Below are 123,948 nucleotides of genomic sequence, written 5' to 3' on the forward strand. Positions count from 1 at the left end.
ATGGGTGGCAGGGGCTCAAACACTTGGGTCATCTGCTGCTGCTTCCCCCAGGCCATCAGCAGGGAGCTGGATCAGAAATAGAGCAGCTGAGACTGGAACCAGCGCCCATATGGGATGCTGGCATCGCAGGCATTTACTTGCTGTGCCACAATGCCAGGCGCAAATGGGACCTAATTCTAACGAATATAATTTCCTCTTACCGTTATTGTTAGAAAAAAAAAATCAGACTACCAAAGTCGGAAAGGTTCCACATGACCTGACTTGACCCCACCCACTAGAACCCCCCGATAACACGCACTCCCCCTTACCATGCTTGTAGTCATTCCAGCTATCGGTGCTGATTCTGCGAACCAAGCTGCTTGTCAGGCGGGCGGGAGCAGGCATCTTCAGACCTCCTCACTGCTGACCGCTTTTGGTTGGTCAAGTCTCACTTAAAAGTCACGGTTCCGGGTACTCTAAAGTCCCCAGCAAGCCATTCCTTTCTCCAAGACCTTAAGTTAATTCTACGCATAGAATGGTTCACTAAGCCGGCGCCGCGGCTCACTAGGCTAATCCTCCACCTAGCGGCGCCGGCACACCGGGTTCTAGTCCCAGTTGGGGCGCCGGATTCTGTCCCGGTTGCCCCTCTTCCAGGCCAGCCCTCTGCTGTGGCCAGGGAGTGCAGTGGAGGATGGCCCAAGTGGAGGATGGCACCTGCATGGGAGACCAGAAGTACCTGGCTCCTGCCATCGGATGAGCGCAGTGCGCCGGCTGCAGCGCACCGGCCGCGGCGGCCATTGGAGGGTGAACCAACGGCAAAGGAAGACTTTTCTCTCTGTGTCTCTCTCACTGTCCACTCTGCCTGTCCAAAAAAAAAAAAAAAAAGAATGGTTCACTAAATGATGACGCATTTCCACAGTGTCTGCCCCAGACACTAGGCTGTACGCTCCGCAGGTTTGGGATTTTGGTTGGTTTGTTCACTGCTGTATTTCGTTATCTAGAACGTGCCTGGAACCTAGCAGACACTCAATCAACCGTTTGTCATCTGAAGAATCAAAAAACCGTCCCAACTAACCTAAACATGGTGGTTCAAAGCGGGATTTCAGGGCCGGCGCTGTGGCATAGAGGGCTAAGCCTCTGCCTGAGGCAACGGTATCTCATATGGGCGCCAGTTCCAGTCCCGGCTGCTCCACTTCCGATCCAGCTCTCTGCTGTGGCCTGGGAAAGCGGCAGAAGATGGCCCCAAGTGCTTGGGCCCCTGCACCCACGTGGGAGACCAGGAAGAAGCTCCTGGCTCTTGGCTTTGGATCTGCAGTCATTTGGGGAGTGAACCAGCGGATGGAAGACCTCTCTCCGTCTCTCCCTCTCTGTAACTACTTCTCAAAATTTTTTTAATCTTTAAAAAGAAAAGATTTGGGGGGAAGAGCAAGGTTTCTGAAGTTAGAGGACACAGATTCAAATCCTGACTGGGCCACACACCTGCCGTGTGATCCATCACCCAAGAGTATAAAAATGAGAAGTCCACCTATGGCATAAAGTAGGAGTAAATAAATTTTTATAAAGCATAGTCTCTCCCTTCTTTAGCGTGCGAGTTCTTTTCTCTCCACCTCTTCCCCTCAGCCCCTCTAGGGCCACTGCACTTCTGCTTTGCCTGTTGCTCCTCAGGCTTTGAAATTTGGCGGGAATGACCGTCATCCGTCCGGAAGGTGAGAGATGCGCATGCGCGTGACACCCCTTCTGTCTCGCGCGCTAACTTTGCAGCCAAGACAGCCAATCAGAATTAGCACAGAAGCCCGAGTGCCGGGGACTCACCAATCAAAACTGGGAGGCGGGCCGCAGTGCAGGCAGTGGCGCGAGGGGGCGGGGACAAGGACCGAGCACGCACAATTCTCGAAGCCGGAGTCTCTGCCCGCCAATGGGAGAGGCCTGAGGCCAGACGGCGGTGGGCGTGGCCTTGGCGGCTCCGGCAACCGGAGGCCGTTCCAGAGCAAGCCAATGAGAGCGCGGAGGTGGGAGAAGACTAGCCAATCAGCGTGCAGGACAGGCGAGGCCGGGGGTGGCTGAGTCTCGCGCGGACGCCGCCGGCTCGCAGCTTCTGTCAGGAGAGCCGGGCGTGCGAAGGCGGCGGAGGAGGCGGGAAGGCGGCAGTAGTTGAAGGGGCGATTGCTGACTTGCGGAGAGGAGGGCCGAGAAGTGGGCAGCGATGGTGATGGCGGCGAAGAAGGGCCCGGGTCCGGGTGGCGGGGTCGGCGCGGGGAAAGCGGAGGCGGAGGCTGCCTCGGAGGTGTGGTGCCGCCGAGTGCGGGAGCTGGGCGGCTGCAGCCAGGCCGGGAACCGCCACTGCTTCGAGTGCGCCCAGCGCGGGGTCACCTACGTGGACATCACCGTGGGCAGTTTCGTCTGCACCACCTGCTCCGGCCTCCTGTGAGTGGACCAGCGCTGGGGAGGGAGGGAGAGGGGGTCGGAGAGCGGCATGGGGGGCGCGGGCTCGAGCCCGTGCGGGAGGTGGTGGGGAGGCCCCGGACGCGCGGGAGTCCGCTGCAGCGGTGTCGCGGGGGGGAACAGGCAGGCAGAGCAGAGGCGGCTGGAAGTCGCGTTGCGGAGGAAGAGTGGGGGTGAGGAAGGACACCGGAGGGGAAGGGAGAAACTCCCTGAGGGAGATGGGGAGAACTGCAAGTAGGGAGCGAGAAAGTGTGGAGAATCGAAAAGAACGCGGCGTGGGGGGTGGGGGTGGAGTTAAAGGGCCAGCAAATGACGCGGATCTTTAAAGGGAGCTTCATGTAGGTGGAAGGCGAAAGGGAAAGAGGTCGAGAAAGCTGGGCCCAAGGTGAAGAAGTCCCTTTCTTCCTTCTTGTTTGTGGCCCTCCTGGCGTGTGAAACGTAGAAACCGATTGGAAATGAGTGAGTTGAGCCAGGATGCCAGCCTACAGATAGTGGCAGGGAAGGAGGAGGCATGGCCCAGCGCGAAGATCCTAATCTTGCAGGGCTTTGGAATGCTACCCAGAGGATAGATTTCTTAGATCCTTGAGGTGAGAGCTGATGGGTTCCCCTGGCAGAGCACGTAACTTTTCCAAAGGTGTGCAGATCTGAGCGAGCCATGCTAATGTGTGGTCATGTACACACCTTTAAGCTCACTGTTGCCCTGGCTGGATCCTGGTGGTAAACTCTTTCTAGATTCTGGCTGGGGGGCGGGGAGGGGTGATTTGTTGTATAATCTGCAGTGCTACACTTGGCACCAACACTGTATTTGTCATGACAGAGCTAATTTACAACCACAATTCTAACCCACATTTCTTGTTACATAGTAAGGTTCTTCCCCCTCCCCCCACCCTTAGGTAATTATTTGATTAGATGCATGATTAACATCTGATACTAGGACTAGATCTTTGCTTTTTATCAATGGATTTATTCAGGCTTTTTTATGACTATTAATTTCTTTTTTTAACAAAGAAAGCTTTCCTTGTTCTTATACCTTTAGGAGCCAAGGAAGGAGCAGTGTTGTTTTTGCATGGCAGATGGAAGAACAGAAGCAAAGAGTGGTTTAGTAACTTGCCCAATGCCATATGGGGGTTGCTGTTCTCAGCATTTGTTGTTTGATATTAGCTGTGATCAAGGCAGACCAGAAATGAGGACCCAGGGCTCCTCAGTTACAGTTTGAAATTCTCTTCCCTGCTCAGTTTTTACCTCCTTTGCCAAACTTCTCTATATATTCTGATCAGCCTCGCTTATGTATTGTGAGCGTGAACTGGATTTGGGCCTCAGTAAAAGTCACTGTGGCTCTTGGAACTATGATTTAGAACATAGACAGGAATGCTGTCACAAGTTGCGATAGAAATGCAAATCAAGCAAGAGCGTGGAGAGGTGAGATTGGGACCAGCACTTTGTGGAGAGGTATGGGAACATTGAGGAGTATTTATAATGTAAAGTACAATGACACGGAGCAGATTCCTCAAGATCCTGTTATGAAAAGAGAAATCTGACTACAGAGTCTGGAGAAGGAGGCAGCGGAGAAAATGCATGGTCTGTCTGAGCTAGGTTCTAGGAGAAAAATGTTAGGAAACTGTGTTACTTCATTCCCGTTGCTGGTGGCATGGAAGATAAAACTGAATAAATGGGAAGTGCTGGCCTCGTTATTATTTTCTAGATCTTGGTTTACAGTACCCCATAAATAACATTTCCCTTCTATAATGAATATTCCTAAATCAGGACAGAAGGAAGGCCAAGGGATCTGGGACACATTAAAAACCTGGTTTCTTTCTTTCTTTCTTTCTTTCTTTTTTTTTTTTGGACAGGCAGAGTGGGCAGTGAGAGAGGTCTTCCTTTTTCCATTGGTTCACCCCTCAATGGCCGCTGATCCGAAGCCAGGAGCCAGATTCTCCTGGTCTCCCATGCGGGTGCAGGGCCCAAGCACTTGGGCCATCCTCCACTGCACTCCCGGGCCACAGCAGAGAGCTGGACAGGAAGAGGAGCAACCAGAACAGAATCCAGCGCCCTGACCGGGACTAGAACCCGGTGTGCCGGCGCTACAAGGTGGAGGATTAGCCTAGTGAGCCACGCTCCACCAAAAACCTGGTTTCTTTTGCCAGGAAAGTTAACTCGCTTAGTATCAGTGCACACTGCAATACCTTACCACTTTTTCCTGTGACCACTATTACTGGTCTCAGTTGTGATAAGTCAGACACCTGGGATCTGGGTAGACCCTGAACAGAGGTAGCAATGGCCTAAGGACTGATTAGCTGCTAAGTAGAGAAGTACCCCCCAGATGCCTGTCTTTGTCTGGGATGTGTTTACATCAAACTAGGTGGGGGCTTAATTCCCTGGGAACTTAAATTTTCATGGGACCAAGTAGGAGGAATCAATCAGCCCTTTCCTTGTTGAAAGAAATTCTAGAAAGGACATTTTTGCTTAGAATGTTGGTAGTGCATTGTGAAAATTACTCAGGGAGTGATTTTTGAGGTGACAGACTTGAGGGGATGTATTTTGATGGTTTAGAAGTGAGACGCTCAGCCAACCCTTTGCTAGCCAGAAGTGAGAGGAGAGTAAGAGGCCGGGCCAGTAAATGAAGCAGAGCTGAAGGCACATTGAGATCATAAGGAGAAAAACATCAGGAGAAACTCTGCAAGACAGCTAAGGTTTCCCTGGCCCTGATCATCTGCCTAGGTTCTGCTGGTACTTTGTTAATTGGAGTTCCAACTAGCATGGACTAGACCAAGGCATGTGTCCTTTTTAAAGAGGCCTTAGCAAAGTATGGCCTGTATCCCTTTGATGTGCTGTGGGAAGGACTCAGAGCTGGTCTGTGAGGCAGGGGATCTTGCTGCTTGCTGCAGAGTGAGGAGAGAACACACTCCTTCCAGCAAACAGTGGAGAGGTGTGCTCCCTGGAAGCACATGGACCATTTAGCGTCTTAAAGCCAGAAGCTTGATTGCACAAAGATTAGGATTTGATGGAGGTAGGAAGTAAAAGTTATGGTAAGCAGCCTACGCGTTCAGTGAATCAGTGAACTGCTTCATACTAAGTTCCCAGCAAGCCCCAACCACTATTCTGAACACTGGAGATAGGGTATGGACAAAATCCCCATCTTCGTATAGCTCCTTCCTAGTAGACGCCATGGGCCACAGATAAATTCTTCTGTCTGTGATTGTAGGTAATATTAGAAATGCTGTGAAGTAAATAAAGCTTCATGTGGGCTGGAGAGTCATTGAGGTTTGATGCAAGGAAAGAAATATTCCTTGTTAAAATGAAGAGGGTATTGAAGGGGATTTGAAATGCCACGCTTGGCACCGTAGCCAGGGAAAGGAGACTTCAAGACTGGCTTTATTTTAAAGGCCAGATTTCTGTTGACTGTTACAAATATGTGTACTTCTTAGGGGGTGGAGTCCTCTGGGGGCAGTGAGCAGAACGACAAGAGCTCCCAGCTGGCTGGATTGGCTGGGGGAGCAAAGTCGACTGTTGCAGCCAAAGCTAAATTTCCTAAGGTCTGCAGACAAATTCACATTTTCATCTTGGGGGAGTGGGCATGACTATGCCTTCGTTGCTGTGTGTATGAGCTCATTCCTGCTCTCTTTTTAAATGAGAAATATTTTCTCAGCTGTAGCAAAAAACCTCAGTGTTATGTGAGGGCCCGAGAGAAAGGCTGCTGGTTTCTGCTGTTGCTAAATTTGCATCCATACTGCCACAATTTTAGGGCCCAAATTTGCCCTAGTTTTATTCATTTGGTTTTCTTCCAATACCTAATTGACTTAACCTGGATATATAGCTCCTTTTCATTTCTCCTTCTTGTACACATGCCTGCTTGTTTATGTTTCTGGCTCCACTACCAGAGGGTGAACCTGCCATTTGAAGCTTAAGATGAAGTTTAAAAAAAAAATGCCACCAAGAAAACATCTATTCTAAGCATTGCCACAAATGTTCTTTCTTGCTCTGGTTTGCCTGAGTCCCTCTATAGATAAACCACTTCTCTTTAGAAATAAGTGGACATTGAGGCCTGAGACCTCATTGACATCAGAGATGGGCATTTACATTGACACCTAGTTTTTTGGCTTTTTTTGGTGTTTTGTTTTGTTTTTTTTTTTTTTTTTTTTTTTTTTTTTTTTTTTTGACAGGCAGAGTTAGACAGTGAGAGAGAGAGACAGAGAGAAAGGTCTTCCTTCCATTGGTTCACCCTCTAAATGGCCGCTACGACCGGCGTGCTGCGCCGATCCGAAGCCAGAAGCCAGGTGCTTCCTCCTGGTCTCCCACGCAGGTGGAGGGCCCAAGGACTTGGGCCATCCTCCACTGCACTCCCTGGCCACAGCAGAGAGCAGGACTGGAAGAGGAGCAACCAGGACAGAATCCGGCACCCCAACCGGGACTAGCACCCGGGGTGCTGGCGCTGCAGGCAGAGGATTAGCCTAGTGAGCCATCGCACCAGCCGACACCTAGTTTTTTCAACAAAGTGCAACATGCCTCCTTGCCATGGCTGGGGCCATCCTTTAAGTCTTTGTAACAGATCCTTGTCTCTTCTACTTCTGCCCAAATTTACTCTGATAGCAGGTAGGCGGAGCCCAGGGATTGGTGTCAAGAGATGTATTTGACAGTTCTTCGTTTGTGACAAGTTCCTACCCCAACAAGCACCTGTTTCCCTTCCTAGCTTGCTAATTGTAGTTCCTAATTGAAGCATTTTTATCCCCATGGAAGGAAAAGTATAGTGTGGTGTTCAGTAATTCAGTCTATTTCCACCCATTCTGGGGGAGGTGCATGTGTCCCTTGCCCCTACTCAATCACTTTTGATATTCACCTCTGCCCAGAGTCTCACTAAATTACATATTCAGGCACTTTATCCTAAGAGGATAAGGCAGCTTTAAAAGCTAGGAAGTAATCAGTTTCCAAAGGGATGAGAAGAGAAGAAAATGAGAAAAAAAAAAAAAAAGGGAAAAGGTAGAGATTGCACTGAAGAGGGCAGCGGTAATGTCATCAGACTCCACCTGGCTCTGGACAAGAGGACGCTGTTGACCTTTGCTACTGACACAGAGCAAAGGAAATGAAGAGGTTTCCTACAACTCAGCGACATTGACCCTGCAGCAGGGTAGCCGGAGAGGCTTCCTGTTTGGGACTCCTTGGTGATGTTTGAGCCTAAACTAAAGGCAAAGCCAGTTTAGCTGTCCCCTGCTCAGCAGAGGAATGGAATCCCAGGAGCAAAGGAACACAATACAGGGTGTATGAATTCAAACACAAATATTCAGAGGCAAGGAATTCCCAAGTTCAAATTTGGCACAAATAAAAGAACCTGGGTACTGGGTGGAACTGGTTTTTTCCATTGTTGACCTGGCAGAACCTTCTTATCTAAGCAGCTGAGCAGGTTTGATGTTTTTATGAAGCAAGATAGCAGCAAAATGTAGGCCAGTTTGAAGGTGATGGTCACAGGAAAACAAAGTGTGGTATTTGTAGAAATCGTTGTGTGCTTACTAGAATCAAAGGGGAGAGCGGAGAAGGAGAGAACTGAGCAGCCAAACGTGTACACGTAGAAGGGCTTTATCAGCCAAGTAACTGAAAGTATTTCTAATGCCATTTAGGTGCTCTGCGAGAAAAGAAACTGGAGTTGATAGAGACGGTGTGCCTGGCTGGAGGGCTGAGTCCCAGCGACATACTTCCTCTTCAACTAGAAAACCATGCCCTGTTCTGGGCAAATACATTTATCTTTCTGTTTCCCTAGCACCTCCTGGTCAGAAATAGCAGACTGGATTTGGCATGATAACTGAAGGGCAGTGCCTCCTTCTAACTCCTACTTCTTCTTGTGGGGGAGAAGCTGGGAGTTACACTGGGTACACTCTGGGGAACTGGGGCTGCTGAATTCCAGGCCAGTGAGTCGCTTTGGGCCCATTGCAGGGCCCTGGTGCGTGCCCAGAGGGGTGCACCACATGGAGACTGCGATGTCAGCTGCCAGCAGGAAAGGGGCTCTTGTTTCCACAGTGCCTCTCTCAGCCAGCAGTGGTCCCTCTATGATTCAGAAGTCTTCTGACTCATAGGCCATGGAGGTAGGCCCTCTTCTGGGCTGCAGAGCGAGGCTTCTCTTTAGAACGTTCTCCCTGCCCCCAAACTGTGGCTCTGGTTATACATAATCCAGCCTACAGACATCAAGGTCAGAGCTGTGCTTTTTGTACTGTGCTATGGAAACATCCTGTTCTATCAGATTCATTTGGCCCACAGCATGTAAATCACTTCTAACTTTCTCTGCCTGCCTCGGTCCTATCACCCAGCTTCTCTGCCTGCCCCCACCCCCTCCAAGTTCAGCCATAAGAAGTTCTGTTGTTGTAAGCATCCCTTCTTGATTGGTGCCAAAGCTGAATCCCCCCTCCACCCCCCACAAGGAAGTGCACCTCCCTGTTTACACTTTGCTAACCGTTCCTGGTTGTCCTTTCAGGAAATGTCAGTGACCTTTCTGAGATAGGCTTCGAATCTGTTTCTCTAGTGTAAACATAGCGCATTTTACCTTTCCCGTGACCGTGTCTCTTCCTTCCCCACTGCTGCATCCTGGAGTCACCTCTCCCTGATCTGCCAGGGCCTGGCTGACTGGCACCCCGCTGCCTCAAGAAGTACTTTGCCCGGACTTCCTGGGTCTTTTCTCTAAGCACTTGGTGAGCAAAGACTAGATCCTGTGATTTTCCTATCCCCCACAGTGCCCACTAGAGTGCTGTGTATTTTATCAAAGTAAAATACTTGTTAGTGGGGCCGGCGCTGTGGCGCAGTGGGTTAACGCCCTGGCCTGAAGCGCCAGCATCCCATATGGGCACTGGTTCTAGTCCCGGCTGCTCCTCTTCTGATCCAGCTCTCTGCTATGGCCTGGGAAAGCAGTGGAGGATGGCCCAGGTGCTTGGGACCCTGCACCTGTGGGAGACCCAGAGGAGGCTCCTGGCTCCTGGCTTCTTATTGGCACAGCTCCGGCTGTTGCAGCCCCTTGGGGAGTGAACCATTGGATGGAAGACCTCTCTCTCTCTCTCTCTCTCTCTCTCTCTGCACCTCTCCTCTCTCTGTGTAACTCTTTCAAATAAATAAATAAAAATAAATCTTTAAAAAAAATAGTTGTTAGTGACAGGAAAAGGAGAAGACCTAGGTCCTAGAAGCAGTGAGATCTACCCCAGACAGATTTCAGAAAGGTCTGGCATTCTGAAGGGGACAGCCTGTGGAAAGAGTATCAAAATGGGCTGGCTAGTATTCAAACCAAACGGAACCAGGAGCAAGAGAAACTTAAGGGGAAAAACTGGGCTGCTTCTGAAATGTGATCAGAAGAGTAAGAGCTATTGTGTGATATGGAGGAACAAAGCCTCCTCCTCCTTCCCCCTCTCCTTTTTCTTGCTCTTGTGTTTCCTGGGGGCATCGGTCCTCTTTGATAGTGCTTGTCTTTTTTAAGGGCATTTTGAGACCCTTCACTTAAAAGCAGAGTTGCTAAAAATGACCTTAACTCTAGCTTCCAGTGTCCTGTCCTTTGTAGAATCCATAATGGGTCATTTATCATCCAGAAGAGCGGCTCCCTTCAAGTTTGCTCGGCACTGTGTCATCAGTCCCCCTGCTCCCCACCTCACTGCCATCACTCACACCAACACCTACAGTGCCGTTCTCCCAGATTCTGCAGAAGCACTGTTATTCTGTGGGTGTACCTGTGAGCATGAATGTGTCTTTCACTCACCTTCTCTATGAATTTAAGTTAATTTGGTAAAGTATTTTCCTAAGGACTCAACCAGGACCCTATCACTACCTACAGGGGACTGGTTCCAGGATTCCCTGTGGACGCCAAAACCCTTAGAGGTTCAAGTCCGTTATATAAAATGGCATGGTGTTTGCACAGAACCTACACGCACCCACCCATATACTTTATCTACTTCAAAAATGTTTTATTTTACTTACTTGAGAAGCAGAATGAGAGAGAAAGAAATCACTCATCAGCTGGTTCAAATGCCCACAACAGCTGGGACTGGACAAGGCCAAAGCCAAGAGCTGGGAACTCAGTCCAGGTCTCCCATATGGGTTGCAGGGACCCAAGTACTTCAGCCATCACCTGCCACCTCCCAGGTGTGCATTTGCGGGATGCTAAAATTGGGAGCAGAGCCAGGACTGGAAGCAGGCACTCTATGATGGGATGAGCAACATCTTAACTGCCAGGCCAAATGCCCTCCTTCCCAAATATTTTAAATCATCTCTGCATTACTTGTAACAATGCGATGTAAATGCTATATAAATAGTTGACATATAATACCGTTTAAAGGGTAATGATGAGGGGAAAAAAGCCAAGACATGTTCAATATGAACCCAGTTTTTTTCTCAACTATTTTTGATCCATACTGGTTAAATCTGGGGTTACAAAACCCCCGGATGTGGAGGGCCATCAATACTTTTTTAAAAAAATATTTATTTATGTGAAAAGCCAAGCAACAGAGAGAGAAAGAGGTGCTCTCTCTGCTAGTTCACTCTCCAATTGGCTTCAATGGCCAGGACCAGTCCACTCTGAAGCCAGGAAACCAGAACTCCTTGGTGTCCCATGTTGGTGGCAGGGGCCCAAGCACTGGGGCCATTTTCCACTGCTTTCCCAGGTGTGTTAGCAGGGAGCTGGATTGGAAGCTGAGCAGCCATGACTCCACTCTGGGAAGCCTGCATTGCAAGTGGCAGCTTAACCGGTGCGGTAACCCAACACCTGCCCCTGTACTTTTATTTTAAGATCTTGATTTGCCCAGTTTTTCTCTGAGAAGAAAAGTCTGGAAGGGCATCCTCAGCTGAGACTGGCTTTCCTCTCACTCCAGTCCCAGGGTGTGTTTTGGTTTGGTTTGGCCAGTTTTGTTTCACTCTGCTGAGGGCAGTATGTCTAGACCATAGTAAAAACTTCAGGTGTGAAGAAAGGGGAGCCCATGCAGCCCTGCCTGGCTTAGTCCCAAGTTTCTCCTGTTTGAACACCCCAGAGACCAGCTGAGTGAGGGCAAGCAAGGCTGCTTTTCTGCTGTAATCTCTACAGGGTTTCTGTGTGCAGAACAGGACTCCCAGGGAGTTAACAGAACACACAGAGCAGGCACAAAAGCATCGCTACAGGGTATGTATTCTAGCAGTGCCAGCCTCGTATCTTGTGGTTAAACTTGACTTCCTCCTGCCTTATTGCAAGATCTAGAAATAAGAAGGTCTGGAATATTTCTTTGCCCAGAGATGGCGTCCTAAAAGAGAAAGGGACCCCCCTTCCTCCCCTCCACCAGTCCCCCATTCTTTGTAGACAAGGGGAGGGGCAGCCGGCCTGGGAAATCTGGGTTTTGTCACAAAATCCTCGTTGTTAGTGTTACCAGGAATAGTCCTGGGCTTTAGTTTTGCCTTCCCTCAAGCCTGTGAGATTTATCTGGGACCATGGAGATGTGCTGCAGGTCTAAAACAATGACAGAACAGGAAATGGGAACTGGTTACATGTCTGAGTTCCCAGAAGTACCCCCACCGGGTTCTACAGGCTGGACATTGGAACTGTTGGGATTGGAGCCAGACCAGAGGGAGCTTCTAGATGGACAGACTGCCTTCCCTCTCCAAAATGACTGGGATCACAGTGTGCTCCTGACTCTCTCTTCCCTGTCTCTCATTAGAAGTCTCTAAGATATTCTTGTTTCCTACTTTCCTGGAACCAGGAAGTAGCTGCAGATGAGGCTCTGTCTGAGCCGTTTGTGTGCCGTCGTTTTAGTCATTCTCCCCCCTCGCCTCCCATAACCAGACCTGCAGTGCCAACCGAGCTATACTTCTCCTTTCTATTTCTCTCCCCCAGGAGAGGCCTGAACCCCCCTCATCGTGTCAAGTCCATCTCCATGACCACTTTCACTGAGCCTGAAGTCCTATTCCTGCAATCTCGTGGAAACGAGGTAAGCTGCCACCCACCGAACAGCTGGACCAGCCGGAGGGCTGCAGTTTCCCTGTCTGCTGGCCTTACCTCAAGATGGTTTAAAAAAAAAAAAAAAAAAAGCCTACAGTCTTTGGGGAGTTGAGTTTCCCTTAATTTGTTAGTATGTAAGATGTTTTCTCCTGTATGTATTTGCATATTCACAGACTCTTAGTAACTCAAATTATAGTTTGTCTCAGCCCCTCTTTGGGGAAATCAAGGGAAGAAGTTGTATCTACTGGGTATAGTCCCTGGGCCCTCTGGGAAAATAGTGAACGCCCCTGTTGAGAATTAACTGTGCCAGCCCCTCTGAGTAAGGCCTGGAGCCAGCTCAGCTTACGTGGACCTTGACACCCTTGGTTTAAGTCCACATTCTTTTTTTTTTTTTTTTTTTTTTTTTTGACAGGCAGAGTTAGACAGTGAGAGAGAGAGACAGAGAAAAAGGTCTTCCTTCCGTTGGTCCACCTCCCAAATGGCCACTATGACCGGCGTGCTGCGCTGATCTGAAGCCAGGAACCAGGTGCTTCCTCCTGGTCTCCCATGCGGGTACAGGGCCCAAGGACTTGGGCCATCCTCCATTGCCCTCCCAGGCCACAGCAGAGAGCTGGACTAGAAAAGGGGCAACCGGGACTAGAACCTGGAGTACCGGCACTGCAGGCGGAGGATTAGCCTAGTGAGCTGCGGCACCAGCCCACATTATTTTCTTGAAAGGGAGTTAAACCCCTTCTCCAGCTAAATCTGTCAGTTGGAAGTTGCCTTCGTAGTGTTAGCAGTACCCTGGCTTAGGGTGAGGATTTGGGTAGAGGTGCCCGCCAGGGCCTCCAGAGGTTGTCCAGGAAGCCAGAACTCTGAAAATTGTTCCTGACCCCACGCCCGTCCAATTTTAGTTCTTCATAATTCTCATGGCTCTCTATTTTCCTTTTTCAATATGAGTCACAAAATATAATTTTAAATTTATTTATCAAAGGCATGACTTCCCCGTTATATTGTAGACTGTGAGGAGAGGCATAGTTCATGGCTTGTCGGTTTGCCTAACAGTGTGTCCGTGCTCAGTAAATATTTATTGGTGAAGAAATCAGAAGTGAGATCTGAATTCCATGCTTTCTGCTGCAACCCCCTGTCACCTGACTCCACTCCCTCAGGTTTGCAGGAAGATCTGGCTGGGCCTTTTTGATGCTCGGACATCTTTAATACCAGATTCCAGGGACCCTCAGAAGGTGAAGGAGTTTCTCCAGGAAAAGTATGAGAAGAAGAGATGGTAAGAGCAAGGCCACAGAGACCTGTGTCGGGGACGACCTTCCTCCGACAGCCGTTTCTAGAGTTGAACTTGGGCTTCTCTCAAAGGCTAGAACTGAGTTGAGTCTGTTCTACTCAGACTGAATTAGGGCTAACTTCTGACTTCAGAGTAATAGATCTACGGGAAAGGACACAACCCTGGCGACTTGATGTCCCTCCCCTCTTCTGAGGAGACTGATTAGAGCGGGGAGGTACCCCAAGTGGGAGCAGGAAGCAATTCTTTGTTTTTAAATATCTATTTATTTATTTGAAACGCAAAGTTACAGAGAGGCAGAGGCAGAGAGAGAGAGAGGTCTTCCATCCGCTGGTTCACTCCCCAAATGGCTGCAACGGCCAGGGCTGGGCCGATCTGAAGCCAGGAATCAGGAGCTTCTACTGGGTTTCCCATATGTGTGCTGGGGCCCAATAAGAGCTGGATCGGAAGTGGAGCAGCCAGGAATTGAACCGGCACCCATGTGGGATGCCGGCACTACCCCAGGAGGTAGTTTCTATAGCTCAGCTGATCTCATAATGGGTAGAGACGTCGGGAAGCACACATCCAATGGCTTTATGCCTTTACCCTGGCATTTCACTCATGACTGCTGTGCATCCTGTCTTCCTGATAAAGAAAACCGTGTTCCCCTTCTCCCTTGCCTTTCCACTCCCCAGGTGAGCGAAGACGCTGCTGTTTGGTATCTGGAACGTGCAGAACATGCATGTGGTGGGGAGGTGGGGGAGGTAAACCTAAGGTGGAGAAGAACTCGCAAAGAGTACAGGGGCTGATGTGCAGAGTCCCTCCTGGGGGTGTCCTCGGTCCTAAGAAGTTGCTTCCAGAGTGGGGACTGCATGTGCTGTAGTGGAAGGGATTTTATCAGAAGTAGCAGGAGGCGGCCAGCTCGTGAGCACTTAGGGGGTGAGGCCACTGACACCGTTTCTGTGGGACTGAGAGGGAGGAATCTGACGAAACACCCAGGAAGTAAAAGGGGGCCCTTGAGTGGGAAGTTGGAAGACAGGATTGCCTGTCCACCAGCATTAGTGTGTGTGGGTGTGGGTGTGGTAAAACTTGAGCAGCAGTGTTCGAGGTGGGCAGGAGGGAGAAGGGGAAAAGGGCACGAACCAGAGAAAACCCAACTGCAGAAGACAAAGCACTGCGATACTCAGAGGATGCTCTAGAAACACCGGCTCTGCTGAGCTGTCAGCTCCTGTGCTCCGAAGGGAAATGGTAGAAAATGAGGGAGGGCTTCCACTCCTGTCACCTGCACTTTGCCAGGCACCTGAACTGAGCACGGTCCAAGGTTTTACCCGTCTCCTTACGGCCTGACTGTTCTCTCTCAAAGGTACGTCCCTCCAGACCAAGTCAAGGGGCCCACTTATACCAAAGGCAGTGCCTCCACCCCTGTCCAGGGCTCCGGCCCAGAAGGGAAACCCCCGCGGTCACTTCTGGGTGATCCTGTGCCATCTCTCTCAGCTGCTGCTTCCACCTCGAGCCAGGTACCTCTCAGCTCTGCACTCTGGGCTTATGTTGGGGTTTGAGAGACAGGCGTGTCCGTTTCCTGTATCAAACCCAGCAGATCTAGCAGGACAACAGTACAGGACCCGTGAGTTGGTCCTCATTCCTATCGTTAGTACTCTTGCATCTGCCACCTTTGTACTTAGTGTCTTTTGGAAGACATAGCCAGCAGGAAGTGGTGTTTAGGTAAGTCAGAATACCAGCTCCATACCTGGCCATTTCCTCCAAGGAGATAGAAGGGGCCAAGACGCTGCTTCCCACTACCTGGGAGTGAAGAGCTGGTCATGGCTCCAGAGCACTGTTGGGTGACATGACTGCATCTCAGGGTCACCTCAACTAATACAAGGGCAGTTCAGAAAGTCTGTGGAAATGGAATTAAAAGACAGTGGACCTTTTCCATGAACTGGGCTCCAAAATGTACAGCTGTGGGAGCTGGAGTCCTGAGAAGACAGGGCCGCTTCAGCCCAGGAAGCCTCTCGGTCAAGGGCAGTTACTCGCTCTCTTCTCTCTCACTTGTGGGGCTGGCTCTGCCCGGCCCAGGTCATGTCTGCAGTTCTAAGTGCTCTATGCAATTTCTTCTCTCCAAGTCTGTCAGCCAGTCTCAGGCCCGCACAGCTCAGGCCCGGAGCTCCCAGCTGCCGGCCCACTCTGCTGTGAAGAAAGCCACTACCGACCTGCTGGCTGACATCGGGGGAGACCCCTTTGCTGCTCCCCAGGCTGCACCAGCCTTTGCTCCATTCCCAGCCTTTGGAGGTAAGTGGGACTGGCCATGCCAACCTCCCTGTGACACAAGGAAGTCAGTCCGTCATTGGGTGGCCAAGGCCAGATCTCTTTGTGGGAACCACCCTGGTGGCCATTGTGGAGCAAGGCTGGGAGGACGGGAGCTGAGTAATACCGCGCAGATGACGTTTAGGAGTTTAACTATGAGACCCCCCCCCCGGGGGGGTTCCTCCCACTCCCTTTTAGAACTTTGGAAGGAGCCCTTTTTATTATGTGCACTCTCTCTGAAAATCGGAGGAGTGGCATTATCACGTATTCCTTTCTCTGCCCTCCTCCTAGAGACCAGCCGTAGTCAGTAGAGGCAAGTCCCTTCTCCCACCGAAAAAAAAAAAAAGTTTTTCCCGTGTGATTCTGTTGCAAACCAGACCCCAGCAAAAATGCTGATGCCTCATGGAGTAAGGCTAAAAAAGTGCAGGGAGTGAATGGGTGCCCCTCTGCCCTGTGTGGCTCTGGCTCTGCCCAGACCCCTGCCTGAAGAGACCCTGTGGGAAGGCAGATGTCATGGTGGGTCCCCTCCATGGACATGCACGAGCCTTCCTGTGTAACCTTCACATCCCTTCCACCTGCAGGCCACACGCCTTCTCCTGGGGGCTTTGCCAACTTTGATGCCTTTGGCAGTAGCCCCGGTGCCGCTGTGTTTGGAAGTGTCCCTCCCGCTGGCCAGGCCCCATTCCCGGCCCAGCCCACACCGGCAGGTAAACTTTGCCCCCGGTCCCCAGCGTCCCCATTTTCCTCTGTCTCCGAGAGACATGCAGCCGTCCACGTGCAGACATCAGCCCTCACTGACATCCCCACTAGCCACAAAGCCGTGCAGAGGGGACAGGGCTCCCGGAAAGGAGAGTGGCCCAGCGTTCTGCTTGTTCCCTCAGAAAGTGCCACACCCTGCAGCAAGAGCCACGCAGGGTACACACTGGGACCGCTCTGGCTGGAACCATGGAGACCTGAGGCCTAGAAAAGCCACAGTGAACCTGGCTTTGTCTCTAAAGTGCCCTCATTGTCTGTGTGATAGACTGGCCCAGAGGGTCAAAGGGGCTGGGGCAAAGTTCGGGGTAGTCTGCGGGAACTCCTCACCTATCCCTTTAAGAGCAAAGGCCTACAGCCTCATGCTATGTTGTTTCCTGACTGCTACAAGAGAATCTGAAGGCCTTTTTAAGGCATTAGGCTCCGCCCTGAGTGCCCAGACCCTGAGTCCTGCTAGGCCAGGGCTGCCCCTCTTCCTTTAAGCACCCCGGGCTCCTGGGAGGGCAGCTGCAGAGACTGGACACCTGGAGGAAAGCCTGGGACTTACACTCTCTTCCTCTCTCTCTCCCTTCCTCTGCCTGCCCCTGCCCTTCTCTACCCTCGCTGCCAGCCAGTCGGATGCTAACTGGAAGTTTCAGCTTTGGTAAGTTATTCCTCCCCTGCCACAGCCTACTCAGGGCCCTCTGGTCATACTGCTTTGAGGTCTGGAAGGAACCCTTAAAATGTAGTCAATTCATGGAAGACAGTTAAGCAAGCGGCCCCCAGAGTGGCACTTCTCAAGTCTCCTTCTACTGACAGCCATCCCACTGCACCACTGGAACTGATTGGCTGCTTTTGTTTTTAGTGGGGAGAAGAAGAGACATTTTATAATGATAAAAGTTAACATTTGCAAAGTTCTCGACAATCATGTACTTAAAGTGACAGCATAACCGCGAGATTCATCAAATGGAAACTGAGACACAATGAGAATTCAGTAAACCAACAGAACAGGAGACTGTACCACACTCTCACAAGATGAATGGATAAAATAAGGAGAAAAGGAGACGGCTTGAGGAACTGCTTAACAAGTCTAATAGAAGTAACGCTATGTAACCAGCAGTGAGAGTATACATCATTTTCAAACATATAACCCTTTTATAATTTGACCGTATTCTAGTAAACAAAATCTCTATAAATCCTCACAGTAGAAATTGCACAGGTCATACAATCCATAAGATAAAAGATATTCTAGGGCCGGCACTATGGCATAGTAGGCTAAGCTTCCGCCTGCAGCACTAGCATCCTGTGTGGGCACTGGTTCCTGTCCCAGCTGCTCCTCTTACGATCCAGCTCTCTGCTAATGATCTGGGAAGGCAGTGGAAGTTGGCCCAGGTGCTTGGGCCCCTGCACCCACGTGGGAGACCCAGAAGAAGCTCCTGGCTTCGGATAAGCCCAGCTCCAGCCACTGGGGTCACTTGGGGAGTGAACCAGTGGATGGAAGACCTCTCTCTCTGTCTCTCCCTCTCTCTGTAACTCTACCTCTCAAATTAGTAAATGAAATCTTTTAAAAAATAAGACATTCCAAACAAAGCTTAAGTCAGGAAACAGAGAGGAGGTAGAACATGGGAAACAGAACCAAAGTTAGTATCCATTAAGTACTTTTTTAATTCCTCTAAATAAAAAATAGAATAACAGGCAAGGATACAAGCAGGAAATCCCCAGCAAAAAAATATGAAAATATCCTCAACTCACCTAAAATGTAAACTCAGGTATGATAATTTTATACATTATGTGGACAAACATTTTAAAGACTGATAACAGCCAGTGTTGTGACCCCTTTTGTGCGCGGTCGGCAGGAGTGTAAAATGAGGCAGGAATATCCAATTAAACAAGAAAGATGTGTTTCTGAGTGTGGAGCACTAGAGGAAAGAGCCTGCAAACTGGTCCCTACTACAATGCCTTCTGTGCCCAGCTGAGGCTCTAAAGACAAGAGTTGACGGGGCAGAGGTAGAGAGGAGGAGAGCTTTAGCCCCACAGCCAGCCCCGGGCAGGAACCCTTCGTCCAGGTGATCTAGTCACCTCAACAAACTTACCAGGGCCCATGTTGCCAGGAGCCTTCTCATAGCGTGTCCCAAAAGAAAGGAAGAAAGCGGTAAGTGAGGAGCCTTGAAGAGGCGCGCGACTCTTGACCAGCCTGGTTTAATTTTTGTATTTGTGTGAGGGAGTATGGAGAAAGGAGGTTTATAAAACCAGTTTCCTCTGCAACTGCTCTAGGTCAGGCATAACATCCAGCAGCACGTGGAAAGCAAACAAGAGCCCAGGCATTCCTGTGCGCAGCCTTTGTGAGAACCAGCCTGGCCCACCTAGGTTAGGGCGCGCTCTGCCCTCTAGTGGCCACAGGGAGGCACAACATGGCCTGCAGCCCAGGGCCTGTAGCTGCTCCATCATGTTTGGGAGGGAGAGTAGAAGGCTTGATCCTTGCTGGAGAAAGCTTCTGAAACACAAAGACCCAGAGCAAAACTGAAGAGTCTGATCTGAGGAGGGCGGGCTGTGTGCACGTTCCACATGTTTTGAGCCAGTTGGGAAGGCCTGGGAAAGGCCTGGGTCCTAGAGAATCGGCTGAAGACCCAACACCACCCTGCTGGCTTTCCAGCCTGCCTGGTGTCCTGTGGCTGGAGATGATTAACAACTGACTATGCACAGCTGGAGCCTTGCACAGAGGAAGGACACTCAGCAAGCCAGCTTGTTGATCTAGAAACCCAGGCGTTTGGGCGGGAGGTGGCAACAGCAGGCGCTGATACTCAGAGCTGGTGGCAGCTAGTAGGCGCTGGGCACCTCGACTTCCCTGCTGGGCCCTGAGCTGCTCATGCGAGAACCCAGGTCCTGTCATCATGCTGAGTGTCTTGCCCTTGGAAGATCCCCTCAGAAAGGAAAACCACATGCAGCTTTGGGGACAGGAAGAGCTTGCAATTCAAACTGCAGTTCTGGGGCACTCAGAAAAACCCCAGACTTCACTGACATGAAACCAGGATGTGGTTGTAGGGCCAGGAAGCAACGAAGACTTGGGACCCAGCCCAGTGTTAGTTTTCCTTGTCTTGTGTCTATCATCCCCCACCCCTCGTTCTTCCTCTTGTCTCTTATAAAGGCACCTTTGCTTGCAGACCCTCCCTCCAGCCCCAGATCCTTTCCCAAACTCTCTCATCGGAATTACACCTCCACTCTCTCTGGCATCCTCCCTTCTGCCTACAAATGCACTTAAAGTTTTCCATCCTACAAGATGCTTCTGCAGGCTTGCCCATGCCATCTGTCTCACTTTCTCTCCACAGCCAGGCCTCGAAAGAGGAGCCTGTGGCCTTTACTTACTCATTTTATGTTTTCTTATTTTTTTAAACTCATTTTACAGCATAATATACATGCTGTTCTGTACCTTTTTTCCCCACTTAACAGGTTTTTTTAAAAATCTATTAGATCGTTTTCAAAAACCAATATATAAAGAGCTACTTAATTCTTTTTTTTTTAATTTATTTCATAGGCACAGTGACAGAAAGCAATAGAGATTTTCCATCTGCTGGTTCATTCTCCAAATGGCTGCAACAGCCAGGGGCTGGTCCAGGCTAAAGCCAGGAGCCCAGAACTCCATTGGGGTCTGCTGCTTGAGTGGCAGGAGCCCAAGTACTTGGGCCATCCTCCATTGCTTTTCCAGGCACATTAGCAGGAAGCTGGATCAGAAGTGGAGCAGCCAGGGCTTGAACCAGTGCTCTCCTATGGAATGCCAGTGCCTAAAGCAGCAGTTCAACCCGCTGCACCATAACACCAGCCTCCTGCATATAACGGCATGGACCATATGTAGCTCATCAGTCCCCTACTAATGGATATTCAGGCTGTTGCCAGCGTTTTCTCAGAAACAGTGCTGCAGCCCCTCACCCTGTACCTGCCATGTTTGTGCACGTTTGCACAGAAAGTCCCAAGAGAGTTGATACAGAAACAAAGGATGCAGACGTGGCCAGGCCATGAAGGAGGAGGGCGGTGCAAAGAGAAGACAACCGCAGTCAAAATCACACCACTGGGTCAGGGAAGGCTGACCCAGGACAGGCTGCTGCTGAACCAGAGGCTGAGCAGGAGGTGGGCCCACGCCTCTTGTTGAAGCCAAAGACCAGCAGCTGGGAGTCCAGGGGAGGCCCTTGTTCCCTTGCGTCTTGTCCTGAGACAGCCCTCCACGTTTCCCGAGACCTTGCCTCGCCTCTCTGGCCCTGGAAGTGTTTTCTTCCATGGGTGTGATTTGCATGATGCTTTCTTTACAGGTTCACTTAGCTCAGAGGGTCCTTCACAGCTGCTCTGCAGGAAGGCAAGGAAACAGGTGGGCTCAGAGAGAGCTGGTTTGCCGGGCAGAGCCGGCGGTGGTAGCAAGTGGAGAGCCACAACTAGACTTCAGTGCTTACTCCACCGACTCGAGTTTCCATTCAGCACGCGATTATTGAGCACGACATGCAGCAGGCACTAGGCAGAGTTCGTTTCACTTCAGTAATAATGGGTCTTCCAGCGTTCAGAACAACGCAATCGTTTCCGTTTGTGGGCTCATTTCACCTCCCTAACAGCCCGGAGTGGTCGGCAGGGACCTGCAGCACAGGCGTGTCTCAGTGCCTGGATAGAGAGGCTTTCTTAAGGTGGCAGGGACTCGGGCCTCTCCCCGGAGACTGCCGTTTTGTAAGGCGGCCCTCGCGGCACTGGCCCTCTGCGCTTTTTCTTTTTGGACGTGAAGATGAGGACAGGCAGAATCTTGCAGTGTGCCAAACTCAGGGCTGGCACAGGGAGCGGTGCTAAGGGTGGGCAACCCCGGCTCCTCAGCCCCAGTGGCACCTCCACTGTCCCCGAGTCTCCGGAGTATGCTGGGGACTTGTGTCCTCCCGTGTGACATGTTGCTAAATGGAGATGCTGCCTTGCAGGGGAGCACAGACTCGTGCGCCCAGGAGGGCAGCTGGACACAGGGAGAGTTGCTTTTTCCTCGCAGTGGCTTTGAGCACCGCAGAGCCTGAGAAGGGCTCAGCTGTCACCTTGCCCAGGACTCACAGCAGGAGACGGGCCCTCCAGCGTGGGGCGGCCACAGAGAAACAGGCTGCTCGGAGAAGCCAGGGGCTGCCTCAGGTGCTGTCGCTCTGCTGCTCCACCACCTCCTGCTCCTGCCATCCCGTCTCACCCTAGCACTCCGTTTTGTCCCCTATAATTGCCCAGGGAGCAGCCAGGTGACTCCATTTGGGACCACTCCTCTTGCACCTGCCAGTCAGCCAAATAGCCTCGCCGAGGTGGGCAGCCTCCTGGGCCCTGGTGCATCAGCCGGAGGTGTCCCTGGCAGGTAGGTGCCCCATGGGGGAGCTGCCTCAGCACTGCCCTCCCTTCCTGTCCTGCTCTCCTTCCTCGTCTTTGAGAGGAGGGCAGGTGTGCAGCCCCTGATCCTGGAGAAAGTGGTGCCAACTTCCCTCCCTATTGCAGCATCTTCGGGATGACTGGCCAGGTCCCCACGGCCAGTGGTGGCAGCAGCCCAGGGCTGGCCTTTGGAGGTGAGTCCTGTCTGTGGAGACCTAGGCAGGGGACCAAAGGCCAGGGGCAGATTGGAACTGCTGGAGGATGGGAGGGGAGAGAACAAACCAACTCTTAGAAGAATGCTCAGTCAACCCAGGACCGAGCAAACAAGAAAATAACTCACTCTCTCCCACTTCCCAACCTGGGCAGGCCTCACCAACCCATTCGCCGCCCCTGCCGCCCAGCCCCGGCTGCCTTCCACCAACCCGTTCCAGTCCAATGGCCTGGCCCCAGGTAAGCCTCCAGCGCTGTCCCTGGCCTGATTCTGGGGTATACACACCTCTGCGTCTCCCTCCCTCACCCCTCAGCTCACTGTGGGAAGGAGCAGCGTTCACAGTCCAGGCCAGGCCGCTTTTCAGTTTCAGGCCAGCTTGGAGGCTAAAAGGAGCAGCAGCTGAGCCGCAGAATCAAGCATTTTAGAAAAAACTGACTCCTCTCCAACCCTCCTCACACCCCTCTGAGCGTCCAGCCTCTCCCTTCTGTGCCCCAAGGCTGAGCCCTAGGGAAACTGAGCCCCTGTAGGCCCTGTGCTCTCCCCACATCCCAGCATACCCTGGTCTCTGCTTCTCTCTCCTTAGACCCACGCCAATCCCCCACCCCCAGCTCCCTGAAACCTTGGGCCAGGAAGAGAGACAGTGACCAGCAACCCAAGCTGACCCCTGTGGCAGGCAGGCTCCATGCTGTGCACGTCAGGTTTGGCTTTCACAGCAACCCCGTGAGATAAGGACTGTCCCCATTGTAGAGAGAACTGAAGCACAGAGGTTAAACACTTGCTCTAGTTACACAGCTTAATAGGGCACAGGGCTGGCCCTCGATCTGTGGGTCCCCTTGGTATAAGAGCTATGCCCTCTGTGGATAGGGAGTGGACAGGTTAGGTGGCAGCAGGAGGGGCAGAAGCTCCAGGGCTCACTCTGTCCCCCAGCCCCGGCTACCTCTCATTAAGGATAACTACATACTATCTTCCCATGGTGGGGGGGGGGGACTTAGTGGACATTCTCCAGCCCCATCTTCCAGAAGTTTGCCTGAGCCTCACGTCTCATTCCACAGGGCCCGGCTTTGGGATGAGCAGTGTGGGGCCTGGCTTCCCGCAGACTGTGCCACCTGCAGGGACCTTTGCCAGCCCCTTCCCAGCCCCGCTGTTCCCCCCACAGAGCTCGCTGGCCCAGCAGGAGAATGGTAAGGGTCCCCGCACACACAGACCTTCCCGGCTCCCTTTCAACCGAGGTAGGGGAATCTAGGGAAGCAAGGGCTGCCTGTGTGCCACCCTGACTGCCCCGTCCTCTCTCAGGAAGGGCCCCCTTGCTGTCCACCTTGGGCTGCCCTGGCCAGCAGCAGCCAAGGTTCAAGTTCATGTCAGCTGCAGTCTTGCTCTTGCCTCCTAGGCACTTCCTTTGGGGACTTGGGATCAGCCAAGCTGGGGCAGAGGCCCCTGAGCCAGCCAGCTGGGATCTCCACCAATCCCTTCATGGTGAGTACCCAGGGTCCCAGCACCATGATCACTCGCTGCAGGGGGGAGAGGGGGAGAAACTTCCTAAACTGCATCCAGCCAGCGGGTGGGAGAAAGGGAGCCTAAACTGCATTCTCCTGCACCGCCTGCTCTTCTCCCCAATCTCATAACTTGTTGTTGTTTCTTTCCAGACTGGATCCTCACCAAGCCCATTTGCCACCAAACCTCCAACCACCAACCCATTCTTGTAGCACTGTGTCCTTGGCGGGGGCCTCTTCCTGCTCTCCAGGCCCCCCCTGCTCCCTAGAGCTCTCATGGCCACTTGCCTGTGGGCCTATCTGTGGCTCTGAGACCAACAGGGGCCTGGTTTTGCAGGGGTCTCGGGATGGTGGAGGTACTAGTGCTTCACTTGGGACTTACAGCCTCCCCCAGGCAGGGGGTCCAGGAAGAGTGCGGCAGAGCCAGCCTGGAAGGGCGACGGCGGTATACCTTTTTTCACATGATTAATTACGACGACAACCTTTCTCTCCCGCGTGGCCTGTGGGTAGAAGAAGTTACGGGCACAGCCTGACCAGCCTTCCCCCATGCCCACCTTTCCAGCACTGTGCAGTAGGGTAAGGAAGAGGCATGGTGCTGACGTGGGACGGTGACCAGGCAGCCCCGGGGGCCAAGAAGACCCGGGCAGCTGAGCGCCCCTGGTGCCTGGCTCAGCCAGCACCTGCTTTGCTCTGCCTCCATTGTTTTACTTCCCCAGCACCCCCATCCTGGCACTCAGGATAAGTGGTTTCACCTGCTACTTACACAGCTCAGCTCCTGACAAGCACTTTAGTTAGCCACTGGTGTCAGGTTTGGATACCAGTGTTTTATATTTATACATAGAGAGAATTTTCTAATATAGCCTATTATATAGAGAGATATATACGCATTCATCTACATGCACACACCCACATACACACAGACCCCAGGCGTTCTCTCCCGGACAGCTCTTTACATGGGGGGGTCTTGCCTCCACCACACAAGCTGGAGCTCAGGTTGGGGGAGGGAAGGCAGCTGCGTGTCCCAGCCACCCCCCAGCCTGGGCTTCTCCAGGGAGAGGCTCTGTGCCGTCGGCCGGGGTTGTGCTTTTCGTTTTTCCATGTGCCTCTGCTGCTCTGATTCTCGGCACCAAAGCTCGTGGCAGGCAATGTTGGAAAAGAACTGCGTTTGAAAGAAAAAGAAAATGGCTCTCATGGTCTTGCTTTAGGCCAGCTGGAGGGGCCACAGGTCAGTCACCACGACTGACCCTTGCCTTGGCTCCACTGGTCTGGACTGCCTGGGCTGTTGGCCAAGGACAGGACAGAGCCAGTTCCTGTCCCGACCGGTCCTGGGTTAGCAGTGGGAAGGAGCTGCTGGGCGGGGCTACCCCTGCAGACGTGCGAGTTCCCCGGATGCAGTGATGGGGGTGAGTCCCACCAGGCTGGGGGGTGGGCAAAGGACACAGGTGCCAAAGTGGTCAAGGCAGTAGAGCTGGGATGTTATGACAACAGCTGTAAAGTCTGGGCTATTTGTGTGGTGACAAGACTGCTGCATGGGGTAAACACGTCCCCTGCCTCCAGAGAGGCCTCCCCTGCTGCCACTGCCCCCAGAACTCGGGGCCCTTGAGCTCTTGGCTCTGACATTTCTCTGGGTTTTCCACAGAAAGCAAGGAGACGTTGCAAGAAGTTTATTTACTTTGCAGAGTTTTCTGGAAATACCTCTAGCTGCTGCCACTTGTCCAGCCAGGTTTGGCCTGCCCCCTTTCCAGGAACCGGCCGCCCTCTGGCCTGGGTCTGTGCACCTGCCTTCCCAGCCTTCACCCTCCTGGTGGGGCCTCCCGGGTGGGCCCCCATCCTTTGTTCCCTCTCTCACAGTCATTCTCCCCAAGTCTGCTTCCCCTTTCTGCTCACTGCCAGCAAGGGGAGGGAAGCCGGAGTCCAGCTGGAGGAGGAGGAGTCTTCTTATCTCCCCAGCCTCCCTCACCCTTTTTCAGGCCGTGGGACTGAGATGTAAAGGCCTGGATGGGTGCTGAAGGGCCTTTTTGTGTGTCTCAGGCACACCCGTGCTGTCTCCCATGGCTTCTCTGCCCAGTCCCTCTGTCCCATGTGGATTCTAGCCAGCTCCCTGGGCAGAGGAGTTAGACCGGGTCAGCATCAGACACCAGGGCCGAGAAATCAGGAGTCCCCTGGGCATGGGCTGCAGCTGCTGTGCCTGGCGCGGAGCAGCCTGGTGCCTTGGACCTCAAACCTCCTCTCCAGACGAGAGGGAAAGAGTGGAAAAACCCCTGGCTTTACAGATGACGAGGCTGTGTCTTGCTCCTGCATGGCCCTGCCTGGTCCTGCCGACCTGACTGGCAGGCTGGAGTGACTCACCCAGCTCACCCCAGCAGGTGCCCTGGCCAACACTGTCGCCATGCTCCACTGACAGTGGTCCTCTGGCTTAGCCTCAGCCCTCAGTGGGTTACCTGCAGGTGTGAGGAAGCAGGAGCGAGCTCCTAGGACCCTGTGCACACTGGAGCCTGCCAAGTCAAACCTCAGGGCTATGGGGCTGCAGGCAGGGACTAAAGGTGGAAGACCCAGAACACAGTGGGAACAGCCTGTCCTCTCTGTGAATTCCTCTCCCTGCTAATAAGAATCTCCTACAGGGACTTAGACTACTCTGCCCTGCCAGCCCCTGGCAGAGATGCAGAGCCAGACCCTCCAGTTGGGAGAGGCACTTGGGCAGAGCTAAGGTTCTGCCGCTCCCTGTCCTAAAATAACTTCTCTGGGTAGGGCCAGGACCGTGGAGTTGCTAAGGCAACTGATGTAGGCCAGCTGTTTGACTGCAGGCTTTTCCTGGTCCCCAGCAGGCCAAATCACCTGGCATGGACTACCACCCCTCCCTGCCACTGTTCGTGCCCAGATCCCAGGCACTCTGAGCCCTGATGCCTCTGGCTGTATCTTTTAGCCAGCACCCGGGGTTCTCTGACACCAGGGGGTTTGGAGCTGGTCTCTGTAATAGCTGTGATCTCACGAGGGCTGGGTGCTTGCAAAGGGACCTGGCTGACAAGGAGCAGGAGGGAGAAAGCATGGAGACCCTTCAAGCCTGGGGGAGAAAGGCTGTCAGGCCAGGGCCGTAGCAGGGACATGGGGCCTGTGGCAGTCGCAAGACCGGGAAGGGGAGGAGCATGCAGGCATCTCAAAGCCCCTGGCTACATCTGGGGCCACAGCCTTGAACACAGTCATGTTTTGGTGGTTGTCTAGGGGTCCACCCCATTCCCACCTCTCCCTGGGCAGCTGTCACTGTCCCCACTGCCCCACCTGAGCAGTGAGTGCCTCTCCTGCACGTGGGTGGGGCTTTGGGCTGACCAGGATACCCCTGGAGCCAGTCTGGTGGCCACACACACACCCTTGGGATGCCAGATAGGTCCCTGCCTCCCACTCAACACAACCTTTGCAAAGGTGTGTGTTTTTGTTGTGATTTTTTAAAAAGATTTATTTATTTGAAAGAGTTACAGAGAGAGGTAGAGACAGAGAGAGGCCTTCCATTTGCTGGTTCACTTCCCAAATGGCTGCAACAGCCAGAGCTGAGCCAATCCGAAGCTGGGAGCCAGGAGCTTCTACCGGGTCTCCCACGTGGGTGCAGGGGCCCGAGGACTTGGGCCATCCTCTACTGCTTTTCCAGGCACATTAGCAAGGAGCTGGATCGGAAGTGGAGCAGGCAGGACTTGAACCGGTGCCCCTATGGGAAGCTGGCATTGCAGGCCAGAACTTTTTTTTTTTTAAGATTTATTTATTTGAAAGAGTTACACAGAGAGAGGAGAGGCAGAGAGAGAGAGAGGTCTCCCATCCGATGGTTCACTCCCCAATTGGCCTCAACAGTCAGAGCTGTGCCAATCCAAAGCCAGGAGCCAGGAGCTTCTTCCAGGTCTCCCACATGGGTGCAGGGGCCCAAGGACTTGGGGCATCTTCTGCTTTCCCAGGCCGTAGCAGAGAGCTGGATTGGAAGTGGAGCAGCCGGGTCTCGAACCAGTGCCCATATGGGATGCCGGTGCTTCAGGCCAGGGCTTTAACCCGCTGTGCCACAGTGCTGGCCCCACAAAGGTGTTTTTGAGAATCCAAGCTCCACGCACACAATGGCACAACGGTTTCTCCTGTATTCCAGCTCACAACCAGCCCTCCCCTGGGAAGTGGGAAAAGCTGGCTGGGAGGGTCCGGCGCTATGCCTGCAGTGGCTGCATCCCATGTGGGTGCTGGTTCGTGTCCCGGCTGATCCACTTCCAATCCTGCTCTCTGCTATGGCCTGGGAAAGCAGTGGAAGGTGGCCCTAGTCCTTGGGTCCCTGCACCCACATGGGAGACCCAGAAGAAGCTCCTGGCTCCTGGCTTCAGATCAGCTAGGCTCCAGCCGTTGCGGTCATTTGGGGAGTGAACCAGTGGATGGAAGACCTCTCTCTGGCTCTGCCTCCCTGTAACTCTTTCAAATAAATAAATCTTTAAAAAAAAAAAATGGCTGGTACACCCTGCACTGAGAAAGAGAGTCAGGTATCCTTGCTTCTACTGTTACCCCCTGCCTGCAGGTCATCTCCCAACACCATCTTCACCAGGGGCCACAGTAGGCCTCCCCTCCCCCACCTCAGCTGCAGGCTGCAGGAATCTTTGCCACTGGAGTGAACTCACCAGGCCTGCTAAAGCCCCACTGGATGCCAAGTGCATGTTTGCCTGGCAGGGTGCACCAGGACCAGGGCCATCCCCACCCCACAGAGTGGGCAGTCCTAGGATCAGAACTGACACACAAAAATGCCCAATCCCCAACCCCAGGGAAAACCACTCAACATACAGGGGGAAAGGGAGACTGCCCGGGAGAGGTGTTTCTGTGACTAGTCTTTGGCCCTCCCAGGTAGCATTTCTGAGGCCAGGCTGGTGAGGGGCTGAGGGCACTGGGGAGACTTGAAGGGGTACCCCTGGGAGATGGCAGGATCCGGGAAGGCTACCTGGCTGGGATTCCGGCAGATTTGGGCTGTGAACAGGGCTCAACCGGCAAATTTACTTATCCCAAGATGCCCCCTATCACTGCAAAGCCAAGGAGAAACGACCTGCAGCTCAGAAATTGACCTAGCCCAGCTCAGTCGCCATGGCTCGCAGAGCATAAAGAGCACAGAGCCATTCCTGGGTGGGAAGAGATACATAGAAACGGCCGCCTACAAAGAAGGGGTTGGGGGTGGGGGCGCAGCTGGAGCCTTCTAACAGCAGAGGCCCCGGCCACTGCCATCGCGAAGGACACGATGCCAATCACGCTTGCTTTCTGCACCGCCACGGGCTGTCCCTGCCTGCCCCGCCGCGGCCGTCCACCGCCCCCACAGTCAGTCAGCTGATTGGTAGAGACGCCCCCACACTCCCCGCCCTGCAAAGGATCCGGTCCCTGGGCGGAGGACGCCTCTCCTACATGTCCCGATTCAAATCCCCGAGCCTGTGCGTGCGGGGGTTAACCCCGCGGGGGTGGGGACCGCGAGAGGGGTCGGCCGAGGGAGGGGTGGGACGGGAGGCGGCGGCGGGTGGAGCTAAGGAGGCCTTAGGAGACCCGGGTGTCCCAGGAAGCCCGGCAGCCACCCGGGCACACTCAGTGCGCAGACCCCTTGCCCCACACTTGGAGTCGGGAGCCGGAGAGAAACGCTGGGAACTGAGACGGGTCGCCGCTGCCGGGTGGCCGCTGCCCCTCCTCTGGCCCGGGATGACGCCCGGAGGCGGCGGCGGCCCCACGGCCACCCCGGAGCCCCAGTCGGTCGACGTGCCCCTTGGCCCGCCGCTGCCCTGGGCTTGCCCGGCCGACGTGCGGCTCTGCGGCTACCTGCGGAAGCAGAAGTCCCAGCGCCGCCGCTTCTTCGCGCTGCGCACGGACCCGGCGCGCCTCGAGTGCTACGAGAGCGAGGAGAAGTTCCGCGCAGGCTTCGGGGGCCCCGCGCGCCCGCGGCGCAGCGTGAGCCTGGCAGGAGCGTGCACCATCAGCAAGCGCGCGGATGCGCGCCAGCGCCACTTGATCGTGCTCTACACGCGCGACAGCAGCCTGGGCGTGGCGGCGGCCAGCGAGGCTGAGCAGCAGGCGTGGTACAGCGCCCTGCTCGAGGTGCGCGCCGGCGCCGGTGAGGCCCGCACCCCGGGGCTGCGAGGCGGCGGCGGCGGCGGTGGTGGTGGTGGTGGTGGTGGTGGTGCGGGGGTTCCAAGGCTCCAGTATTGGGTTTACCCTGTCCTGCCCCTCCCCCAGGTCATCGAAAGTTCAAACTTTAAAGAGTTTGCTCGGGGCGCAGTGACTTCCACTTCTGGCCCCGTAACCCCCTGGTGACCCAGCCGGTTGTCTCTCCAGGTCCCAGCTCCCACGAGGACCCCGAGACCTGGTTCCTCGCTCCGTTTCAGGACGTCTGGCCCGTGACGCTGCGACCCAAAGGGCTGGGGCGGACACGAGGCCTGGGCAGCGGACGCTACCGCCTGTGCCTGGGTTCGGGGGCCCTGAGCCTGCTGCGGAAGCCTCGGGAGAGAGGCTCCCGGGACCCCCGGGCCTCACCGCCGCCCGCCCTGCGCCTGTCCCTGCTCAGCGTGCGCCGCTGCGGCCACGCTGACTCTTTCTTCTTCCTGGAACTCGGCCGCTCCGCGCCCACGGGTCCTGGGGAGCTCTGGCTGCAGGCGCCCGACGCCGTGGTGGCCCAAAGCATTCACGAGACGGTCCTGGCCGCCATGAAGCGACTCGGGGGCAGTGCTGCAGGGGGCAGGGCTGAGCCACTGCCCAGAGATTCCCCGACGAGCGCTTCCAGACCCCCTATCTCCCGTCCTTTCGAGACCCCGGGCTCCCCTGCACAGTCAAGTGGCCTGGGCCATCGAGAGTGCCTGGAAGAGAGAGTGGAGCAGACAACTCTCAAGACCCTGGCGAGGCCAGGGACGGCGGCCTCCTACCCCAAGGGCTTAGATCCGGGCAGGGATTACATAAGCATGCGGGCAGGGAGGGACTACGAGCCCATGGCGGGCGGCGAGGCCGGCAGCTACGTGGTGATGGCGCCCCCAGGCCTCCAACAGGCCACCAACAGCGATGCTACCGGCCAGCCGCTCCAGGACCAGGGAGGCCCCGAATACGTGCCCATGAACCGCTTTCCTCCAGAGTCCGTTCCTTCTGGCGCCCTGCCCCATTCCCGCAAGTCCGGAGCTGGGAAGCCCGGATCCAGGCTCCCAGCTGCTCATCAAGGCATAGGGGGGAGCAGGGGCCCCGCAGGGCCTCAGCCGTGCTCGCTGCCGCCCTCAGAGCCGCCCGGGCAGTCCGCGTGCGCGCGGTATTCAGCCTCTGGTGATGCCCGAGTGGCTAGTGCCAGGCCGGAGCCCCGCGACGCCTGCCTCAACTATGTCGACCTGGACCTGGTGCCGCCCCTAGCAGCGCGAGGGGGCGCCCCTGGAGCCGGCCCCCACAGCTATGCGTGCATAGAATTCTAGAATCTTCAGGAGGCCGCGGTGAGGAGACATTGGCACCAGCCCTGCCCAGTCTCGCCGGCGGGTGGGGGGCGGGGCACGGGAAAAAAGAACAAAGTTGCTAAAGACCTCCTGCTCTGCCTCCAGACCCTCCCCCACGCCACTGCCTCTGCCCTGGGCTGCTGCTCCTTCCAGCCATGGCGCCTAAGAAATCCTCAGGAGGAGGTCCCCCAAGAAGTTGGAGTCTTTTGAAGGAGAACATTCTAGAACCCTAATACCACTGCCCCAGCTGCAAACTTGGCTTTCTCAGCTGGAGCTCCGCCCCCCCCGCCCCTGCCCACGCCCAGGGGCCCCAGCACCACAATGACGGGAACACCCAGGGGTCTCACACTGGTGCGCCCCCAAAAGTGGGGTGTCCCCTTACTGTCCTAGTGCAGGCCATGGCCTCACACAATGGTTCTCCTCGCCAGCCTGTACTGGGGACCACCCACCCACCTGCCCACTCATTAAAAGCACCCTGCTTGCTCAGCCTAGAGACGGCTTGTGGATTCCGGCACCTTGTGTTGGGGGGCGGGGGGCGACACGAGTTTGAAGGGAAAGCAGCCAGCGATGTAGTAGAGGGGGCCAGAAAGCACAGGAAGCCTATTTTGCAAGCCGACACTTTTATTGTCAACAGAACCTGTGTGGGGGAGTGGGGGGCTGGCTGTGCCCCCAGAGGGGCTATGGAAAATGGGGGCTTGGGGGCTGTGAATGAGATGGGTCTGTGCACTGAGAACAGCCCTGGCTACCACAGGGGCCTGCGTGGTGAGCTGCAGGGTTCGGGGGGCCCACAGGAAGAAGGGGAGCCTGCGAGGAGCTGGGTCTGGCCCCCTCCTGGCTCATCTGCAGCAGCCCAGTGAGGGCTATCAGCTCTGGGCCGCTGAGCCAGGTGGTGGAGCGGCCCTGGGACTGGGTGGGGAGGACCCAGGAGGACATGATAGGGGGCGGGAGCAGCAGCCTCTGGGAGCTCATGACCTGAGGAGAGAAGAGGATGAGTGTTTCCCCCAGGCCCTACAAGGCGGCTGGGAGGAGGCCGGAGGGGAAGGTGCTCACCTGCTGGGTGGCCTCGGACAGGTACAGGGGAACCCGTCGCCCCGGGGGCAGCAGAGGGTCTGAGAGAAAGACATCTTCCCTGCACATCGCTGGGAACCCTGCACGAAGAAACCACTAGGGCAGCCCGGCTCCGGGGAGGGGGCAGGGACGTGCAGCATCCCCCAAGAACCCGAGGGGCACGCGGGAAATACCTGCGCCCCCGGGCACCTGCTCGCCACTCCAATGCCCTAGGCCAGGGACCGGGGGCCTGAGCCGCCTGCTGGAGCTGGCCTCGTACAGCGGACACAAGGATGGATGATACAAGGTCCGGTCTGAGAAGGTGCCTGACCCGCCGCCGGCCCCCTGCAAAGGGGGCAGGAGAAATAAATGGGGCCTCAGCCGCGGCCCAAGACACCCCTGCACGGGAGTCACCAGGCCCCCCACTCACCCACAGCAGCCGAGGTCCTGCTGGGGCCTGGTAGTTGGGGTCCCAGGGTGCTAGCAGGCTCATCCTTGAGGGGGCCACGTCCCAGGTCATCTGGTGGGAAACTGGGGGGTGGGGGGGACACTTGAAGGGATTAACGTGGGCCCAGAGGCACGAGAGCGCCTTGGGCTAGGTAGAGGCTGCCCGCCTGCTGCCTACCTGGGGCTCCTGGGGCCTGCTCGAGAGCCGGGCCTGGCCGGGGCACCAGTTGCTCCGTCCGGATCCAGGAAGGACTGAAGGCCTGGGACTGCGGGCTGCGGGCAGGGACGGAGATGCTCCAGGCCGCCAAAACTCTCCCTTGGCCCCAGCGGCCGGTGGCCCCGGGGGAATGGTCCGCGGGGGTTTTCTCAACTTCACGGACAGCGCTTCCACGCGCCTACGGAGGGGACGTCCGCCCGTGGCTCCGGCCCAGCCTCACCTGTCCTGCGGGGGTGTTCCTAGCTCCCCCGGGGCCTCCTCTCCGGAACTCCAGGCCTCGCTCTGGTCACTGCCCCCTGAGGGGCCTGGCTCCTCCGACGACGAAGTCTCCTCGCTCGCGCCCCACGGGTGCGACGTCCACGGCAACATGCCGCGTGTGAGGAGCGCAGGGCGGCACAGCCGTGCCCGCGCCCAGCCTCCCTCGGCGGCCCGGCCCTGCCCTCAGGGAGCCCCGAGGCCTCGCCGCCACGCCGCCGCCCTGGGCGTCTCCCCGCCACGTGGCGCGCGCTTCCGCCGGCCTCCCGCGGGCGCCCCCTGGCGACGGGGGTCTGCGCGCCCCGCCCCGCCCCGCGCGGCCGCCGCGAGCCGGAGCAGGTGCCGCCCCTCCTTGGGACGCGCGGCTGCGGCTGCGTAGACACGCTCACACCTGAGGCCAGCCTAGAGGGCTTCCGTTTTCTTTTTATTGCGCTCGACACAGTATCCATCGCCCGGTCTTCCACCCAGACCTTCGCGGCACCTGCAGGCGTTCAGCCCCGCGGGCCCACATGTGCCCAGGCCGCCCTCACCAAGTCCTCGTAAGGGAGCAGAGCCCGGATGCATCTTCTGTGTTCTGAGGGTCTCCATTGGCTCTGGCCCCGCGCCCCTACCTCCACCCCTAAGACCTTTCCAGCAGTGCGTGGACGACAGCAGCGATGTGGGGGAGGCCCCTTCCCGGGGCCCCCTCCTCTTCCAGGATGTGGTGGGGCTGGCACAGGGACTCCTGGGGGGGAGGGGCCCAGATTAAGTTCCCCCTCATCACCCCCTCCACAGCTCTCCTGCCAGGCAAGGTGCAGATAGGAGGCCAAAGTTCCGGGGCGACGCGTGCGCCCACCACACGGGGACAAACAGGACACGAGGAAGCCGCCAGTGGGTAACAGAAAGGGGGCGACACAGACGACAAGGCTCAGGGGCAGGAGCGGCTGTCATTTCCAGAGGGAAATGCTGGGGCCCGCAGGCTGGCACATGGAGCGCGGGGGCGCGCTTGCACGCGTGCACACACACACATACACACACACACACAGAGGCAGCCACGGTCTGTACAGTTTATACAAAGAGACAGGGACCCGCGGGGCCCCCTCATCCCCTACAAATATAGAGCTCTCTCTACAAAATAGAGATAATTTAGCCCCCATAGCAGCCAGTGGGGGGAGGAAGGGAGGGTGCAAGACGAGGAAAAGATCCAAGCTCCTGCCCCCCACCCCGGGGGAGGACCAGAGGCAGCCGCAGGAGAGGGCACGAAGGCACCATTAGCTCTGAGGGTGAGGGGGGCTACAGGAGTGGGGCCAGAGGCGGGGGGCCCAGGGTCTGGGGCTACCAGAGTGGGGCCTCTGAGGTCAGTGTTTGTGAAGGGGTACACTAGTGTCTTTGGTAGGGGCTGAAGGCACCGCTGGTGGGGAGCCAGGAGGAGCAGGAGTCTCATAAATAGAAAGAGGGCGGGCACGGGGAGGGGTAACTTCCGGTCCTAGGAGCCCAGGAACCGAGTGTAGACGACATAGAGCAGCAGCATGAGGGCCATGTAGAAGAAGACGAAGCCGCCCAGACCAGAGGGGGGCCAGAGGGGTGGCGGGGCCTTGCCCCCCAACCGCTTCACGGCCTCCAGTGTGGTCCGCAGCCCCTGGGCGGTGCCCTGGAGGAGATCCGAGGGCGAGCACAGGTCAGCCTGGGAAGGGAGGGCAGGGCAGGTGGACAAGGACAAAGGACGGCCGTCAGCAGCAGCAGAGCCGGACAGTCCTTCCCGCCCCCACCCTCACGTGCCAGGCAGAGCCGCGCCAACATGCAGACGTGCAGGCAGGGGCGTGCTGACATGCTTCCTTTGTAGCAGACACCCCTGTGAACAGAAGCCCACCCGCATGCAGCCCAGGGCACCGCCACCCTTCAACGGCCCCCCTACCTCAGGCACCCCCATTTTCCGACAGGCTTCTAAGAAGCTCTCCACATTCTTCCGAGACTTGAGGGCACTGAGTTTTGGCTGGGGGTGGGCGAGAAAAGCAAAGATCAGGGAGCAGCCGCAGGAGCTCCCGCCCCAGCCCCCATTTCCGCCCGCAGTCCCCCGCTGACCACAGCAGGCGAGGGCACGTGGATGAAGGGCACAGAGCGGGGCCGCAGCTGGTTGGCCAGCTGGCAGAGGATGACCCCGCTGCCCAGAGCCTCGGCCAGGTCCTCAGGCAGGGGCCGCTGCAGCCGAGACTCAAGGACCTGGAAGCCAGAAGGAAGAGCCGGTCAGGGTCAGCAAGAACTCGACCCTGTTCCTTTCCACCCTCAGGAGAGATAGCAGGGTGGGCAGAGTGGGTGTCGAGGGAGGCCTGGGTCCCAGAGAAGGACGCTGGAGGAGCCCCCGCCACAGCCAGGCCCTGCCCACGCGGCCCCACCTCTGCCCACCTGGCGCAGCTGACCCATGAGCTCCTTCTCATCTGGAACCTGGGGGGCTGACCGAGGTCTCAAGACAGAGTCCGGTGAGGAGGGGCCTGAAAGGAAGAGGAGGACGTGGTGGCTGTCTCCACCGCTCCTCCAGCGAACGGCACCCACGCCTCCGGCATCTCTGCTTGTGAGATTGCCAACACAAAAGGATGACAGGTCAGACAGCTGCCAGACCCGGGGTTAGTACTGGCCAGTGTCAGGTCAGCGCCAGGGCAGCGCTGGGGGCCGGGAAAGGGATGGGGAACCCACCTGAGCCACTCTGGGAGGAGGAACGGAAGAGAAAGCTGTTTGGTCTCTGAATGGAGCCGAGTGGCCGGGGAGCAGGTGCTGTCACTGGGAGCCAGGAACAGGGGCAGGTGAGAGAGGTGTCCCCTCAGCGTCCCACTCTTCCCTCAAGCTACCAGGTCCCAGCCCTCCCCCCTCCTCCCCAAATCTGTGTCCTACCTGGTCCAGCTGCAGGGAGGGGCTCCTGGGAGGTAGGGGCAGGGGCAGGGGCTCCCTGCCCCCCTGAAGCTCCCAGTTGTGTGGCATTGGACTTGGGTGGGCCACTGAGGAAGACAGAGCAAGAGACTCAGGGACTCATCAGGGGAAGCGTGTGTGGGGACAGGACGCGGGGAGGAGACCTACTTGAAGGTGGCCTGCGTGGACGAGGCAACAGCAGCTCCACCGGCAGCCCTGGTCCCTGGCTTCAGGAAACTGGAAGGGGCAGGAGAGGTGTGGTCAGTTCCGCGAGCAGAGCCCCGACCCGGGCAGAGCCGCCCATCCCAGCAGCAGCCCGCACCTGTCCTTCCGGGGGGCCCCCCACGGCCCGCCCTGCTGCTGCTGCTGCTGCTGCCTCCGCTCCCGCTCCTGCCATAGCTGCAAGGTGTCTGGGCGCCGCCGCTCCTCTCCGGCCGGCTCCTCTCGCCTGCGGGGGCAGAGGGGGATCAGAGAGGTAGACGGGGCCGGGGATGGAGAGGGCACTGGGGCTGCAGCGGGAGGGGCTCGGGGTACCTGCTGCTGGGCGCCCTCTCCCCGTCCCCTGCCACAGGGCTGAATTCAGGCGGCCGCTGCTCCTGAAGAGAGAACAGTGGAGAGGCTGAAGAAAGGCCCGGCCCCCAAGCCAGCGGCGTGTCCCTCCCCCCGCTACGCCTCTCCTGGTAGAGGCCAGGGGTGGCCCCTCACCTCAGCAGAGCCTCGCTCTTCGTCCTCCCCAGGGACATGGCTGTCAATGAAGTCCATCTGCTCAGGGTCTGCATCGGCTGCAGGGGCCAGGGCTCGTCAGCAAGCAGACGGAGGCCTTGGGGCCTCATACCGCCCCGCCCCCACCCCTGCCCCAACTCCTCACCAGAACCATCCTCCCTGCGTTCTCTGGGCCCCCGAGGCTCCCGCGCCAGTTCTGAGATCCGGAAAGACAGCTCCGAAAATTCATCTGTCGACTGTACAAGACAAAGAGAAGAGCTGGGAGATGGCCTCTCTGCAGTGCCGGGGCCCACAGGGGCTCGGGGCCTATCGGGTGCTATCTCTCAGGGACTGCGATGGGGGTCAGCAGCCGAGCCAGTCCTACTCCAGCCACCTCTCACTCGGAGGTGTTTGTCCCCAGGGCTGATACCCCCAATCTCCTTGGAAAAGGGACCCTTACCTCATTTCCAGACCACCTCTTGCTGCCACTGTCGACACTGTGGAAGCCTGAGTCCAGCCCACCATCGTACCGGCGTCCCGGAAACAAATCTTCCGCAGGGCTGGGGCCAGCCAAGGAGATGTGGTCAGCCCGTGGGGGGCAGCAAGCAACCCCTCAGCCTCCCCTGGAAACCAGTGGGTCCCTGGTGCCGGGAAGGGGCAGGAAGTATCCAAGAGCTCCCTTCCTTCCACCAAGGACTTACCAGGGACTGAAACTCGGGGGACGGGAAGGGGCCAAGTCCCCCAGGGCAGCCACACGCCGCCCGGCCTCTGTTGAGAGGTACTTAAAGATGTGAAGTTTGCCCTTCAAGCAGATCTAAATGAGGAAGCACAGGTGGGGAGTGAAGGAAGAAGGGTGGCTCCCCTGAGCCTGCAGGGCTGCCAAGAGGGATCCTCCCACCCTCAGCTCCTGTCCCAGGGCCCACCCGGGCCACAGCTCACCTGGGCGGGTGGGCTTTGCAGGGGGTTGCTATCCAGCAGAATGACCTGCAGGTGCCTGAGACGGCAGAAGGAGACCGGGATGCGGGAGACACGGTTACAGGAGAAGTCCAGGCGGACAAGAGGAAGGTCCCCCAGCTCTGGGGGTGAGTGAGGGAAGAGTCAGGAGCAGGACCGAGGACGGCTCGCTTCCTAGCCTGCCGCTCTGGTCACCCCTGGGTCCATCGCAGCCCCTGCCCAGGCTGTCTCAGGTCACGCCCGAGCCTGTGACCCCCCCTGCTCCTCTTCCCACTCACATCCGTACCTTCAGAGCTGAACGTCTCCCATACTGGGTACCCTGACTCCAATGCCCACCCCAGCCCTTTTCTCCTCGCCTGCCCTTCCATACTGAACCAATCCTGAAATCCTGTAGTGACAGCACAAGACACAAACTCAGCTGTGAGTCCCACTGCTCCAGAGCCTCCCAGGGCAGGCAGCCAGGGCTGTGGGGTTGAGCGGGTTCTGTCTTGTCCCAGCGCAAGCCCTGCAGCCTGGCCAAGGCTCTTCCTGCCCAGCAGGGAGCCTTTCACTACTTCTCACAGGCTGTCTGCATTCAGGGCAGCCCTGCACAGAAGCCAAAGCACAGCTCCCGCGCGCAGCGTGGTCCACTCCCATTTCCCACTTCACTGGCCACCCCTCCAGTCCCTCAGCTTCTGGGCCTTTCTTTCTACATCCTGTTCGCTCAGCTGGGAGAATCTGTTTTCCTACCCAGGAACCTTTTAGGGTTCAGTTCCAGTGTCACCTCTTCCACGACCCTTTCCAGACACCTCAGGTTCACGGAACTCATCGGTCCCTCTGTCCCCAGGACATTCTGCTTGGATCTCTCTTTATGGCCCACAGAGCACCCTGATCAAATGCTTACTTGGACCCTTAATGCAATGGTTGGAGGGTTCATTCCCCAATTTCATGCAATGGAAACTCAATCCCCAAATCCTGTGTTAATGCTATTTGGAGGTGAACCCTCCAGGAATGACCAGGCACAGAGGGCTCTGTCCTCAAGACTGGATTAATCCAAGCGTGGATTAGTGGCTTATGGGTACTGAGGCGGTAGCTCTGGTATAAAAGCAAGCTCTCTCTAGCTTGCTTCTGTCTCACTTGATTATAAAAGCTGTTTCTGGCCTGCCTGGATGCCCTCTGCAGTGCCAACACAGCACGTGGCCCTCACCAGAAGCTGAGCAGATGCCAGCGCCACACTCCGACTTTCCAGCCTCCAAACTCATTAGCCAAATAAACTTCTATTCTTTATAAATGACTCAGCCTCAGGTGTTTTGTTGTCGCAGTGGAAAATGGGTTGAGGCACCTGCTGACCAGGAAGGAAGCAGGCAGGAAGAGGCGGTGGGGAAGTAGAGAAAACGGATGACACCCGACTCCCTGTGTGACAGCAAACCACAGCAATGCCTTCTCAGGTCCTGCCTCCCCCTCCCCAATCCGCTCTCTCTCAGAAGGCCACTGACCCCATCAGCCTAACAGGGCCACTTTCCTGCCACAGAATTAAGTGGCATCACAAGTCCTTCTGATAAGGCAGACATCTCAGAAACTGGATGTCCAAGGGGTTATTCTAAAGGAATAGTGGCCGGCGCCGCGGCTCACTAGGCTAATCCTCCGCCTAGCGGCGCCGGCACACCGGGTTCTAGTCCCGGTTGGGGCGCCGGATTCTGTCCTGGTTGCCCCTCTTCCAGGCCAGCTCTCTGCTGTGGCCAGGGAGTGCAGTGGAGGATGGCCCAGGTGCTTGGGCCCTGCACCCCAGGGGAGACCAGGAAAAGCACCTGGCTCCTGGCTCCTGCCATCGGATCAGCGCGGTGCACCATTGGAGGGTGAACCAACGGCAAAGGAAGACCTTTCTCTCTGTCTCTCTCTGTCACTGTCCACTCTGCCTGTCAAAAAAAAAAAAAAAAAAAAAAAAAAAAAACTAAAGGAATAGTAAAAGGGGGCTGGCACTGTGGCATAGCGGGTAGAGCCACCGCCTACAGTGCCGGCATCCCAAGCGGGCACCAGTTCAAGTCCCAGCTGCTCTACTTCCAATTTGGCTCTCTGCTGTTGCCTGGGAAGTCAGGAGAGGATGGCCCAAGTCCTTGGGCCCTTGCGCCTGTGAGAGACCTGGGGGAGGTTCCCGGCTCCTGGCTTCGGATCAGCACAGCTCCGGCCATTGCAGCCAGTTGGGGAGTGGGCCAGTGGATGGAAGGCCTCTTTCTCCCTCTCTCTCTCTGCCTCTCCTTCTCTCTCTGTATAACTCTTTCAAATAAGAGGATAAATCTTAAAAAAAAAAAAAAATAGCAAAGGGATGTTGTAACACAAGTTCCAACCCCCAACTCCCCATTAATTTGCAAATGTATAAAACAATTTCCCATGCACAGGAAGCCTCCATGCAGCTACGCCCGGACTGCTGGCCGCCCCAGTCTGGACTCCCACACGTGAGCAGCCCCAAGACAGTCTTCCTTCTTGCATGGAGCTTCCTTCTTCAGGCTTTTGGTTAGGACTTTCGCTGCGTTCAAGGGGCATTAGCTGCTGTGCCCCTGCTGACGCTCACACACTCCCCTCCTGTCCTTCAAAGCCAAGTCTGCTCTCTTCGCGTGGCACCAGGCCCCTCCTGCCCCGCCCTGGCCTGCCTTCTACAGCATCTGTGCTGGCCCTGCTCCTGCCACCTGCAGTGGACGGTCCTCTGCCTGGACGCGGGAGGCGGGGGATGCTCCGTAGAGGTCTGCTCCTGCCACGCCGCTGCCCCCAGGGGTCTTAGCTGCCCTGGCTCTGTCAGGATCCCGCACTAACATTTCCCTAAGAACGTTGTCTCTCCCCACTAAGCCATTAAACCCTGAAGAGTTGGTCGCAGTCATATCACCCACATCTCCCCAGCCCCCACCTAAACATGGAGGCGCACACAGCAACCCTGGGAAGAAAAAGGCAGCAGAGGCTAGCACATGCTGGCGGCACAATTAGCTGGTTCAGGTGGCGCTGCCGGGGCTCCAGCATGCAGCCCCCACGGAGGCGACGGCGTGGGGCATCAGCTGACTCAGGGACTCAGCTATCAGAGAGCTCCTGTGGGATCAGCAGTGACGCTGGGTGACCTCGCAGGCCCCTTCGGCACAGAGCCAGCGCGCTCACACACTGCCTTTTCTGTGCCTGCTTCCGCATTTGTAAAACAGACCGAAGAATCCACACCTTACCAGCCTCAGGGAGTTCTTATGGTGAAGATCAAATACATTCATTTACAGTTTGTTTTATATACTGCAAAACCCTGGGTAACTAAGCCATGATTCTTCCTTGAAGACTCTCCAAGGCTGATGCACTGTTTTCCACTGAATGCTTGGCTCCCCTCAAAGTTCTTTTTTTAATGCACTTTTTTACAATTTATTTACTTATTATTTGAAAGGCAGAGTTACAAAGAGGCAGGGAGAGAAAGAGAGAGAGAGAGGTCTTCCATCCGCTGGTTCACTCCCCAAATGGCCACAACAGCCGGAGCTGGGCCTATCTGAAGCCAGGAGCCAGGAGCTTCTTCCAGGTCTCCCACATGGGTGCAGGGGCCCAAGCACTTGAGCCATCTTCCACTGCCTTCCCAGGCCACAGGAGAGAGCTGGATGGGAAGTGGAGCAGCAGGGACTTTACCCGCTATACCACAGCACCAGCTCCCACTCAAAGTCTTACATTGTAATGATACCCATGGGGTGGGCATTTAGTACAGCAGTTAAAACGCCACTGTGGTGTCCAAATCCCACATCAGAGTGCCTGGATCTGAGCCCCGGCTTCAGTCCTGAGACTAGCTTCCTGGCCATACAGACCCCGGAAGCACTGGGTGATGGCTCAAGTACCTGGGTCCCTGGCACTCACACGGGACATTCAGGTTGCGTTCCCAGCCGCCAGGTTTGGTCTGCCCCAGCACGGATTGTTGCAGGCATTTAGGGAGTGAACCAGTGGCTGGGAGATCTGTCTCTTTCTCTCACTGTTTCTCTGCCTTTCAAAAACAAGTAGACATTTTTAGAAAGAAACTGCAACCCCTAAAGGGATGGCATTAGGAGGCGCAGCTTTTGGGAAGTTACTTAGGTCACTAGCATGGAGCCCTCAAGAAAGCCCTCAAGGGCAGAAGTCAGCAACCCAGACAGGGGCCACTGCCTGAACCGCACCACGCTGGCCCCCTGATCCTGGACTCCCAGCTTCCAGAAACATGAGCAGCAGACTTCCGCCGGCTACAAGCCACCCCACGCGTGCTGTTTCCGCGCGAGAGCCCTCTGCCCTGGCCCCTCACCATCGGGCAGGGTGCTGAGCTGGTTCCTCCGGACGTTGAGATCCCGCAGGGAAGAGAGGCCACACAGTTCCACGGGGAGGGACTGCAGCTCGTTGCTGCTCACGTCCTGCGACCACGAAGGGGCAAGGAAAGAGCCCTCAGAAACCGCCCTCCGCCCCTGGCCAGGCCTCCCCCAGCTTCCCCAAGGCGGCCCTGGTGCCTGGCCGCACGGCCCCTCCCCTCGCCCTGCTCCCCATCCTTACGAGCTGTCGCAGGCTCCCCAGGGCGCCCACGTCAGGAGGCAGGGCCCCCAGCTTGTTGTTGCTGACAATGAGCACCCGCAGGGGCAGCTGGCAGATATAAGGCGGCAACGAGGACAGCTGGTTTCGGCTGCAAGAGGGAGAAAGGCAGCGGGCTCACTCCCCGGGCACAGTGTCCGCTCTGCCCTCCTCTCAGAGCCACCAGCAGGGTCACTCGGGTCCTGGAGGCTGAGAAGGACAAGGTCCCCACCCTACCTGAGGTTGAGGTAGGTGAGGGCTGTGAGATTCCCCAAGGCCGGGTTCAGGCATCTCAGGCAGTTGTGGTAGAGGCTCAGGCCCTCCAGGGACACTAGCTGGCACGCTGCCTCCGGCACCTCGGGAAACCGGTTCCGGGACAGGTCTGGGGGAGGCAAGTGGAAGACAGGTCAGGGGGCAGCTGCAGAAAGAGCCAGCCCTGGACAGAAGGGCCTGGAACTTCATCTGAGCCAGCTGCCCAGCTCTCTGCCCCCAGACCTACAGAATCAGGCCTAGAAACCTGTGCTCCTGGGAGAAATAGCAAAGCCTTGGGCAGCCTGAGCATCGTCTGAGCATGACCAGGGTGACAAGGGCATGACAAAGGACTTGGGGTCACTGAGCTAGAAAAGCTCAGACTTGGGGGAGAGGGATACGCCACAAACACCGTCTTCAGACACACAGACGAAGAGCTGTCCTGCAAGGGAGGACGGTTCTGTCACCTTGGTGGCTCCCATCCATCCGAAACGCCAGGGAGCTGGAAGCAAAAAGTCAAGGAGGGTTGGTGCTCCGGGGGCTGGCACTATAGCATAGCACGTTAAGCCATTGCCTACAGTGCCACCATCCCATATGGTCACCAGTTCAAGTCCTGGCTGCTCCACTTCCAATCCAGCTCCCTGCTAGGGCCTGAGAAAGCAACAGAAGATGGCCGGGTCTTTGGGCCCCTGTACCCATGTGGGAGACCCGGAAGAAGCTCCTGGCTCCTGGCTTTGGATCAGCTCAGCTCTGGCTGTTGGGGCCATCTGGAGAGTGAACCAGCAAATAGGAGATCTTTCTCTCTCTGTCTTTCCCTCTCTCTCTAACTCTGCATTTCGAATAAACAAATTAATCAAATAAAAAAAGAAAAAGAAAAATAGGGTTGGTGCTCAGGAGAGAACCGTGAGCTCACGGGCTGGGAGGCCCCGTACGGAAAATCCCTAAGACAGGACTCATCCCCTCAGGGGCCTTCCTCCCGTTCTGATGGAGAATGCAAAGGTCACTAAAGCTGGCTGCAGACACAAGTCTTTCACCAGCTCTAAGGGACCAGGAAGCCCCAGATTCCCAAGGACGGGGGTGGGGGTGGGCGACGGGGACAAGGAGGCCTGGCTGAGCTGGAAGCTGAGCCCTTAAGTGCCCCCTCTGGGTTCCCCTGCCCCAGGCCTGGCCTTCTCGCCCTCCTGCCAGCCCCATCAGTCTCCTTCTACTTCCTTACTGCCCTGGAACCTCAAGAGCTCCGCACCTCTGCGTGCGCCTTCAGCAAGGCGAGCAGTGGAGGGGGTGACAGGAGGGGATGGCAGAGGCCATGATCCACCCCCCCAGCCAGCATCTCGCTGTCCCCACGCCAGGAGGCAGGCCTTGGGGTCCTCTCCAGGGCGGACACACTGACCGTCCAGGTCTCTAGAGGCCCGCTCTTGTTTCCTCTACGCAGCCTGTACTGGGAGGGGCCCCGGGCCTGCTGCGGGAAGTCCCAGGCGGCAGAACTTGGGTGAGCTTCTTCAAGGGCCTCCTCAGGGAGGGGCGAGCCCAAGCTGGTGTGTGTGGGGGGGGGAGCTGGGGTATATCCCCCAAGGAAATGAGTCTTGTGACAGGAAACACAGTAGAGACAACCGCGCGCTGGGCCCTGTGTTCGCCGGGGTGGCTCACAGCCTGATGCCTTGGGCGCTGCTCTCCCTGTCTCTGCCCCAGCCCTGGTGCACACAGACAGGAGACCCAGCAGCAGAAGTCAGTTCCGGAGAGGGTGGGAGGGCTGCATCCGGTCTCCCCACCCGCGCCCTCCACCTGCCCGCTTTCTCTGTCCACAACTGTGTTTGCGTGTGCACTCGTGGGTGAAGAGGCCAAGTTCGGATGGGGCGAGCAGAGGCGGGGGCAAAAGCTAGGAGCGGAAGGGAGCCCGTGCTGGAGGAGGCAGGGCACGGGGCACAGGATGTGGTCTGTGAGAGAAGGAGCCATACTTCTCCTTTGCTGGAGGCACCCCTCCCCCCGCCAGGGAACAGAGTCCAGGGGATATCAGGACCGGCCCCGGGGAGACAGGGATGGCGAGGGGGTGTTCAGAGTGGCTGGGGCAGCGGAGCTCGGAGGCCTCCTGTCTGGGTGGTGGGCGAGCAGCCGTTAGGGACGGGGTATGGGCAGCTCTGTTTGTGTCACTTCCCCTTTCTGCCCCAGGCCATGAGTGCCCTGCGGTGGGGAGGGGCACCGAGGAGAGCGTTCTGGACCCGAGATGGACCCCACCTGGTCTCGAACCTGGGCCCCAAAGGGCTAACTGCTGGGGATTCTCAGGAAGCTGGGACCTCCCCAGAGAGCACACAGAAGCATCTGCTGCACCCAGAGCCGGAATGCTGGGGGGGGGGGGGCGGGAGCTGGGAGTTCTGGGTAGTTTTCCCCAAGAGTCCACTCACTGAGCCAGAGCCCTGAGGAAGTAAAGAATAACATTTGGTCTTTGTCAAAAAACAAGCGAGGGGGAGGGGCGAGTGTCACACAGCTGCTGAGGTCAATCTGGAGCTGGGGGTTGGGGGGGGCAGGACTGAGGGATGGGAACGGCCCCTGGGGCTCACCCCGTTCCCCAACTCACTGCACAGCCAGCGAGGCAAGCGGAGAGGCTGAAAGGGCGACAGCGTGTCCAGGCCAGCCGACCCACGCAGGTGAGCCGGCACCTGCTGGAGAAGCAATGCGCTCCTCGGCCCAGCCCCACTGAGGGAGGAGAGGCCCAGGGAGGCCTCTTCACACCCCAGCAGGGAATGCGGGCCTCCGCCCTGCTCCTGGTCCCCACCCCCCAGCTGCCAGCGCCAGAGCAGAGGCTGCGTCCTGGGCAGCTGTGGCCTGACTCACCTGTCACGGCAGAGTCTCCCACCCCCTAGCACCAACAGGCACGAGGGTGGAGGGGAGCCCTGAGCTGGCCCGGCACTGCCAGCCCTCCCTCCTCTCAGCCACTGCCTCAGTTCCTCCCCCTTGGGAAAGCAGAAACTGCCATGGGAATTCCAGGACACCTATGAAGTCACAGGCCCCGCAGTGACCTCACAGCGCGGGGACGAGGAAAAGCCTGGGACGAGGGCTCGGGCAAACAGGCGGAAGAGCTTAGGGAGAAAAGAGTGAGGGGAGCCCGGAGACCTGCTCCTTTCCCATTGGCTGGCTGGGGGACCTTGGTGGGCGGGACCCCGGCAAAGCAAGCAGATGCATCAGGTGGTCCGGGACCACCATGCACGCCAAGGGGGTGCCCGGGGCTGCTCGGATCTCGGTGAAAAGGGGGCAGGAGTTGCAGAAGGAATGGTTAGAGGCGCTCGCGGAGGCTGCTTTATGGAACGATCAGAACTGAGATGGAAGGTCATGCAAATGAACCAACCAGGTGAGGGGCGGGACCCTTCTACAGGTGCGCAGGTATGCAAATAAAGCGAGTGCCTGACAACGCAAGGCCCGAAACGCTAGGCGTCCAGTGCAAACGAGGAAAGTGTTCATTGTCTAAGGGGTCCTACAACGGGGAGGGGGTGTTCGCAGGCTGATGTCACTCGGGAGCGGCGGGGGCTCCCGACAGCCAGGTGAAGGGGCGGGCTAGGCTCCCGGAGGGGCGGGGCAAGAGTGGGGGCGAGGCTATGCAAATGATGGTCCCAGTCGGGCCCGGGGCCCGGGGCCCGAGCCACTCACCAGCCTGGGTGATGTCGGACAGGTCGTAGCTGCGGGCCGCGCCCCGGGGGAAGTGCTTCAAGCGCCGGTTAGACAGGTTCAGGGTCCCGGTGGCCACGGCCTCCTCTAGGGCCCGCTCTGCACTGCGGCTCCCGGGCAGACCAGGAGACCCTGGCACGGAGATCGTGGCCGTCGCCTCCTCACCACCGGCGGCGAGTGGGGCCGCTACCGCCGCCGCCATCCGCTCCCGGCGGCTCCCGCGGCCTGACTGACGGGACCGGCCGTCCCTCCGTCCCCCTCCCCCTCCTCGGGGCTGCCGTAGTCGTCTCGAGGGGGAGGAAGCGGGGTCACGGACCAGCGGACCAATCGTGGGCCCGAGACGCGACGGAAGCGGCTAATCAGAGCCCGCCGGGGGGCGGAGCCTCTGTGCCCGGAGCCCGGAGCGGGATGGGAGGGGGACTAGAATGGAGCGCACGCTAACGGCCGACGCTCCAAGCCCAGCCCGCCCCGCGCAGCCGTATCCAATCACCGTGCTTAGATGGCTTGCGATGGAGCCAATCAGGTCCAACCGGGAGGCGGGGACGACGGGGCTCCTCTAGAAGGAATAGAGGCGGAGACTAGAAGCCGCAGGCCGCCCAGGGCTTCGTCCAACGAAATCCAATTGCAAGCCAGATACAGACGAGTGATTGTCGAGAAGACCAATTAGATCCTTCGGAGGAAATCAGGCCCAGCCTCTTTCTCTGAGGGACGGGCCTACCTACCAGTAGCATGGGCGAGAAGGCGGTCCCTTCGCTAAGGAGGAGGCGGGTGAGCTAGAACTTTGAGGTAAAGAATGTGAGGGAGGCGTGCCGGGTTGGCCGAGAGAGAGCAGTGCGGGGGCTGAAGTAGCGTGGCGCACGCTGGACGCGTTAGGGAGCTAGCCAGGGAGCCAGTGTGCAGGCCGTTGTCGCAGCCGAAGGGACCGCGGGGACCGTTTCTGGCTGCGGAGGCTGAGGGGCCGCTAGGATCTCGGGTCCCGGGCGGGCGGCTTCCTGGGGGCTGTAGACACCCAGCCCGAGCAGCTCCGCGCGGCCGCAGTCGTGATGACCAGACCTGGGCTTTCTGTTTTTAAGAGAGGGAGAGACAGAGATCTTCCGTCCACTGGTTCACTTCCCAGATGCCCACCGCTGTCGGGGCAGGACCAGACGGAAGCCAGGAGCCTGGAACTCCATTCGCGTCTCCCACATGGATGGCGGGGGCCCAAGAACTCGCGCCATCGTCCACCGCTTTCTCGGGCACCTTAGCAGGGAGCAGGCTGGGAAGTAGAGCAGTCGGGATTCGAACTGGCGCTCATGTGGGACGATGGGGTTACAGCCCGGGGCTTAACCCGCTGTGAGCCTACACTAGCCCCGTGACAGAATGAGAACAAGTTCTTCGTTTTCCAAATCAGGAAACTGAGGCAGAGGGCAGCCTGCAAGTTCCTGACAAACCCCAGTGCTCCACGCAGCGCCCCCCCCCCCACTTTGTACAGTGACACCACCTCTTGTTTGCTCCATGGGCTGAAATGGAGAAAGAGGAGGGGGACTGAGATGCGAGACAAAACATGGCCTTCTCGGAGTTGGTAGCATCCTGGTAGCGCCATCAGCGACCGAGAGGCCACTTCTGTGCTGTCCGTGGCCCAGCCACAGGATGGCTGATGACACTGCGTCCCTACTGCTGATTTCCTGAACATCTGTTAAGTGAACATTCCATCTTGGGTGTTGCAAACTAGGTGTTTGCTTGTCACCGTGAGCAAGGGAGTCAGATGGCGTGGTGGACAGCTTGTTCGCCAGCGCAGCTAACGAAACGGTCTATGCAGCCCTGCACAGAGGAGCTCCCTGGCCAGCAGGACTGGGTTGCTATGGGCCCCTGGAAGAGTCAGCGACGCCTGGGACTTATTGGTGCACATCTCTGGCCCCTACCTGGATGGCTACAACACCAGCTCCTGTGCTTTCTCCTCGTAAATGCCCCCCCGCCCACCCCCCATAAGACAAAGCTAAGAGCTCAGATTCTGGAAGGTGTCCTAAGCTGTCACAGTCAGGTCATCCCTTTCTCCTACCTCACTAGGTTGTCTTCACACGTGCAGTGTCCATACTAAGAACGCGGTCTGCTTTAGCCTTTCGTGAGACTGTGCAGAATTTGTGCTGAACTGTTCCCACTCCCATCCCGTGCATGCTTTTGTGAGCTGGGTGGGCCTGGCCCGGGTCCCCAAGAGGCCCCAGCCTGCTCAGGCGTCAAGGGTTCTACAGTGTTTCTTTGCAGCATCGGTGCTACAAGGGCCTCAAGTGGGAAAACCTCCTGCAGGTCCCGAAAGTACAGGCCTCGTCTGCCAGGAACACAGACTTTATTTCTCCAGTCAAATGCACATTCTATGAGTCGTCAGGTGGCCAGAGCTGAGCTGGAACCCAGGAGCTAGAAGATGAAGTCGAGAGCCAGGTTAAGGGGAACAGGTCACAGTGGCTGGACAGTGAGGTCACAGAGAGGTTTGTTTGCCCCAGACTCCATGAGGGAGGGGCCTTGAAGGCAGAGGGGCCCTAAAAGCCCCCCAAGCCCAGGCAGGGGACATGGTGTGGGACAGGCAGCAGGGCCGGGGGCCAGGGAACTGCGTACAGGGGGCCCAGGGGCCCAGAGAGATGAGGGCAGGAGCAGGGAGGGGGCAGTCAGGATGGTGAGGAGAAGCCAGAGACGGAAGCTGCAAAAATTCACTGGGCTGTGCGGACGGGAGGAGGGGCTCAGGGTGAGGGGGTGGCCAGGCAAGGGCAGGGCAGGGAACTCAGGGCAGCCAGAGCTGGGGGAGGGGTGGCCAGTGGACCTGGAGAGAGCCGGTTTGAGAGGAGCCCCAAGACGGGAACCCACGGAAGAGGAACAGAGGAGGGAGGACGAAGCGAGACCCCCATAGAACCACGCATCCCCCTTCTCTGGGCAGGTGAAGCGGAGCTGCCCTTCCTGTGGCCCGGAGCCCGGGGGTGAAGAGAAGCAGGGCAGAGGGAGCCCTGTCTCTGTTCAGTTGTTCCCCCCAGAGCTGGTGAGTCCTCGGGGCGGGGGTGGGGGGCGCCGCCGAGGGTGAAGCGCTGGGGCCAGACCGCCCAGGGGCTGCCGATGACGCCTGCCTCCTCCCTGTCCCCAGGTGGAGCACATCATCTCCTTCCTCCCTGTCAGAGACGTGATCGCCCTAGGCCGGACCTGCCACTACTTCCACCAAGTGTGCGATGCCGAGGGCGTGTGGAGACGCATCTGTCACAAGCTCAGTCCCCGCCTCCGAGAGCAGGGATCCGGGGTCCGGTCCTGGAAGAGAGCCGCCATTCTTAACTGTACATCTCCCCCAGAGCCTCTTCTCCTTGCCTTTGTCCATACAGTGGGGTCCCTCCTGCTCTCTACGGCTGCGTCCCAGCCAACCTTCCTTCTCTCCCTTTCCTCTGGAAGGAACCTGTCAGATTCAAACAGACTCCCTTGACTACTTCCTCCAAGACCCTAGAGCCCCCCCCCTGCCGACAGACTCCCCCACCGCCCCTCAGTAGCATCCCTGCCAGGTCTCACTCCAGGTCTTGCCTTAGAGGCATCCCCAGCTCCCCACCCCTGAGCTTTCTCCCTCCTCTAAACTGGGGTTCTCGGCCTTGTCACCACCAGCATTTTGGACAAATCCCTCCTTTGCTGTCCTGTGCATTTGAGCGTGTTTAGCAGAACGTTGGCCCCTACCCACTAGATGCCAGCAACACCTCCCCTAGTTGTGACAAGCCACATCCCCTGAGGGACAAGATCACCCCCAGCTGGGGAACCAGGCTGCACCTGTGCCCCTCCAAGGGCGCCCCGGTCCCACGGCTTCCTTTCACACAGATTAGGAGATTGGTCCAGAAAGCAGATCCAGAGCTGGGAGGGCGGGAGGTTACTGGTGCTTCTCAGCCATTCCCTTTCTCTCCTCTTTCTGCCTCTCTTCTGCGTTTTTATTCCCATGTTCCCCTTGACGCCTCTGATGCAAGGTTGGCGATGCCAAGAAGCGCTCAGTGAGAAGCAGCATCTGCCCTGGGCTGTGGTGGGGCAGAGAACGAAGGTTCAGACGTGGGGTAGAACCTCAGCTGTCCACATCTCCCTTGGAAGGGGCTACACCCCAGTCCTGGGGAGGAGGAGGAGCTAAACACCAGGGTGTCTGAGAAATCCAGTTTGCCCAAACCGTGACTCATTCCCGTGTCCCCCTCTGCCCCATGAACCTTCCATCTCCTTCCCTTCTCCAGACACCAAGGGGCTGTATTTCCAGGCCTTTGGAGGCCGCCGCCGGTGTGTCAGCAAGAGCGTGGCCCCCCTGCTAGCCCATGGCTACCGCCGCTTCCTGCCCACCAAGGACCACGTCTTCATTCTGGACTACGTGGGGACGCTCTTCTTCCTCAAAAACGCCCTGGTCTCCTCCACCCTTGGCCAAATCCAGTGGAAGCGGGCCTGCCGCTATGTTGTGTTGTGTCGTGGAGCCAAGGACGTGAGTAGAACACTGGCAGCCGAGAGCCACCCTCCACCCCCCGAGGAACCAGGCCCTGCCAGTCCCTACGTGTCCCCGTCAGGAACCAGAAAACCTCATTTCCCCACCCAGCACCCAAGTGTCTCATGTCCCACCTACAGCCCCACCTCACCCCTGATCCCAGACACCCTCATCCTCCCTCACAGTTCGCCTCAGACCCAAGATGTGACACGGTTTACCGGAAGTACCTCTACGTCCTGGCCACTCGAGAGCAGTCAGGAGTGGTTGGTGCAACCGGCAACCGGGCCTGTGACTGTGTTGAGGTCTATCTGCAGTCCAGCGGGCAGCGAGTCTTCAAGATGACCTTCCATCACTCCATGAGCTTCAAACAGATCGTGCTGGTTGGGCAGGAGACCCACCGGGCGCTGCTGCTCCTCACAGGTGCGACCTAGAGCTGTGGTTTGCCCAGGGTCTCCTGCAGTTTCTCCAGGACCTGCCGTGGGGTGGTGGAGCAGGGGGGGGAGGGGATGGACACTTCTCAGGACTCCAAAGGCTACCTCTTCCTCCTGTCAATCCGGATAGCTCTGTTTGTCTTCTAGGCCAGGACTCTGCATAATATGCCAACATGCGCAAAGGGTCCTGCTCCCAACAAGGAGTTTGTAAAACACTGCTCTGATGAGTGCCTGAATTTTTGAATTCTAACCCCTCCAAGCATCCATGACAGGCACCTCACTCAGTACTCAGCACTGCCCCCCGACTTTCCCAGTGTCCCCTGTACTTGACCACATCCTCAAATTCTGGATGTCCGAATGCCAGGCAGGGCCCCAGATCCTCAGACTTCATGCTTCCCAACACTCAAATGGCTTCTTCCAAAGCTGACAACTGGCCACCAGGTTTTTGTTGAAGTACCTCTCTGGTTCATTTCAGGGGCTGGGCTCTGGGAGACTTGAAGTCATTCTTCCTTTATATCATTTCCACTTTTTTCCCCCCAGTCCCACCCTAGGGCAGAAATGTTTGATCCCTGGCTTAGGGAGTCTTTTGGACAATAACGTGGACGTTGGAGAGGCCCCTCCCCCACATAATTGTCTGCCTCCCCCAACCCCCAGAGGAAGGCAAGATCTACTCTTTGGTAGTAAATGAGACGCAGCTAGATCAGCCCCGCTCCTACACCATCCAGCTGACCCTGCGGAAGGTGTCCCGCTGCCTGCCTCACCTGCGTGTGACCTGCATGGCCTCCAACCAGAGCAGTACCCTCTACATCACAGGTAAGAACCACCTCCCTCATCGTAGGACCCCATCATGAGCAGCCCCCCATCTACTGGCAGCCCTGACCCCAGAGCTTGATGGTGAACCCCTGGGGGCATCTCAGTGAGATGCTGTGGTCAGGTACCTGGGCGGCATAGCTCGCGCATTTCTCCTGGGTGTGAGCCTCCCTAGATCTTGCTGCTTTCTTCCCAGGTGGGGACTTAGCCCTAGGAAACGGGTGCCCAAAGCCGCTGAGCTGAGGGCGCCCGACCCCCCAGACCAGGGTGGAGTGTATTTTGAGGTGCATACCCCAGGGGTGTATCGTGATCTCTTTGGGACCCTTCAAGCCTTTGACCCCCTGGACCAGCAGATGCCACTTGCTCTCTCACTGCCTGCCAAGGTAGGATCCTAGAGGGATGGGGCACACCAGAGGCGGGGCGGGGCGGGGCAGGGAGCTTCAGATCAGGTGCCGGGGGACCGGGTGGGACGGGGCACAGGGCACGGTAGAGTTCCGCGGGGGACGCAAGTCAGCAGTCGGGAGGTCCTGGAGCTCCCATTGCTCTGCAGGGAGCTGAGTGCCCACCTCCCCTCTCTGTCTTCCCTCTTAGATCCTATTCTGTGCTCTTGGCTATAATCATCTTGGCCTGGTGGATGAATTTGGCCGAATCTTTATGCAGGGAAATAACCGATACGGGCAGCTGGGAACAGGGGACAAAATGGACCGAGGGGAACCCACGCAGGTGAGGTCGTTTGCGGGCAGCTTCATCCCCACCCCTTCCTCAGATTCCCTAATCCCTGGGCCTGTCCACTCTCTGTCCACTTCCACTTCCCAGGACAGCTAGGCAGTCAGCCTGTGGTTCCTGTGACACTGGGGTCCTCTCTCCCCAAGGGTTGGCACTGCGAGGTCTGTGCTGTGAGTGCAGTTGGAATCCCTACAGTGGCCACAGTAGCTAGAAGAGAGGAGATGTGAGAGGGTCTGCTGGGTTAGAGAGGATCCAGGCAGGGACTGGGAAAGGCATCCCAGGCAGTAGGGAATGGGACAGGGTGAAGCCTGCATACCCCTGGTCAGTGGGAGGTCTGGGCTGGCTAGAGCAGAGAAGGGTTGCAGGGATGCAGGGAGTGTGAGGTGGTGGAGACGGGCACCGGGCTGGGGAGGTGCAGAGTTGGGGAAAAGTCCTTGCAGACTCTGAGCAGGAGGAGAAGGCCCCCCAGGTCAGCTGCCGTAGTGCCCAGGGAAGATCGTGAATGGGAAGGAACAGATCCAGGAGGTGTTGGGGAAAAAAAAAAATCAAAAAAAAAAAAAAAAAAAAAAGCCCTTGAAACTGTGAGGATGTGAGGAGACAGAGGGGACTGGGAGAAAGGTGGAGACACCAGCAGGCGTCTGCAGGCAGGGGAGTGAAGAAAGCAAGTGTCTGAGACGGGGCAGCTGCCCCAGGTGCCACATCCTAGCAGGCAGGAGAGCGGAAAGTGTCAAACAGGCTGGGGAAGGTGGACGGCCAATGGTGACCGTGTGACACTGTCAGGATGCATTTCCTGATACGGAAAGATGGTCCTATCACATGTTTTGGTGTGTGTGGGGGGGGGGGACGTATCAAAGGGTTCACATAGCCAGGCCGGCGCCGCGGCTCACTAGGCTAATCCTCCACCTAGCGGCGCCGGCACACCGGGTTCTAGTCCCGGTCGGGGCGCCAGATTCTGTCCCGGTTGCCCCTCTTCCAGGCCAGCTCTCTGCTGTGGCCCGGGAGTGCAGTGGAGGATGGCCCAAGTGCTTGGGCCCTGCACCCCATGGGAGACCAGGAGAAGCACCTGGCTCCTGCCTTGATCAGCGCGGTGCGTCAGCCATGGCGGCCATTGGAGGGTGAACCAACGGCAAAAGGAAGACCTTTCTCTCTGTCTCTCTCTCTCACTATCCACTCTGCCTGTCGGAAAAAAAAAAAAAAAAGAAAGAGAAAATACACAACTCATGTGTTTGTTTAGGCAACAGCGAAGGCTCTTGAACAAGATATTAGTAACAGGTGGTGGGGTTTCCCTGGGTTTTTTAAATTAATTTTTTGCTTGCCAATATTTGATTTTTCTAGAGTAGCCACAAATTACTTGTCTGCGCCTTCAGAATTAAAGTGGTGACAGTCTCAAGAGGAGTGAGTGTGTAGGAGGGGCCCTGAGATTTGGCAGCCGGGAGGTCAAGCGTCCCTGGGGAGAGCGTGTGAGGGGCGTGGCAGGGAAAGAAGCCAGGCCCAAGGAGGCTCAGGGAGGCCTGGCTGTGGCAGGGACAAGAATGTGGTCAAACCCATTTGGTCAGGGCACCAGTTCTGCTGCTTCAAAGGCAGAGGTAGGAAGCAGCCGGAATCCCATGGAAGTACTTCTTCAAAACAGGGGCCCTTGGGAAGAGCACGAGGTGACAAGTGGAAAATGCTAGAGAGAGGAGGGAGGGAGAGAGGCAGGGAGATTCAGGATGGTGGGGGGCGGCCGCTAAACTGAAACGGCACTGGCCTGAGAGGGGAGGAGCAGACAGCAGGCCCTGGCCTCTGCAAGGAGCTGCTTTTCCAGGGAGCAAAGAAGAGGAACGAGTGCTAGACCTCACGGAGTCAGACTCCTGGGGGCTGCCGGGACGCGGAGGCGGGACAGATGCTGCCAGTCTGCAGGGGCAGAGCAGACCTCAGGGAGGCAGGGTTTCTGCCTCCCGTTTCCTTCCCCTCCAGTTTACACCCTGCCCTGAGCCTCCTAGTCCCCCTGCTCTGACCCGGCCCCCCAGCGTGCCCCTCTCAGGGACCCTGGTCCTGTGTCCCCTCAGGTACATTATCTACAATGCCCGATTGCCATGTGGTGTGGCCTCAACCACTCCCTGGTGCTGAGCCAGAGCTCCGACTTCAGCAAGGAACTGCTGGGCTGCGGCTGTGGGGCTGGAGGCCGCCTCCCCGGCTGGCCTAAGGGAAGCGCCTCCTTCGTCAGGCTCCACGTCAAGGTCAGGGCAGGGGCAGGCCGGGAAGGCAAGAGTGGTGGAGCCAGGTTGCCCCCAGGACTGTGGCTGGGACCCCTGCAGTAACCCAGGGGCCCCATTTCCCCGGCACCACCCCACCTCCCTTCCCTACAGGCGTACTGTGCTCTCCCTTAGCCGACCCCACTGGCCTCGTCTGACCTTGCACAACCTGGCACTTAGCCAGCTACAGCTCACTTGCTGGCTCAGGGCAGGGCCTGGGAGGGAAGAACACAGGAGCAGGGTTAGCCCCAGCTTCTTGGCCCCTCTCAGCCTCGCCCTTCCGTCCCCCAGGTCCCCCTGTGTGCCTGCTCCCTCTGCTCCACCAGAGAGTGCCTCTACATGCTGTCCAGCCATGACATCGAGCACCATACCGCCTATCGGGACCTGCCAGCCAGCAGGACCCCAGAGCCCACGGGGGCCTGTGCATCGCAGGACCCCGGGGGGGCTGCCCGGGCCTGCAAGGAGTACCTCATCCAGATCCACAGCTGCCCCACGCTGCAGGAGCGCATGGAGAAGATGAGGGAGATCGTGGGCTGGATGCCCTTGATGGCCGCACAGAAGGATTTCTTCTGGGAGGCCTTGGACATGCTGCAGAGGGCAGCTGGCGGGGTCAGCCCAGGCTCCCCGACCCGTGAGAGCTGACTCCCCACTCCCAGCCTCACCCCTAGACGGGGCCACAGGCTAGGGGGAGACTGGCTGGTGGTAATGAATGCTGCGTGTGGGGAGGGGTCTCAGGGTGGGGACTGCTGACCACGCCAGGGTAGGGCAAGGACCTCTTTTATAAAATGTTCCGGGGGCTGCCCAGGAGGGGCCCCCAACCCGACTATCATGGACGAGAGATTTAATGGACAAATAGAATAAAACGACTGAAATGAGGCCCAGTTTGGAGCCCTGGGGCCTAGGGGTCATCACGGATAGAGGGAGGGGGCCGATGCCTGTCTCAGCAGGTAAGGGAGGGCAGGACCGGCGCCAGCTCTCAGCTGCTGCAGAGCCGCCGGCACCTGGCACTTCCCGCTCTGCAGACCCCAGCCAGCCCAAGGGACTTGGAAGTCCTAACCCCACCTTCTGGGGCCACTCGGTGAACACACACTATCTGGGCCAATGGCTCCTGTTTCCTGGACGTGTCCCCACCCCCAGGAGACCACATCTTCACTCCCAGGGAGCCAGCCCCCTCCCTTCCCCCTGTTCCACTCCCTTCCACAGCACCTCATGCCTCCCGACCCCACTCCTGACTTTCAAATACTTAGAAACAGGAGTGAGCAGAATTCGTCCTCCCTGGCCAGGTCTCCCACTGGCCCAGGCTTGGAGAGACACAGTAGAAGTGGAAAACAGGCCGGGGGGGAGGGGTGGCCAGGAAGGAGGTGAATGGTTCGGGGTGGGAGTCCTGTGAGGGACTTTACTCTGGGTGCTGCGGAAGCAGGGGCGGGAGTGTCAGGGCGGGCTGGACAACCCCGGGGAAGGCCCAGAGGCCATGCCCCTGGGCGGCCCGGGCCCCAGGCGGAGTGCCATTCCAGAGGACCTCACAGAGGTCCTGGAGGATGCTCCCTGTGGCCTTCACCGTGCCACCCCCTACTTAGGCCAATATTTATGTGTCCCAGACCTAGAGAGGCCCCTGGACTCGCCACTGTCCCGCTCTGTCTCCCTGTCCCGCCTTCCTGCCGCCCGCCCCGCTGGCCAGTCCCCACGCCCACACACCCGCCTGGGGCTGCCTCATCTGGCACTGATTATCCTGCTGCTGCTGCCGCTGCCGCTGCCGCCGCCTCCGCCAAACTCAGCTGCTGCTCCGTCGAGGACCCCAGCGCTGCTCCCCCCCAACATGTTTCCTGCTGCCACAGCCTCCCTCCTGGGGCCCCTCCTCACGGCCTGGGCCCTGCTTCCTCTCGCCCAGGGCCAGACCCCCAACTACACCAGGTAGGTCTCAGCATCTTGCAGATAGCTCCAGGGAGCTTCGAGACTGTCTGCTTCACGGGGGTTATGTCTGGATCCTGAGGTCCTTTTGCTAACACCACCCCGAGACTTCGCACCCCACCCCCAACATCTCCCCCCCTGTTGAAGACCACACTCTGCTGCTCCCCTCCCTCCACTCCCGATCCTCTGCCCTCCTAAATCTCCCCCTCTACCCAGAGCCTTGGCCCCCCATGGAGTTTAAGGGAGCCAAGATCCTGAACTTGCTTGGGAGCTGGACATCTGGCTTCCAGGAAGAAGCTAGAGGGAGATGGTGGGGGGAGGGGACAGCAAGGGGGAGGCCTGGGAGTCAGATACCCCAGTGGTCTGCTGGAACAGGTCCAGGTCAAAGGTAGGGAGCTCGGGAGCCTGGGCTCGGTCTCGGCCCCCTCCCCCCCCCCAACATCGCCTCGTGGCTGCGTCCACATCTGGAAGTGGTTAGGCAGCTCCTGTCCCTGACTGCCAGGCAGGACGAGGGGGGGGGGGGAGTGGGGAAGAGGGGCTGAGGATTCCCGGAATTCCTGTTGGGGTGGGGGTGGGGATTCTGGGGGGCTGGAGGGAAGCCTGAGTTGTGGGTCCTGCTTTTTCTCTACCCTCTGCCGGCGTCTTCCCCAGCCCACCCCTTCCTGGTGGCTGAGCCACCCCAAGTCCCCTCGGCCTTTCTTTCCCGCGACCCCAGCCTCCCGTCCTTACCTATCCCCATCTCTCTGCTGCTGCCTGCACCCCTGACAGCCCCTCTTCTGTTCCCCAGACCTGTGTTCCTGTGCGGAGGGGATGTGACTGGGGATTCGGGTTACGTGGCAAGTGAGGGTTTCCCCAACCTCTACCCCCCCAATAAAGAGTGCATCTGGACAATCACGGTGAGAGACCCCTCTGGTCACTGCCCTGATCAAAATCTCCCAGGGAAAAGGCCTGACCACCACGGGGACTCCCCCACAGCGGGGCCAGCCCAAGCCCCCTCCACTCCCGCCCCCACTGTCCATCCCACTTTAACTCTTAACTCACAGCTCCACTCCTGATTCTCCACTCCCAACTTCTTTCCGAGACCCCAGTCTTGTCTCTGGCACAGCCCCCTCTGCTCAGCTAGACGTGGGCCCTTTCCCCTCAAGCCGGTGGTGTAGGAACCGCCGGGGAGAGGGATCTGTGTGTGGCCTGACTTTGGGGGGTCCCCGCCCCTGTCCCCCGTCTCAGGTCCCCGAGGGCCAGACTGTGTCCCTCTCCTTCCGAGTCTTTGACCTGGAGCTGCACCCCTCCTGCCGCTACGATGCTCTGGAGGTTTTTGCGGGGTCTGGAACCTCGGGCCAGCGGCTCGGGCGCTTCTGCGGGACCTTCCGGCCGGCGCCTCTAGTCGCCCCCGGCAACCAGGTGACCCTAAGGATGACAGCGGACGAAGGCACGGGAGGACGAGGATTCCTGCTCTGGTACAGCGGGCGGGCCACCTCGGGCACTGGTGAGCCCTCCCGCACCTCCGCCTGCCCCTCCTGGCCCCGCCCCCGGCGCAGGCCCCGCCCCCAGCCCTAACCCACCCCGCGCCCGAGAGCCTAGGGCCCCCTGACCTCCCTGGCCCTTCCTCCTCACTAACTGCCCCTTCAGTCCCTCCTCCCGGTCTTCTCTCCCCCCTCCCGCTCCCACCCACCCCGTCTTCCAGGCCCCCCCCCAGGCGCGAGGCGGAAATGGGTCACCGACCCGCGGGTGGAATGGGCGGCCTGGGGTTACTGGGATGGTGAGTAATTGCCCGGCCTCGTCCGCAATCGGGCTCCCTCCGATGGGCGCGAGGGGGCACCCCAGGGCTGGGGGACCAAGTTCCCCCGACCCGGAGCCCCCTACGTCCAGCCCTGGGCTCCCGATTGCGGTCCCATCACCCCCTCCTGGCGGCAGAAGTCTTCCTTGAAGTCTTTCAGGCGGGGACCTCCCCTTGGGGGTCTCAGGGGCTAAGCCCCCAGTCGAGGGCACCCTCACGGCGTGGGGGCGCTCCAGCCTGCGAAGGGGACCCTTCTGCCAGGCCGGGGGGATGGGATCTCCCAGGGGAAGCGGTCGGGGAGGGGCCAGAAGGGAGCGCGCCCAGCCAATGCCTCCTCCTCCTCCCGCTGCCCGCAGGGGCGCCCGCTCCACCCGGCCGCCTCTGCTAACCTGCCCTCCTGTCTGCTCCCCTCATCCTGAGACCCAGACACCCGAACTTCCTGTCCAGGCTCCCAGCCTAGCGCTCTCCCCAAGCCGACCCAAGGTCTCCAGCGCCCCCCACCCCCGCTCCTCTCTCCCCTCCCCAGAGCACCAGTTTTGCGGGGGGCGGATGGAGAAGGAGCAGGGAACCCTGACCACGCCCAACTGGCCCGAGTCGGATTATCCCCCGGGCATCAGCTGTTCCTGGCACATCATCGCGCCCCCTGACCAGGTACTGACCCTCTGCTGGGCCTGCCCGTGGGGGACTCGGGCGGCGTCCAGCCTGCAGCCAGCCAGCACACGTCGACTGTGCACTGAGCTTGCGCCGGTGCGGACCAAAACCAGGCCCAGACCCGGCTTGCGCGCGCACACAAAAAATGTAAAATTACAACCTGAGGATCTTAGAGCGAGGTACAAGGTGCGGGCGGGCGCGAGGGTCTCAACCCCTAGCCGGGGGTCCCTTGGCTGTGTGTGACCCCCCCCCCCAGCAGTGGGGTGAGGGAGCGGACCCGGGGGTTCCAGAGGCCAGACCCGACTGCTGTTAAAGGTGCGGGAGGCGGCGTTCGGGTGGAGGAGGTGAGGGGTCCCGCCGCGCAGCCCCCGCCTCGGTCCGCCGGCAGGTCATCGCGCTGACCTTCGGGAAGTTTGACCTGGAGCCGGACACCTACTGTCGCTACGACTCGGTCAGCGTGTTCAACGGAGCCGTGAGCGACGACGCCAAGAGGCTGGGAAAGTTCTGCGGCGACACGGCCCCGGGGTGAGCGGCGGCCCCGGGGTGCGCGGCGGGTCTGGGCTCTCCTCCAGTCCCAGGTGAAAGCCGCTGTTTTGAGGGGCGGGGCTCAACCAGAGGGGCGGGGTCCGAGCCGGGGGGGGGGGGCGCAAACGGGTAGGCGGAGCGGGGAAGGGGCCAGGTAAAGGGAGCCTTGGCCCCTCTTCTGGCCGGGGTCTGAATTGACAGCCAAATGGGGGCTGCGAAGCCGGGAAGCTGGTGCGGCCCCTGGACCGGCCCGCAGCGGTTGAAAGGCCCTGGAGCCTGGAAGGGCCTGCCTGATTCCTCCCGCAATGTCCCGCAGCCCCATTTCCTCCGAAGGGAACGAGCTCCTTGTCCAGTTCGTGTCGGATCTCAGCGTCACCGCCGACGGCTTCTCGGCCTCCTACCGAATCCTGCCACGGGGCACAGCAGCGCAAGGGCCAGCCCAGGCCCCAGGAGAGGACGCCCGGCCGGGTCCCCCACTCGTCGACTCTGGCTCTAAGCCGGGAGTTGGACCCAAAGTCAAGCCGCCCTCGAAGCCGCGCGTCCAACCTGCAGGGAAGCCGGAGGCCCCGCCAGAGGCCAAGACACCTCCCCAGGACCCCGGTGAGTCCAGGAAGGGGGACAGGGCCGTTCCTCCCCGTTCCTCCTGGGCTCAGTCACTCCGTTCACTCCCTGGCGCCTCTCCGCTGCCAGTGGCTGGGACCCAGAGCTGGAGAGAGCTCTAGACCAGTCAGATCAATGAGGCCGCTAAGGGGAGCAGGAGCCTTCCAACCTGGCCCCCTCCCTCCTAGATGTACCCAGCATCCCCTGCCCAAAGCAGTGCCAGCGGACAGGCACCATGCAGAGCAACTTCTGCACCAGCAACCTGGGTAAGACGCCCCCCCACCCACCCCCCGCCCCTGCCCTGCTCTCGCTCCTCCTCTAACCAGCCCCTCCCCTGGACCCCCGAGCCCTGGCCTCCTGGCTGTTCATCTCTCACCCCCCTTCTTCCGCAGTGGTGACTGGGACAGTAAAGTCCATAGTTCGGGGCCCGGGCGAGGGTCTCTGGGTCACGGTCAGTCTCATCGGTGCTTACAAAACCGGAGGACTGGAGCTGCCCTCTCCGCCCACTGACGCCTCCCTGAAGTTTTACGTGCCCTGCAAGCACTGTCGCCCCCTGAAGAAAGGTAACAAAGACCCCGGGGCAATGGGAAGGGGCCGGCTGAGCCACGCAGAGGCAGAGGCGACAGAGGTGTGGGACCCGCGCCAGGAGCTGGCCAAGGTCTCAGTAACCGCACCGCCCACCCCGCCTCCCCAGGAGCCAGTTACCTGCTGATGGGCCAGGTGAAAGAGAACGGAGTTCCCGTGCTCCCTCCGGACAGCTTCGTGGTTCTCTACCGGCCCACCCAGCACCAGATCCTCACCAACCTCAGCAAGCGGAAGTGCCCCTCCCAACCTGCCGAGTCCCAGGTGTGAAACCAAGGCCAGCTCCAACTCCTGGCCCACAGGGCCCCTCTCTTATCTGAATAAATATTTCTTAACTGAAAAAAAAAAAAAAAAAAAAAAAAAAAAACCTCGACTTTATGGTTTCGAGCCCACCCTGTGGATTCTTTCACGCAATCAACAGAGGGGTGTCCCGTGGGCCCTCACTGCTCACTTCCTACACCCCATCAGGCTCAGCATTCTCCCCAGGCACTCTGTGGAGAGAGAGAAACGAGGTGGGAGCGGGAGACACCTGTACCCTATCCCTGTGGGGTGCCTGGGGTGCAGCCCCACCCCCAGCTTTCTGCTAATCCCCCCCTCCCCCGGGAGGCAGCAAGTGAGGGCCCTGCCACCCCCACGGGAGTCCCAGATGGGAGTTTCTGCCGGGCCGGCTCCAGCTGATGCCAATGTCTGTGGAGAGAACCAGTGCATGGAAGACCTCTGCTTCTCCCTCTCTGTCCACTCTGCCTTCCAAATAAATAAGAATACAGCAGGATTTCAAGCAGTACTGTAGCAGGAACAGGAACGTTGGAGGAGTGGGCGCTCGCCTCGCGGTTGGATGCTCACACCCCACACTGGAGTACCTGGGTTCGAGTCCTGGCTCCTGCCAGGGCATACCCTGGAGGGGCGCAGGGCTGGCTCAGGGTGAAGTAGGCAGGCATAGGGGGTCATCTCCGATTTCAAGGGTCTGGGTTCCTGCCACCCGGCGGACCAGCTGGATGCGTGGTGGGCATCTGGGAGTGAACCCACAGATGGGAGCGCGCTCTCTACAGTTAAAAGAAATACAAGACAAAGGGGGGATTCTACACAGGCTATCCTCATAGGCTCAATTTCGCTTTTGCTCCACTGCTGACGTTCGGCTCAGGGTGAGATTCCTCACCTCGTCGGGGTTATTTCCTGACCTGTAAAAGCCATCAAGATTCTACCGGATGATGTACGTGGCAGGGGCTGGCGGAGCGGGACCGCGGTACCAGTGCGCACGGGGAGAAACGGGATAGGAGCCCTGGGCCGAGGCCCGAGTTCCACCTGGGAGCAGCCTCCAGCGGTTCTGCTGCGAGAAGCCGAGGCGAAGCGCTTCCTCGCGGGAGACCCAGGACCTCGCTCTCCGAGGGAGAGGGGAAGGACAAAGCTCAACCCGCAGCTCCGCCCTCGTCTCTCCCGCTTAACTCGGGGCTACTCGCGCTAAGCTCTTACGTCACCGTCACCGAGCCAATCGCCGGCGCCAAGAGGTGAGGCCTTCTGTTTGGCCTTCAGGCGCACCAATCGGCGTTTCGCTACGGCGGAAACGAGACCGTCCGGCCAATAGGAGAGGTCGTACGGCGGAAGTGCAGACACAGGGACCCGCGGGAATATGGCCGCCTTGGTCGGGCTACCAGCTGATTGGCAGGGGTTTTGACCACCAGATGAGCCTCATAACACCAACGGCCGTTCGGAGCCGGAAGCCCGACGAGACGCGGGCCGAGCTCAGGGAGGAGGGGTCGGGAGCACACAGGCGAGTCGGAAGGCAGGGAGCGTGAAAGGCAGCTCCGGAGAGTTGTACAGCGGGCTGAGTCCGGCCGGAAGGAGGGGGGCGGGAGCGTCGGAACGCCCGGAAGGGGCGGGACCTTCTGAGGTGGGCGGGACTTGTTGGGCCCGCGAACCCAGCCTGACGAGAAGGCCGGGATTGGGAGCACCGAGGGGCAGGTTTAGTGGGGTGGGCGTGGCCATCGAGGTTGGGTTTGGGGCGGGATCTGAAGGGGGACCTGGGGCAAAACTTGGAAGGGGACAGGTGTGTGGGACCTGGGCCTGGGTCAGCGAGGGCCCCCTCGAGCGGGGCTCCGAGGCGGCGGCGGCGGCATCATCAGTCCAGGCCCTGCCCCACGGTCGCATCTTGTCCCCAGCCCTAGACTCCAGGCCCTGTCCTAGTTCTGCCCTCGGATGTCCGACCGCCCAGAGCCTGCATGCGCCGGGGGGCGCCCCAGGACCAGGAGCTGGTGGGTCCGGGGGCCCCTGGGCGGGGGTCCCGGAGCGCCCCTCCTCCCTCGGGACCGGTTGTTCCGGTCCTCGTCTTACCCCTGGATCTAGTATTCAGAGCGGACCAGCGGAGCGGCCTCCGACAGCTGCTGACCCTCTACAACCCCACAGGAACTGCGCTTTGCTTCCGAGGTGAGGGAGTGAGCGCCTACCGCTAGGGACCTGGGGGCGGGCGGGCTGGTTGAGGTGGGCCAGATGTCCAGCCCTGGGGCCGAAGGCGTCCCCCCGGGGCTTGTCCAGCGTCTCTTGGTGCGTCTTCACCCCCAGTCCTGTGCACAGCACCTGCGAAATACACGGTGTTTGAGGCCGAGGGCTATGTGAAGGCGCAGTCCTGCATTGACATGTGAGTGAATTGTGGGGAGGGGAGATGGGCCAAAACCAGGGGTCGCTGCAACCTGTTGTCTTGGCACTGAGACTTTGTCCTGTCTGGGGATCCAGGCCTGAGGGAGAGGCCGGGGTGGAGGGCGGGGGGTGGGGTCGGGGGTGGAGGGTGCACGCCTGGAGGTGTTTGGTCACCGCCTCCCACTTCTCTCCGCGGGACAGAGTGATTCGCCATGTGGCCCCCATCCCCAGCCACTACGACGTCCGGGACCGATTCCGCATTGAGCTGTCCGAGGAGGGAGCCAATGGCCGAGTGGTGGGCCGCAAGGACATCACCTCGGTTCTCAGAGCCCCAGCACACCCCCTTGAGCTGCAGGGACAGCCCAACCCGGTGCCCCCGCTGGGGCCCCCTGCCGGGACAGCAGCCCCCATGGCCAGACCCTTCCAAGAGAGTGAGTGAAGGGATGGGGCTTCTGTAGGGAGAAGGAGCTAGCGTTAGCCTAGACAGGAACTTAATTGGGTTTCCAGGGATCTCCTTTTGCCCTAAGAGTTGAGGTTTTATATGGAGTACGTGGGGCAGGGTGGTGCACAGGGAAGACTGCAGGTTTCCTGGCTTTTGGCTTCTATGCAGAGAGAACGGAGTCTTCTTCAGTCTAACTGCAATACTTCCTGTCCAGTGCCAACCCTGTTCGGTTCAGTAAGAAACCTGTGTTGAGCAACCACACCGGGCTGAGTTGCATGCTGGGTATGGGAAGTAGAGAATAGCCCCCGCCCGTCAGGTGGGCGCCCAGAAGGCCGTGAAGAAAGCACAAGAGAGGAAAGACACGACCGGGAGCTAGAGGAGAGAGGGCTCTCTGTGGCTGCGGGGACACGGGCGCTGGCGAGGGGAGAGTACTTTGCACTGCGCACCTGGGGGCTCCTGGGGGAGCCCCCTCCCTGGAGCACCTGAGGCCGGGCGGGAGTGCAGAGCACGGCTGCTGATGAGCCCTGTCCCGCAGCCCCCCGCCAGCAGCTGGCCACCAGCTCCTTCCTGCTCTTCTTGCTGACCGGCATGGTGTCTGTGGCCTTCTTGCTGCTCCCACTCCAGGACGAAGTGGGCAGCCAGCTGCCCCAGGTCCTGCACGTGTCCCTGGGACAGAAGCTGGTGGCAGCCTACGTCCTGGGTGAGTGTTGTGGTGGCTGGGGACCCGGGCCTCAGAGAAGGGAGAGGGAGGCGCCAGGGGCAGGCTGCTGACCTCGCTCTCTCTCGTCCTCTGCCCCCAGGCCTTCTCACCGTGGTGTTTCTCCGGACCTGAGCCCCTCGCTCCGCCCCCCGGGCAAGGACTCAGGCAGCCACTGTGACCTCTTTCTTTGCCTCTGCGCCCTCCTCCTCCTTCCTGCCTACTCCTCTCCCCCATCCCCAGAGCAAAATATCCAGGGATTTGTATCATTTTCCAAGTTGAATAAAATAACTTTGTAAAATTGCAGTGGGAAACGTAGGATCGTTGGCCCTAGGTTGCTGTCTCTTACTTGGTACCTGGGCAGCCTCCTGTTCCTGCCGCTGCCAGTCCCGAGGCTTGGGTGGCTAGAGCAGTGACGAGGCCCAGGAAGGATTTGGGAGCCCGTGGTGAGTGCTGGAGGGCCTTGAACAAGTCTTGTTATTTCTCTGAGCCTCCATTCCTAGCAGTAGAATGAGGACAAGGGGCAAGTTGATTTTAATTTTATTTATTTGAATGGCAGGGTGAGAGATCTTCCATCAGTTGTGCAGCTTGGCTTCGGGGGGCCTTGGGGCCTGCCCCACTGCCCTGGGAGTCTCGTCCCTCCCAACCCTCGAAGGCCCCAGGAGGGCGTGGCCCTGATAACATGCAGGGGATGGGTCTGCATTTGTGTCCAGGAGCCTGGGAAGAGCTCCGGCCATGGCCCCCAAACCTCTCTTGCCAGACTTTTGGATAATAACCACGTTAGGCTGGCCCTGGCAGGTCCCCAAAATTCACTGGAGGCTCCACTCACATTGCTATGAGAAGGCCTTGTTGCTGGTGGGCTCAGTGAGCTTTTTTTTTTGAAAGGCAAAGAGAGAGAGTGATCTCCCATCTGCTGGTTCACTTCCCAGATGGGCACAACAGCCAGGGCTGAGCCAAGCCAAAGCCAGGAGCCTGGAACTCCATCCTAGTCCCCCATGTGGGTGGCAGAGGCCCAAGTCCTTGGGCCATCTGCTGCTGCCTTCCAGGCACAGTAACAGGGAGCTGGGCAGGAAATGGAGCAGCCAGGGCACAAAACAGATGCTCCAGTATGGGATGCCAGCGTTGCAGGCAACAGTTTCATCTGCTGGCCCCTCAAAGCTTTTGAAACAGCCGTCTCCTTGGTTCTCTGTAAAGTTACTTCCAATAAACCCTCTGTAGGTTGAGAACGTTAAGTTGAAAGTGCACTTACTTACTCTTCCTAACCTGCCCAGCATCCATGCACAGCTGACTCCCCTGGGGCTGACTGGGAGCTGCAGTCGCTGCTGTGGCCCGGCATGGAGAGAGAGGCCCAGACCCCATTGCACTGGCCCAGAAAAAGATCTGTTTGAAGCAGGGTTTCTACTGAATACGTTTCACTTTCCCACCATCACAGAGTCAACAAATCATAAATCAGCCACTGGAAACTGAGAACCTTCTGTATAGGGGTGGGAAGAGATTGATGGGTAAAGCCGCTGCCTGCAGTGCCGGCATCCCATGTGGGCGCTGGTTCAAGTCCTGGCTGCTCACTTCCAATCCAGCTCTCTGCTGTGGCCTGGGAAAGCAGCAGAAGATGGCCCAAGTCCTTGGGCCCCTGCACCCATGTGGGAGACCCAGAAGAAGCTCCTGGCTCCTGGCTTCAGATAAGCACAGCTCCGGCCATTGTGGCCAACTGGGGAGTGAACCAGTGGATGGAAGACTCTCTCTCTCTCTCTGCCTCTGCCTCTGCCTCTCTGGAATTCTGCCTTTCAAATAAATAAGTCAAAAGAAGAAAAAAAAAAAAGCAACAACAAGATCAGAAGCACTTCTGGTCCCAGGAATTTTAGATAAGGGATAATCACCCTGTGCCTGTGTCTCCACCCTCACTGGACAAGGGCTGGGCAAGGCAGGCCTGAGGAGGCCGCTCCGACAGCTACGTGGCCACTACAGTCTTACAGGGACCCTTGTTCAGAAGGACACTGTTTTGAGGTTTCATCTTTCGTTGCTGTCTTGACATGCTTGGTAATCTTATTTTTGTGTTTTTTTTTCCAAATATTTATTTGTTTATTTTGAGTTAGAAGGAAAGAGAGAGCTTCTATCTGCTTGTTCACTCCCCAGATGGCCATAATGGCCAGCACTGGGCCAGATCAAAGCTGGGAGCCAGGAGCTTCTTCTGGGTCTCCCATGTGGGTAACAGGGGCCCAAACAAAGGGGCCACCATCTGCTGCTTTTCCCAGGCCATTAGCAGGGAGCTGGATTGGAAGTGGAGCAGCCGGGACACAGACCAGTGCCCATATGGGATGCCATCACCATAGACAGCGGCTTATCCCCTGCATCACAACACCCACCCCAATAATCTTATTTTTTGAGTTTATGCTTTGGAAGGGAAATTCGCCATGACAGTGGAGGGTGGGTTCTGGGCTACGAGGTCCCTGCTGGCAGCCAGAAACAGCTGCCACCCTCCTCCCCCAGCAGGACCTGGGCTCATGAGCTGTTCCCACCAGTCTGGGGGGCAGCACCCTGGGTGCCTGGGAGGCTGTGCCTAGGAAACGCGGCAGTAAGTAGCAAAGAAAACATGGCCGATTGACAGCCTGGAAGAAAGCATTGTTTCTGAGTTTTTGTTTTTAATTAATTTATCCGAAAGGCAGAGTGAGGTTTCTTTTGCTTGTTCACTCCGCAAATGGCCGCAACAGCCAGGGCTGAGCCAGGCTAAAGCCAGGAGCCGGGAACTCCATGTGGCCTCCCTCTGGGCGGCAGGGTCCAGAACTGGCTGCCTTCCCAGGTGCGTTAGCAGGAAGCTGGATCGGAAGCAGAGCAGCTGGGACTCACCCAGGCACTGGAATGTGGGATGCAGCATCTCCGGCCAGCCGTGGCTCAGCCCACTGCGCTACAGCGCAGGCCCCTGAGGCACTGAGCCGGGTCCCCACCCACCCAGGATGGTCTCTGGAGAAGGGTCTTCATTTTTGTAGTTTCCTACAGCTCAGCCTTCCCCACCAAATTCCTGCGATCTCTCTGGGCCGCCTGCCCAGCCCTCCTGTAAGTCTCAAAGGAGGAGCGAGACGGGTGAGGAAGAACCGACAAGCACTAGACAGACAGTGGCCTCAGGTTTATTGAATCCAGACCCCATGGCCCTCCCTCTGCGGAGCACCTGTAGACACAGAGTCACTATGCCACCATCTCTCCCGTGAAGACAGCGGCCACGTCCCAGGCCTGGCCAACCTTCCAGAAGGTGGAAGGGGGCTGAGAGTGAGCGAGGGGATGGCTAGGGAGGAACGGTCGGTCACCTCCTCCCACCCGCGGGGCCGCGGTCTGCGCCGAGGCTGAGGAGGGGTCAGTGGCCCGAGCCGGTCACCTCGGTCCCCTTGATCGCTGCAGCAGCGGGGAGAGGAGGTCCCCGCAGGGCCCGGCGGCAGGGGCGCCCAGGAGGGCTGGCGGCCCTCAGAAGTTGTTATCGATGTTCCAGACGTCCCCGCTCAGCGCGTTGGCTGCCCCTTGCAGCGTCCAGGTGAGCAGGGCCAGCTGGCGCCGGAAGCGGCTCTCCTGGAAGCCCAAGCCTGGCTCCACCCCGGAGTCGGTGCGCAGCAGCCGGAGATGGTCGAGCAGGGCGCCCAGCGTGTGGTCCCCGCGGCCCAGGAAGATGTGGCGGAACGGGGAGTCGGCCGGCGACACGTACTGGGACAGGAAGTAGAACTCCACCTGCGCAGACAGGGGCGTCAGCTCGAGCTGGGGGGCTCCAGGCCGGGCTCTTTCCCGCCAGGGGCCCCTCGGTGATCTGGTAGCTGCTAGCTGGCTTGGTCTACAGCCAGGAGCAGCTCAAGTCCCACCTCCCTGTGGCTGCCCAATCAGGAACAGCCGTGCTCTTACGCCATCAGTTGCCGGGCAGGGGACGTCCTCCCGCTAAGTTGGGTTCTAGCCCCCAAGCCTTCCTCTCGGTCGCCCCTTCACTTCCCTGCCCAAGGCCTCAAAGAACAATCTGTTGTCCTGCCGTTTCTCTTAATACCACACCTCTCCACACCCCAGCCACTCTGCCCTACCTCCCCCAATGTCCACAGCCAGGGTCAAAGGTCAAGGAGACACACAGTCCTGCCTGATTCTGCTCCTAGTCACTTCTGACCCGGTGCTGTTCTCTGGCCTCACCTCCTCCCAGCTGGCTGCCGGCCCCTCTGCTTCCTCCTGCTGCTCCCTGGGCAGCAGGCGGGCCTCCCGGCAAATACCAGAATCAGCCCGCAAAGATGTTTAACCGACCACTGACAGCAGCCACTCCCGCAAAATCGGAATCCCCAGGGGCAGCTCCCTCGTTCACTCAGAGCTCCCAGCAACTGCCATTGCCACGCCCCTCCTCCTCCCTCAGTACCCAGGCTGGGAAGCCGCACATGGGCCCACAGCCACCCTCAGACAGAGCACTGCCTCTGTGAACTTCATTTCCTCTTCAGCCCACTTACGCCATCGCCAAAATCCTTTCCCAACCTCCCCTCTGCCACATCACGCACTGCTCAGAAACCCTGCCGATTCCCTTGGCGCCCAGACCCTCAAATTCCAGCATCTTCTCCCGGCGTGCCATGCTCCAGCAAGCGATCCCTAACCCACTCCTAGGCGCTCGGCTCCCCTCTGCCTCTGCACTGCACGGGCGCTGCTGTCCACGCCCTGCCTCTCAGGAAAGCCAGGCCTGTGTCACCACCACACCCTGGTTCTGGGGCTTTTCTTTGTAGCAACTCAAGTTCTGCCTGTACCTCAACACCCAAGTCACAGTCTAAAACAGAGGTCAGCAAACTCCCTACAAAACGCCAGACAGTGGGTATCTTAGGCTTTGCAAGCCAGACTGTTCCTACGGCAACGACTCAGTGTGGCCACTGTTGCACTCAAGCAGCCACATGAAAACCAATGAGCATGGCTGTGTTGCAATAAAACTTTATTTACAAAACCACGCAGTGGCTGAATCTGGCCTGCTGGCTGTAGTTTACCAAACCCCCTGTCTGAGCTACAAAGTTCTGAGTCTGGCCCCAGCTCTGCAGTCCTGGGTCCCTTCCTGTCCACCCTGAGCTGGAGCCATGCATCTCATACAAAGGTGCCTCCTGACCCTGGGAGAGACTGTGGGAAAGCGGGTGTCTTTTTTGTATTTCTGCAGAGGTCAAACCAAGCAGAAGTTAAGCCAAGGTCCGTGAATGAGAATGGACCCAGCTGGTTCTCCATGTCTGACCTCAGGGTCGCAGGCGTCTCGGTGGAGGGGGAAAGGAGCAGGAGAGAGGTCAGAGAAAGAAGCAAGGAAGAAAAAGAGGGATGGGCTTTGGGCTGGCGCTGTGGCACCGGGAACGAAGCGGCCCTACAAGGCAGGCATCCCATGCTGGAGCACTGGTCGGAGTCCCAGCTGCTCCGATTCCTGTCCTACTAATGTAATGCACCTAGGAAATCAGCAGACAGCCCAAGTGGGAGACCAGGACCGAGTTCCTGGGTCCTGGCTTTGGCCTGGCCCAGCCCCGGCTACTGTGGCCATTTGGGGAGTGACCCAGCGAATGGAAGCTCACTCTCCCTTGCTCTCTCCCCTCTCCCTCTCTTTGCCTTTCAAATAATAAATAAATAAAATCTTTTTTTAAAAATGGAAGGATAGGCTTTGTAAACAGAGGCAATATGCGATGCCAAAGGAGGCAGCCGGAAGCAAGAAGGTAGACACTTCCTCCAGGGATCCTCTCTGGGTTTCGCCCAGCTCACTACCAGAAGAAAGAGAGCGCTCCACATTCCAAATTTCTCTAGCCTCTTCCACCACCCAGGCCTTAAGCTTGTCCTCTAAGGCTGTGGACCACCGTCGACATGCTTTCTGGAGGTAACTGCGGGGCTCTGCTAGATGTTGCCAGGGTGACTGGCCCTCCCGGTCCATCTCACCATTTGGCAAGGGCAGGCTTAGCTAGGCCCAGAGGACGCGCAGGGCAGGGAGCGCCCTCCACCCCGGGCGAGGCCGAGGGTCCCTGGGGGCGGGGCGTCGGGGCGGGGCGGGGCCTCACCCGCATAATGCGCACGTTGTACATGCGCATCAGGCGCTCGTCGCGCTCCTCCGAGCTGTAGATCTCCTTCCGCAGCTTTTCGGCCGCCCGGATGTAGTCCCCCCGCGCCGAGTACACCCACTGCAGGGTCAGCCCGCGGGCCTGAGAGCGGAGGCGCGGGCTGGGGCCGGCGGAGGGGCCAGGACCCCGGCCCAGGATGGGTTCAGGGTACTAGGGGACGGGGCTGGGACCCGGAGCCTGGCAGGAGCGGGCAGGGATCGGGGCACAGAATGCTGGGGGCGGGGGTGGGGGGGTGGACAGAATGGAGGGGAGGGGAGGGGAGGGGAGGGGAGGGGAGGGGAGGGGAGAGGAGAGGAGAGGAGAGGAGAGGAGAGGAGAGGAGAGGACTGGACTGGACTCTGGCGTTTGCGGAGGGCAGGGCCCCCGGGGCTTAGGGGACCAGGGATGGGAGGAAAAAGGCCAGGGTGCCACAGGGGACCCAGGCCCCGGGGCTGGGGGAGCCCGGGCCCCACCGTAAGGGGATATTGTGCCCGCCACCCCCAGAGGCTAGGACCGCGGTTGGCATCTCGGACCTTGAGGTCCCCGGAGAACTCGTTGAGGCTGCCGATGTGCCTGAGGACCACGTCCCCGTAGCGGCCGAAGTCCAGGGGCAGCAGGTGATCGTGGCTGAGCCGGATGAGCAGCAGCCCCGCGAGCTGGGCCACAGCCTGGGCCACGGCGGGCAGGCGGCCTCGCAGCATCCTGTGCAGGTTCTCATAGGTGTCCTCCTTCGTGTGCAGGAACGGGTAGGCCTGGTCATCCTGCCGGGACACGGAGCGGCTGGGGCAGCACGTGGTGCGGGCGGACGGTGGGGCTGGCGCTGGGGGCCAGGGCGGGAGGCTCACTCACCTCCAGGAAGGAGAACTCAACGGCAGGGACCCCCGCGAAGGCCGTGAAGGAGTAGGCACTGCTGTCCATGGGCAGGGGTCTGATCCTGGGGGCAGGAAGGTTGGGGGGAGGGGCTCCATGGGCTCAGCCGCCCCTCCTCCCATCCCCCCAGCTCCCTCCCACCCCCACTTACACCTCTGCATCCCAGCTGGGATTGGTGACCACCACCTGCTGGTAGAGGGTCTGCCCACTGTGGTTAGGGGAGTCCACCTGGGGACAAGGTGCGGGCTGGGGTCAGCTCTGTCCGCACCAGCGCCCCTGCCTGAGCTGTGCTTCCCAGCGGGCTCTTGCCTGCTTCAAGATGCTCTCAATGAGGCTGATCAGAAGGGGGCTGGTCTTGGCGTGGAATTTGTCATCTCCTGAATGGGCAGAGGGAGATGGCTTAGGCTTGGTGGGCAAGAGGGCGGACCGGGAGCTTTAGGGCCCGGGGGCGGCACTGTCCCCGGCTCACCCATTACCGCGTTGTCCAGGCTCACGTAGACCACGGCCTTCAGGTGCAGCACGCTGAGGTAGCCCTGTGTGTGTGTGCAGGTGGGGTATGGGGGGGGTGTTCAGGGTATGGAGGGGAGCCCCCAGCTCACCTGGCTGTCAGGCCACCTGTCCAGGACCCCACGTCACCTCCAGCCACTCGGTGGAGCCCACGCTTCCAAAGTCGCCCCCATCCCAGCTGATGAAGAGCAGACTTCTGCGGGGCCGGAAGCCTGGGGGGCAGAGGGAAGGGGCATGGCTGGGGCCAAGCAAGGACCCCCCTCTCTGTGTTCCTGTGTCCCAGTCACATCTCTCTCAGTCTGCCTCACCCTGCGTCTGCCCTGTCTCAGCTCCGCCAGTGCCGAGCTGGCTTTGCCTACAGGAAAAGGAGGTTCGGCGACAGCCGGGGCTGTGGAGGAGGCAGCTTTGGAGCCCAGGGCATGGTTGCCACCCTCCCAACTGCCTCTGGTCCCAGCCCCAGCACCGCAGGGCCCAGGCCTTGACCTTACCGTTGCTCACCATGGAGGAGAAGGTTCGCACCAGCTCCAGCAGGATAGCAGTGCCCACGGCAGACTTGGCTGCTCCCGGGCCCCAGGCGTCTCTCTGGGCTCCAATGACAACATAGTGATCTGGGGAGGGCGTGTTGGGGGCCCAGCTCTTAAAACGGGGCCCCACCCCTCACGGCTCCATCCTCTCCGCCAGCCCCATCTCTGAGCTGCCGCGTGTCGGCCACCCCAGTCCTGTCCCCTTGGCTTTCCCCAATGGCCTGCTCCCTCGGCAGGGCGGCAGGGGACACTCCCGACTCTGTTGTCTCACTGCTCCTCAGGTTCCGCTGGTTGCTGGGTCCCGACAGGTTTTCCCCTCTAACTCCCTGCTCCCATTCCCACCTCCAGCCTCCTCGTCTGAACCCCACCGCAGGCCTCCCTGCTCCTGCCCGGTGGCACTTACCTGTACCACTTAAGCCCTGCTCTCTCTAGGTGAACAAGCTGCGTTGGCCCCCCACCAGCTATATCCGGTTAACGCTTGAAAGGGTCATGGCTCTCATCTGACCTCCTTCATGCTTGGGTCTCTGTTACCCGCCAGCCCGGGGCCTGCTCACCTCCAGCGCTGGAGGGCTCACTGTGGGGCAGCACTGCCCGTTCCGCTGCTGGGTGCTCCATCCGTCCCCGCTCAGCCTCTGTCCACCAGCCTCCCTCCCCTGTCCCCTCTGGGCAGGTAAGCATACCTGGCTCCGAGAGGCCCTCGATGCAGCCAAAGATGTTGTTAATGGGGGTGGAGGCCTTGTGGTTGTTGACCTCAAGGAGCAGGCCTGGCCCAGGGCCCAGGTGATAAGGGGGACCCGGCAGGTGCCCCTGCCATTCCTGGGGGGCCACAGGGCCTTTGAGCTTCCTGGAGAGGAATAAGACAAAGGATTGGCAATGGCCGAGGGCCAGGCTACAGAGGAACCCAACACCCACTCTTCACCCTTTCCCTTTCCCTCCCACCCGCCTCTGGCTCCAGCTCTCTGCCCCTACCCTGTGTCCAAGGGGGCAGTGCAGCCCAGGCTGCCCTGGACAGTTGTGCAGGGCGTGTCTTGCACCAGCGCCCAGGAGAGCTGGGTGGGAAATCTAGCTGGAACTTCATAGGCCAGTCACTCGGTCCTGGCCAGAAGTGTGTCCGCCCAGAAGAAGGGTCACCTTTTTCTAGTTCACCTGCTCCCCCCGGCCCCCTCCTGCCTCTCACCCCAGCAGCTGGGAAGCAATGTCTCCACTGATGGGCTGGGCTGGGATGCTGGGGAGGCCTGAGGATTCCACCGGAGGGAACTGGGTTTGGTTGAAGGAAGGGAAGCCAGGTGTGTAGGGGTCGCCAGTTCCCAGGTGCACCTGTGGTAGAAGGGGTGCCCACCCTGAAACTCTGGGCTGGGCTTCCCTGAATGGGTGTGGAGGGTCGGCCCCCTTCCCAGCAAGGAGGCATGGCCTTGGGATCCCAGGAAGGCACTGCTGGTTTCCCTGAGACTCACGTGTCCATACACAGCGCGGTGGCTGGCCAGGCCTAGCTTGTGTGCGTCCAGGGAGAAGTCGGCTGGGTCTGGGTATATGAGCACCCCCCTGGCGCCAAAGGCCTGGGCGCTGGCCACCTGTGGGAGCAAGGCGGCCACAAGGCTCCTTCACCCAGAGAAACCAGTCATGTGGGACAAGACAAGCGAGCACAGTTTACAATGCACAGCCTTTGGCCTGCACTTGTCTAGCCTGTGGGTGGCACCACTTGGCCCTTCAAACCCGACGGTACCCCACAGCCCCTCAAGTGATTGCTCCCTGCCTGGCTTTTGGTTCCCGCCAACATTTTCTTCCTACTGGCTTGTCTCTTTTCTTTTTTCCTTCTGACAACCTTCCACCCACTGCCAGGGGGCATCTGGTCCTGGAGCCCCCCCAGCTCCACGCTGTCCACCACCAAGGACCCTCACCTTCTGGGCAAAGCTGGTCACACCCACGCGCACCAGCAGGAGGCGGCCAGCTGGCTCCACGCCCCTGGCCCGCAGGTCCTGCAGGTCCTCCGGGCGCCCATAGTGGGCGTACACCAGCTCTCCCTGGGGACACAGAGGACGGTGACCCGTGCTACCCGCCCTTCGAGAGAAGGGACCGCGCTGTCCCACACCCTGGCACGGGCAGGAGGCACTCACCGTGGCGTTGCCCGTGGCGCTGTAGGGACAGTAGGCATCGGGGTCCTCCAGCTGGAGCTGCTCCCCGGCTCTCCCGGCCGTGTCGACCCAGTGCAGGGTGTTGGGGTGCGCCCTGAGGAGTGGAGGTGGTGAGTGCCCCTGGCCGCGCGTGCACCCGCTGCACGCCCGCATCCCCCACGCACTCACGGGTCCGGGAACTGCAGCCCCACGTAGTGCGTGTCAGTCCACACATGGTCCAGCTTCTGGCGGGAGAGCGTGGCGAGGATGTCCTGGGCCAGAGCAGCCATCCCGGCTGAGCCGGCCACCCGTTCCCGACGGCTAGTCTGTCTGAGTGGGGAGAGGTGGCGTTAGGGCCTCGGAGGAGACGGAGAGAAGAGGGAGGATGCCAGAGACGGAGCTGCCCCAGGCCCGCGGCGGCCAAGGTAAGCGGGTGGAGGCAGCAGACCCTCCATCTCCTTCCTGTGTGCCTGGCTCTCGCCTCTGCCATGGGCTTACCCGCACAGCCCGCTGTCAGTCGGCTCCCCCTATGGCCTTTTTGCTGAGACAGACCCTCTCCCACCTCCATTCCTCATCACAGAAGACCCCTCTGAGGGCTGGCCTGAGACACCAGGCAGCCTGGAGGCTCTTAGTTGGTTAGTTGGTCAGTTAGTGAGTAGATAGTTAGTTATTGGGCCAGTGCTGTGGCCTAGCAGGGAAAGCCGCCACCTGCAGTGCCGGCATCCCATATGGGCACCTGACCCAGCTCTCTGCTATGGCCTGAGAAAGCAGTAGAAGATGGCCCAAGTCCTTGGGCCCCTGCACCCGTGTGGGAGACCTGGAAGAAGCTCCTGGTTCCTGGCTTCAGATCGGTGCAGCTCTGGCCATTGCGGCCATCTGGGGAGTAAACCAATGTATGGAAGACCTCTCTCTGTCTCTCTCTCTCTGCCTCTCTGTAACTCTGACTTTCAAATAAATAAATAAAAGATGTATTTATTATTATTTATTTGAAAGGCAGTGTAACAGAGATGGTGAGGCAGAAGCAGAGAGGGAGAGAGATCCTCCATCTGCTGGTTCACTCCCCAAGTGGCCATAAGACAGGGCTGGGCCAGGCAGAAGCCAGGAGCCGGAAGCTTCCCCTGGGGGTCTCCCACGGGGTGCAGGGGCCTAAGGACCTGAGCTATGCTCTGCTGCTTTCTCACGTGATCCAGCAGGGAGCTGGATCAGAAGTGGAGCAGGCAGGACTCAAACTGGCACCCCCATGGGATGTCGGGGCCACAGGCAGTGGCTTCGCCTGCCATGCCACGGCTCCAGCCAGTCCTGGAGATCTGAAGAGAGAGATGCTCCGCTTCTCATCCCCCCAGGGCTTGGAGGAGGCAGACTCGGGCACTCGGATGTGGGGTGCGTGGACTTGTCAAGTGGGGGTCTTAAGCACTGTGTGGATTTTGAAGTAGTGCAAAAACATAGTGGGCCAGGGTGTGCAGAGGAAAGGGGTGGGGCGGGGTGGGGGGAGGGAAAAGATCAGCAGGGACAGCTTGATGGCCTGGCTTCACAGGAAGAGAGTTCCACCCCAGGAGAAATGGTCAGAACCTGGAAGAGTAGAGCCAGGAGCAGGCATGGCAACACGCACTTTAACCCACTAAACTTCGCACCTTTCAAAGGTGCATCCGTTCTGCCCTGTGTGCCTCCGGCTGGCTGTTCTCCCTGCTGCACAGGACTTCACAGTGTGCACCACCGTTATTCTCTGGACCCACTGAACAGGTGGGATTTCAGTCACTCAAGCTCCAGGGGACGTGGGGGTGGGGGTGGGGGCGGACATGGCACTGGACCCGAACCGAGGATAATGGCTGAGCTATGGGTTTTACTTTCGTTTTGTTTATTTGAAAAGCAGAGAGGCAAAGATAGACACAGAGAGCTCTCCCATCCTCCCCAGCAGGGAACAGCGCCCACTGCAGGACGAGACACACACAGGGTGCCTTTGCTGTGCCTCATGACTGCCAGTCTAGAGGCGAGGTCTGTGCCCACAAAGGCACTTGTTCCTGGCTTCCTTCTCTGGTTCCCTGTATCACCCCTTCTCGGCGCCCCTCAAAACGCTCCACTGCCGTGTGTCCAGCACTCAGGGCTCTCCTGGCCCGTCCTGCCTCTGTCTTGTACAGAGCCTCACCCCCCACACACCTCAATCCCCGATGCCCCTCCCCGCCCAGGGCTGTAGACCAGGGAGGCCGGCAAGGCGGGTGGGAGGGCTCAGAGGGGGCCGACAGAAAAGGAGGCTCAGTCTGAGCTGGCAAGGGGGAGGCACTCTTCACAGCCAGGTGGGGGCCAGGCTGACGCTCACCTCATTGTGTCCTCCAGGTGCCCCTCCCCCAGGTGCCGCAGGAACATGGCCTGGAGGTCGCTCCAGTACAACGTGCCCTGGTGGAAGTCCAGGCCCTGCTCGTAGTTGACATCGTCGCCGACCACCAGCACGGAGTCCCCGCAAGCCTGGCAGGTCCCTCGGAAGGCCACGTAGCCCAGAAGGAAGGCTGGTGGGCGGCAAGACAGGCATTGTCCTTGTGCCCCCGTCTGGACCCCAGGGATCTCCCCCAGCCCCAGCCCCAGCCCGGGGCCCTGCATTGTGGCGGTGGGGATGGCTCTCACCCCCCGTGAAGATCAGAAGGGCGGTCAGGACCAGGTACGGGGCAGCCTTTTGTCCTGCTGCTGCCCAGGGTATGTTGCCGGGACGCCCTTGTCTAGAACCCAGGGTCTCGGGGCCCTTCAGCTCCATGGGGCAGAAGCTGGCCGGTGGCTCGGCCCCCTCCTCCCCTTCTTCCTCTTCCTCCTCCAGATGTCCTGGCTGGGGGCCTTCCACACGCCTGTAGATGGTCTGGGAGGACCAAGGGGACAGCTGTTGCTGATGGGGGGTGGGTGGGCATGAGACTGGGGAAAGTGGTCCGGGGGATGGGGAAGGATCTGGTGCTAAGAGGGTCAGCAACTTTGGGGCAGGGGTGACGTCTGGGAGGTAGGCTGAGAGGGAGGGCAGGGGGGGGAGAGGAGGGGCCAACCCTCAGGGTTTGAGAGGGGGCTGAGGGCCTGTCCCCCACCTTACTGGTCTTACCGCTCTTCGGAGTAGACCCCAAAGTGGCTCCATATCCTTGTCCCCTCCTGAGCCCTGCAGGCTGATTCCCAGCCCCCCCCCAGTGACAAAACCGTTTGTGGGAGCCCCCAGGGCCCCTTATCAGCCCTGGCAGGCAGCCGGAGCCCAGCCGCCCTCCCTCCCTAAGGTGGCCTCAGACCCGCCCTCCAGACATGACCCCAGCCCAGGCCCAAGCAGAGGGGCTGTGCCCTCCCTGCCAATCCCTCCACAGCCCCACTCCTGCCCCCACCCTGCAAAGCAATCAATTTTTTGACATTGGGGCAGACTTTGGCCTCCTAGTTCCTGTCAGGGGTGGGGGAGGAGGCCAAGTAAGGAGGGGGCAGGGTGTAGATGTGGCTACCCCCTCTCTCCCACTTCCACCCCTCCCAGTGCACAGGGGGGCCTCTTCCCAAGCCCCCCACACCACTGTGGAAGGCTCACCATGAAGACCTGGGCCCCCTCCTGGTCCAGCCTGCAGGATCCCTGGGGGTGGGGGTGGGGGTGGGAGAACCTAAGCTGGATCACACAGTAAGGGGCTGGGGTTTGGGCTCCCATGAGGAGCTCTCTCTGGAATCAGTCCCCTGCTGGCTCTGGCAAGGTGGGAGAACCCGCCCCCCCCCCAACCCAGTGATTGCTCCAGGATAGGGGTCTGGGGTCAGGGAAGGAGCCCTGGCCAAGGTGTGGGCAGGGCTGGGTGACCTTGGGCAAGTCATGGCCCTCCTGGGCACTGGCGCCTCTGCTCTCGGTGGAACTAGGATCAGGGGTTTTCTGCCTCTTTTGGGTCCGGGACCCACTCTCTGAGAGTCTGAAGAAAGGCTGGGTGCCCTCACCCCAGAAACACATCCCAGGCGCAAATGACTGCAATTTCACCCCAAGGGCGCAGGTCCCCAAGCCCCAGTGAAGAGCCCAGAACAAGCAGCTCTTAATGGGAGGGCTCAGGGGTCTCCCCGGGGAAACCCCAGCTCCTCCCCAGGTCCTGAAATTCTGAGCTGTTGAGATGTATCAGTGCCCCAGCGCCCGCCTCGTGCCTGTCACCGCCGGGAGCCCCGGGAAGGCACAGCGCAGTCCCGGCTCACCTGAGCTGCAGGTCCCGGGGTGTGTAAGCGCAGCTCGCCTGAGACTCCAGGCCCGGCGGAGGCCCCGCCCCCGCCCCGCCCCCGCCGCCGCCTCTGCTCCGCAGACCCTCCCCCAGCTCGCTCCGAGCTGGCCCCGAGCTGGGTCCGGGTGCCGCTGACACGTGGGGCGATCGGGTCTTTCCTGGGGTTGTTCCCGGTGCCACTCGCCTCCCTCCGCCCCAGCCCCAAGGAGGTCAAACTTGTTTTGTTTTAATTAAAACCTTTTTACTTCTTTCAGCTCAGAAACATCTCAATCTAAGAGGACGAGGGGGGCGGGGAGGGGGCGCCGTGCGCTGGTAGGGGGTAGAGGGCTTCGATCTGCGCTCGCTCCGTGGAGGCCTGGCCCCGAGCCGGCCCCGCTCCTGAGCGCCCCTGCCCGCAGCAGGGGGCTGAAGAGGGGGCGCCCTCAGGGGCACTTCCGCTCCACGCACTGCTTCCCGCCCTCCTCGTACTCCTGTTTGGAGATCCACATCTGCTGGAAAGTGCCCTAGGTGGGGGGGACAGGGTCAGGACGCGCCGCCCGCCCCCCACCCCACCGCGCGCTTGAGCCCCTGCCCCTCCCGGCCGCATCCCTCTCCACCTCTGTTCCATATTCGTTAGGAGAATGCCCGCTTCAGCGTTCAGCGTTCAATCATTCATTCACAAGTATTTACCGAGCTCCTGGCTTGCGCTTACCAAACACCTAACCCTACACACACACCACTCCTGCATCGGGATCAGGGGGAAATCCAGGCCTCCCACCATTTCCTACAAAATACCTCACTACCCAGACACCACCTAACTTCCAGGAGGCAGGTGCTCTGTTGCCACACCCCCACCCCTGTTGAGACTGTCCCTTCCACGTCTCTATGTCCCCAACTTCTATCCCTGTTTCTCTTCTCAGCCCACTGCACAGCCTTCTTGGGCCATCTGGTCTACCTCACCCTTCCCCAGGCTCCCAATCTCTTGTCCTTGTCCCCTGAGTATCTCTGCCTGAGTCTCCCTCCACCCTCATATTCACACGAGATTTCACCATCTTCCTACAGAGCCTACCCAGTCCTGCTGCTGCCCTGGCCTTTCTCACCCCCTACACCCGGGCTGCCCGGGCTGTCCACCAGCCTCGAGTGGCTAACGAGCACCTGAAATGTGGCCAGTCCAGGTTGAAGATGTGCTCCAAGTGGGAAAAATACACTGGGTTTTGATGACTGAGTACAGAAAAAAGGGTGTAAAAGATCTTGATTGGGGCCGGCGCTGTGGCGTAGCAGGTAAAGCCACCTCCTGCAGTGCCGGCATCCGATATGGGCACCAGTTCAAGTCCTGGCTGCTCCACTTCCAATCCAGCTCTCTACTATGGACTGGGAAAGCAGTGGAAGATGGCCCAAGTCCTTGGGCCCCTGTACCCACGTGGGAGATGCTGAAGAGGTTCCTGGCTCCTGGCTTTGGATGGGTACAGCTCTGGGCGTTGGGCCATCTGAGGAGTGAACCAGTGTATGGAAGTCCTCTCTCTGTCTCTCTCTCCCTGTCTCTACCTCTCTGTAACTTTGCCTTTCAAATAAATAAATAAACAATTCTTTTTAAAAATCTCACTAAGAATTTCTTATATTGATTGCCCATTAAATTATGGTGTTTTACACACACTAATTCAAAAATACTCTATTTTCAGCTGTTTCTTCGTAGTCTTGGCTCTCCATAACCGCCCATTCTGTACCAGCAGATTCAAAACATTTCATCTGAACGGAACAAGTACAGAGTACTTTTTCTTGTGATTCTGAAGGAATACAGTGTAACAACTGTTGATGTAGGCTGGCACCACGGCTCACTAGGCTAATCCTCCACCTTGCGGCGCCGGCACACCGGGTTCTAGTACCGGTCGGGGCGCTGGATTCTGTCCCAGTTGCCCCTCTTCCAGGCCAGCTCTCTGCTGTGGCCAGGGAGTGCAGTGGAGGATGGCCCAAGTGCTTGGGCCCTGCACCCCATGGGAGACCAGGAGAAGCACCTGGCTCCTGCCATCAGATCAGCATAGTGTGCCGGCCGCAGCAGCCATTGGAGGGTGAACCAATGGCAAAGGAAGACCTTTCTCTCTGTCTCTCTCACTGTCCACTCTGCCTGTCAAAAAATAAAAAAATAAAAAATAAAAACACAACTGTTGATCTAGCGTTTACATCAAATTAGGAATTGTAAGTAAGCTAGAGATGGTTTAATGCTTACAGGGGAACGTGCAGAGGTTCCGGGCAATATGAAGCTATTTTATATAAGGGTCTTGAGCATCCAGGGATTTCGGTATCCGAGGGGTCCCAAAACCAATTCCCAGCCATCACTGAGGTTACTAGAAAACGTATGATCACGTATGTGACTTGTGTCGTGTTCTTGCTGGACAGTGCTGCCCTACGCCTGCCAGAGTTAGTGGGCTGGACCTCTTGCCTGCAAACAATCCACATTCTGTCCATGAACTCACTGATTAGCTCCCTCTGCCAGCGCTGAGAGCCACTCCCCCCTCACAGCAGGGCCCATGCTTGCCCTCTGCCTCCTTCCGATCCACCCTGCAGCCCGGAACCCACTGCACCTGCCCTTGGCCTGGGGCCTTGCTTGGCTCCCCGGGTCTGGGTACCCTCCCTTTCTTTTTCACCTCTTCCCATCTCAGCTCCTTGGAGCCCCTTCATGACCCCTGACCTGCACCAGATTCTCCAAGGAACACCTGTGCACTTTGTGGCCTCTTCCTGATGATGGTCTCTGTGGCAGACTGTCTTGCTCATGCAGCTGGGGTCTGTCAGGCTGTATGTCTAGAACAAGCACACCCTAGGCCTGCGGTAATGTGCTTGACCTGCCCCAGCCTTTAGATAAGCGTGGACTGCAGCTGCAATTTTTCTGAGCCTCTTTCTGTCTTTCTGGGGTTCCCCTTCTAGTGGCTGGCCCTGCTGTCCTCTGGGGTGGCTGGCGCCCTGCAGATGGAGTCTGCATCCCAGCTCCCTGCTCCACGCCTTGCCTCTGCCCCAGCAGCAGATCCACACTGCACTCACCGCCTCCGGCCCCAGACCCTGCCTGTCCGCCTCTTTCTCCAGCGGCCCCTCACTCTGCACCCCCCCCCCCCCCAGATACCCACTCCAGGACTCCAGCCACCTTTCAAGAACCCTTTGATTCTAGATCTCAAGGGTCTGGTGGTCTTCCCTGAAGGACCTGATGGTCACATCACTTCCTTACCCTAACCTTGACCCCCTGACCCCAGACTACAAGCTGATCCCAAGAACTACCAGGCAGGCCTGCTTTGTCTCATTGCTCCCTTGCCCCAACCTTCAGGGTCTCCCTCCTGCTAACTTGGCCCAGTGGGCACCACACTGCAGCCTCATTCCAAATAACTCTAGCTCCCCCTGCTCCCTGGTTTGTGTCCTACTAGAGTAGTCCTCATTGACTGCCCTCTCCAAAAATGTGGGGCCCGCGCTGTGGCATTGCGGGCTAAGCCTCTGCCTGCAGCACCAGAACCCATATGGGCACTGGTTCAAGTCCCGGCTGCTCCTCTCCCGATCCAGCTCTCTGCTATGGCCTGGGAAATAAGTTGAAGATGAACCAAGTGCTTGGGCCCCTGCATCCATGTGGGAGACCCAGAAGTTCCTGGCTCCTGGCTTCAGATCGGCTCAGCTTTGGCCATTGCGGCCATCTGGGGAGTGAACCAGGGGGTGGAAGACCTGTGGCTCTGTCTCTCCTTCTCTCTGTAACTCTACCTCTCAAATAAGTAAAATCTTAAAAAAAAAAAAAAAAGTTTGTTGAATGAGTGAATGTGGAGGCAGGCAGAGGCGGCAGGAGCAGTCGGGGCGCCCCTCCCCCACATTCAGCGCTGTGCCAAGCCCCTTCCCTCTCACCAGTGAGGCCAAGATGGAGCCCCCAATCCAGGGGCTGAACTTGCGCTCCATGGTGCTGTTGCTGGCGATGAGCTTCAGTCGCATGCTCTGTGGGGGCAAAGGGGCTGGGGGAAGCAGACACCCAGGTTCTGGAAAGGGGCGGGGTCTGGAGGGGGGCTGAGAAGCCACAAGGGCAGGCTGTCTGCTCTGGTGGCCGGAACACTGACTGCTGGGGGCGGGGCCAGGAAGAGCCGCGTCCCGGAGGGCGGAGCCAGGACGGGGATTCCAGGATGCCAGTCAAGGGTGGGCTCCTACCGGTGGGGTCTTCTGGGAAAGCTCTCGATTGAGCCTGTCAGTGAAGCCCTGAAGCAGCGTGTTCCCGCCCGTGACGATGACGCTGCCATACAGGCCCTGACAGCAGGAGAGAGGAGTAAGCCTTCAGGTAACACCCCGTACCCCCTCCCCATGAACCCCGGGCCCCTCTGCCCAGCCTCTGGCCTCACCGGGCGGATGTCGATGTCACACATGCCAATGCTGGTGGTCACCACGTGGCCCACGCCTAACATAGTGTTCCCCGACAGGCCCTGTGGACAAAGGCGACCTGGGCTTTGGGCCCTCTGTCCCCCACCACCACCACCACCCCTGTAGTCCTTCTCAGCCTCCTCCAGTGTCCAGGGACCCCGGCCGGCCACTACCCCAGTGCCCGCCACTCAGCCCGACCTTGACATTGGAGGGGTCAAACAGGCCCTCGGGAATGCGGAGCCGCTCGGCACCGTAGTCCGTGTTGTAGCCATTGGGCATCTCGTAGTGCACTGTGGGCATCTGTGCAGCCACCCTGCCCGGGAAGGAGCAAGACTCTGCTTGGGGTGCTCACAAAAGCCCCAGGGGGAGGGCCCCCCTGAGCCCTAATTCCATCTCCTCCCCCACCCCCCAGCTCCGAGCCCCACTCACTGCTCATCGTAGGGGGAGTCTGAGACCTGTAGCACCGAAGCCTGGAAGTCCTGGATCACCTCCTGAGAACCGGGGAGGGGTGAGGACCTGGTTTGGCTCCCGAGCATCCACCTCCACCCCCCTGCAGAGCCTCTGGGGAGGGGTCTGTTTCAGGGGGCCCTCCCCAGTGCCTCACGTTGCACATGTAGTTGTGCCAGGACTTGGAGACCTGAGGTAGCTTCTCCTTCTTCTTCCAGTTTGGGGGGGCACCCTCTCGAACAGGCTCCTGTAGGGGTACAGCCTCTAAGCACCCCAGCCCAGCCCAAGCTTGTCTAGCCCAAATGACCGCACCTGCCTTCCTAGGCTGGCTGGCTTGGGATCTTTGCTCTGCGGGCCTGGAGAGGTGTCCCTCACCCTTCTCTGATGGAGAGGAGAGAGAACGGGCAGGGTCACACAGCATGGGTGCCAATGGGAGACCAGAAGCTTCCAGGAATGGCCTTTCACTGGGCTGTGTTTCATGAGAGGTGCATGCTGTATCACTGGACACTCCCAGAGTCCTCTCCACTGAGGTTCAGGGAGTTTCCACACCGTTCCTGACGTTACACAGCTCAGAGGCAGAGGCAGAACTCACACCTGGGTCTGCTGGACCCCAGAACCCACAGCACAGTCCTTCTGCAAGCCGGCCGGCTGCATAATATCTCAGTCATGTCCCTCAGCCCGGCCAGGTCTCGGATGCCTCGACTGGAAATGGAGGAACTGGATCCAGGGTCTCCTGGGGGCCCTACTGCTTTCTACCCTGCTGGCTCATGGGTCAGGGGGCTGACGGGCATAGGGTGAGCGCCTGGGACTCTGTGGTGGCAGCTCCGGGTCCCTGGGGGCCCCACCTTGGCTGCAATCATGTATGGGGGGATGATGTCGATGGCCATTTCCTGGAAGAGCTCGCGGCACTGCATGGAAATGAAGTCCCCTGCCAGGGGCGACTTGACGATGCCTGAAGAGGAAGCAGCGTCAGGACCCGGTCCTCCCGAGGGCACCCCCAGCCCCTGCCGAGCCCCCACCTTGCTGCAGAACGTAGCCATCGTGCACTGGAATGGCCGTGGTGTGTGTGGCCCCGCTGTCCAGCACAAGGCCCGTGGAGCGTCCATTTGCAAAGCTGGTGTGGGACGGGTGGGTCAAAGAGACTGCAGCAGCCAGTAGGGACTGGGACTCAGATCTGGCTCGGTCACTCCCTGCTCTCCCTGCGTCCCGCCCACCGGTCTGCAAGTCCCTCCCCCTGGCGCAACTCCTGCGAGAGGCTCCTAAGACCCCCGTCTTCCCTGTCTGAGTCACAGCTTTTTCCTCTCTTCCTTCTGAACTCCCAGCTCTTCATGCCTAGCTCTGTGTCCTACGGGCGCCTTGAAATTAAGCGATCCTATCACCCCAGAGCCTAGCGCGGGGGTCAAGGCAAGGCAGGCCATGAAGAAAGGGCAACGCTGATTGGCTGTTTAAGAAGGAAACCCCCCCCGTGTCTTACGCTGATTGGCTGATTGGGAGGGACCCCCCCCCGTGTCTTACGCTGATTGGCTGATTGGGAAGGAGCCCCCTTCCGTGTCATATCCCCCTCCCTGTCTCCAGCTCCAGCCCCGGCCGTCTACTTGTCCGACTCTCTCTCTACTCCGCTTGATCCAAGGAATGAGGAAAGATCCTTGATCTGCCCCCCATGCACTCAACCCGTTGGGCCTTCTGCACCAGTGGGGTGAAGGGAGGCGTCTGTCCACCCGCGACACTGATCTTCAGAGAACCAGCCCAGCTCCCGGCTCAGCGCTCCACACACCCCACCCTGGTCCTCCGCCCAGGCGGAGCAGCTCAACCCGGAGGATACGCGGTGAGCACGGCGGTCTTGCACAGGAAGAAGGCAGGAATGTTGTACTGCTCGAACATCAGCTCCGTCAGCTTCTCCCTCTTGGCCCGAGTATTCCACTGGGGAGGAAGTGCAGGACGGGAGGCGTCAGCAAGGGAGAGGCCCAGACCCACAGCCGTGCATGGGGGTGCACACATACTCTCACACGCACACACACACTAGTACACGTATGCGTACATCAACGCACACATACGTACACACAACTCTGACAGGGGACACAGATCAAGCGCCTTGGTTCACACGGATCTGTAGAATGTGAGAGCTGTCAAGAATGTCACAGCACAAACTTAGCTGAGGAAGGCAAAACTCAGAGACTTGCCCAAGATCACCCAGGAGCTCTGGACGGAGCTGTGTCCGGAGTCATTGTCCTTGCACCGTGGCCTAAGGGCTCTTTTCTGGCAGTACCCCTCTCAGGCCATTCCCAGACCTCCGTCTAGCCCAAAGCAGCAGACGGGGTTTCTGGGTTAATAATGGTAGATTGAACACACATATCTAATTTTACTCTGATCCAGGACTCCAGGGAAACCATAATCAAATGCAAATGCAAAAGGCTAATGAGTACCACTTCACCCCCACCAGAGAGTGATGTAACTAAAATCCAGAAGACAACAAGTGTTGGCAAGGACGTGGAGACAGAAACCCTGACACGCTGCTGGTGAGAATGTAAAATGGTTCAGCTGGTGATTACCCGAAAAGACGCACACTGAATTACCATAGGATCCAGCAACTCTACTCTGGGTCATATGTGATGGAGAACTAAACACAAGTACTCAGATCCTTGTACACGAATGTTCACAGCAGCACTGTCCCTGATAGCCAAAGGCAGAATTGATCCAAATGGCCCCCAGGGGATGAAAGATAAATAAACTGTAATAGATTCCATAGTATTCAGCCTTTTATTTTATTTATTTATTTATTTATTTATTTATTTATTTATTTTGACAGGCAGAGTGGACAGTGAGAGAGAGAGACAGAGAGAAAGGTCTTTCTTTTGCCGTTGGTTCACCCTCCAATGGCCACCTCAGCCAGTGCGCTGCGGCTGGCGCACTGTGCTGATCCGATGGCAGGAGCCAGATACTTATCCTGGTCTCCCATGGGGTGCAGGGCCCAAGCACTTGGGCCATCCTCCACTGCACTCCCGGGCCACAGCAGAGAGCTGGCCTGGAAGAGGGGCAACCAGGACAGAATCCGGCACCCTGACCGGGACTAGAACCTAGTGTGCTGGCGCCGCAAGGCGGAGGATTAGCCTAGTGAACCGCAGCGCCAGCCAGTATTCAGCCTTAATAAGGAATGACACAGTGACACACGCTGCAAGCTGGATGCACTTTAAAAAGCATTACGCTAAGTGGGGGAAGAACACCCAAAGTCACAGATTATGTGGTTCCTTTTATAGGAAAGGCCTGGCACAGATCTGTCCAAAGAGACAGCAGACTGGAGGCTAGAGAGCAGTGGAAAAAACCTATCTCAAGGAAGGGATTTCCTTTTAGGGACGAGGAAAATATTTTGACTAGATAGTGATGATAATTACATTAAACATCATGGGGCTAGCACTGTGGCCTAGAAGGTTAGGCTTCTGCCTGCAGTGTCAGTATCCCATATAGGCACCGGTTCAAGTCCCAGCTGCTCCACTTCTGATCCAGCTCCTTGCTAATATGCCTGGGAAAGCAGTGGTGGATGGCCCAAGTGCTTGGGCCCTGCATCCCATGAGAGACCAGGATAAATACTTGGCTCCTGACATCGGATCAGCGCGGTGCGCCGGCCGCAGTGTGCTGGCCATGGCGGCCATTGGAGGGTGAACCAGTGGCAAAGGAAGACCTTTCTCTCTGTCTCTCTCTCTCACTGTCCACTCTGCCTGTCAAATAAAGAAAGAAAAAGAAAAAAGAAAAACAAAAAAGAAATACACGAAATCTGTTCTCTTTATATTAATAATTTTTTTAAATCATGGAATTGCTTTTTTCTCAGAAATATGGAGAGAGAGAGAGACAGACAGAGCTCCCATGCATTGATGTACTCCCCCAAATCCTTCAACAGCCAAGACTGGGCCAGGCTGAAGCCAGAAGCCAGGAACTCAATCCAGGTCTTCCACACGGGGGACAGGGATCCAAATAACTGAGTCATCACTTGCTGCCTCCCAGGGGTGCACACTAACAGGAAGCCGGAATCAGAAGCAGAGCTGCGACTTGTACCCAGGCACTCTGATGTAGGATGCAGGCATCCCAAGTGGCGTCGTAACCACTATGCCAAATGCCTGCCCCTCAATGATTGACTTAAAAAGGTGAATTTTATGTCATGTGAATTTCACCTGAGAAAGAGTAGTGCCTCAGGTTGTGAAAAGAAGAAAAGAGTGGCTGGTGCTGCGGCTCACTAGGCTAATCCTCCGCCTGTGGCGCCGGCACACCTGGTTCTAGTCCCGGTTGGGGTGCCAGTTCTGTCCCGGTTGCTCCTCTTCCAGTCCAGCTCCCTGCTGTGGCCCAGGAGTGCAGTGGAGAATGGCCCAGGTTCTAGGGCCCTGCATCCGCATGGGAGACCAGGAGGAAGCACCTGGTTCCTGGCTTCGGATCAGCGCAGTGTGCCGGCCGCAGCGGCCATTTGTGGGGTGAACCAACAGAAGGAAGACCTTTCTCCTCTCTGTCTCTCTCTCACACTGTCTAACTCTGCCTGTCCAAAAAAAAAAAAAATCTAAAAAAGAAAATAAGAAAAGAGCAACCAGCAACAAACTTTGAAAGTTAAGGATGAGATCGGTGAGTAGTAACTGACTTAACAGATTTACAAATGCTGTAAGGCAGTACTGGGAAAAGCCAGGAACAACCTGTACTGAGCTTGGAACCCTGAGAGAACTAGAAATGGGCGCTGTCAGCTGGCTCTGGACGTGGGGGTGAAAGGAGAGCTAAAATCAGATTGTTTAAAGCCACTCAAGAAACAGAAAAGCGATCATGGATTCCCCAGCTCAGCCCTGATTAGCATACATAGTAACAGGAGGCTAAATAGTGAATACTGATCTTTCAGGAAGTCTAAGCCAGAACTGTACTTAAAGGTGGGGAATGAGAAGTATGTGTGATATAGGCTAGAGGAGGAGAGAGCTCAATGCTCTTTTTTCTAGTAGGAAATTCTTAGATGATGCCTAATATAGAAAACCTGCAAACAGCAATGTAAGTGTGATATTGGGAGATACGGAAAGAAATACAAAAAAAAAAAAAAAAAAGATAACAGGGAGAAAAGCAATGGCATTTGGAAAAGGGGAAATGGAAGAGGCGGCAAGAACTGCAGTGTTTCTTCTTAACATGTTTTACAAAGCAAATCGACCATATGTACTACAACTATTTTCAAGTTAAAGGATTAAAAAAGAACTGGAGAGGAGAGGGGCTTATAGAGCAGGAAGAGAAAGAGGTAGAGCAAGAGGAAGACAGGTGGCCCAAGATGACAAGGCTGGAAGGACTGTCTGAGAAAGGACAGGTAAGGGGTGGGAAGACTGTGCTGGGGCCCCAGGGCACTCACCGGGGCCTCTGACATGAGCACGGGGTGCAGGTTTGGCTCAGACTTGACGTGTTTGCTGTAGGTGTGATCCAGGATGGCTCGGAAGCACTCCCAGTCCTCAACTGGGGCCAGAAAGACACAGGTGAGGCGGGGAGGGGTCAGCGACGGGAAAGGAAGCAGGGAGACACGCCAAGTCCAGGGGAGGGGGAGTTCAACTCCAGAGGAAAAGCCCCTTCCCCACTCCCGGGAATTTGGGGCTCCTGGGCTGGGAACCAGGCAGCTACAGGGGGCTCTGAGGAGGTCCCTGGGACTTGGACAGTTGTGAGGAGGACTCCGTGGCTGTGAGACAGAGTCCCACGGGCTGGGAGTGGGCTCCTGGTCTGACTCAGGGTCGGGGGGGGGGGCCCTTACTCATGCCGTTCTTGAGGGGCGACATGACCTCCGCTCCATCCCGAGGCACGTGCAGGGCATTGGTGTCAATGTGGAAGATCTTCCCCTTCTTCTCTTTCTCCCCCTCCAGCTCCAGCCCGCCCCCCTCCTCCGCGGCCAGCAGCCCCACCGTGGTGGGGAAGTCAGCCTGGGTGGGAGGGGGCAGCATGGGCAGAGAAAGGAAGATCACCCGGTTACCCGTTCAGCCCCAGGGCAGGGTCCTCAGCCCGCCCCTGGCTCTTCTCCCACACTTGCTCAGCAGAGCGTGTGGGCTCGGCTGGGAGAGCCCTGGGTTAGTGGCGAGCCTGGGGAGGATTTGGGAAGAGATCTGAAAGTCTCACCTTGGGACAGTCCTCCCCAGCATACCCGGCGCGGACCGAGAAGGAGCCAATGTCGAAGACCAGCGCCCCCACCTCATCTGTGCGGGGAGACAAGCAGGTGAGGAGACCTTCCCCAAACTCTGTCCTCGCGGACAGATCCGAGAGGAAGGGGGACAGGGCAGAGCCACAGTCCGAGTGGGGGCCTTGGAGTGGGGGTCAAGCCGCCAGAGTTCCCTCCTACCCGGTGGCCTTGTTCAGGCCACTCTCGGGGCTGGGAAGGACGGAGCCAGGGGTCGGGCGGAGAAGGGCTGGATAGTGGAGAGGCTGGGCCCGGCGCGCCTGGGGCGTCCCGGGAGGACAGAAAGTAGGGGTGGCACGGGACCCAAACCTGGGGTCGGACTCGCTCGAGCGCCGAGGTGACAGGCCCCGGGGTGCCCCGAGCTTGGGTGGCGCGGATACGGGGCGCAGGGCTGCGCGCGAGGCCCCGGAGGCCCGGGACCGGCTCACCTCCGCCGTAGACGCCCCCGCTCATAGTGCCCCTCGGTGCGGCTCGCGGCCCGTGGGCGGCGGCGGGATCAGCACCGCGGCGGCCGGACAGCTCCCGGGATCCCGGGCGGGCGGGGCGCGCGGCGGCCAATCGGGAGGCCGGGTCCCCCGCCCCCAACGGCTCCGGCGATTGGCTGCGAGGCGAGACAATAACCCGGCCGGGGGCCGCCGCTTTAAAGGCGCAGACACCTTCGCGCTCGGCGGCGGGGAGGACCCCAGGAAGACCAGCCCTAAGCAATGGGCGGCAGAGAGGAGAGTAGGAGAACGAGGGAGACCTTGTCCTCCCCGAGACCAGGATCCCACAGGGTGACTGATGGGGACCCTGCTGCCGTAGCTTTTCAAATGGGCTGTGGGGTGTGTTGGGGGGAGTGCCACCATCACAAGGTTTCTGTCACACCTAGGCCTGAAGGACGTCTCCCGGGAGTAGAAGGGAAGACAGAGAGGGCGCGACCCGAGGGGGTGTGTCTCCATCTCTTCCCCGTGTCTTCCCACCCTGGTCTCCCTCATGGCCTCTTTTCCTCTCCTGGGCCTTCCACCTACACACGTGCACACATGCACACACAGGCACTCAGCTGGCCTGTCCTTACCCTTCCCTCTCTGCTCAACCGCCTGTTCTCCCTGGGAGGCAATGATCACGGTGTCCAGTTTCTGGTAGGCCCTGGGTTCTTCTGGGCTCCCAGCACTACCAGCATAGCAGGTTTGGATAGCAGAAGTGAAGCAGCAGCTCTGACTGCCTGAGTCAGACTCTGAGCCTGTGCTGGCCAGTGTGGCCGTGTGTGTGTGTGTGTGCATGTACATATGCACATGTGAACATAATGTGTCGGCTGTGTGCATGTGCATATGCACACGTGAATATAATGTGTTGGGGCACTTCTGCACTCCCACCTGCTTGTTTGGGGTTTGGGAGCTGTGAGAACAGAAATGGCACAGGAAGAGGGTAGTGTGACTGCGGCATGTCCCCGAGGGTTCTCTGCTCACTGGTTGCCCCTTGTGGAAAAGACCCAGCTCTTCCCTCAACCAAAGGATGGGCTGAGCTGGCTCATTCATTACTTCCTGGTGACAGTGGCATTGCGCATACCCGCGGTGGGTTCCGAGTCCAGGTCTGGCTCCCCAGACTGGAGCCCTGCAGGTGTCAGTGGGAGGAGTGAGCTGGAGGGGAGGGAAGGAGCTGACCCAGCAGCTAGGAGATTGACATTTTCTCAAGTGACCACAGGCCAGTCACTGACTTCTCTATAATGTGAGGCCTGCATGAACTGCGTGAGCCCGCTAAGCTCCCATAGCCTGTATCTCTTCATCTTCCAAATGCTGGGGGTGGGGGTTTGAAGGGGTGAAAGAGATTCTGTTCATGCTGATCCTCTGCATGCTGTCTGCTGAACACTGAGAAATGTTGCCTCACTTCCTCCCAAGTCAGTTCCACTCCCCTTCAACCTCCATCTCCACCGGCCGTCTCAGAGTCAGGAACTTTCCCAGTCAGAAGAAACCTTACCAGTCACGAGTCCAAGCCCTGCGTTTTGCAGGGGTTGCCCCACATGGAGGCAGGGTGCTGTCTTGGCCACATAGCCCAGCGGGGGCGGAGCTGGGGGTGGAGCCACATCTCTTCTCAGCCAGTGAGATGTGACCTCTGTGTTCCCTCCAAGCTCTGCTGTCCCTGACCATAGGCTGCTGATATCCAGTCCCATGCCAGAATCAAGGACCTGGATTCTGTAAGCACTGGGCCCTAAGAATGTCCCTAGGTTTCTTTTTTTTTTTTTTTTTAAGATTATTTATTTATTTGACAGGTAGAGTTACAGACAGTGAGAGGGAGAGACAGAGAGAAAGGTCTTCCTTCCGTTGGTTCACCCCCCAAATGGCCACTACAGCTGGAGCTATGCCGATCCGAAGCCAGGAGCCAGGTGCTTCCTCCTGGTCTCCCATGCGGGTGCAGGGCCCAAGGACTTGGGCCATCCTCCACTGCTTTCCCAGGCCACAGCAGAGAGCTGGACTGGAAGAGGAGCAGCCGGGACTAGAACCCAGTGTACCATATTCTGGTGCTGCAGGCGGAGGATTAGCCAAATGAGCCACGGCGCCGGCCCCTCTTTTTTTTTTTAAAGCCTGTCTATTATTGTGCATAAGTTAGAAGCTTGCTGTCTATCTGGTTATAAGTGAATTTTTCTTTCACAATTGGAAGAAAAGCGACTAGACCTGGTTCACTCCAAGGCAACTGTGGCCAGTTTTCCTGTCTCATGAGATCTGACGTAAGGTTCTACTGTGTTATAGAAGTGGTTAAGGTGAAATAATTGATGCATTTCATATGTCTATCCATTCATTTAGCAAACGTCTTTACTGTCCACAGTGTGCAAGCAGTGTGTGTGGGGTGCGTTGAGATAGATAAGAGATATCCCTGCTCATAAGGAGTCTGGTATAGTGGGGAGAGCTGAGACAATGCCTGAAGATGGCTGACATGGAGGCCCAGTGGAGACAGGGGCTGCTCATCTCTGTGAGTCCAGGAAGGAGCCTAGAAGTGGAGTCGAGCTGAATGTGGAAGGTAAACAGGGCACAGGGTGGGAAAGGCCTTCCATGCGGCGAGCAGCGCGTGCACAGGCCTAGAGGCACGAACACTTCAGAATGTGTGGGAATCATTAGGAGCTTGGTCTAGGAGGAGGGTCAGATATGAGCTGATGGCAGAGGTCAGTGTCGGGGGGGCTAAGAGTAGAAAACAAATCAAAAGAGACCAGTGCTGTGGCATGGTGGGTAAAGCCGCACCTGCAGTGCTGGCATCCCATGTGGGCACCAGTTCGAGTCCCAGCTGGTCCATTTCCAATCCAGCTCCCTGCTGGTGCACCTGGGAAAGCAACAGAAGATGGCCCAAGGGCCTGGGCCCCTGCACTCATGCGGGGGACCTAGAGGAAGCTCCTGACTCCTGGCTTTGGATTGGCCCAGCTCCAGCCATTGTGGCCATCTGGGGAGTGAACCTGTGAATGGAAGCTCGCTCTCTCTCTCTCTCTCTCTCTCTCTCTCCATCTGTCTGTAACTCTGCCTTTCATATAAATAAATAAACCTTTTTTAAAAAAATACAAATCAAAGACCAACTGGTCCACACCAGCAACTCGATTTACTTTAAAAGATTTATTAATTTATTTCAGAGGCTTAGTTACAGAGAGAGAGGGGGTTTCTCCATCTGCTGGTTCCGTCCCCAGATGGCTACAATAGCTGGACCTGCCAGGAACCAGCAGCTTCTTCCAGGTCTCCCACATGGGTGCAAGGGCCCAAGCACTTGGGCCATCGTCTACTGCTTTCCCAGGCCACCAGCAGGGAGCTGGATTGGAAGAGGAGCAGCCGGGACTTGAACCAGTGCCCACAAGGGATGCTGACACCACAGGTGATGTTTAACCTACTATACCACAGCACTGGCTCCTCCAACTCCGTTTCTATTTAGCAACATACAGAGCATTTTCTGTGTCCCGGGCGTTGCTGTAAGTGTTCTAAACATTGCCATTTAGTCCCTTTAACAAGCAGATTATTAGCCTATTTTGCAGGAGAAACAAAGAGCCAGGTTGAGTGACTTGCCCCGGACAGCTCAGCTGCTCAGTGACAGAGCTGAGGTTTCAACTGAGGCCTGTGAAAAGTGCCAGCCAAGGGCAGATGTTGTCACACTTTTACTCATTCTACACATGTTCTCTAGGTGCCTTGCAGGGACTGAGAATAAAATGGCTCATAGAACTTGATGGGACACTCACAGACTTTAATATCTATCCAGGAAGATGGATGATTAAACAATTAATTCAGTAAAGTCCTCTGGAGGTTCTCACATTCCATGGCCACATTTAGGCTGGCCAGACCAGAGCACTTAGTATTGGTGCTGAAGATGCCAGAGTGAGACCTGGGCCCCTCTGACCCCCACACCTTGCTCCTTGCTGACTGAGCTTCAGCCAGCCTTCCACTAGATATACCAAGTGCTTGGCTTCACAGGGAGCCCCTGGCCCACGGCAGGTGGCAAATGCCCAGAAACACACAATCCAGTAAAGACTGCCATAGGAACGCGGCCAGCACTGCAGTGAGGCACAATGTCATCCGAGAGGCAATATTTCAGCGGAGCCCCAGAACATGACCTGAATTTTTCTGGTGGAGAAGGAAATGGAGTTGAGTGGGGGGTGGGAGGCATGCTGAGTCAAGGGGACAAGACAAGGCCTGGGTGTCATGCAAACAGGGCTTGGTCCTACTCTTGGAAACAGTGGGGAGCTGCACATGTGCTGTGTGGTTTTCAACAGCAAAGGTATACGATGCAATTTGCATCTTAGGAAGATATCTCTGGCGGCTGTTTGGTAGGTTGATTAGAGATGGGCTATCCTCGAGGCCAAGAAATAGGCAAGGCCGACAGAACAGCAGCTGGCGCATGGCAGAAGGGGTGGAGTCCAGCAGTATCCAGGAGGCAGCACTGACAGCGAGTACCCACCAATGACACCGACTGACTGCTAGCCTTACCCCAGCACCCATCGCCTCTCTTCCATCGTTGACGTTTTTCGGGGTCCATAGCTGGAGACTACATATCCCAGCCTTCCTTACGTCTTGGCCAACTTCTGAGTGGAAGTCAGTGGCGTCCTTAACCAGGAAAGACCTTGTGTTGCTCTCCCTACCCCCTTCCCAAAGGTTGAGATTCAGCTTGGATCATGTTGGACACAGGGATGAAGGCCAGAAATGTCCACACTCCTGCGGTCTCTTCTAGGGTTTAAGTCACCGAATTTTTGGGCTTCTTTGTTACAGCAGCTTGGGCCATCTTTGGATTGTGAGTTGTGGGGCTGCTAACTGGGCTGAGAGATTTGGGGAAGGCGGAAGGGTGGGCAGGATAGGGCGTGGAGCTACGTGTCTGATGCAGTCTTGAATGTGCTGAGTGTGAGATGTCTGGAACAGCAGTGTATAGGGACTATTTTAGCAGCCCTTCTGGAAGGGGTACCCTAATCTGAAGCACGTGCTGATTTCCATGATATAAATACTCCCCCGCCATGGTTGATTTCAAGTTGTGACTATCAAAGTGACTTCACTGGGCAGGGAGCTGGGAAGAGAAGTGTCCACTGACAGTGGGCTCTTGTGAGCCGGTCTGAGCTGGCATGAGCTGACGCCAGCGCAACACTGCCCATCGGCACCCAAAAGGAGATTCTCGGTCTGCAGAGTTTGGTTGAAGATTCTCCTCACTCTTTTGGCTCTATTCCAAGCCAGATTTCTCTGCTGGGCCCCACACCTGACTTGGCAGCTGCCTTTTTTTTTTTTTTTTTTTTTTGACAGGCAGAGTTAGACAGTGAGAGAGAGAGACAGAAAGGTTTTCCTTCCATTGGTTCACCCCCCAAATGGCTGCCACGGCCAGCATGCTGCGCCGATCCGAAGCCAGGTGCTTCCTCCTGGTCTCCCATGCGGGTGCAGGGCCCAAGCACTTGGACCATCCTCCACTGCCTTCCCGGGCCACAGCAGAGAGCTGGACTGGAAGAGGAGCAGCCGGGACAGAATCCGGTGCCCCAACCGGGACTAGAACCCGGGGTGCTGGCGCCGCAGGCAGAGGATTAGCCTAGTGAGCCACTGCGCCGGCCGGCAGCTGCCTCTTGAACATTTCTCCTGGCACTTCAAGCCTAAAATCTCTAATCTAAACCCTCAATGTGTCCCCTTTTGGACAAATGCCAAGTGTATTGCGAGGAAGAGACAGTTGGGCTAGAGACAGAGGGTTGAAGGTCATGAGCCATTTGGAGGTCAAGTCACAGCAGTGGGTGGAGTTACCTAACAGAGTAGCAGCACCAGGGAGAAGAGAAGATGGAACTGAGGATCCTGGGAAAAACAACATTTGCACAGCGCCCTGATGAGAACAGGTCAGGGAGAAGACTGAGAAGGAACAGTTAGAGGAGGAAGGAAGTCGCAAGACCTGCCAGTGCCCGGTCCTCCACACGTGCTCCTGGGCTTCTCCCTTCTCACACTGGGCATGCGCTGATCAGCCCCTACCTGAGTCCCTTCTCTCTCTCTCTCTCTCTCTCTCTCTCTCTCTCTCTCTCTCTCTCGCCTCCTGGGCTTCCCACGACCCACTCCAGTGGTTGCCATCAAAACATCTGGATTCCACATTCTCTTCCCACTGCTGCGCCATCTTTCTCCACCCCCTCTGGGCTCCTTTTGTTGTCTGCACTGCCTCATTGCCCACTCACCCTCACCCCTGCAGGCAGACTCTCGCCTCCAGCATCCCCTGGCCAAAGTAGGCCATGGCAGCCACACCCCCCACCCTATGCACACTTCTCGGTCTTGCCAACACAGTCTGCCATTCCCCTCTTTTCTTTTGGGCTCCAGAACTCCACATTCTCCTCAGCTCTCTGGTCTCTGCTCTGGCAGCTTCTCCTCTGCCTGACCTCCAAACACTGGAGTTCTTCGTAGCTTGGTCTCAGGCCATCTTGTCCGTTCCCTGAGTCTCTTTATGACTTCATCTGCTTGGATGTGCTACTCACTCTCGCTTGCTCTCTTCCAACCCAGATCTCTCTGCTGAGCCCCAGACCTGCTTCTGTAGCTGCCTGCCAAGCATCTCCCCTGGCTCCTCTCACAGGCACCTCACCATCGCAACCATCCCAACCTTGCACTCTTGATCTTGCCCAGCAAATGTGTCCCCTCTGCACGGTCTGCTTTCAGAAGACAGCACCTCCAGGCCACCAGCGCTCCTGGTCGGTTTGGTGCCCTCTTCCACGTCTTCTCTGTAGACTGTCCTCTCCACGCAGACCCGGAGGATGCACCTGCTGTTCACGGCTGAACCCTCAGGGCCTTGGACAGCGCTTGATGCATCAGTGGGGCTCGGCAGACACCTGGTAGATAACTCACTGGATGGATTCAAAGAGAAGCACATCGAGTACAGAAACCAAAGGAGCCCTGTGGGGACTGGCATGATTGGGGTCTACTCTCCGTCTGCTGGGCTCCCAAGAGGCTTCAGGAACGTCGCTGAGCTCATCAATTCTGTTATCTGGAAGGTCCTTCCAAATGCTCGTGTTTAACGGACATGGATTATCTATTGTTAACATGTCACTGAATTGGCAGGTACACATCAAGGGGACTTGTATAGCTAAGAATATGACTTTTAAATTTATCTTTAAAAATTATGCTTTTGAAAAATTAATGTTTTTTTAAAGAATTAAAATGTACATTTACTTTGGTGCAAGAAAAAAAATCTAATCCATGCATATTTTTGGGTAATACCTCTTTTAAAAATATTTATTTATTTGAGAAGGAGAGGCAGACACACACACACGCACACACACACAGAGACAGAGAGAGAGAGAGGCCTTCCATCTGGTGGTTCACTTCCCAATTGGCTGCAATGACCGGAGCTGCACCGATCCAAAGCCAGGAGCCAGGAGCTTCTTCCAAGTCTCCCACGCGGCTGCAGGGGCCCAAGCACTTGGGCCATCCTCCACTGCTTTCCCAGGCCGTTGCAGAGAGCTGGATTGGAAGTGGAGCAGCCAGGACTTGAGCAGGTGCCCAGATGGGATGCTGACACTGCAGGCAGTGGCCTTACCCACTACACCATAGCGCCGGCCCCTGGGTAATACCTTTTTTTTTTTTTTTGACAGGCAGAGTGGACAGTGAGAGAGAGAGAGACAGAGAGAAAGGTCTTCCTTTGCCGTTGGTTCACCCTCCAATGGCTGCCGCGGCCGGCGCGCTGCGGCCGGCGCACCGTGCTGATCCAATGGCAGGAGCCAGGAGCCAGGTGCTTTTTCTGGTCTCCCATGGGGTGCAGGGCCCAAGCACCTGGGCCATCCTCCATTGCACTCCCTGGCCACAGCAGAGGGCTGGCCTGGAAGAGGGGCAACTGGGACAGAATCCGGCGCCCCGACCGGGACTAGAACCCGGTGTGCCGCGCCGCAAGGCGGAGGATTAGCCTAGTGAGCCGCGGCGCCGGCCCTGGGTAATACCTTTTAAAAACAATTTATTATTTATTTGACAGGCAGAGTGACAGAGAGAGAGGCATTGTCCATCTGCTGGTTCACTCCCCCAAATGAAGCCAGGAGCCTGGAACTCCATCGGGGTCTCCCACATGGGTGGCAGGTCTCCGGGTACTCCAGCTATCCTCTGCTGCTTTCCCAGGTGCATTAGCAGGGAGTAGGGTCAGCAGCACGGCAGCCAGGCCTGGGATGGCAGCGTTTCAGGCCGCCGCCTAACCCCCATGCACCACAATGCCAGCTCCTTATTTGTAATGCTTTTAACAGCGGCAAAATTTTAAAAATTTAATTCCTTTAAATTAGGAAGACTCAATGAAGGCTACAAGCTGACCCGAACCACTCTCAGAGGCTTGTGCTCACACCCTCACCCCTGCATCGCCACCGTCTGAGAGGCCAGTGCGATGCAATTGCCCGGTTAAGTCATCAAGTCTGCCCGGGTGCACATCTCAATGCTACAGCCCTAGGTAAAGGGGTAATGCTAGCAGCCGGCCTCATAGTACTGTTCTGAGACTTAAATAGCGCACGGATGGAGCTCAGCAGACAAGAGGCGTTACGGAGGCACGCAGCCCCCTGCGCAAGACCCCGACAGCGGCGTTCCCAGGCGACCGGGACTTGCAGAATCGCTGTCTTCCCTCTGGCCACCTCCAGGTGGGCCCCGTCCCAGGCCCGTCCGGGTCTCTCTAGCTCCACCCCCTCCGAGGAGGGGCGTGGCCTCACCAGGATGGGGGCGTGGCCATGCCGAGAACTAGGGCTTCGAGCGCCCCTTCCCAGTCTGGAACCGCCCAACCCAGGAGGGGCGGGAGGCCTGTCACGTGACCAGAGAGCGGCTTCACCCTCGCCCGTGCCGGTACCACCTCTGGCAGTCTCGGGGGGGGAGTGTGTTACCCCTTTTCTGCAAAAAAGTCCATTATTGTGGCCCGCTTTGCGTCGGAGTAGTAGAGCGTAAGCTATTTGGAGTAACTAAGTCCGTCTCTGTCCCTTACGTAGTGTTTTCTCTTGTAGATACCCCCCCACGGAACAGTTGGTCTCGCCCGGCCGGGCCCTGGGCGCGGCGGCGAGGGCCGCGTCACTGGCGGGCGGGATCCCTCCGCTCTGGGGAGAGCGGCGCTGGACGGTTGAGTTGGGGTGACTGAGGAAATCCATCCGCGTCGTCGCCGCCGCCGCCGCCGCCGCCTCCGCCGCGGAGGAAGCGACCCCTTCGCAGAGGCCCACCGCCACAGGTACCTCCGCTGACAAAAGGAGTCCTCATCCCCCCCAGCCCCAAATTCCCACAGGGGCACGTCCCTTCCTGCTGTCTCCCGGGTCTGGCCTCTCGGGAGCGGACGTAACTCCTCAGACCTCCCCTCCCCTCCCTTCCTCCGGCCTCGTCGCTCCCAAACCCGGAAGGGGAACTGGGGGACCCTCGTCCCCGGGAATGCATGCGTCCCTTGCACCATCAGTGGCCTTTTTTCCGACCCCAGACCCAGTCCCATCCCCGCCTTGCTTTTTGCTTCCTTATAAGTTGGGGGGGGGGTGAGGGGCTGGGCTAGATTCCGGGCTTCCCTCAGGCCCCCGTCCCGCCCCCTTTCCCCACTGCCCCTGCCCGCCTGCCCCCCGGGGTAGCGCCCGTGGGGTTCTCTCCCGCATTCGCCTTGCAAAACTCCAGAATTCTGGGCGAGGCGGGCCAGGCCGCGCGCGTCTCCACCCTACCCCGCTGGGGTTCTGTCGGCCGATTCTGACCCCACGACCCCGAAGCCCGAGACCCCGGCACGCGCCCCCGGGGGCCCTGTGCAAGACCGATCCCCGAGCCTTGTCCCCGGGCGACGACTCCCCAAGGACCCGGCTTGCTTTTGGGCAAAATGGAGGTCGGGAGGGCCCAGGCCCACGGCGCTTCGCAGCGCGGCCCCAGCCCGCGCCTTCCAGCCGCCAGAGCCGAGGACCCCCCTCCGTCCCCTCCCTGTCGCCTCGCTAGACCTGCGGAGGCGGTGACGCCCCCCGGCGGTGTTGGGGGCCCTGGGCTCTGTGTCCCCCGGCTCCGGGGGCTGCCGAGGGGGCGCTGGAGGGTGATGGGGACTGAGGGCTGGGAGGGTCGCCCCCGCCCCCAGCGGCTTCCTCCTGGCCTGGGCTTGGCAGCAGGGAGGAAGAGGCTTTGTCCGTGCCCGGTGTGGGTGTGGGTAGGGGGCTGTGCCCCCCACCTTTAGACAGCTGATCTTGGAGCGGGTGTGTGTGTGTTGGGGGGGGATATCCGTGGGGAAGAGGAACGCCCAGCGCCTGGGGGAAGTGGAAGCTGGGTGGGGGCGCCCGGGGCGGCAGAGTGCATGGCCGGATCACACAGGTGTCCGAGGGGGGCCCGACGCCGGGTCCGCGGGGCCGGCCTCCTGGGGTGCCGAGGGGGTTCCGGGCCGCGCCGCCTGGGGCTGCCCGCCGGCGCCTGGGAGAGAGCAGCTCGGCGCCTCGGGGCCGCGGGCCTCTCTTTGGAGCCCTAATTACTGGAGAGCGGCTCCCCCGGGCTTCCCGCGGGCGCGGCGCGGCGCGCCGGGCGGCCCCGGGGCCGGAGGGAACCGTGGCGTGGGGCTGCCAGCCCCACCCGCGGCGGACGGCTAATGGAGCGCAGCCGGCTCGGGGATTATCCGGGGTGAGCCGTCCCGAACCTATTAGGGCCCAATCGGCTTTTCCCAAATCCTGTAAACAGCCACCCCGGCCGGTTCTGCAGAGAGGCGGGAGGCTGGGTCGGGCGGGGGCGATGGGGCCGGGGGTGGGGTCACCCACCCTACAGGTCTCTGCCGTGGATGCGGTTGCCTTGGCAACGGGGCTCGGGTGGGGGCACTTCTCCAATGAGGTGCTCTCAGTCCGGGTGACGGTTGCCTAGGCAACCCCACGAACAGCCCAGCTTCCCCCTCTAGTCTCCCCCCCACCACTGTTGAAGCTGGGGGTGTGTGTGTGGAGGGTGTGCGGCGTGTGGGGGTGAATTTAAAGAGGCACCGCCCCTTTTAAAATTAGGTGCTTGGAGGGCGGTGCCTGTGCAGGCTGGGGCGGACGCCAGGTCTGTTTTCTAAGGGACTCTTTCCCCCCCCAACCTCCACACCCCCCCCCAGTTCCTGCCGCGGGTGTCCCGCCCGGGCCGCTGTCCGAGGGAGGGGTTTCCCCTGCGTTTCCTCTTGCACTTCCCGCTCCGTTTCCGGGGGGTGGGAGGAAGATTGGGGAAGTGGGTTAGTCCCCCCCGCAACGTCTGTCTTGTGCTGGGGACCCCGCTCCGGCTGGGGGGGGGAACGCGGCCGCCGCCCCTCCCCCTCCCGGTGCTTACCCCTTCCGGGCCGCCCTCCCACCCCGCCTTTCCCCCTTCTTCCTCGGCGGCGGCCTTGGAGCTGACGTCAGCCCTGCATCCCCCAGGCCTCGGGCCAGCGGCCAGGAGCTGCCTCCCCCAGCCCCCGTCCCGCGGCCCCCAGCCGCCCCCAACCCCGCCTCACGGGCCCGCCGCCATGAGTGAGCTGGAGCAACTGAGACAGGAGGCCGAGCAGCTCCGGAACCAGATCCGGGTGAGGGCCTGGCCGGCTGGGATGGGGAGGCTGAACAGGCAGGGTGGAGCGGCCTGTGGGTGCTGCTGCCAGTGCCTGGGGCGGGCTGGGGAGAGTTTCTGGGGCGGGGAGGGGTCCCCGATCGCTCAGTGTCACCTGCTCCCTCTTGCCTCCTGTTTTCTTTCCTCTTTTGCCTCGGCCCTCCCCCACTCCTCCTCTCATGCTGCTTTCTGGTTCTGCCCGTCTTGCAGGATGCGCGGAAAGCATGTGGGGACTCGACACTGACCCAGGTGAGGTGACTCTGGGGCTGGCTGGGGCCGGGGTGGGAGGTCCGAGGCCTGCTGCTCCGTGGGCTTCTGCCTGGGCCTCCCTGAGCCTGTCCCCTCCACCTGCAGATCACAGCTGGGCTGGACCCAGTGGGGAGAATCCAGATGAGGACACGGAGGACTCTCCGTGGACACCTGGCAAAAATCTATGCCATGCACTGGGGGACGGACTCAAGGTGTGTGTGTGTGTGGTCGGACTGCAGCTCTGGGCTGAGCCTGGTGCTCCAGGGCTCGGGGCGGGGGTATCTGTAGGGGTCAGCCCCGAAGGTCTGATGGGAGCAAGAGGGGGTGTATGGGAAAACCGTGGCGAACAGGGCCATAGGAACAGGGGCGTGCGGGCTTCTTGTCTCAGAAGGGACCCCCCCCCCCTTTCCATGGGAGGGCCAGGGTGAGGCTGTTCTCTCCAGAGGAGGGCTTCACACTCTGCCCTCTGCCCCCGCCAGGCTGCTGGTCAGCGCCTCCCAGGACGGGAAGCTCATCATCTGGGACAGCTACACCACCAACAAGGTAGAGGGAGCGGGAGCAGGGGTGGGGCTGGGCTGCAGGGCCTTGGCCTTGGCCTTGGCGGGTTCTGACGGGGCCCTGCCCCCCTCCTCAGGTCCACGCCATCCCGCTGCGCTCCTCCTGGGTCATGACCTGTGCCTACGCACCCTCAGGGAACTTTGTGGCCTGCGGGGGTCTGGACAACATCTGCTCCATCTATAGCCTCAAGACCCGAGAGGGCAACGTCAGGGTCAGCCGGGAGCTGCCTGGCCACACTGGTGAGAGGGGCCTGGCTGGGCACAGGCGCTGGGGGTGGGGGGTTGTACCGCGGTTCCTATTAAGACCTGGCTGACTGCCCTTCTCCCCAGGGTACCTGTCTTGCTGCCGATTCCTGGATGACAACCAAATCATCACCAGCTCTGGGGATACCACCTGGTGAGGCCCCGCCAGGGGGAGGCAGTCTGGGCCGAGCCACCTGTCCTGCCTTGGTGCCCACATCGGTGCTTGGCAGGCAGGTGCACCCTGGGCGAGTGAGGCTGTCCAAGCAACTAGCCCTGCCCCTGCTGGTGGGCCCCCCGGGTGCCAGCCCCCCACCAGAGGCTCCCAGGCCCTTCCACAGCTCTCTCGCAGGCACGAGTCTGATCCCTTTCTCCTCCTCTCCCCTCTCCAGTGCCCTGTGGGACATTGAGACAGGTCAGCAGACCGTGGGTTTCGCTGGACACAGTGGGGATGTGATGTCCCTGTCCCTGGCCCCCGATGGCCGCACCTTTGTGTCAGGCGCCTGCGACGCCTCCATCAAGCTGTGGGACGTGAGGGACTCCATGTGCCGACAGACCTTCATTGGCCACGAGTCTGACATCAACGCCGTGGCTGTAAGTCCTGGCCCCTCCCTCCCAGACCCTGGCCCCCCCACCCCACCGAGCCTCACACACATACCTGGCCTGTTGTCTACAGTTCTTCCCCAATGGCTATGCCTTCACCACGGGCTCCGACGATGCCACGTGCCGCCTTTTTGACCTGCGGGCCGACCAGGAGCTCCTCATGTATTCCCACGACAACATCATCTGTGGCATCACCTCCGTCGCCTTCTCACGCAGTGGCCGGCTGCTGCTCGCCGGCTACGATGACTTCAACTGCAACATCTGGGATGCTATGAAGGGTGACCGCGCAGGTGAGGCTGGGTGCTGAGGCCAGCTGCGCGGGGGGTCCCGGCTGCAGACCTGACGCCCCTCTCCTTCCCAGGTGTCCTTGCTGGCCACGACAACCGAGTGAGCTGCCTTGGGGTCACCGACGATGGCATGGCTGTGGCTACAGGCTCCTGGGACTCCTTCCTCAAAATCTGGAACTAACTGCCCCAACCCCAGCTGGGCCCAGGCCGGGAGGGGCCCTGCCCACGCCCACACTACAGGCCGGGAGCTCTGGGGCTGGGTACACGATGAGCCTCCCTCCCCGGGCCACGGGGCCTTGGGTCCCTGCTCCCTCACCCAGGTTTGGTTCCTCCCGGGGCCCCCCACTGCAGAGATAAAGATGGGGATGGAATGGGGGAGAGGAGGGGCAGAGAGCCCGCATCCTTTTGCTGCCCTGGGGTCAGGGCCTCACCCCTCTGGAGGGCCAGAGGCAGGGGGTGGAAACCCTAGGGGCTGGCTTTTTTAAAACTGGTTTTATTTTAATTTTTATTATATTTTCAGTTTTTCCATAAAGGAACCAATTCCAACTCTGTACATGTGTCTTCCTCATTTGTCTCTGCCACCTCCGGGCAGTCAGCTGGGGGTGCAGGGTCCAACAAGCAGCAGGCTCAGCAGGTAAACCTCACTCGTCCTCAGCACAGGCTAAGTCAGAGGTAAGGGAGGTTCTTTGGAAAGGCAGGCACATCCCGTTCACTGTTCCCTCCCAAGCGCCTGTTGTACACAGGGCTGGACTGAAGCCAGAACTCCATCCGGATCTCCCCCACGGGTGGCAGAGGCCCAAGTGCTTGAGCCGTCACCTGCTGCCTCCCAGGGTGCGCATTAGTAAGAAGCTGGAATCTCAAGTGGTGCTGAGACTCAGACCCTGGCCCCAGGCCGGGCTTTTTTGTTTCATATTCACTTGAGAGGCAGAGGCAGAGAGGTCTTCCATCCGCTGGTTCACTCCCCAAATGGCCACAAGGGCCAGAGCTGGGCCAACCCAAAGTCAGGATCCAGGAGTTTCTCCCCGGATGCAGGGACCCAAGGACTTGGGCCATCTTCTACTGCTTCCCAGTAGAAGGCCATGGCAGAGAGCTGGATCGGAAATGGAGCAGCTGGGACTTGAACTGGTACCCATATGGGATGCTGGCACCCCAGGCTGCTGCTTGACTGCACGGTTGTCTCCCTTAGTTAGGGAGCTCATCTGCGGTCCCTGCCTGGGTTCTTTAACCAGCTCCCTGTCCCTTCCCCAAATAAGACAGCAGCTCAGGCATACGAGGAGAACACACACCGAGTTTTATTGGGAGAAAGGGGTATTTACAGGGGCAGGTAAAGGAAAAAGGGGTCACACAGGGTGGAAGTGGGGGAGACTGGGGACAAGGCAGACGAGGGAATAACAGGTAGAGCCCTGCCCCAACCCGAACCCCTGCAGGGTGGGGGAGCAGCCAGGGCCCAGGAAGACGGGCTAGGAAAGGCCAGCAGGGGGGTCTGAGCCCTTGGGCTGGGGCGCTCAGGGCTTGTAAACATTGACCACTCTCAGAAGGGGATAGGGGTGGGAGAGGGCTCCCCCTATACTTCCTCACAGGGTTAAGGCCTCTCCAGGCTCAGGGGCCCCCTAAGTTCAAAGTCTCTTTAGCTGAGGGGGGAAGGGGCAGGAAGAGACAGGAAGAGCCCCCCCTTCCCCTGCATTGGCTGTGGCAGGGGCAGGGGCGTTACATTCAGTCACAACAGGAGTCTCCTCCCACACCTCTAAGCCACCGCACATAGGCCAGAGGGCAGTGGGAGCTGGGGGGCCAGCAGCAGCAAGACATTTTTCCCCCTGGCCCGTCACCCCCTTATTGCTTTAGAGAGAATATTGTCTTTTCACAGACGCTAACACTGTCGAGACCAGGGCGCAGCAGGTGGAGGGGCCCTTCCACCCCGAGGCCAGCTTTGTCCCCCAACACTGACCCGGCTGCCACTTTGGTGCAAAAAAAAAAAAAAGAAAGAAAAGAAAAGAAAAGCCGTCTCACTGAGGAGAGATGGGAGAAGAGCCCGGGGCAGCTCCCTGCTTCCCCAGGCAGGAAGGGGAAATACATTCATGGAGGGGAGGCAGCGGCAGAGTCCCGCCCTAATACTGCACTCAGCGATGAGGTCAACGGGAGAAGTCAGATGAGAAATCCAAAAGATGAACTACTAAGAAACCAAGAAACGATGGCGACAACCCCAGGTAGGGCATCGGGAATTCAAAGTGAGCGACAGAAGGGCGGCCTCCCCCGACCCCAGGAGAGACGCCCACTTCCGTCCTCGACCCCAACCTTACCTAACATTAAAAAAACGCATCAAGGGGAGAAGCCACTCACTCCTCTCCCATTTGGTCAACAGAGGGGCCAGGCGCAGGGCTGGGTGGTCCACAGGCCACAGGGCACGCTGCAGCTCGGGCACTTCCTCGCGTGGATGCCCAGGGCTGCAGCCCCCAGCTGCCCGCCCACTCCCTGCCCTTCAGTCTGTGCGGCTCGGCGGCGCTCTCTCCAGCTCCTGGCCATTCGCTGGCGGGGGTGAGGCGGGGGCTTGGGGCCCGGAGAATACATTCATGCCCCGAGGCAGGAGCTGGGGCATTCCGCCTCACCCCCAGGCCGTCCCCCAAATGGCAGCGGTGGGGGAAGCCCCTCGGCAGGGCCAGTCCATCCCGCGTCCCGCCGCCAGCCCCAGCCCGCGCAGCTCTTCCCCGCTGCCCTGCCAGCTGGTGCGGGAGGGCGGCCCGGGAGCCGGGCGGCTTGTCCAACTTGTGCAACTCTCCCCGAAGCAGCAAAGCCAAGGGGTGACTGCGGCCCCCGCCCGGGACGCCCTGGCCACGGTCGGCCACGGTCGCAGCATCGAGCTGTTCACAGCGGGTCCGGCGGGCGGGGCTCCGAGGGGGCCTCGCTGTGCAAACTGCTGGCACTCCAGCTTCCAGTTACCCCACGGCCCACCTTCTGGGGGCAGGAGGGGAAGTGCAGCCATGGGGCCTCTGTCCTCACTGCCCCAAAATAACAGTGTGTTTTCCTTTCAGCCTCCTAACCACTTTTTTTTTTTCATTATTTTTCTTTTTTTCTTAAAAAACAACAAAAAACAAAACAACAACAAAAAAAAAAAAACAAAAAAAAAAACCAACCAACCTCTGTGGACCTTCCATTGTCACGCCCACTATCCCCAACAGGGGACAGGGTGTTTAAGAGTCTCATTTTTCACCATGTTTTTTTGTCTCTCCTAACATTTTCTTCAACGTCGTTTAAAATAAAAAACAGAAAACAAAAACCCCTCCCCCAATCTGTAAAGTGCCTCGTGGTGGGTGAGTTAAGGTGCATCGTGTGGTTTGTAACAAGTGCTGGGGACCCTGCCCCTGCTGCCTCCTATGCTCCTGTGAGGAGCCTGCAGGCTGGGGACCCTCGGGTCCAAGCTGCGCCTGCAGCCCCGGGGGCTGGTGGGACGGGCTGCTCAGTAGTCGTCCACGCTCTCGATCTCACCAGAAGATCCGTGCAGGGAGTACCCTGAAGCCGGGGAGAAGCTGGGTTTGAGCTCCACCAGGCCCCTCCTGCCCCGGGCAAACGAAGCACAGCTCCGGCCCGGCCCCGGCCCTGGCTCACCCAAGATGCTGGGGTCTGAGTGCAGCATGAGCGCCCGCCTCTTGGCCTTGCTGCCCTCGCCGGGGCCGAGTTTGGTGCTGTGGTTGGTCTGGAAGGCCGTGTGCAGGGAGGCACTGCTCAGCCAGGCCTCCTAGGAGAGCGGAGCAGAGTGAGGCAGCAGTGGGCGCTGGGCGGCCTGCCCCGCGGCCCAGGGCCCCACGACCCACCTGCTGCTGCTGCTGCCGCTGCTGGCTGGCTTTCTGCTTGGCCCTCCGCTCCAGGAACTGTTTGGCAAATTCTTTGGCTTCCAGCGTGTCCCCCAGGCAGGAACGGATATAATCGTGGACGTCATAGGGGGATTCCACCTCTTTGAGGATCGCCACAGCCATGGGCACTGCGGGGCAGGAAGCGGGGAGTCAGGCCCGCTGCAGCCAGCCCTGGCCCAGCCCCCCCCCCCCCCCGGGCTGCAGCCGCCCGCACCGTCCAGGCTGCCCGTGGTGCTCAGCGTGTGCAGCATCTGCTCACACCACTGGGTGAAGCCGTCCTGGGGCCGGGGGATGCCCTGAAGCAGCTTCAGCAGCTTCTCCTCCTCCTCCGTCTTTTTGCGAGCAGGCCGGCCTGACAGGTGGCTGTAGGAGTCACTGAGCGGGCCGAGGAGGGGCAGGCGTCAGCGGTTCTGCCGCCACCCGCCTGTGCCCACCGGAGCCCTCGGGGTGCCCGCACCCACCTGAGGGACGGGCTGCTCCGGCTGTTCTTCAGGCCCAGGCTGCGGGCCAGGCTCCCACTGCTCTTCAGGGTGTCCTCCCAGAGCCCCAGGCCGCCGCCGCCGCTGCCGCCCCCACTCTTGTCGGGCCCGCCCCACAGTGGCCCAGCCTCAGACACCCACTGGTTCAGGGGGGCCGTGCCCAGGCCCCCAAGCTGCTACAAATGGCAGGCAGTCAGGGGAGCTTAACCAACGGCACCCCAGAGAGCTAGACGGGGAGGTTTAGGTGGCAAAGGACAAGGGACGAGGTGAGGGTCCTGGGGAAGAAGCGGATTCTTCAAAACCACACAGGGAAACCAGGGCTCCGGCTGGCGAAGTCCGGGCTCAGCGACTCCCTCCCTGGAGGTCACCTGGAAGGGGCCCCGCCCACCGCGGAGGGGCCCGCCTACTTACCACGCGGTGGTTGGGGGCCTGGGCCCGGGAGGACTCCCTGGGCGGGGGCTGCTTGTGCAGCTGCCGCTCGCCCTCCAACTGCAACTCCAGCAGCGTCTTCATGGACAGCCCCTGCTTGGCCAGGCCAGCCCAGAGCGGGGGTGGGGAGCTGGGCGCAGGGGGCCCCGAGATGGCGGCCGCCGCCTGCTGCTGCTGCAGCAGCTTCAGCAGCAGCTCCTGCTGCCGCACCTGCACGGAGCCGAGCCGGAGACGCGCAGGGTGAGGGCCAGGCGGGGCGCAGGGCGGCGGTGAGGAGGGCGTGGGGGGGGCACCCACCTGCTTGCGCCGGTACAGCTCCTCCTCCTCCTGCCGCCGCTTCTGCTCCTCCTGCTGCTGCTGCTGCTGCTGCCGGCGCTTCTCCTCGCGGCGCTTCCGCTCCTCCTCCTCCCGCTTGGCCCTGAGCTCCACTTCTCTGCGCTCCTGGAACTGAGAGCCGCAGGGCGTCAGAGGCGAGGGGGCTCGACCTCCGTGCGGCCTGGCCAGCCCCTCACCCCCGCAGACGGCAGCCCTGGACGCCACTCACTTTATGCTGCAGCTGGAGTTGTTCTAGAATTGGACCCTGAGTCGAAGAGTTAATTGGTATGTCCCAAAGACTGGCCTCACCACCTGCAGGAGGTCAGGGCTCCGTCAGCTGCTGCCAGGGACGCGGCCCGCTGTTCAGCCCAGCCTTGGCTCGGGGTAGGAGGCGGAGCAGTGGGAAGCCACCTCAGCCCCAGGGCCCTACCTGCCCAAAGCCTGCCAGGGAGGGAGGCGGCCACGCTGAGACGGTGGGGACCCAGGGCTTGAGAAAGGGCCTGGGGTGGAGGGCTGCTGACCACGCACCTGACTGTGATGAGGCTGAGGTATGTACGTCCCAGAGGGGGCCCGAATCCGGTACCGACAAGGACCGGCTCATCGTCGGGAGCAGATTCTGGTCCCCACCCCTGAGGAGCAAACAAACCCTCAGGACCCGGCTCACTGCCGCCCACCCTCTCTGAGCTCCACACCCCGGGGGCAGCGGCACGGACCTGGGGGGTTTGAGAGCCTGGAGCTGCTGCAGGAACGTGGTGAGCTGCTGCTGTGGAGGCGGCGTCAGGTCGCCCATAGCTGCCTTTTCCCGGAGCGCGCACTGCGGGAGCTGGCGGCTGCAGAGACACGGGCAGGGCAGTGGGCCCCAAGAGCCAGTGCCCAGCCAGCCTGCCGAGCTCGCCCGGGGCCCCAAATACCTGCCAACCAGCTGCAGAAACTGCTGGTGCTGCAGCTGCTGGTACAAGGCCGCCGCAGCCAGCTCCTGCTGCTTCTTCAGCCGCTCCTGGTCCATGTTTCCCTGCGTGAGAGGATGCCCAGTGCACACGGCGGCCACCATCGATCCCCGCCTGCCCACCTGCTCTGCAGACAACTCGGCTCACCAGGAGGGGGGGAGGCGAGGGCCCTGGGGCGAAGGGCACCCGACCCCACATCTTGATCACTTCTCCCAGAGGCTGGAAGCCCTCGTCGCAGCCCCGCTTCACCAGCAGAGACATGGAGAAATAGCCGGCCTGGAACCACTCGGCCATCTCCTGGGTCGTGAAGGGGCCTGCGACAAGAGAGCCATGGGAGTCGGGGGGGGGGGCACACCTGGAGCTGGCGCGGCCCCCAGCAGCCCCTCACGCCTCTGCTGCTACCTTGGATCTCCCCCTGTGGGTCCTTGTAGAACCACTTGCGGGCAGCGCCGTGGCTGAGGGGGAGGGCGGTGGCGGCTGCGGTGTGCCGCAGGCCCTGGGTCTGCATGGCGGCTGTGAACTGCTCCTCTTCCAGGGAGCTGTCCTGCAGGGAGGCCACCAGCTTCTCCGCCTCCTGGGAGCCCAGGAAGAGAGGTCAGGCTCAGCCGCCTCGGCATGGGGCTGGGGTTGGGGTCAGGAGGCCAGGGTGTGGACAAGGCAGGACACAATTAGGAAAAGGCTGGAATCTGGGACGGGGACAGGGGCACAGCGGCTCTCTGTGGCCTTGGAAGCGAGGGTCTCGTGCTGTCAGGCGCCCCCGCACCTGCTGCAGGTGCTTTAAGCCCTCTTCATCCTCCAGATCTCCAGGCGGGCCAGGGGGTGAGGCCCCCCCAGGACTCAGCGGGATTCCCCTCATCTCATCCCCTGGGAAAAACAAACAGAAAAAGGTGGGATGGGAGGCAGGAGGGGGACGGCCTGGCCCCCTATCCCTGCCACTCCAGAAGAGCGGGCCCTCTGTAGCCCCCACTGCACATGCCCAGTGTACCCCCCCTCGAGGGGCGTGCCTTCCCTACCAGCCCCCGCCCCCGACCTTCAGCAGCTGGAAGCTCTTTTTCCACAGCTTCTTCCCCGTCTCCATTGGTTCCCCAGAGCGGGCCCAAGGTGGCCAGAGGCGACGGGGAGCTGGACTTGTCCTCCTGCAGAGGAAGCGGGGTCAGCTCCTTCCCACCTGCAAGAGAGGGGTGACGGCGGGGCTGAGACCCCAAGAACGGGGGGCTGGACCTGGAGTTCCCACGAGAGGCAGCAAGTCCCACTTGGTCCGGGGGGAATGCGAGAGCATAAACACAGCCAAGGGCCACACCGCGGCAGGGCCGTCACACATCGGGCCCCTAACACCTGCTCCACAGCCGCGGCGAGGGCCTCTGTCGGCCGCGCTACCTTCAGGAGCTCGATCTGCTGTTCCCGAGTCTCTCCCTCATCTCTCAGCACCAGCTCATCTGATCCTAGCAGCAGGGGCCGCAGGACAGCCTGTGACGGCCCCCTGCCTGCCTGGCACCCCCCTAGCCCACGCCGACACTCACCTGCCTCAGGTCCCTCCTCCTCCAGCCCTTCTGAAGGCTCCTCCTCCTCTTCCTCCAGACCCTGGAAGTCAAGCTCCTGCTCCTCTGGAATGGGCTCCTTGGGGCCCTTCTGTGGGGGAGGGGGTGGGGCAGACGTGTGGGTGGAGGGCGCAGCGGCCACGCCCCCCGGCCGAGCACAGGCTCCCCAGGTACCTTGAGAGGCAAGAAGGCCCCAGAGGCGTCGAAGGTGCCCATCTCCTCCTCCTCATCGTCCAGGCACCACTCGGGGAGCCCGTCCTTGTCGTCCTCAAAGCCGTCAGGCCCGCGGCCCCGCCGGAGGTGGGAGGCGCCTCCCCCGCCCCGCCCCTCCTCTTCACTGCAGCTTCCTCGATCCCCGCCTCGCAAATCGAACTCAAATTTGCGCCGCCGCTCGCCGTGCTCCCGCCAGCCTGCAGAGCGAGGGCCGCCATCTGGGCCAAAGTCAGAGAATTAGCATCTGAGAGCGGGCAGGGCCTCCCCTCCTCTGCAGCGCACCAGACCCTGCAGGGCCAGGTCTGCTCCCAGCCAGCTCCGCCCGCCCTCACCGTGCTGCCCATGCCCCAGTCTCACCAGGGCTGGTACAGCGCCAGCGATCTCCGTCCCGCCGGGGCCCCGCCCCGAGCCTCCAGCTGCCCTCCTCCTCCTCCTCCTGCTCCTCGCGCAGAGAGCGCCAGTTCTCACTGTCCGAGCGAGCGTGCTCCTTCCTCGGGCCGGCCCCGCCCTCCTCAAACCCGGATCGCGCTGAGCACGGGAAGAGACGGTCTTCAGAGGGCAGCCGGGCCAGCAGACTCCTGCCAGTGCTCCTCCTGCGGCGGAGGAGCCACAGCGGCCGCGCCCCTACTGCGCCCCCACTCCACCCCGGGTCGCCCGGCCAGGTCCTCGCCTTTTCCTACCTCCATCCCTCCTTGCTGACTTCTCAAACCGCCTCTCACCTCTGCAGGAAGAAAAGGGGCTGTTCAGAAAAAGGACAGTGTCCCTTCCCACACTGCAGACAGCTGTGCACCTCGTCCACTCTGCCCCGAGAAAGGTGGAGAGGGGACGGGGGGGCGGGGACAGGGCACACAGGATGGAAGGTCACAGGGAGAAAGGAAAGACAGTGGGGGGTGGCACTGTGGGGCAGCAGGTAAAGCACTGGCCCGCAGCACCGGCATCCCATACGGGTGCCAGTTTAAGTCCTGGCTACTCCACTTCCAATCCAGCTCCCTGCTAATGCACCTGGGAAAGCAGCAGAGGATGGCCCAAGCACTTGGGCCCCTGCACATGCACATGCATGCACGTACATACACACACACACACACACACACACACACACACCCATAGCAGACCCCGAAGAAGGTCCTGGTTCCAGATTGGCTCAGCTCCAGCCATTGCGGCCATTTGCGGAGTGAACCAGCAGATGGAAGACTAATCTCTCTCTACCTCTCTCTGTAACTGTCTTTCAAATAATTAAAGTAAATCTTAAAAAAAAAAAAAAAAATCAGGATAAGGGGCGGGGCAGGGCCCAGAGGTCTCTGACCAGGGCTCCCTGGCAGGGCTGCCCGTACCTTCCCAGCGGCCCCCACCTGTCATCCCAGCTCTGGCTGCGCTGGATCTCCCGGGGGTTCCGTCCAAAGGCTCCCTCCCCTTCTTCGATGCTTCTTTGGTAAAAGCAGCTGTCACCTCGGCCACGGCCTAGGGAAGAGGGGACACACCTGGGTGTGAACCCTGCCAGGACACGCCTGCGAGTGCTCGGGCTCCAGCCATGCCCACCCCCCACCAAGCAGTCACCCCTGTACCTCGGCTCCGCGAGCTGCCCCGGCCACGGGAGGTGCTGGCCAGCTGGGGGCCAGCCCCTTTCCCCATCAGCCTCAGCACAGCCACGCTGTTCACTGACAGGGAGAAGTTTCTCTGAGGAGGGAGCCAGGGCGGGAATGAGGACCCAGGCGCCCCGCCGCCCCGCCTGTCCTCCCACACCCCCACCGCAGCCCCGCCCACCTGCTCCTCCTCCGTCAGGGGCTCCAGGGCCAGCGGCTGCAGCGGCTCCTCCTGCAGCACCGCAGCGAACTCCTTGTCCTGCAGCTCCTCAGGGACCTGCCGGATGGGGCTGGTGGGTCACGGCGCGAGCAGTGGAGCCACAGCAACCCCCCCAGCCCCCACCTTGTTCTCCAGCTGCCCCAGGCCACGAGCAGTGGAGCCACAGCAACGCCCCCCAGCCCCCACCTTGTTCTCCAGCTGCCCCCGGCCATGAGCAGTGGAGCCACAGCAACCCCCCCAGCCCCCACCTTGTTCTCCAGCTGCCCCCGGCCATGAGCAGTGGAGCCACAGCAACCCCCCCAGCCCCCACCTTGTTCTCCAGCTGCCCCCGGCCATGAGCAGTGGAGCCACAGCAACCCCCCCAGCCCCCACCTTGTTCTCCAGCTGCCCCCGGCCATGAGCAGTGGAGCCACAGCAACCCCCCCAGCCCTCACCTTGTTCTCCAGCTGCCCCAGGCCACGAGCAGTGGAGCCACAGCAACCCCCCCCCAGCCCCCACCTTGTTCTCCAGCTGCCCCAGGCCACGAGCAGTGGAGCCACAGCAACCCCCCAGCCCCCACCTTGTTCTCCAGCTGCCCCAGGCCACGAGCAGTGGAGCCACAGCAACGCCCCCCAGCCCCCACCTTGTTCTCCTTGACATAGAGGGCCAGCATCTCCTCACGCCCGTAGCGGTAGTCAGCCAGCTTGTACTTGGGCATGGCAGGGGAGGCGGGCGGGGAGGCCACACTGCCGCCGCTGGAAAGGGCCCTGAGCCTGGAACAGGTGGGGGGGGGGGCAGAGGAGGACGAGGCTGGGGCGCCGTGCTCTCCTCCTGGCCCCCCCACGCCCGCCACCGCACACTTGACCCACCACTCGGGCCCGAAGTTGAGCGTCTCCGCCGCCATGCTGAGGCTGGGCGTGGCTCCTGGAGGTCAGGGGTGAGTGACGAGCAAGGACCCGGGCTTCACGCTCCAAACACCTGTGGAGCACAGAGAAGGCCGGACCCTGGGGACAGCGGAGAAACCTGCATCGTGGGCGACCGGCCCCGCGGGCACAGGGACAGGCTTCGGGCTGGGCTGGGTCACCCAGCTTCTGAAAGGACTCACCTACACCAGCCACGTGGCTGCACACACCATGAGTTAACCCGAGAAGAGTTCAGGTGGGCAAGACCTGGGGGCTGGAGGCCTTTGGTGGTCACAGCCGTGCTGCCTGGGCCCAGCCTCCCCCGGCGGCCTTGCCCCTGGGCAGCGGGAGGGCAGGGCTGGGCTCTCTCCGGAAAGGGCCGGCACTGGAGTGAACTCGGGTCCTCAAGCCACTGGCTATCTATCTGGCCTCAGCAGTGTCCGGGAGGGACCCTCACATCTGGGAAGAGTCCTTGAGGAGAGAGGCAGGTGCTGAGAGGGACGGGGGCCCACAGCCTCCCTGCCCCCGCCCTCCTCTACCCTGCATAAACCGGAGGCCCACACTGCCCAGCACACGCGCAGGCCCCTGGGTGCCCAGTGTGCACCAGCTCCTCTGCACTCCCAGTGGGAGGTCCAGACAGGGCAGGGCACAGAGTTTAGGAACAGACGTAACCAAGATCAAGGTGGACATCAGGGCAAAGATAAGAACAAGCAAACGAAAACCCCACTGGAGCCACAAATATCCCAGGGAGAGGAGGCCAGTGGTGGAATTTGGGAGCAAAATGACTTGTCTCTTGAAAGGAATCCGGATGGGCTGCCTGGAGGCTGGAGTTGACGGACGCTGTCAGAAAGGAGGCTGCCCAGGACCAACGCAGGGGCACTCGCTGCAGGCTGCTGGCCTGGCCCAGTGCATGGCGGGCCGGATCACCAAGCAGGCAGGCAGACAGACCCAGGCCCCCGGCCCCACGTCAGGGTCAGTCGACCAAAAAAGCCGAGGGGGCACAGTTCTTAGAGCAATAGCGACAAGGGATTCCTCACCATAAACCAGAGAGAAGGTCACGGTCAGAGGCTGACGGGAGGCAGTGACCGGCTCCTCTAAAGGACAGGGGAGACCCCCAGGAGGAGGTGCATCCCTGGTGGACCGAGCACAGGACTCTGGGGGCAGTGGGGAGGCGTCGGGGCAGGCGCAGGGGCTTCCGTCACTGGCTGGGAGGGAGGCTGGAGCTGCCTGTCTCTGCCTGCACCATGCACTCCAGGACGCCACAGCCTGGGGAGGAAGAGAAGTGGGTTCCCTCTGGAGGGGCCCGGGAAGAGACGCTGGCCCCTGGAGTGGCGGCCCCCGGGGCAGGGGAACGTCTCCCTTCAGGGCACACAGCACACAAAGCCAGCAGAGAGGCCAAGTACCCCACGGCCTCCTGCGCGGTGCAGTGGAGGCCGGGACGCTGAGACCCTCCAGGCACGAGGGGGCAGCCACAGCAGGCCTGCTCGTGGGCAAGGCTCCCAGGCAAGGCAGGCACACAGAGGCACAGCACACGGTGGGTGCGGGGGGCAGGAAGCGCTGGGGACAATGGCGGTGCTGGCTGCACCGAAGCTGCAGAGAGCTTGCCTAACCGTGGCTCACGGGCCCGCGCTGTGCTGCTGTAGACTAAACTGCTAAACTGCCACCTGTGACACCAGCACCCCACACTGGAGCGCCAGTTCGAGTCCCGGCAGCTCCACTTCCCATGCAGCCCCCTGCTATGGCCTGGGAAAGCAGCGGAAGATGGTCCAAGTGCCTGAGCCCCTGCATGCGCGTGGGAGACCAGGAGTTGCGAGCTGGCCTTGGGCCTGACCCAGCCCCGGACGGACGGGGCAGCTACCTGGGAGTGAACCAGTGGATGGAGGATCTCTGTGGCTTTTTCAAGTAAACGAATAAACAAATCTTTAAAACAAACGCAGCTCAAGTTACACGTATTTCACCACCAGAGAGAAAGCTTTCAGGGGAAAAGTACTGAGACCCGAGGCTTCTCCACTCCAGGAAAAACCAGCCCCATCCCTCACACAAGCTCAGCCTTAGAGGGCCAGACACGGGTCTCAGGGGCCGGGCCAGGCTGCCAGGCAGAAGCCGAGAGAGCAGAAAAAGGGGTGACTCACCCTCCCGCCTGCCAGGGAGCGGTGCAGACAGGGCTCCTCGGTGGCCCGTGTCCTGTCCTCTCTGTCCCGCTGGAAGTGGAGGGGAGTGGCTCAGACTGGGGCAAACGCCCAACCCACCCACGCCTTGGGGGAGACCCGGGGACAGAGAGGGCAAGGCAGGAAAGGGGCCGCCCCCTCCTCACACTAACAGGACTAGGGGAGCAGGGTACTTCTGGGGGGGGGCTGCCTCTGCTCCCCAGGGGACTGCCACTCAGGGCGGTGGCACCTGAGCAGAGGGGAACAGACGGGCAGGGGACCAGGGTGCACGGAGCAGCCCCTGACAAAGGCGTTTCTGGCCCCAATGTGGGCAGTGACTGTAAGGGGGGCAAAGAAGCCCTGTGGGTTCGCAGCCCTAATGGAAGAGAAAGCAGATGTGACCCTCCCCCCATCTTCCCTCTGCACAGCTGTCCCGAGAGGAATCTGAAATCCTGCCAGGAGGCAAACCTTCGAAGGTCCCAAGTTTGCTTATCACAAACTCTGCGGCCCAAGCAGCTGGATCCCTTACCACCAAAGCAGAGGGGAGAGGTGGCAGGTGGGGGTGGGCAGGACCACGTCCGTCTCTCTCCTGCAGGCTGCTCAAAGCCCACCTTGGCCTGCCACACTCCTCCTGGCCCTGCACTTGGCCTATGTCCGAGCTGTGTGCCCCCTCCCTGGTCCTCTCTCTCCTGCCTCAGTGTACCTTTGCTCCCCTAGCTCCTCACTGCTGCCCCCTACTGGAGAGGTGAGAGGACGCACCCTGGTCCCAGGCGCTCCCCCCAGGCTGCATGGACCTGGAGCGCTGGGCTAGGCTAAGAACAGCGTCTGGTGACTCCCTCCAGCAGCCTCCGGCCTCGGCACAGCCCCACACCTGCCTGGAGGTGACCTGGTCCTGCCTAGGGATGCAGATTCTCCACGAGGGGTGGGGTGAGGGTTCCTCCCGGCCGAGCCATCCCGCCCAACAGCAACAGCCCTTGGCAATCGTGGGCCTGTTAACTTCTGAGCCACTGTCACACTTGACCTCATCTGATCCCTTCTGCCCACTTGCTCAGCCAGGGACAACAAGGGAGGGCACGGGGGCTGGGACCAGGTACCCAGCATCTGAGGCTGGGGCAGGTGTGCACCGGGCCAGGGGCCGTCCCAAACTCCCCCGCTGGCCCCCCGCTCGGAGAGCTTGAGCCATGCTTACATTTCTTGCTAGACTTTTCAAAGCCCTCCCACAGCCTTCCTCTTCTCCCCGCGCTCTCTCCTTCAGAGTGGGGCTACTTTTCCTTTTCCCAAACTCCATCCCGACGTACACCAGGGCCCCTGAGCACCGTGTCACACGCGGCACCAACGCGTGTGTGGCCAGCAGCCCAGGCACACACCCCCGCACCTGATTATCACCGCCCCAGCGGACCCCCGAGGTCCCCGGGGGCTCCAGGCAGCTCTGCCCTGAACTCTCCCCAAGTGGGGGGACCAGGACCCACAGAACCCGGGCAGCTGGGGTGGAGGGGGCAGGAGTCATGGCCCAAACTCCCACAGGTCGGCAGCAAAGGGGGGGTGGGGGCCGGCGCCGCGGCCAGCTGTCAGCCGGGAGGGGCAGTGGCGCTGACCGGTGCTCGGGAAAGCCGCGCTTGGAGAAGCAAGAGCGGAGCGAGACTGGGGTGGCTGGAGGGAGGATCCGGCCAGCAAGTATTTATTCGGCCGCGCCCGCACCGGGATGCCGCTGACCTGGACGCTGGTGGCAACTCCAGGGACGACCAGGGGCGAGGGTCTCCCTAAAGTTACGCGAGGAAAAGGCAAAGTGTGAGCGCCCGGGGCGCTGCTGCACCGACGGGGCACCGCGGGGGCACGGGCGGCGGGGGAGCCTTCCAGGTCGGCCCGAGTCGTGGAGCGCCCGCCCTGGACGCCCCGCGGGGCCCGGGGCGCGCGGGCCCGGGGCAGGGGCCCCGCGGGCGGGAGGGGCCCGGGCAGGGCTCCGCAGGGGCGACCGTTAGCAGCGCGCGGGTGGGCGGCGCGGGCCGGGCCGGGAGGACGGCGTGCCCTTCAGGGAGGGGCGCCGGCCGCCCCCCCACCCCGAGCCCGCGCCGAGGCGGGCCCGCTCCGGGGGAGGGTCCCGCGGCGGGGAGGGGCGGAGGGCGGACGCACCGGGCGGCGGAGGCGGCGGCGGCCTCCGGGAGGAGACGGGGAGAGTCCGTGCCGGCGGCCCGCGCGCTGGCTCCGGCTCCCGCTGGCTCGGCGCGGCCGCCGCGGCGTCGGGGGCGGGCCTGCCCCGGGGCCGGCTGCGGGCCGGGGTCCGCGGAGCCGCCGAGCGCTTACCGCGGCCGGCGGGCGGCGCGAGGGCTCGGTCCTGGGGCGTTGGCGGCGCGCGGCGGGCGGCGAGCGGCGGGCGGCGGCGCGCGGCGGGCCGGGGGGCGGCGGCGGCGGCGGCGGCGGCGGCGGCGGCGGCGGGGGAGGGGGCGCTGGCGCTCCCGCGGCGGCCGCTCCTCTCTGTTTGTGTTTGTAGCAAGATGGCTGCCCGCCTCGCACCACGTGACGCGGACGCGGGGCCGCCCCCTCCGCCGCCGCCGCCGCCCGCCGCCGCCCGCCGCGGCCGGGGCCCGCTCGGACCCGCACCCCCGAGCCTCTGGCTTTCCCCGCGTGCCCGCCGGGGCGCAGCCCGGACGCCCGCCGCCCCCGAGTCTAGCCTCACACCGCCACCCCCGGCACGTGACCCGGGTGCCCGGCTCGTCACGTGACGCGGGGCCCCCGGCTGCAGGCCGGGGAAGGGGTGTCCCCGGGGTGCTGCCTGCGCGCGCCCCCGCGGCACGTGACCCGCGCCCCTGGGGATGGCAGCTGCGGCCTGTGAGGGGCATCCCGGGTTTCTTCTGGCCGGCCGGCTTCCTCCAAGCAGCCCTCCTGGATTGGAGGAGGAGACAAAGTGCAACACTGTTCTGATGAACTCCTGGGATATAGGAAATGAGCAAAACCCCTGATCTAGAAACGGCCCGAGGCACCGCTGGCTGGTGACACCTGGAGTTTCTGACCGCTGTCGTCGCCTCTTACAGTTCCGTTGCCTTTAAAAAATAATTATATATATATATTTATTTATTTGAAAGGCAGAGTTAGAGTCTTCCATCTGCTGTTTCACTCCCCAGATGGCCACGGGAGCCAGGATTGTGCCAGACTGAAGCCAAGAGCTTCCTCTGGGTCCCCCACGTGGGTGCAGGGGCCCAAGCACTTGGGCCATCTTCCTCTGCTTTCCCAGGTGCATTAGCAGGGAGCTGGATCAGAAGTGGCGCAGTGGATACCGTAGGTGTCTGTGGGATGCTGGTGCTGCAGGCTGCAGCTTAACCCGTTATGCCACAGCCACTCCCTGAATGGCCACAGCAGCCAAGGGGGCTGGACAGGCTGGAGCCAGCAGCCGGGAACTCCATCTGGGTCTCCCACCCCCGAATACTTGGGCCGCCACCTGCTGCCTTCCCAGGTGCATTGGCAGGGAGCTGGATCAGAGGTGGGGGGCTAGCAGGGACTCAAACCCGCGCTCCGATGTGGCCGCAGCGCCCACCCCTGGACAGCAAAGATTTTTAAGGCATATTTTAGGCATCCTGAAGATTGTTCATTAACCGGGCTTGTTGTTAATGATGACACAGGATGGGCCTTCACGTTAACTGCGTGCGTGCAGAATTGCTCCCTGCCACAAGCTGGGTTCTTTGGTGGAGCAAATAGACCCCCTTGGCAAGTCAGCCCTGACCCCCGGCTTGCTAAGTGCACCTGCCCATCATCATGAATTTATCACCCACGGGCAGCCCGCGTCGCAGCCGCTCGTTGCTCGCTCCAGGAGCCGGATCTCCCAGGGTTTCCTCCTGCCACTCAGGCTGTGCTGGTCTCCGCCCGCCCTCCCGGGGTTCAGGGCTTCAACACGCGCCCCCTCCCCGTTCCAGGACGTGGGCTCCGCGGTCAGACATTCTCGGCTGAGTCCTCGCTACCTCTGGAAACCCTAGGCTGTTCCTCCCACCCCCGCAAGGGGGCGGCGTGTTCGCGGAATCCCGTGCATGCCCCTGCATCTAGGCGCAGGTCCTGCTGTCCTGCTTAGCGGCCCTAGGGGCTGGCTCTGTGGGCTAGACCGCGGCTCGCGACACTGGCATTGCGTGTCGGAGCCCTGGTTCGAGTCCCACCTGCTCTGCTTCCGATCCAACTCCCTGCTAATGCATCTGGGAAAGAAAGCATCGGAAGAGGGGTATTCTTGGGGAAATCAGTTGTTAAGTACTTGCCATGCACATGGGAGACCCCTGGCTCCTGGACTTGTGGCCATCCGGGGGAGTAACCAGTGGATGGGAGACCACTCTCTCTCTGTCTCTCCCTTTCCCTCTGTGTCTTTGCCTGTAAAATAATTAATTATAATAAAACTAAAATAAAAGCTGACATAACCAGTGTTCACAACAGGCATCCCTAACCCAGCCCGCATTGCTGTCCAGTATTCCGTGGTGTGGACATTCCGCGGTTTACCAATTCCTGCACGGAAAGACCTCTGCCTTGTTTCCAGCCTGGAGCTATTGCAAAGAAAACTGTGGATGGCCACCACTGTGCAGGTTTTTAAATGTCCGGGGGTGCTTTTTCCCGAGTCATATGGTGTCTGTCTCATTTTAGAAGAAACTGCAGGGGTCAGTGCGTGGCCTAGTAGGCTAAGCCTTCACCTGCAATGCCGGCATCCCACATAGGTGGCCAGTTCGAGCCCCGGCTGCTCCACTTCCGATCCAGCTCTCTGCTATGGCCTGGGAAAGCAGTAGAAGATGGCCCAAGTCCTTGGGCCCCTGCTCCCGCGTGGGAGACCCAGAAGAAGCTCCTGGCTTTGGATTGGCCCAACTCCGGTTGTTGTGGCCATTTGGGGAGTGAACCAGCAGATGGAAGACCTCACGCTCTCTGTGTCTCTCCCTGTCCGTGTCTGTAGCTCTGCCTCTAAAATAAATAAATAAATCTTAAACAAAGAAGAACTTGCCAAGCCGTTTTCCGGAATACCTGCTCCATGGTTCAGGTCCACAAGCCCTGTGTGCCAGCGCCAGGCTGCCTGCCTGCTTCCCACACTCGAGTTGTGGATACTTTGTATCTTAGCCTCTCTGGGGAGACGGTGGTGCTGCTTCCTCCTGGTCTCTGTGCACAGTTCCTTAAAGGCTGATGCAGTTGTACAGCTTTTAATTTTAATGTGTATCTATTTTCATCTACTTGAAAGGCAGAGTGATCGAGGGAGGGGGAGAGGAGAAAGAGAGAGAGAGAGAGCGCGAGGAAGTGCTATCTTCCACCTGCTAGTTCACTCCCTAAGTCGCTACAACAGCTAGCAAGGGGCCAGGCTGAAGCTAAGAGCCTGGAGTTCCCTCTGGAACTCCCACGTGGGTGGCAGGGACTGAAGCAGTTGTGCCGGTCCTCTGCTGCCTTCCCAGGATGCATTAGCAGGAAGCTGGATCAGAGGCTGGGTGGCTGGAACTGGAACCTGCTCTCTGATACGGGAACACATTTGACTTCATGCGGCCACACGCCTGCCCCGGAACTGACATCTTGAGATGCGCTTGTTTTAGCCCCATCGTTACCCACCCCCCCTTCTCCTGATGTATCTACTCAAGGCTTCTGACCTGGGGCCATCCCTGTAGCGTAGCTGGTAAAGACTCCGCCTGCAGTGCCAGCATCCCTATTCAACGCCAGATGGAGACCCAGCTGCTCCACTTCCCATCCAGCTCTCTGCTGTGGCCTGGGAAAGCAGCAGAAGATGGCCCAAGTCCTTGGGCCCCTGCACCCACGTGGGAGACCCAGAGGAAGCTCCTGGCTTCAGATCATCACAGCCCTGGCCATTGTGGCCATTTGGAGACTGAAACAGCAGATGGAAGACTTCTCTGTGTGTGTCTCTCCCATTTTCTCTCTGTATCTCTGCGTTTCAAATAAATTAATTTTTTAAGACTTCTGCACATTTTCTTTTTTTTTTCCTTTTTTTTTTTTTTTTTTTGACAGGCAGAGTGGACAGTGAGAGAGAGACAGAGACAAAGGTCTTCCTTTTGCTGTTGGTTCACCCTCCAATGGCCGCCATGGCTGGTGCGCTGCGGCCAGCGCATCGCGCTGATCCGAAGCCAGGAGCCAGGTGCTTTTCCTGGTCTCCCATGGGGTGCAGGGCCCAAGCACTTGGGCCATCCTCCACTGCACTCCCTGGCCACAGCAGAGAGCTGGCCTGGAAGAGGGGCAACCAGGACAGAATCCGGCGCCCCGACCGGGACTAGAACCCAGAGTGCTGGCGCCACAAGGCGGAGGATTAGCCTAGTGAGCCGGCCTATGCACATTTTCTAATTGGGTTGTCTGTGGCCGACTTCTTGAGCATAGAGAGTTCTTTATATATTCTGGATACAAGTCCTTTGCTGCCTAAGTGATTTGCAAACATTTTCTCCCCGTGCATGGCTTCCCTTTTCATCCTATTAACATGTTTCACAGAGCCAGTTTTTAAATTTTGTTAAAGTCCAATTTCTCAATTTTCCCTGAATGGATTTTGTTTTTGGGACAATTTCCAGGAGCCCCCTGCCTGACCCTACGTCATGAAGATTGTTCCCTACATTTTCTCCTAATAGCTTTACAGCTTCAGCTTTTGCTACTTAGATTACCATCCATCTCCTATTATTTATTTCTTGTCCACAGAGGACCGAGGTTAGTTTCTTTTGCCTGTTTGCCAGTGTGGACACTGGTTGAAAAGACCATCCTCTGCCCACCGGACCATTTTTACATTTGTCAAAACGGGCCGGCGCCGCGGCTCAATAGGCTAATCCTCCGCCTAGCGGCGCCGGCACACCGGGTTCTAGTCCCGGTCGGGGCGCCGGATTCTGTCCCGGTTGCCCCTCTTCCAGGCCAGCCCTCTGCTGTGGCCAGGGAGTGCAGTGGAGGATGGCCCAGGTGCTTGGGCCCTGCACCTGCATGGGAGACCAGGAAAAGCACCTGGCTCCTGGCTCCTGCCATCGGATCAGCGCGGTGCGCCGGCCGCAGCGCGCCGGCCGCGGCGGCCATTGGAGGGTGAACCAACGGCAAAAGGAAGACCTTTCTCTCTGTCTCTCTCTCACTGTCCACTCTGCCTGTCAAAAAAAATAAATAAATAAAAAAAAAACATTTGTCAAAACGAGTTGGCTCCACCTGCGTGAGCCTTTTTCTAGGTTTTCTATTCTGTTCTAGTGATTTTTGGGTCTGTCCCCCTGCAGATACCACATCTTTTTTTTTTTTAAATATTTATCTGAAATGCACATTGTTAGAGAGGGAGTGACAGAGAAAGGTCTTCCATCCACTGGTTCACTCCCTAAACGGCCACAATGGCCGGGGCTGGGACAGGCTGGAGTCAGCAGCCAGAAACTCCCTCCTGATGTCCCACATGGGTGCAGGAGCCCAAGCACTTGGGTCACCTCCCGCTGCTTTGACAGGCGCATTAGCAAGGAGCGGGATCTGAAGCGGAGTGGCTGGGATGGGAAACAGCTTCACCTGCTGTGCCGTGACACCAGCCCCTGTTGTTTTCTTTATTGTGACTTGTTTTTTCTTTTTGTCCTCTCTTATTCTTTTCTTGATTATTAATATACTAATTCTTAAATTCAATGGCAGGATCCCAGCATTTTATTTTTTTAAATATTTTTTTTTGAGAGGCAGAATCACAGAGAGGGAGAGACAGAGAAAGGTCTTCCTGGTTCACTCCCCAAATGGCCACAATGGCAGAAGCTGAGCTGATCAGAAGCCAGGAGCTTCTTCCAGGTCTCCCACATGGGTGCAGGGGCCCA

At 59.2% G+C, this 123,948-nt stretch overlaps 11 protein-coding genes and 2 long non-coding RNA genes across 45 annotated transcripts; 6 read left to right on the forward strand and 7 right to left on the reverse strand.

Moving 5' to 3' along the window:
• The first annotated feature begins 1,863 nt into the window (after positions 1–1,863).
• Positions 1,864–24,878, forward strand: AGFG2 (ArfGAP with FG repeats 2). 2 transcript variants are annotated; one of them, XM_002711917.6, is made up of 13 exons: positions 1,864–2,403; positions 12,239–12,332; positions 13,492–13,607; positions 14,962–15,115; positions 15,722–15,887; positions 16,484–16,609; positions 17,266–17,298; positions 21,864–21,984; positions 22,122–22,189; positions 22,362–22,445; positions 23,259–23,387; positions 23,594–23,679; positions 23,850–24,878. In XM_002711917.6, exons 1-13 carry the CDS (start codon positions 2,183–2,185, stop codon positions 23,907–23,909), a joined length of 1,458 nt encoding a protein of 485 aa, XP_002711963.2. In that variant the 5' UTR covers positions 1,864–2,182; the 3' UTR covers positions 23,910–24,878. The 2 variants fall into 2 exon arrangements, with proteins under 2 accessions (XP_002711963.2, XP_008256226.1); XM_008258004.5 differs by lacking the exon at positions 23,259–23,387 and having other exon boundaries at positions 2,022–2,403.
• Positions 24,879–29,251: 4,373 nt separating this feature from the next.
• Positions 29,252–31,634, forward strand: LOC100339305 (insulin receptor substrate 1). Of its 2 annotated transcripts, XM_008258003.5 has the most exons (3): positions 29,252–29,790; positions 30,012–31,141; positions 31,247–31,634. In XM_008258003.5, exons 1-2 carry the CDS (start codon positions 29,382–29,384, stop codon positions 31,121–31,123), a joined length of 1,521 nt encoding a protein of 506 aa, XP_008256225.1. In that variant the 5' UTR covers positions 29,252–29,381; the 3' UTR covers positions 31,124–31,141; positions 31,247–31,634. The 2 variants fall into 2 exon arrangements, with proteins under 2 accessions (XP_008256225.1, XP_051703669.1); XM_051847709.3 differs by having other exon boundaries at positions 30,012–31,634.
• Positions 31,635–31,744: 110 nt separating this feature from the next.
• SAP25 (Sin3A associated protein 25) lies at positions 31,745–33,406 on the reverse strand. Its single transcript, XM_051847712.3, has 6 exons — positions 33,073–33,406; positions 32,814–32,908; positions 32,619–32,719; positions 32,383–32,533; positions 32,192–32,289; positions 31,745–32,113 (listed from the first exon to the last, which is right to left on the reverse strand). Exons 1-6 carry the CDS (start codon positions 33,219–33,221, stop codon positions 31,820–31,822), a joined length of 888 nt encoding a protein of 295 aa, XP_051703672.2. The 5' UTR covers positions 33,222–33,406; the 3' UTR covers positions 31,745–31,819.
• A 104-nt stretch (positions 33,407–33,510) lies between these two features.
• Positions 33,511–46,353, reverse strand: LRCH4 (leucine rich repeats and calponin homology domain containing 4). Of its 3 annotated transcripts, none has more exons than XM_002711916.6 (18): positions 46,047–46,353; positions 42,396–42,540; positions 42,144–42,270; positions 41,902–42,007; positions 37,629–37,765; positions 37,391–37,503; positions 37,150–37,249; positions 36,856–36,946; positions 36,693–36,769; positions 36,522–36,583; positions 36,310–36,435; positions 36,156–36,224; positions 35,973–36,076; positions 35,778–35,861; positions 35,490–35,575; positions 35,169–35,306; positions 35,002–35,079; positions 33,511–34,770 (listed from the first exon to the last, which is right to left on the reverse strand). In XM_002711916.6, exons 1-18 carry the CDS (start codon positions 46,264–46,266, stop codon positions 34,573–34,575), a joined length of 2,061 nt encoding a protein of 686 aa, XP_002711962.2. In that variant the 5' UTR covers positions 46,267–46,353; the 3' UTR covers positions 33,511–34,572. The 3 variants fall into 3 exon arrangements, with proteins under 3 accessions (XP_002711962.2, XP_051703664.2, XP_051703663.2); XM_051847704.3 differs by having other exon boundaries at positions 33,511–33,831; positions 46,047–46,349; XM_051847703.3 differs by lacking the exon at positions 35,778–35,861 and having other exon boundaries at positions 46,047–46,349.
• FBXO24 (F-box protein 24) lies at positions 44,918–55,584 on the forward strand. Of its 8 annotated transcripts, none has more exons than XR_016225816.1 (10): positions 44,918–45,049; positions 48,970–49,068; positions 49,171–49,354; positions 50,273–50,511; positions 50,697–50,931; positions 51,597–51,755; positions 51,949–52,135; positions 52,344–52,475; positions 54,527–54,697; positions 55,004–55,584. XR_016225816.1 is itself a non-coding variant. In XM_089321026.1 (10 exons), exons 1-10 carry the CDS (start codon positions 44,939–44,941, stop codon positions 55,352–55,354), a joined length of 1,803 nt encoding a protein of 600 aa, XP_089177152.1. In that variant the 5' UTR covers positions 44,918–44,938; the 3' UTR covers positions 55,355–55,584. The 8 variants fall into 8 exon arrangements, 7 of the variants coding, with proteins under 7 accessions (XP_089177152.1, XP_089177154.1, XP_089177153.1 ...); XM_089321026.1 differs by having other exon boundaries at positions 52,014–52,135; XM_089321028.1 differs by having other exon boundaries at positions 52,014–52,135; positions 52,413–52,475.
• LOC149120340 (uncharacterized) lies at positions 48,371–50,876 on the reverse strand. The gene is made up of 3 exons (XR_016225820.1): positions 50,739–50,876; positions 49,830–50,068; positions 48,371–49,328 (listed from the first exon to the last, which is right to left on the reverse strand). It is a non-coding gene; the product is annotated as an uncharacterized LOC149120340 (long non-coding RNA).
• Positions 55,585–56,431: 847 nt separating the features above from the next.
• On the forward strand, positions 56,432–61,527 carry PCOLCE (procollagen C-endopeptidase enhancer). 2 transcript variants are annotated; one of them, XM_051847710.3, is made up of 10 exons: positions 56,432–56,623; positions 57,408–57,516; positions 57,848–58,106; positions 58,305–58,379; positions 58,924–59,048; positions 59,437–59,573; positions 59,890–60,173; positions 60,362–60,439; positions 60,566–60,736; positions 60,868–61,527. In XM_051847710.3, the coding sequence occupies exons 1-10, from the start codon at positions 56,529–56,531 to the stop codon at positions 61,023–61,025; spliced, it is 1,491 nt and encodes a 496-aa protein (XP_051703670.2). In that variant the 5' UTR covers positions 56,432–56,528; the 3' UTR covers positions 61,026–61,527. The 2 variants fall into 2 exon arrangements, with proteins under 2 accessions (XP_051703670.2, XP_051703671.3); XM_051847711.3 differs by lacking the exon at positions 58,305–58,379.
• Positions 61,130–62,221, reverse strand: LOC108176796 (uncharacterized). 3 transcript variants are annotated; one of them, XR_016225818.1, is made up of 3 exons: positions 61,970–62,221; positions 61,616–61,798; positions 61,130–61,499 (listed from the first exon to the last, which is right to left on the reverse strand). It is a non-coding gene; the product is annotated as an uncharacterized LOC108176796 (long non-coding RNA). The 3 variants fall into 3 exon arrangements; XR_016225817.1 differs by having other exon boundaries at positions 61,130–61,495; positions 61,970–62,200; XR_016225819.1 differs by having other exon boundaries at positions 61,130–61,246; positions 61,912–62,200.
• Positions 62,222–62,486: 265 nt separating this feature from the next.
• MOSPD3 (motile sperm domain containing 3) lies at positions 62,487–64,831 on the forward strand. Of its 6 annotated transcripts, none has more exons than XM_051847713.3 (6): positions 62,487–62,643; positions 62,912–63,176; positions 63,312–63,387; positions 63,588–63,817; positions 64,364–64,528; positions 64,629–64,831. In XM_051847713.3, exons 2-6 carry the CDS (start codon positions 62,972–62,974, stop codon positions 64,658–64,660), a joined length of 708 nt encoding a protein of 235 aa, XP_051703673.2. In that variant the 5' UTR covers positions 62,487–62,643; positions 62,912–62,971; the 3' UTR covers positions 64,661–64,831. The 6 variants fall into 6 exon arrangements, with proteins under 6 accessions (XP_051703673.2, XP_089177157.1, XP_051703675.2 ...); XM_089321031.1 differs by having other exon boundaries at positions 62,505–62,523; XM_051847715.3 differs by having other exon boundaries at positions 62,627–62,724.
• A 2,800-nt stretch (positions 64,832–67,631) lies between these two features.
• TFR2 (transferrin receptor 2) lies at positions 67,632–78,803 on the reverse strand. 2 transcript variants are annotated; one of them, XM_008257995.5, is made up of 20 exons: positions 78,755–78,803; positions 78,120–78,161; positions 77,661–77,721; positions 77,204–77,429; positions 76,902–77,088; positions 74,777–74,917; positions 74,591–74,702; positions 74,375–74,497; positions 73,931–74,047; positions 73,654–73,793; positions 73,157–73,320; positions 72,441–72,560; positions 72,082–72,164; positions 71,915–71,978; positions 71,755–71,822; positions 71,597–71,673; positions 71,425–71,509; positions 71,109–71,336; positions 70,537–70,677; positions 67,632–68,236 (listed from the first exon to the last, which is right to left on the reverse strand). In XM_008257995.5, the coding sequence occupies exons 3-20, from the start codon at positions 77,691–77,693 to the stop codon at positions 67,979–67,981; spliced, it is 2,367 nt and encodes a 788-aa protein (XP_008256217.2). In that variant the 5' UTR covers positions 77,694–77,721; positions 78,120–78,161; positions 78,755–78,803; the 3' UTR covers positions 67,632–67,978. The 2 variants fall into 2 exon arrangements, with proteins under 2 accessions (XP_008256217.2, XP_051703662.2); XM_051847702.3 differs by having other exon boundaries at positions 77,652–77,721; positions 78,755–78,797.
• A 193-nt stretch (positions 78,804–78,996) lies between these two features.
• On the reverse strand, positions 78,997–90,318 carry ACTL6B (actin like 6B). The gene is made up of 14 exons (XM_002711912.6): positions 90,166–90,318; positions 89,680–89,756; positions 89,321–89,486; positions 88,931–89,031; positions 85,397–85,494; positions 84,594–84,688; positions 84,420–84,526; positions 83,732–83,821; positions 83,557–83,618; positions 83,326–83,440; positions 83,109–83,189; positions 82,921–83,016; positions 82,627–82,713; positions 78,997–79,280 (listed from the first exon to the last, which is right to left on the reverse strand). The coding sequence occupies exons 1-14, from the start codon at positions 90,188–90,190 to the stop codon at positions 79,200–79,202; spliced, it is 1,281 nt and encodes a 426-aa protein (XP_002711958.1). The 5' UTR covers positions 90,191–90,318; the 3' UTR covers positions 78,997–79,199.
• Positions 90,319–99,252: 8,934 nt separating this feature from the next.
• GNB2 (G protein subunit beta 2) lies at positions 99,253–104,159 on the forward strand. Of its 3 annotated transcripts, XM_070064442.2 has the most exons (11): positions 99,253–99,355; positions 101,115–101,157; positions 101,505–101,650; positions 101,881–101,919; positions 102,025–102,131; positions 102,399–102,462; positions 102,554–102,716; positions 102,807–102,873; positions 103,109–103,310; positions 103,393–103,609; positions 103,681–104,159. In XM_070064442.2, the coding sequence occupies exons 3-11, from the start codon at positions 101,594–101,596 to the stop codon at positions 103,785–103,787; spliced, it is 1,023 nt and encodes a 340-aa protein (XP_069920543.1). In that variant the 5' UTR covers positions 99,253–99,355; positions 101,115–101,157; positions 101,505–101,593; the 3' UTR covers positions 103,788–104,159. The 3 variants fall into 3 exon arrangements, with proteins under 3 accessions (XP_069920543.1, XP_089177162.1, XP_089177161.1); XM_089321036.1 differs by lacking the exon at positions 101,115–101,157 and having other exon boundaries at positions 99,253–100,749; XM_089321035.1 differs by lacking the exon at positions 101,115–101,157.
• A 715-nt stretch (positions 104,160–104,874) lies between these two features.
• GIGYF1 (GRB10 interacting GYF protein 1) lies at positions 104,875–118,881 on the reverse strand. Of its 11 annotated transcripts, none has more exons than XM_051847699.3 (29): positions 118,331–118,878; positions 117,914–117,960; positions 116,186–116,254; positions 115,091–115,319; positions 114,257–114,524; positions 114,021–114,129; positions 113,795–113,924; positions 113,134–113,229; positions 112,935–113,046; positions 112,722–112,830; positions 112,053–112,093; positions 111,730–111,900; positions 111,334–111,590; positions 111,142–111,250; positions 110,652–110,789; positions 110,385–110,485; positions 110,024–110,195; positions 109,769–109,935; positions 109,586–109,671; positions 109,388–109,504; positions 109,203–109,303; positions 108,904–108,986; positions 108,657–108,806; positions 108,342–108,569; positions 107,913–108,106; positions 107,666–107,826; positions 107,413–107,579; positions 107,207–107,336; positions 104,875–107,110 (listed from the first exon to the last, which is right to left on the reverse strand). In XM_051847699.3, exons 6-29 carry the CDS (start codon positions 114,053–114,055, stop codon positions 107,058–107,060), a joined length of 3,108 nt encoding a protein of 1,035 aa, XP_051703659.3. In that variant the 5' UTR covers positions 114,056–114,129; positions 114,257–114,524; positions 115,091–115,319; positions 116,186–116,254; positions 117,914–117,960; positions 118,331–118,878; the 3' UTR covers positions 104,875–107,057. The 11 variants fall into 11 exon arrangements, with proteins under 11 accessions (XP_051703659.3, XP_051703658.3, XP_051703648.3 ...); XM_051847698.3 differs by having other exon boundaries at positions 107,913–108,103; positions 109,586–109,686; XM_051847688.3 differs by having other exon boundaries at positions 109,586–109,686; positions 118,331–118,611.
• Between the last annotated feature and the right edge of the window lie 5,067 nt (positions 118,882–123,948).

Source organism: Oryctolagus cuniculus, chromosome 19, assembly GCF_051225735.1.
Source record: "Oryctolagus cuniculus isolate XC-2025 breed Fujian yellow rabbit chromosome 19, ASM5122573v1, whole genome shotgun sequence".
Classification (NCBI taxonomy): domain Eukaryota; kingdom Metazoa; phylum Chordata; class Mammalia; order Lagomorpha; family Leporidae; genus Oryctolagus; species Oryctolagus cuniculus.

Excerpts from the sequence above, each read along its gene's own strand:
- ACTL6B (XM_002711912.6), bottom strand. The coding sequence starts at position 90,190 with ATGAGCGGGGGCGTCTACGGCGGAG. Across the intron at positions 84,527-84,593 it reads TGGCTACGTTCTGCAGCAAG|GCATCGTCAAGTCGCCCCTG; the intron begins GTGGGGGCTCGG and ends CTTCCTCTTCAG. Across the intron at positions 83,822-84,419 it reads CATACATGATTGCAGCCAAG|GAGCCTGTTCGAGAGGGTGC; the intron begins GTGGGGCCCCCA and ends GTACCCCTACAG.
- PCOLCE (XM_051847710.3), top strand. The coding sequence starts at position 56,529 with ATGTTTCCTGCTGCCACAGCCTCCCTCCTGGGGCCCCTCCTCACGGCC. Across the intron at positions 58,107-58,304 it reads GCGGGCCACCTCGGGCACTG|GCCCCCCCCCAGGCGCGAGG; the intron begins GTGAGCCCTCCC and ends CCCGTCTTCCAG. Across the intron at positions 58,380-58,923 it reads GGCCTGGGGTTACTGGGATG|AGCACCAGTTTTGCGGGGGG; the intron begins GTGAGTAATTGC and ends TCCCCTCCCCAG.
- FBXO24 (XM_089321026.1), top strand. The coding sequence starts at position 44,939 with ATGGGAACGGCCCCTGGGGCTCACCCCGTTCCCCAACTCACTGCACAG. Across the intron at positions 45,050-48,969 it reads AGGCCAGCCGACCCACGCAG|GTGAAGCGGAGCTGCCCTTC; the intron begins GTGAGCCGGCAC and ends TTCTCTGGGCAG. Across the intron at positions 51,756-52,013 it reads CAGTACCCTCTACATCACAG|ACCAGGGTGGAGTGTATTTT; the intron begins GTAAGAACCACC and ends CCGACCCCCCAG.
- TFR2 (XM_051847702.3), bottom strand. The coding sequence starts at position 77,693 with ATGGAGCCACTTTGGGGTCTACTCCGAAGAGCGGTAAGACCA. Across the intron at positions 72,165-72,440 it reads CTCCTCCATGGTGAGCAACG|GCTTCCGGCCCCGCAGAAGT; the intron begins GTAAGGTCAAGG and ends TCTGCCCCCCAG. Across the intron at positions 71,823-71,914 it reads CCTGGACAACGCGGTAATGG|GAGATGACAAATTCCACGCC; the intron begins GTGAGCCGGGGA and ends CTGCCCATTCAG.
- GIGYF1 (XM_051847697.3), bottom strand. The coding sequence starts at position 114,055 with ATGGCGGCGGAGACGCTCAACTTCGGGCCCGAGTG. Across the intron at positions 111,901-112,052 it reads GTCAGCAAGGAGGGATGGAG|CGCGATCCGGGTTTGAGGAG; the intron begins GTAGGAAAAGGC and ends TCCCGTGCTCAG. Across the intron at positions 108,570-108,656 it reads AGCTGTACCGGCGCAAGCAG|GTGCGGCAGCAGGAGCTGCT; the intron begins GTGGGTGCCCCC and ends GGCTCCGTGCAG.
- LRCH4 (XM_002711916.6), bottom strand. The coding sequence starts at position 46,266 with ATGGCGGCGGCGGTAGCGGCCCCACTCGCCGCCGGTGGTGAGGAGGCG. Across the intron at positions 37,766-41,901 it reads GCTCAGCACCCTGCCCGATG|AGCTGGGGGACCTTCCTCTT; the intron begins GTGAGGGGCCAG and ends ACTCACCCCCAG. Across the intron at positions 35,307-35,489 it reads TCATGGGTCAGCTGCGCCAG|GTCCTTGAGTCTCGGCTGCA; the intron begins GTGGGCAGAGGT and ends TCTGGCTTCCAG.
- SAP25 (XM_051847712.3), bottom strand. The coding sequence starts at position 33,221 with ATGTTGCCGTGGACGTCGCACCCGTGGGGCGCGAGCGAGGAGACTTCG. Across the intron at positions 32,720-32,813 it reads GCAGGCCCCAGGAGCCCCAG|TTTCCCACCAGATGACCTGG; the intron begins GTAGGCAGCAGG and ends CCCACCCCCCAG. Across the intron at positions 32,534-32,618 it reads CAGGACCTCGGCTGCTGTGG|GGGGCCGGCGGCGGGTCAGG; the intron begins GTGAGTGGGGGG and ends CCCCCTTTGCAG.
- MOSPD3 (XM_051847713.3), top strand. The coding sequence starts at position 62,972 with ATGCGCCGGGGGGCGCCCCAGGACCAGGAGCTGGTGGGTCCGGGGGCC. Across the intron at positions 63,177-63,311 it reads AACTGCGCTTTGCTTCCGAG|TCCTGTGCACAGCACCTGCG; the intron begins GTGAGGGAGTGA and ends CTTCACCCCCAG. Across the intron at positions 63,388-63,587 it reads GCGCAGTCCTGCATTGACAT|AGTGATTCGCCATGTGGCCC; the intron begins GTGAGTGAATTG and ends TCCGCGGGACAG.
- GNB2 (XM_089321036.1), top strand. The coding sequence starts at position 101,594 with ATGAGTGAGCTGGAGCAACTGAGACAGGAGGCCGAGCAGCTCCGGAAC. Across the intron at positions 101,920-102,024 it reads GGGACTCGACACTGACCCAG|ATCACAGCTGGGCTGGACCC; the intron begins GTGAGGTGACTC and ends CTCCACCTGCAG. Across the intron at positions 102,717-102,806 it reads GGAGCTGCCTGGCCACACTG|GGTACCTGTCTTGCTGCCGA; the intron begins GTGAGAGGGGCC and ends CCTTCTCCCCAG.
- LOC100339305 (XM_051847709.3), top strand. The coding sequence starts at position 29,382 with ATGACGCCCGGAGGCGGCGGCGGCCCCACGGCCACCCCGGAGCCCCAG. Across the intron at positions 29,791-30,011 it reads CGAGGTGCGCGCCGGCGCCG|GTCCCAGCTCCCACGAGGAC; the intron begins GTGAGGCCCGCA and ends TTGTCTCTCCAG.
- AGFG2 (XM_002711917.6), top strand. The coding sequence starts at position 2,183 with ATGGTGATGGCGGCGAAGAAGGGCCCGGGTCCGGGTGGCGGGGTCGGC. Across the intron at positions 21,985-22,121 it reads GCCGGAGGTGTCCCTGGCAG|CATCTTCGGGATGACTGGCC; the intron begins GTAGGTGCCCCA and ends TCCCTATTGCAG. Across the intron at positions 23,680-23,849 it reads TCTCCACCAATCCCTTCATG|ACTGGATCCTCACCAAGCCC; the intron begins GTGAGTACCCAG and ends GTTTCTTTCCAG.